Here is a 138,081-nt window from a genome sequence, read left to right as displayed (position 1 = left end):
TTTGTTTATCCATTGCCAGGCCGGCGCCGCGGCTCACTAGGCTAAACCTCCACTTTGCGGTGCCGGCACACCAGGTTCTAGTCCCAGTCGGGGTGCCGGATTCTGTCCCGGTTGCCCCTCTTCCAGGCCAGCTCTCTGCTGTGGTCCAGGAGGGCACTGGAGGATGGCCCAGGTGCTTGGGCCCTGCACCCCATGGGAGACCAGGAGAAGCACCTGGCTCCTGCCTTTGGATCAGCGTGGTGCGCCGGCTGCGGCGGCCATTGGAGGGTGAACCAACGGCAAAGGAAGACTTTCTCTCTCTCTCTCTCTCTCTCTCACTGTCCACTCGTTCACTCTGTCTGTCCAAAAAAAAAAAAAAAAAAAAGAGCCTTCACTGTTTATCCATTGCCCAGTTGAGGGACTTGAGGGTTTTTTCCAGTTTTAGGTGATTATACTGCTGTAAACATTTTTAAGATTTACTTATTTATTTGACAGGCAAAATTATAGACAGACAGAGAAAGGTCTTCCATCTGCTGGTTCATTCCCCAAATAGCCACAACGGCCAGAGCTGAGCTGAGTTTCTTCCAGGTCTCCCACATGGGTGCAGGGGCCCGAGCACTTGGGCCATCTTCGACTGCTTTCCCAGTCCATAGCGGAGAGCTGGATCGGAAGAGGAGCAGCCAGAACTAGATCCAGAGGTTCTCTGCTGCCAGTGGCAGAGGCTTAGCCCACTATGCCACAGTGCCGGCCCCTGTTGTAAGCATTTTTTGCAGATTTTGTGAGCATAGGTTTTAGTGTAGTGTTGCTTGGGTAAATACCCAAGAGAATGATAGCTGAGTCATGTGGTAAGTGGATGTCTCACTTTATAACAATCTTTTTTTTAAGATTTATTTATTTATTTGAAAGAGAGAGAGAAGGAGAGGCAGAGAGAGAGAGAGAGAGATCTTCGATCCGCTGGTTCACTCCCCAGTTGGCCGCAATGACTGGAACTGTGCCGATCCGAAGCCAGGAGCCAGGAGCTTCCCCCGGGTCTCCCACACGGGTGCAGGGGCCGAAGGACTTGGGCCATCCTGTACTGCTTTCCCAGGACATAGCACAGAGCTGGATCGGAAGTGGAGCAGCCGGGACTCGAACCAGCGCCCATATGGGATGCTGGCACTGTAGACGGCAGCTTTACCTGCTATACCACAGCGCCAGACCCAGCAGTCATTTCTGTAGTGAGCCAAAGAGTCAGTATTTAGCTTCAAGGAGTCCATGTGGTCTCTGTTGTAACTTCTCAACTCTGCCTTTGTAGCATGAAAGCAGGATAGATAATAAATAAGTGTGTCTGTGTTCTAACAACAACAAAAAATTTTGAAGATTTTATTTATTTATTAGAGGTCTCCATTCACTGATTTATTCTCCCTGATGCCTACCTCAGCTGGGGATGGGTCAGGCCAAAGTCAGAAGCCTGGAACTCCACCCAGGTCTCCCAGGTGGGTGGCAGAGATGGAGATACTTGAGCCGTCATTTGCTGCCTTCCCAGGCACATTATCAGGAAGCGGTATTGGGAATGAAGTAGCTGGTACCCAAAGGACTTCTTGGGATGTGGGTATCCCAAGTGGCGACTCAATCTGCCGTACCAGAAGTTAGCCTCCAACAAATTATGGACACTGAATTTCATGTAATTTTATTTGTCATGGAATATTCTTAATTTCCTTCCTTTCCCATTTAAAATTCATTCTAAAGATTTATTTATTTATTTGAAAGGCAGAGTTACAAAGAGACAAGGCAGAAAGAGAAAGAGAAAGGTCTTCCATCCACTGGTTCGCTCCCCAGATGGCCACAATGACCGGAGCTGGACTGATCTGAAGTCAGGAGCCAGGAGCTTCCTCTGGGTCTCCCTCGTGGATACAGGGGCCCAAGCACTTGTGCCATCCTCCACTGCTTTCCCAGGCCACAGCAGAGAGCTGGATGGGAAGTGGAGCAGCCAGGACTTGAACCAGCATCCATATGGGATGCCAGCACTTCATATGGTGGTGGCCTTACCTGCTAAGCCACAACACTGGCCCCTTAAAACTCATTCTAAAGGGCAAGTGTTTGGCCTAGCAGTTATTATGCTGGGTATGATTCCTGCATCTCATATTGGAGTAACTGAGTTCAGTATCTGCTCCACTCCTGATTGCATCATCCTGCTAATGTAGACGCTGGGAGGCAGTGTTGATGACTCAAGTGATTGGGTTCCTGCCAATTATTTGAGAGACCTAGATTAAGATCCTGACTTCTGGCTTTGGCTTTGTTCTAATCCTGGCCGCTGGTGACATTTAGGGTATGAACTTCAAGATGGAAGAGCTTCATCTCTCTCTCTCTTCAAAGTTTTATTTTTTTTGTTTGAGAGGCAGAGTTACAGAGGGAGAGTCAGAGAAAGAGATGTCTTCCATCTGCTGGTTCAGTCCCCAAATGGCTGCAACAGCCTGAGCTGGACTAATGCGAAGCCAGGAGCTTCTTCCGGGTCTCCCATGTGGGTGCAGGGGCCCAAGCATCTGGACCATCTTCTGCTTTCCCAGGCCATCAGCAAGGAGCTGGATTGGAAGTGGAGCAGCTGGGACTCAAACCAGTATCCATATGGGATGCTTGTACTGCTGGCAGATGCTTAACCTACTACACCACAGCACTGGTTCCTCTCATTCTCTTTTTCCATCACTGTGGCTCTCTAATTGTTTAATTAGTTAATGGGGGGAAAAGGTAAAAATCATTCTTAGGTCTCAGGCTATATAAAAGTAGCAGGAACAGGCATTTGGCACAGTAACAACAAAGTCCCCTGTTGGGATGCCTGTATCCCATATCAGAGTGCCTGGTTCAAGTCCCAACTACTCCACTTCTGTGTGCTAATACACATTTTTTGTGCTGCTAATACACATCTCTGAGACAGCAGATGATGGCTCAAGTAATTAGGTCCCTGCTATCCAAATTGAGACCAAGAAGGAATTCTGGGCTCCAGGCTTTAGTCTGACCCAGCCCTGGCTGATGCAGGCATTTGTGGACTGAGCCAGTGGACAGACGTTCTCTCTGTGCCTGTGTCTCTCTGCCTTTCAAATAAAATGAAAAATAAATTAAAAAATTTTAAAATCCTTTAAAAAATGAAAAATGGGCAGTAGGCCATAGTTTGCTGTTTTCTGTGTTGCTCTGGAACGGGCAGCACTAGGAACAGAAAACAGATGAGTGGTCGCCAGGGAGGAGGTGTGAAGGGAAAGGTTGAAGTTCCCCCAGCATTCATTAGTCTCAGGATTTCATTTCTGTTTTTAGCCATTCTAAGAAGTACCATTAAACTGGGTTGTTTGTTTTCTTACCATGTTTTGAGTGTTCTTAACTGATTCCTGACTCGAGTCCTTTATCAGTTAAGTGTCCAGAAGATTTTTCTCCTGGTCTATGGCTTGTCTTTTCATTTTCTTCACATTGTCAAAGAGCAGGGTTTTTTTCCCCACAGGTTTGCAATTTATTGTACAAATTGGATCATCATATGTCAAATTGACATTAGCTTTTCCAGGCTTGGGAATTTAACAGATGTGGGACAGACGATTTATAATCTATCCATAATGCTTTCACTGCTAGAGTTTTTGTAGAACTTACCTTGAAGTATAAGATCATTAAAGCAATGCCTCCTTAATGGCCAGTACACAATTCTTCTGCCTATAAGAGTGTAAGAGTTGCAATTTTTTTTTTAAAGATTTATTTATTTACTTGAAAGAGTTACACAGAGAGAAGGAGAGGCAGAGAGAGAAAGAGAGGTCTTCCATCTGATGGTTCACTCCCCGACTGGCCGTTATGGCTGGAGCCGCACCGATTCAAAGCCAGAAGCCAGGAGCTTCTTCTGGGTCTCCCATGCGGGTACAGGGGCCTAAGGACTTAGGCCATCTTTTACTGCTTTCTCAGGCTATAGCAGAGAGCTGGATTGGAAGTGGAGCAACCGGACTCAATCCAGCGCCCATAAGGGATGCTGGCAATGCAGGCGGCGGCCTTACCTACCACACCACAGCGCCGGCCCTGCAATATTTTTAAAATATTGATTGATTGATTGATTGATTGATTGATTTGAAAGGCAGAGTTACAGAGAGAAGGAGAGACAGAGATGTGCCATCTGCTGGTTCACCCCCAGGTGGCCTCAATGGCCAGGGCTGGGGTAGGCCAGAGCTGGAAGACAGGCGCTTCATCCTGTCTCCCATGTGAATAGTAGGGGCCAAGGTACTTGGGCCATCTTCCTGCTTTCCCAGGCCATTAGCAGGGAGCTGGATAGGAAGTGAAGCCCCTGGGACTCGAACAAGTGCCCATATGCGATGCTGGCATTACAGTGGCTTTACCTGCTATGCCACAACACGGCCCTATTTATTTATTTTTTAAAAAAATATTTATTTGAGAGGCAGAGAGAGAAGCAGACTGACAAAGAGAGAACTCTGATTCACTGGTTTACTCTTCCACTGCCTGCAATGGCTAGCCTGGACCAGGCCAAAGTTGGGAGCCAGGAACTCAATCCATATCTCTCACGTGGGTAGTAAGAACCTGGCTACTTAAGCCGTCACCTGCTGTCTCCCAGGATATACATTAGCAGGAAGCTAGGTTCTGGAGCAGAGCCAATACTTAGATCCAGGTACTATGGTATGGAACACAGGCATCCTTACCAGCAGCTTAACCTCTAGGGCAGATGCCTGAAGGGATTACTGTCGTACGTACAATCCTTTTTCTTTTTCTTTTTCTTTTTTTTTTAAGATTTATTTATTTATTTGAAAGAGTTACACCGGGTGGGGGGGGGGTCTTCCATCCGCTGGTTCACTTTCCAGTTGGCTCCAATCTGGAGCCAGGAGCTTTTTCCGGGTCTCCCACGTGGGTGCAGAGGCCCAAAAGTGCTACTTTTTAGACTTTTCCAATTTCTTGTTGCTAAAATGTAGACATATAATTGATCTTTGCATATTGACTTTGTAGAATGTGGCCTTGCTAAATCAATTTAGAAGTTCCTTTGAAGATTCTTTGGGATTTTTTTGTGTAGACAGTTGTATCATCTGACTAGACATGATTTTCTTTCATTTTCTGTCTTATACTTACCTTATTATGATATTCAGGACTCCAGCATAATAAGGTTTAAATAACCATGGTGAGAATAGGCATCCTTGCCTCACCAGTGTTAGGGGTAAAGTATTTCACCTTTCACTATTAGGCATAATTTTAGCTGTAGGTTGGTTATAAATGCCTTTTTTTTTTTTCTAACAGGCAGAGTTAGTGAGAGAGAGAGACAGAGAAAGGTCTTCCCATCGCTTCTTGGCCTTTTGGCTAAGATCAAGTGTGGAGAAAGGTCTTCCTTCCGTTGGCTCACCCCCCAAATGGCTGCTGCGGCCGGCGCACTGCGCCAATCCAAAGCCAGGAGCCAGGTGCTTCCTTCTGGTCTCCCATGCGGGTGCGGGGCCCAAGCACTTGGGCCATCCTCCACTGCCTTCCCGGGACACAGCAGAAAGCTGGACTGGAAGAGGAGCAACCGGGACAGAATCCGGCCCCCCAACCAGGACTAGAACGTGGGGTGCGGCGCCACAGGCAGAGGATTAGCCTAGTGAGCCATGGTGCTGGTCTATAAATGTCTTTTACCAGGTTGAGAAAGTTTCCTTTTTTTTGAGTATATTGAGCAGTTTATCATAAATTTTGTCAAATGCTGTTGATTTGTTAAGATGATCATTTCTTAGTGATGGCATTCTTTCCCTGAGCTTATTGATATGCGAAAGGACTGGCTGATTAATCTTCAAATCTTAGACCAACCTTCCTTTCCACGGTAATGATATTGTTGGATTCCACTTGCCAATAATTTGACAATCTGTCTTAGGAAGGATATTGGTGTGTATTGGTAGTGGTTTTCTGGTTTTGAACAGGGTAATGTTAGCTTCCTAAAAAGAGGGGTCAGGTGCACTTTCCTCTTGAGGTGTGTTTTTTTTTTTTTTTTTTTTTTTTTTTTTTTTTTTTTTTTTTTGACAGGCAGAGTGGATAGTGAGAGAGAGAGAGACAGAGAGAAAGGTCTTCCTTTTGCTGTTGGTTCACCCTCCAATGGCCGCCACGGCTGGCGTACTGCGGCCGGCACACCGCGCTGATCCGAAGCCAGGAGCCAGGTACTTCTGGTCTCCCATGGGGTGCAGGGCCCAAGCACTTGGGCCATCCTCCAGTGCCCTCCTGGGCCACAGCAGAGAGCTGGCCTGGAAGAGGGGCAACCGGGACAGAATCCGGCGCCCCGACCGGGACTAGAACCCGGTGTGCTGGCACCAGCCTCCTCTTGAGTTTTCTTGAAGACTTTTTGTAGAATTACTATTTCTTCCTTAACGTTTAATAGAATTTGTTAGCAAAGCCTAGGATTTTCATTATTGGAAGTTTTTAACTGTAAAATTAAATGTTTTTTAATGGATTTCAAATGATTCAGGTTACCTATTCTAAGGTAAGACTTGATAATTAATCTTTCAATAAATATATTTATTTCATTTAAGTTATATATGTGGACACAAAATTTCTAATCTCTTTTTCTTTTAATATCCAAGGAGCTGTAGTGATATCCGTCTTTTATCCTTTTTTAATTGATCAGTCTGGCTAGAAGTTCTCAATTTTATTCGTATTTTCAAAGAACCAGTTTTTTTTATTTCACTGACTTTTCTGATTTCAGTGTTGCTGATTTCTGCTCTTATTTCCATTATTTCCTTTTTTCTCCTTGCATTGTACTTAATTTGCTGTTTTTAGTTTCTTAAGGTAAAAGCTGAGCTCATTGACCTGAAACCTTTTCCACTATAAACATTTAATACTATAAATTTTCTTAGCACTGTTTGAGCTTCATGTTACAAATTTGAATGCAAAATTGCAGAGAGATTAAGAGTGAGTGAGACAGAACGATGGATAGATCTTCCAGCTGCTGGTTTATTCCTCGGATGGCTGCAATAGCCAGGGCTGAGCCAGGCCAAAGCTGGGATCCTAGAACTCCATCCAGGTCTCCCACATGGATGGCAGGGGCTGAAGTACTTACTGCATCTTCTGCTGCTTTCCCAGGCACATTGGCAGGGAGCTGGATTGGGGGTTAAGCAGGCAGGACTTGAACCACTGCCCATTTGGGATGCCAGCATCCCAGGCAGAGGCTTAACTCATTGCACCACAACTCCAACCCACAAATGACTCTTCTTGACCCATGAGTTATTTAGATGTATGATGTTTAAGTTTGAAACATTTGGAAAATTTCCAGAATTTGTTGACTTTTTGTCTTGATGAATGTTCCAAGTGCACATGAATATGATGTGTTTTGTACTTATGGGTAAAGTTTTCTATGTCAACTAAGTCAGGTTGATTGATACTATTCTTCATGTCTTCTATGTTCTAACTGATTTTCTGAGTGCTTAATCTGTCAGTTCCTATGAGAGGTGTGTTGTAATCTCTATAATTTTTTTTATTAAAGATTTATTTATTTGAAAGTCAGAGTTACACAGAGAGAGGAGAGGCAGAGAGAGAGATCTTCCATCCACTGGTTCACTCCCCAGTTGGCCGCAATGGCCCGAGCTGCGCCGATCCGAAGCCAGGAGCCAGGAGAAGCCTGGCTCCTGTGGGTGCAGGGGCCTAAGGACTTGGACCATCTTCCACTTCTTTCCCAGGCCATAGCAGAGAGCTGGATGGGAAGAAGGGCAGCCAGGACTAGAACCGGCGCTCATATGGGATGCCGGCGCCACAGGCAGAGGATTAATCTACTGAGCCACAGCACCAGCCCTAACCATACTATTCTTTGTTCTGAAATGTCCAGATAGTAAAAGGAGTAAGGTACTCCAGGTTGTTTTTGTTTTGTTTTATTTTTTTTAATTTCTTTTTTATTTGAAGATTTATTTATTTTACTTGCAAGTTAGAGTTACACAGAGAAAGGAGAGGCAGAGAGAGAGGCCTTCTATCCTTTGGTTCACTTCCCAATTGGCCTCAACGGCCGGAGCTACGCTGATCCAAAGCCAGGAGACAGGAGCCTCTTCTGGGTCTCCCACGCGGGTGCAGGGACCCAAGGACTTGAGCCATCTTCTACTGCTTTCCCAGGCTAAACGAAGAGCTGGATTGGAAGTGGAGCAGCTGGGACTCAAACCAGCACTCATATGGGATGCCAGTGCTGCTGGCCATGGTTGTTGGTGTTTGTAGTTTTTTTGTTTTGTTTTGTTTTGTTTGTTTGTTTGTTTGTTTGTTTTTGACAAGTAGAGTTATAGACAGTGAGAAAGAGAGACAGAAAGAAAGGACATCCTTCCATTGGTTCACCCCCCAAATGGCCGCTACGGCTGGAGCTGCACCGATCTGAAGTCAGGATCCAGGTGCTTCCTCCTGGTCTCCCATGCGGTGGCCATGATTTTAACCAACTGTGCCATAGTGCTGGCCCTGCACATTACTTTTTTCAAGCTAGATATGTTGCCCTTGGGGAGTGTTTAATTTCTTTGTAAGGTGCTCATCTCTAAAACCGCTCCTCATTGTGCTTGACAGTGGCCGTGTTCTTAGTCCCAGCAAGTCACCGTGAGTCATGACACTGTCCATTCTGGGAAAGTGTGAGACCCCTGTCCAGGGTCAGGTACTCCTAGGGTATCTGCTCTCACTGGAAGTAGAGTAACTGACCTTTAAGCACTCTGGGCTTTAACCTGCTGCACCACAGTGCCGGCCCCTCTCACTGACTTTTATTAGCTCATGGTTCTGTAGGTCAGAGCCATGCCCAAGACCTCACTCAGTCTGCAGTCGTGGATCAGATGTTCTACGTTCCTGCCTAGAGACTGGGGAAGAATCTACTTCCAAGCCCATTGGGTTGTTAGAAGAATTCATTTTCTTTCTTTTCCTTTTTAAAAGATTTATTCATTTATTTGAAAGACAGAGTTACAGAGAGAGAGCAAGGGAAAGAGACAGAGATCTTCCGTCTGCTGGTTCACTCCCGCCATGGCCACAACGGCCAATCCAAAGCCCGGAGCAAGGACTTTCCTCCAGGAAAGCAGTTGGGGCATATTCTGCTGCTTTCCCAGGCACATTAGCAGGGAGCTGGATTGGAAGTGAAACAGCTGAGACTCAAACCAGTGCCCATATGGGATGCTGACATTGCAGGTGGTGGCTCTACTGGCTACACCACCAGGAAAGAATGTACTTTCTTGCAGTTGTAGAACTAAGATCTCTATTGTCTTGCTCACTGTCCATCTCTTTCAGTTCCTAAAGATCCTTCCCACTTGGCCTCCTCCATCCCAGCCATGGAAAGCCGCTGTCGTATGGATCCCTGTCCTGCTTCACAGCTCTCTGGCTTCCCTTCTGCTACCAGCTGAGGAAAGCTGTGCTTTGAAGGGGCTCTCGTGGTTAGATCCGGCCTGCCTGGGCAACATCTGTGGCTGAGGGCCAATTCACAGCCTGATTACAGCCTAATCATAGGAACAGCAGTCCTAGAGATCACGCAGGGCTTGGGCCCCAGGGTAGCAGGGAATTTGCAGGCCATCCTGGAAGGGTTCCTAACACATCATTTTTGTACCTTTAACTTATCATTTATATTTGTGTTTGAATTGAATTTCTTGTAGACAGTCTATGTAGTCTTCATTTTTTGTCTAATCTGATAAGGTGTTTTTTTTTTTTTTTTTTTTTTTTTTGACAGGCAGAGTGGACAGTGAGAGAGAGAGACAGAGAGAAAGGTCTTCCTTTGCCATTGGTTCACCCTCCAATGGCCACTGCGGCCGGCGCACCGCGCTGATCCGATGGCAGGAGCCAGGAGCCAGGTGCTTTTCCTGGTCTCCCATGGGGTGCAGGGCCCAAGCACCTGGGCCATCCTCCACTGCACTCCTTGGCCACAGCAGAGAGCTGGCCTGGAAGAGGGGCAACCGGGACAGAATCCGGCGCCCCAACTGGGACTAGAACCCGGTGTGCCGGCGCCGCTAGGCAGAGGATTAGCCTAGTGAGCCGCGGTGCCTGCCTAATCTGATAAGTTTTTATACAAATTATAATTGTATATTTTAGTGATTGCCCTAGGGTTTCTAGTATGCATCTTTATTTTATTAATTTTTTACCGATTTATTTATTTGAGAGGCAGAGTTACAAACAGGCAGTTCCTTTTGCCTGAGGAACTTCCTTAAGTATTTTTTGCGTTGAAGGCAGGCTGTTAGGAATTCTCTTGGCTTTGGTTTTCATTTAGAGAGACTTTTTCACAGATTACAGGATACTGTGTTCACAGTTTTGTGTTTTTTTTTTTTTTTTCTTGCAATTTAAGAGGGCACACTTGGCCGGCACCGCGGCTCATTAGGCTAATCCTCTGCCTTGTGGCGCCGGCACACCGGGTTCTAGTCCCGGTCGGGGTGCCAGATTCTGTCCTGGTTGCCCCTTTTCCACGCCAGCTCTCTGCTGTGGCCAGGGAGTGCAGTGGAGGATGGCCCAAATACTTGGGCCCTGCACCCCATGGGAGACCAGGATAAGTACCTGGCTCCTGCCATCAGATCAGCGCGGTGGGCTGGCTGCAGCGCGTGGCCACGGCAGCCACTGGAGGGTGAACCAACGGCAAAAGGAAGACCTTTCTCTCTATCTCTCTCTCTCACTATCCACTCTGCCTGTCAAAAAAAAAAAAAAAAAAAAGAGGGCACACTTGTGTTATTGGACCATTGGTGTGCAGAATGGAGTCCATCTAGTCTGGAATTGAGCTGGATTTGGGTTTTGTTGTTGCTTTGGTTGCCTTTAGCACACTGCAAGCTTCAGACTCCTCTCATGTTACATGTGCTGTCTTCTGGTTTGCCAAGTTTCTGAAAGAAGCCTACTGTATCTTCATTACTTTGTATGTGTCTTTTCTTTCTCAGTGTCTTTGGTATTTTATCTTTGGTTTCTAGCTGTTTGAATATGATGTGTTTGGTTGTTTGTTTTGGTATTTATCCTGCTTTGTGTTCCCTGGGCATGTTGTATCTGTGTTTCTATATCTTTCACTGTTGTCGGAAAAAAATCTCAGCCATTCTGTCTTCAGGTATTTCTTCTGCCTTGTTCTCTTTTTCTCTGGAATTCCAGTTACATTGGGTTAGGTCATTTAGTATTGTCCTGTAGCTTTTGGACTCTCTGCTTTGCATTTTTCACTCATTTTTCTTCTTATATATCAGTTTTTGTGATTTGTGTTGGCTAGTAGCTATTGACCTATTTTCTTTTTTTTTTTTAAGATATATTTATTTCTTTGAAAGCATCCTATAGAGAAAGAAGGAGAGGCAGAGAGAGAGAGAGAGATCCTCCATTCGCTGGTTTACTCCCCAACTGGCCACAACAGCCAGAGCTGCACCAATCCAAAGCCAGGAGCTTCTTTCCGGGTCTTCTATGTGGGTTCAGGAGCTTCTTTCCGGGTCTTCTGTGTGGGTTCAGGGGCCCAAGAACTTGGGCCATCTTCCACTGCTTTCACAGGCCACAGCAGAGAGCTGGATTGGAAGTGGAACAGCCGGGTCTCAAACCAGTGCCCACATAGGATCCCGGCACTGCAGGTGATGGCTTTACCTGCTATGCCACAGCACCGGCCCCTGACCTATTTTCTAATTCTTTCCTTGGATTATGTCAAATCTCATGATGAGCCTGTTGAAGTCATTCTGCTACTGTTTTGTTTTTTTTTTTTAAGGATTTATTTATTTATTTGAAAGATAGAGTTACAGAAAGGCAGAGACAGACAGAGAGAGGTTTTCCATCCACTGGTTCACTCCCCAAATGTCCACAGCAGCCAGAGCTGGGCCCATCCTAAGCTAGGATCCTGGAGCTTCTCTGTCTCCCACTGCCTGCAGGGGGCCAAGGACTTGGGCCATCTTCCACGCTTTCCCAGGCACATTAGCAGGGAGCTGGATTAGAAGTGGAGCAGCCGGGCCGGCGCCGCGGCTCACTAGGCTAATCCTCCGCCTAGCGGCGCCGGCACACCGGGTTCTAGTCCCGGTCGGGGTGCCGGATTCTGTCCCGGTTGCCCCTCTTCCAGGCCAGCCCTCTGCTGTGGCCAGGGAGTGCAGTGGAGGATGGCCCAGGTGCTTGGGCCCTGCACCCCATGGGAGACCAGGAAAAGCACCTGGCTCCTGGCTCCTGGCATCGGATCAGCGCGGTGCGCCGGCCGCAGCGCGCCGGCCGCGGCGGCCATTGGAGGGTGAACCAACGGCAAAGGAAGACCTTTCTCTCTGTGTCTCTCTCTCACTGTCCACTCTGCCTGTCAAAAAAAAAAAAAGAAGTGGAGCAGCCAGGATTTGAACCAGCACCTGTATGGGACGCAGGCACCACAGGCAGCAGCCTTACCCACTGTGCCACATCACTAGCCCCTCTGCTACTGTATTTCTAGTACTTAGATGTGAGGTTGTTTTTTTTTTTTTTTTTTTTAAGATTTTATTTATTTATTTGAGAGGTAGAGTTACAGACAGGGAGAGAGAGAAAGGTCTTCCATCCATTGATTCACTCCCCAAATGGCCTCAACAGCCAGAGCTGTGCCAATCCGGAGCCAGGAGCTTCCTCCAGTCTCCCACACGGGTACAGGGGCCCTAGGACTTGGGCCATCCTCCACTGCCTTCCCAGGCCATAGCAGAGAGCTGGATCAGAAGAGGAGCAGCTGGGACTAGAACCGGCACCCATAAGGGATGCCGACACCACGCCAGCCCCAGATGTGTTTTATAATTGTCGGCTCCCTGCTGGGATGTCTCATCTGCTCATGCATTTTGACTATGTTTTCCCCTAATCTTTTTTTTTTTTTTTTTTTTTTTTTGACAGGCAGAGTGGACAGTGAGAGAGAGAGACAGAGAGAAAGGTCTTCCTTTTTCGTTGGTTCACCCCCCAATGACCGCTGCGGCTGGTGCACTGTGCTGATCCGAAGCCAGGAGCCAGGTGCTTCTCCTGGTCTCCCATGCGGGTGCAGGGCCCAAGCACTTGGGCCACCCTCCACTGCACTCCCTGGCCACAGCAGAGAGCTGGACTGGAAGAGGGGCAACCGGGACAGAATCTGGCACCCCGACCAGGACTAGAACCCGGTGTGCCGGCGCCGCAGGTGGAGGATTAGCCTATTGAGCCGTGGCACCGGCCTCCACTAGTCTTTGATGTTAGTCATAGTTATTTGGAATTCCCTAGCTGATAGTTCAGACACCTCAGTCATCTCTGTGTCTGTTTCCATCGATTGTTTTGCCCCCTTGACAGTGTAGTTTTCCCCCCTTCTTTTGTGTGTGTATCATGATTTTTCATCCAGTGTTAGACATCATGATGAAGCAGTAAAGACTGAGGCAAACAGTATTCCTAGAAATGAGCATGCTGCTTCTGCATGCTTATTAGTATGAGGGATCAAGTCAGTCAAGTTAGGAATGAAGCCGGGTTAGATTTTAATTTTTATTTATTTATTTGCGAGGCAGAGAGAGACAGTTCTTTCAGTCCACTGCTTCACTCCCCCAAATGCCCACAGCGATTGGGGCTGGGCCTGGCTGAAGCTGGGGGTTGGGAACTCAATATGAGTCTCCCACATGGGTGATAGGAACCCAAGTGCGTGAGCCATCCATCCACTATCTCCCGGGGTTCACGTTTTCAGGAAGCTAGAATTGGGAGCAGAGCTGGACTGAGACCCAGGCACTCCCGTATGAGATCCAGATGTGCCCAGCCGTATCTTGATCCTGTGCAGACTGCCCAGCCCGCAGTTTGGCTTTTGTCTTTACCTTGGTTACCTTCAGGGCATCATTAGCCTCGGTGTGCTTGAGTGGAGGCTATTTAGAGATTGTTTCTCGGTGTTCCTGTTCTGCCCTCAGCTTTCAGCCTCAGAGGCAATGTGTGCCCCTGCTCTCACCTCCCCCAACAGTAGATCCTGTTGCTTTCTGCTTGCTGCCCCTTAGTTTAGGAGAGACGAGCTTGGAGGATGTTCTCCATTAGCTTTTTCCAGCCTTAGTCTCAGGCAGTCCCTGAGACCCTGCGCTTGGGACCTGGGAATGCTCAGTGATCCTGCCCCTCCCCCAGGGTAGGATTTTGTTTTTCTTTTGCCCTTCCATCAGCACGCATGGTCACTCACCTGTGCGCTGTGAGACAGGGTCTCCTGGTCAGTGGAGGCTTCCGTTCTGTAGAGGAGAGGGTCCAACTGAGCGTTAGGCTTTTTTCCCCGTTTTGACTGCTCCCCTGCTCTTGGCCTGCATCCTGCAGGAGGAGGTCGCCAGCTGCCTGCTCTGTGCCCAGTCTTTGTTGGAGCACACACAATGGAGGTTTGTTGAGAAGAACCTGTCAGCTGCACTTGTATTTGCGGTTCCCAGGGGTTTTATTCTTAGACAAAATCACACTTGGCATTTAACAGTTCATTACAAACTTCAGCTGAATTTTTCTTAGCAGTTTGTGTGGTGCCTGGTATCCTCTTCCTGTGCCTGTTACAGAGAACAAGTCCTCATGTCAGCTTCTCCCGTGAGGGCCTCTTGGATTGTTTGTGCTGTCTTGGATAACTTCAAGAGAAGGTGTATCGGTAGCTTTTCTGGCTTTTTCGTGTTGCCCAGATCGGTGCAGTCTTCTTTCCAACTTTCTATATCCTCGAGGGAGGCCCCAATCTTGATTTTATTTTGAGCATCACAAAAAACCAGAACACTCACTGAATGCCTGGTCCCATGCTGAAAGGGAATTGGGCTTGGTTTTGAGGAATTCCCTCTCCTAGCATTTTACACAAAGCTGTATGTAGAAACTGAAATTAAAAGGTAAAATTTATTTTGGTGCAAAAAAAGTTTGAATCCATGCATAGCAGGGGTCTTCAAAAAGTTCATGAAAATGCATATTATGAAAAAAACTGTGCATAGATTTCAAAATTTGTTTGCATCAAAATAAACTTACTTTAAAACAATTATGTATTTGAAAGGCAGAGTGACAGAGATCTTCCATTCACTCTCCAAATGCCTACAACAGCTGGGGCTGGGCCAGGTTTAAGTCAGGAGCTAGGAATTCAGTCTGGGTCTCCAGACTGTGTGGCAGGGGCTCAGCTGCTTGAACCATCACCTAATGTCTCCCAGGGTGCACATTAGCAGGAAGCTGGGGTTGGCAGTGGAGCTGGGACTCTAACCCAGGTTCTCCAATGTGGGATGCAGGTGTCCCAAGTGCTATCTTTTTTTTTTTTTTTTTTTTTTTTTTTTTTTTTTTTTTTGCATAACTTTATTTTTTTGAAAGGTAAAGCAAAAGAAAGAGATAGACAGAGACACAGAGAAAGCGCTTCCATCTACTGCTTTAGACCCCAGTTGGCTGCAACAGCCAGCTCTGGGCTAGGCCAAAGCGAAGAACCAGAAAGCCCATCCTCATCTCCCATGTGGGAGTCAGGGGCCCAAGTACTTGGGCCGTCCTCTACTGCCTTCCCAGGCACATTAGCAGGGAACTAGATTGGAAGCTGAGAAGCCAGGACTCAAACCAGCATCTTGATACAGGATGCCAGCACAAATGCTGTGGCTTCACCTGCTGTGACACAACACTGACCCTCACCCCCACAAGTGGCATTTTAACCACTCTGCAAACATCCAGCCCTTGAACTTACCTTTTAGTTCATTTTTTAAAAAAGAGTTATTTATTTAAGAGTTATGGGAAGGAGGGTGGGAGACAGAGAGGATCTCCCATCTGCTAGTTCACTCCCCAAATGGCTGCAACAGCCAGAGCTGGGCCCACCCAGAGCCAGGAGTGAGGAGCTTCCTCTGGGTCTCCCATGTGAGTGCAGGGGCTCAAGTACTTGGGCCATCTTCACTGCTTTCCCAGATGCACCAGCAGGGAGCTGGATAGGAAGTGGAGCAGCCAGGACTTGGACTGGCGCCCATATGGGATGCCGGTGCCACAAGCAGTGGTTTTTACCCACTATGCCTCAGTGCCAGCCCCTTAATCCCACTTTTTTTTTTTGACAGGCAGAGTGGACAGTGAGAGAGAGAGACAGAAAGTGTCTGTTGGTGCACCCCGCAATGGCCACTGCGGCTGGCGCACCATGCCGATCAGGAGCCAGATGCCTCTCCCGGTCTCCCATGTGGGTGCAGGGCCCAAGCACCTGGGCCATCCTCCACTGCACTCCCTGGCCACAGCAGAGAGCTGGACTGGAAGAGGAGCAACCAGGACAGAATCCGGCACCCCGACCAGGACTAGAACCTGGTGTGCCGGCGCCACAGGCGGAGGATTAGCTTGTTGAGCCGCAGCGCCGGCTAATCCCACTATTTTTTACAAACTTTTTCAAGTATCCTTGTATTGATAATTTTGGAGTGCCTTACCTAAGTTTTGCATGTGAGAGGCATTGCTTCTAATTATAACTTAAGTAAGTGTCTTTTTTTTTTTTTTTAACTTGTAAGGCAGAGTTAGAGAGAGAGAGGAGAGACAGAGAAAAAGAGAGATCTTCCATCCACTGGTTCTTTCCCCAAATGGCTGCAATAGCCAGGCCAGAGCCAGGAGCTTCCTCCAGATCTCCCACATGGGTGCAGGGGCCCAAGCACTTGGGCCATCCTCTGCTAACTTCTCAGCGCATCAGCAGGGAGCTGGATCAAAAGTGAAGCATCCAGGACTGGAACTTGCACCACATGGGACACTGGCACTTCGGGCTAGGGCTTTAACCTGCTGAGCCACAGCACCAGCCCTTTTTTTTTTTTTTTTTAAAGATTTATTTATTTGAAGAGATTGGGAGAGACAGAGAAAGATCTTCCATCCACTGCTTCACTCCCCAGATGGCGGCAAAGGCTAGGGCAGGGCCAGGCAAAAGCCAGCAGCCAGGAGCTTCATCCATATCTCTCACATGGGTATCAGAGGCCCAACCACTTGGACCACTGCTTTTCCCAGGCCATTAGCGAGGAGCTGGATCAGAAATGGAGCAGATGGGACATGAACCAGCACCAATATGGGATGCCAGCATTGCAGGCAGGAGTTTTACCCACTACGCCACAATGTGGGCCCCTTAAGCAAGTGTCTTAAGGGTGGAAGAAACGGCTGGGGTGAGGAGCACTGCTGGAATGCTGTGAAGAAACGGCTGGGGTGAGCAGCACTGCTGTGAGACTGCGAGAGTGTGCTGGCGTTCTCATTGCTCTGCTGCCAGTGCCTGGGTTGCCTGTCTGCTTAAATCTGGTTCTCCATTTTGTTACAGTGCCTCAAATAGCATTCCAGAAAATTCCTTTTTGCTTAAGTTTACAAATGTCTGAAGTTTCTGTCACTTCTAACCTAGGACCTCTAACTGATAAAGTAGAAGCTTTTGTCTCAGGAAATGTGCAGATTAGAGAGGGAGACATAGTACTTGGAGAAACTGAAATGCCAGATGCAAAGCACGGTGGTATAGCCAAAACTATGTAGACCAGGGGTGCTAGAATGTTCACAAAGTAAAGTACCGGACAAGGGGCCGGTGCTGTGGTGTAGCGGGTAAAGCTGTCACCTGCATCCCATATGGGCGCCAATTCGAGTCCCAGCTGCTCCTCTTCCAATCCAGCTCTCTGCTGTGGCCTGGGAAAGCAGTAGAAGATGGCCCAAGTCCTTGGCTGCTGAACCCACGTGGGAGACCTGGAAGAAGCTCCTGGCTTCTGAATTAAGCTCAGCTCTGGCTGTTGTTGCCATCTGGGGAGTGAACCAGTGGGTGGAAGACCTCTCTTTCTCTCTGTTTCTACCTCTGTTTGTAACTGTCTATCAAATAAATAAAAATAAATCTTTAAAAAGAAAAGTACTGGGCAATAAATACTCAGTCTTGCAGCCATATGGTCACTGCCCCAGTGACTTAGCTCTGCTGCCCTAACTCAAAAGCAGCCGTTCTCGCCGGCGCCGCAGCTCACTAGGCTAATCATCCGCCTAGCGGCGCCGGCACACCGGGTTCTAGTCCCGGTTGGGGCGCCGGATTCTGTCCCGGTTGCCCCTCTTCCAGGCCAGCTCTCTGCTGTGGCCAGGGAGTGCAGTGGAGGATGGCCCAGGTGCTTGGGCCCTGCACCCCATGGGAGACCAGGAAAAGCACCTGGCTCCTGGCTCCTGGCATCGGATCAGCGCGGTGCACCGGCCGCAGTACGCCAGCTGTGGCGGCCATTGGAGGGTGAACCAACGGCAAAGGAAGACCTTTCTCTCTGTCTCTCTCTCTCACTGTCCACTCTGCCTGTCAAAAAAAAAAATAATAATAATAAAATAAAATAAATAAAAAATAAAAGCAGCCGTTCTCTATAAACACGGCATGGGAGCAGCTGTTGGCCTACAGGCTGACATCATGTATGCTGTACATCTCGAGAAAGAATGGATACAGTCTGCAGTCTGGATAGCCATCTGTGGTTCTTGGCCAAGGACAGTTTCAAGAAAGTTTTAAGATCCTTGTATCTGAGCACTGACTGTGGCATAATTCTTTCTGTCTACTTTTCTCTTGCAGAAGCAAAACCGGCCCCAGAAATATTTGAAAATGAAGTCATGGCACTGCTGAGAGACTTTGCTAAAAACAAAAACAAGGAGCAGAGGCTGCGTGCCCCGGATTTGGAGTACCTCTTTGAAAAGCCACGTTGAGCTGTGCCCACGGCCTGGCAAGGCTCTCAGTCTGAAGATGGTAACTACTCCCAGTGGATGTGATCTTGGCCTCTTGCTTCTTCTGAGGCGCTTAACTCACCCTCCCCCACAGGACATAAATGTAGCTGAGCCGTGTGACTCATTCTGGCACTTTTTTGTTCAGTTCTGACCTTTGTGAGTGGTTATCAGTGTTGCTGACACTATGGCCTGACTTTGGCTGCCAGTGCTACTGGCAGATCTGCCACAAGAGGGCGCTGTAGGGGAAGAAATCTTGCTGGCTCGCTGCTTCTGCTGCAAGTACTCCCAGAAAGAGGTAGCCAGCTGTACCTGCTGTGTGGAAGCCACCCCCGACCCTGGTGGTCCAGGGCTTTGTTAAAGTGAAATTCCCCTCCCTCCAACCTGGTGTGATCCTTTCTGCCAAAGGAAGTTGATCCAGGCCCCCTGAGCTGAACTGTTGAAAGCACAGCAGGCAGAATGAGGCCATACTGCTTAAGTGTCTGTGTCTTTGTTGTCAGATTTTCTTTAAACCACGCACTTTGTAAATTGAGAGATAATTGAATATTAAAGAATAATGATAAAAAGAAATTTATAGTTCCCCAGCTCTTACAATTATTTTCATTTTGCCTCTCCTCCCATAATAACCATAGTCATACAGTTTTACAAGGTTGCAATTATAGGTTTTATTTCATGCAGTGCTATGGCAAACTTTTCCCTTCATTTCTACAGTCTTCACAGTGACTTTAGTTGACTGAATAGTAACACAGAGGACGTGATGTGTTAGAATAAATTGGTTGGAAGCATTTAGCTCTGGGGCCAGGAGAGTTCTGCCTTGTAGTGGTGAGCTCCCCGGAGGGTGTGCCCTTAGCCGTAATCCAGTCTCAAGAGTCAGTCACCCAGGCTGGGCCCGGCCATCTAAAGGTGCTTACCAGAAGAAAGCCAGCCAGCGTTGATGATCAGGTGCTTTGTGACCATGGCAGCTGCCCACTTGAAGCAAGTACCTGCTTCTAGCCTTGTTGGGGTCTGGGGTCCTGCCTGCCCCTTGGTGTCCTGGCTAAGGAGGGAAAGGAAGAGAGCAATCCTTTATGTCCATGATCTCATAACAGCCTCACAGCAGACCAGAGACAAGTGAGGTGTTAGGCCTCTTGTGGATGAGAAAGTAGACTCAGAGTAGTTTGTCCAAGGCCAAGTAGCTTTTTAATCAGAAACCCAGAATTCAGCATAGCTCATTCTGTCTCCAAATCTCATGAACTTTCTACTAAAACATACTACCTATTGCTGGACATTTTTTTTTTTAAGATTTATTTATTTATTTGAAAGAGTTATACAAAGAGAGAAAGGCAGAGAGAGAGAATTCTTCCATCCATTTGTTCACTCCCCAATTGGCCACAACAGCCTGAGCTGCACCAATCCAAAGCCAGGAGCCAGGAGCTTCTTCTGGGTCTTCCATGCCGGTGCAGGGGCCCAAGGACCTGGGCCATCCTCTACTGCTTTCCCAGAACACAGCAAAGAGCTGGATTGGAAGTATAGCATCTGGGACATGAACCAGCGCCCATATGAGATGCTGGCCCTGCAGGCAGCAGCTTTACCCACTTAGCCACAGCACCAGCCCCTGTTGCTGGATATTTAATAGAATGTACAGCTGGAAACCTGACCATTCTCAGATACGACCTGTTATTACATGACTGTCAAGAAGCCACCAGCTGCTTCCCAGAGTGAGTGGATCTGAACTTGGCCTCCAGTGGCGCTCTCGCAAGTCCTTTCTCCAGAAAGGACGCGGTGCAATACCCTGGTTATGAGTTCAAATCCTGGCTCCTCTGCTTACCTGCTGGATAAATGAATTGGCCTCACATTCCTCCTCTGCAAAATGGAGATTATGATGCTTCCTGCCTCCACTAGCTGAGAGGAGTAGAGGGAACGAGATAAAACAGCTTGTACATGGTGCCTAGCACACAAGAGGAGCAGAGGGAACGAGATAAAACAGCTTGTACGTGGTGCCTAGCACACAGCATGCACTCAGCAGTCGTGAATGTCAGCATTTGCTCGTGGCTTCAGCCTGAGACTGAACCTGTCCCCAATACAAATTGCGTGGCCTATCAGTGAGGTCACCGTGGCTCTGCGCGGGACAATCTTGTCTGCAGTTCGAAAATCCAAGCCTATTAAATTAACCACAGAGTGTCAGCAGCGGGCTAAGACTGGACAGTAAACAGACCCTGGTGACAAGACCTTTGATGGAAAAATCTAGCACTCTGACCCATGTGAGGAATGGGAGTGAGACTTGGAGGCAGAAGCAGGCCAGACGTGAAGACGTCACCCTGGGAGCATAGCGAGACTGGCCGTGCTCGGGCCGCCTTTGATGTCCTGTGGGGAGAATGTTACTGGGAGGGAGTTTATATATAGAAACGGAGCTGGCCTGTAAGAGCTGCACACGAGTCAGGCCTTGCCTTGCCCGTTTATCCTGTGCACATTATGCAACCAACCCCAGAAGCCAAGTATGCGGCTTGGCCTCTCCCCGCCTCGCAAGCCTGATCCCTTCTTACCCTGATTGTGTCTTATTTAACGTCATGTTCAACTGCTCCCCCTTTCACCTGGGACTGGCATGCTTCTAAAGGAATTGTTTTCCTCCCAGGCCACTGGCTTGTGTCATCTTTGAAACTGAAGGATCTTGCTAACCTCAGCTGCTCAGTGTCAGGCCCAGGGGTGCTATGTAAACAGTTTTCCCTTTATTAGGCATTAAGCAAAACAAGGCTGGCCACAGTGCATTTTAAAAAATTAATAAACATATAGCAAGAACCAGCAACCCCCGAAGGATCCTGAGGAAGAGAAGGTAGACTCATTCCTTCCAGGTTGGCATACCCTGCTCCCTGGCCTCATTCAGGGCCTGTGATGGGCCCTGCCCTGACCCTTTGGTAGTGGTCTTGTGAGTCCTCTCTCCTAGGCTCCCACATGACATCAAACTGGGTCAGGAAAGGCTGTTACCTTCCCAGCACTTCTTAATTATTTCAAGTCTAAAAAAGTCCATAAGCCAAACACCTTGTGCCCCAGCTCTCTGGGCCTCAGAGTGTGTCTCTGAGGGCTCATGGGAGGCACCTCTTACTGGCATAGGGCATTTATTACCTGCAGGTCACCTGGTTTGTTTCTTCAGCTCCAGCCAGTGCAGCAGCAGTACAAACCTGGTTAGTATTAAAAAAAAAAAAAAAAAAAGAGTTATCGAAAGGGAGAGACAGAAAGAGACCTTCCATCCTCTGGTTCACTCCCCAAATGGCCACAGTAGCTAGGGCTGAGCCAGGCTGAAACCAGGAGCGAGGAGCTTCATCCAAGCCTCCCACAGGGGTGCAGGGGCCTAAGGACTTATGCCATTTCTTCTGCTTTCCCAGGCACTTGGAGGGAGCTGGACTGGAAATGGAGCAGCCAGGATTTGAACATGTGCCCCTGTGGGATGCTGGCATCAGAGGTGGTGGCCTGACCCACGATGCCACAATGGCAATCCCCATTTTATTTTTTTAAACAGACCAGAATGGAACTAAAAGGGACAATTTTTCAAAAACAAAAGTCATGTCAGAAGACAGTATTAACTAGGGTCAGAGTAAATGTCCCCGGTGTTAACGCTCTAAGAAAATTAACTTTGGAAATGATTCCAGTAAAAGTCAATCTTTCTGACATTGACCAGTGAAGTATGGAAATATATACAGGCTGATGGAAGTCCTTTTGCTTGCTCGACTCCTTCCAGGGAAAAGTTCAGGTGTCTTAGAAGGAGTGAACCCTACACAAAGAGCCAAGCCTTTTAGCTGCATCACTCAGGCTTGATGAAAACTGCAAACACACATGTCAGCGATGACTCCAAGGTGCTTTTTCTCAAACGGACGTTTCATGTTCTTAGACATCACTGGGGAAAGACATTCCTCTGGGATAGACGAAAGTCACATTTCTCCTGTGATGGCGACAGGACAGAGGAAGGACAAGGAGACTCGAGCAGCCTCAAGTGGCAAGCAGCTCCGTGAGGACCTCAGAGCCTAGGTCCCCCGTGTAGTAAGGGTGCTGGGCTTGGTGATGACAGCAATCAGCACCCAGTAAAGCCACCCAGTGGTACCCCATGAGCCCTCTGGGAAAAGGAATGGTGCTCAGATCTTCCCCAGGGGTGAAACAGCATGGGTGGGATTGGTGACTTGAGGCCAGGAGTGCTGTACAGCTCAAAGGCACAACTTTACGTCGTCAGCCTGTTAGGAGGGTTGTAGAAAAGTTGACACTATCCCAGACGGTGCCAGACTTAAACAGATACGTGGAGGAGAAATCTGCTGCCTCAGGACCTGCAGCCCCAAACAGAGGTGAGGCTTTTCGTGGGTTCCACGACTCAGCGACTCCTGCCCACATGGGGAGCGTTTTCTTTGGAAAGGGAGGGCCATAGTAGACCCCTTATTTTATGTAGCTACACTTCACAGCATGTAGTTTTGTTTTTTGTTTTTTGTTTGTTTGTTTGTTTGTTTTTTGACAGGCAGAGTGGATAGTGAGAGAGAGAGACAGAGAGAAAGGTCTTCCTTTTTGCCATTGGTTCACCCTCCAATGGCTGCCACGGCTGGCGCGCCATGCATCGCGCACAGCATGCAGTTTTAAAAAGCAAATGAGGTAGAGATGTGCGTTCTTGTTTTCCAGCAGATTTCAGGTTATTGAATAAACTGGTAGCATTCAGTTCTGGCCTGAAACACGTGTTTGGGCAGCGTGGTTCAGAACTGCTGCTGGAGAATCAGACCCAGGTTAGGCTCCTGGAGCCACTTCTGCAGGCTGGGTCGCCTCGGACACTATGTTTAACCTCTGGTCGCTTTTGTTTCTCATACATTAAAAGGATAAGGACCCTAACCTAGCATGAGTAAAAGGACTAAATGCAGCAATGTGTGTAAAGTGGTCCCCAGCTCCCCAGGAACACTTGGCAATACTAGCCAGCAGGGATCGTGTCCCACATGCCTACCACTGCTGAGAGCCGGATGTGGATTATATGGGTACTCACGGCAGTATTGAGGCTGGGTATGGTTATTATTCCCCTCTCACAGATGAGGGATGCCACCCTTGATGAGATCAGGTCGCTTCTCAAAGTCCCAGATAGTGAGTGGTGGGGTCGTGGCCCTCAGGGCTGTGCACTTGGCCACCATGTGCCACACTACCTCAAAATGTGAAAACCATCCTCATTTCTGCTAAGGGCTTCTCAAGTCCTTTTTCTGGTTTATTTTTTTTTATTTTTTTAAGATTATTTATTTGAAAGAGTTACACAGAGAAGAGGCAGAGAGAGAGAGGTCTTCAATCCATTGGTTCACTCCCCAGTTGGCCACAATGGCTGGAGCTGCACCCATCTGAAGCCAGGAGCCAGGAGCTTCCTCTGGGTATTCCCACTCGGGTGCAGAGGCCCAAGCACTTGGGCCATCTTCTACTGCTTTCCCAGGCCATAGCAGAGAGCTGGACCGGAAGTGGAGCATCCGGGCCTTGAACCAGCATCCATATGAGATGCTGGCACTGCAGGCGGTGGCTTTACCCACTACACCACAGCGCCGGCCCCTCAAGTCCTTTTTTTTAAAAAAAGCAAATTTATTTTTTTTTTTGAAAGGCAGAGACAGAGCTCTCCCATCTGCTTATTCACTCCCCAGATGCCTGCAGCAGCAGGGGCCAGACCAGACCAAAACCAGGAGCCAGGAACTCAGTCCAAGTCTTTCACGAAAGTGGCAGGGACCCAGGGACTAAGACACCACCTGCTGCCTCCCGGGGCGGGCATTGGCACGCAGTTGGAATTGGGAGCAGAGCTGGGACAGCTTTGCACAGAATCTTGGTTCCCATGGAACCCCAGGTCCGTGACTCCCAGCGGCTCCAGACTTAACCATCTAAACCCTCCGTGCAGAGCATGCAACCTGGCTCTTCAGGGCATGGTTTGGGTTGCAGAGAAACTTCCATAGGGTTTGGAGGGAGCCAGAGGCAGGGCTCAAATGCTGCCCTGCTTCGTGGCTTTCATGCTTTCTTTTTTTTTTGACAGGCAGAGTGGACAGTGAGAGAGAGAGAGAGAGACAGAGAGAAAGGTCTTCCTTTTCCATTGGTTCACCCCCTAATGGCCGCTGAGGCCAGCACGCTGCGGCTGGGGCACCGCGCTGATCTGAAGCCAGGAGGCAGGTGCTTTTCCTGGTCCCCCATGCAGGTGCGGGGCCCAAGGACTTGGGCCATCCTCCACTGCACTCCCGGGCCACAGCAGAGAGCTGGACAGGAAGAGGAGCGACCGGGACAGAATCCAGCACCCCGACCAGGACTAGAACCTGGTGTGCCGGCGCCACAGGCAGAGGACTAGCCTATTGAGCCGCGGTGCCGGCCAAGGCTTTCATGCTTAGCCTGAGTAGCAGGGGAGAGAACCGATGCTGCCTGGGTCTTCTCATCCCAGCTGCCCCTGGGAGTTGGGGGGTGCCCGCATGCCCTCATGCCAGGGTAAGTGGCGCGACCTCCACTGCACGCCCTGGCTCTGTCGCTTTTGCTGACAAGTCAGGGCTGCTGCCTCCTGAGGCCTGAGGCTTCCAGGCCAGGCGCCCTCTCTCTGATTTGACTCCGTTCCCATCCCTCGGCGGGGTCACGCAGAGGTGAGCTGGTTTTAGTGGGGGCTGCACTTGGTACTGCCTCCCCAGCCTAAGTAGAAACAGGCAGTTAGCTTTGTCCAAACAGGAGCGGTGAGGCCCACAAATCTTCCTGAAAGATCGTCCAAAATTGTCCGTGCTAGGCGCTGGGGAAGGCAGAGGAATGTAGCTCATCTGCCCTTGAGGCACTCACTGTTTATTCTTCCGCGCTGTATTTCATTGATCGCCGGGCAATGTGCTACACCCGTGCCAGACGCAGACCCAGAGATCAATGAGCTACAGCGCCGGCCTCAGGGGACCTCTGAAGGGAAAAGTGAATGAAGGCTGGGGAGGCTCCGTCGCTGCGTCTGGAGCACTGACCCCCCCCCCCCCAAGAGCAGGCAGCGGGGCGTCCAGCCTCACGGGGCCTGGTGAGGACGCCGAGTGTTGCTACTTGGAGAGTCCTACTTTTTTTTTTTTATATATATATATATAGATTTTATTTGTTTATTTGACAGGTAGAGTTACAGACAGTGAGAGAGAGAAACGTCTTCCTTCCGATGGTTCATTCCCCAAATGGCTGCAACAGCTAGAGCTGAGCCGATCCAAAGCCAGGAGCCAGGAGCTTCTTCCTGGTCTCCCACGCAGCTGCAGGGGCCCAAGGACTTGGGCCATCTTCTACTGCTATCCCAGGCCATAGCAGAGAACTGGACTGGAAGAGGAGTGACCGGGACTAGAACCAGCACCCATATGGGATGCCAGCACCACAGGCAGAGGATTAACCCAGTACGCCATGGCGCCAGCCCCGGAGGTTCCTATTTTTAATCCCATAGAAAGAACTTCCCTCACTCCGTATCCACCCTCACCATTCAACTTCAGACTTGTCTGGTAGATTTGTTTATTTTTTTAAAATTTATTTCATTTATTTGAAAGGCAGAGTTACAGAGAGAAAGAGAGGGAAAGAGATCTTCCATCCACTGGTTTACTCCCATAAGACCACAAAGGCCAGGGCTGGGCCGGGCCCAAGCCAAGAGTCAGGAGCTTCATCCAGGTCTCCCACATGGGTGGCAGAGCCCAAGCACATGGGCCATCTTCTGCAGCTTTCCCAGGCACTTTACCATGGAGCTGGATCAGAAGTGGAATGGCCAGGACTTGAACTGACGCCCACATGGGAAGCTGGTGCTGCAGGCAGCAGCTTAACCTGCTGCGCCACAGCACAGGCCCCTAAGCTCTTTCAGAGTGTGCCTCATGGGCAGGCATTTGGCCCAGCGGTTGAGATGCCACTGGGACTCCTGCATTCCCTATCAGAGGGCCTGGCTTGGAGGCCTGCCTCCACTCGGGATTCCAGCTTCCTGTAGCTGAGCACTTTGGGAAGCAGCAGGTGATGACTCAAGTATGTGGGTCCCTGCCACCCATGGGGGAGACCCAGACTGAAATCCAGGCTCATGGTTTTGGCCTGGCTCAGCCCTGGCTGTTGCAGGCATTTGGGGGAGTGAAATGAACAAATAATCGCTTAAGAGGTGTGGGTGAGTGAGGAATAAGCCTTGCCTGTGTGTTAAGTCAGGGAGGAGTGGAGACTTCAGCGTTTCCTGACCAGCACATGCACGTGTTAGTATCATGGGCTGATGGTCTATCACCAGCACTTCTTAGGACCTCCGGCAGCATCATGGCCAGCCTCCCTCTGCAGCCTCCAAGATGCTCCTTCACTCCCTCATCCCCTCCAGGACACCTTCCACCCCAGGACCTTTGCACATGTTGTGTCTGTGGCCAAGCTGCTCTCTTACTCCCCACAAGGACTGGGTGAAGCCTTCCATCCAGCCCTCAAACTTGCGACTTTGCGTCTTTCTCCATCCTCAGGTGACCTCACTGACTTCCTTCAGAGAAAACTGAAGCCGTATGATGAGAGCCCTTCCCGTATCTGCACACACTCCGTTCTGTCCCGGCAGACGAGCTATTAGGCAATCCTGTGTCCGAGTGCGCGCCCTGCGCCCGCCTTGCCCTCAGCGTCCGAGTGTGCGCCCTGCGCCCGCCTTGCCCTCAGCGTCCGAGTGTGCGCCCTGCGCCCGCCTTGCCCTCAGCGTCCGAGTGCGCGTCCTGCGCCCGCCTTGCCCTCAGCGTCCGAGTGTGCGTCCTGCGCCCGCCTTGCTCTCAGCGTCTGACACTCATCTGCCCCACTCTGCTGTCTCCTGCTCACAGCCTCGGCTTCCTACCTGGATCCTTCATTTTCCATTTCGATCCCGGCCTTTCATAGCCAATTTTTTTTTTAAATATTATTGTATTTGAAAGAGTTAGAGAGAGGAGAGGCAGAGAGAGAGAGACAGAGGTCTTCCATCTGCTGATTCACTCCCCAGTTGGCCACAAAGGCTGCAGCTGCGCCGATCCGAAGCCAGGAGCCAGGAGCTTCCTCTGGGTGTCCCACATGGGTGCAGGGGCCCAAGGACTTGGGCCTCTTCTACTGCTTTCCGAGGCCACAGCAGAGAGCTGGTCAGAAGTGGAGCAGCCAGGACTCGATCCAGCGCCCATATTCAGCATTGCAGGCAGCAGCCTTACCCGCTATGCCACAGCGCCAGCCCCAGTAGCCCAACTTCTTAATCTGGGAACCATCCTGAGCTCCTCCCTCCATTCCCATCACCTCCAGAATAGCTCTGGAATCCACTCACTTCTCATCTCCAGCTCCATCACCATAGTCGAAGTCACTCTTTCAGCATCTGCAGCCTCCACATGAGTGTATTTCAATACGCTCCTGTAACCATGTCTTCTGCCCCCCTAAAATCCTTCAACAGTGGCTGGTGTTGTGGCACTGTGGGTTCAGGCACTGTTTGCCTGGTGTTGTGGCACAGTGGGTTCAGGCACTGTTTGCCTGGTGTTGTGGCACAGTGGGTTCAGGCACTGTTTGCCATGCCAGCATCCCATAGTGAAGTCCCTGGACCCCTGCCATGCACAGGGAGATCCAGATGAAGTTCCTGGCTCCTGGGTTTGGCCTGGCCCAGCCCTGGCTGTTGTGACCATTTGGGTTGGCCATTTGGGGAATGAAGCAGTAGATAAAAGATCTATCTATCTATCTATGTATTTATCACCGTACCTTTCAAATAAAATATAAATTTTTATTTAAAAAAACATTCAACAGTTGTCCACTTCTCTTAAGAAAATGAAGACCTGGGGCCAGCACTGTGGTGTAGCGGGTAAAGCCGCCTCCTGCAGTGCCAGCATCCCATATGGGTGCCGGTTAGAGTCCCGGCTGCTCCACTTACAATCCAGCTCTCTGCTACAGCCTGGAAAAGCAATGGAATATGACCCAAGTCCTTGGGCCCCTGCACCCGCGTGGGACACCCAGAGGAAGCTCCTGGCTCCTGGCTTCGGATCGGCGCAGCTCTGGCCGTTGTGGTCATCTAGGGAATGAACCAGCGGATGGAAGACCTCTCTCTCTGCCTTTCAAATAAATAAATAAATCTTTTTTAAAAAAAGAGAATGAAGACCCTTGGCATGACCTGCAAGGGTCCTGCCTGGTGTGGCCACATCTTAAACAGGCTCGCCTGCAGTGTCCCTGCTGCAGCCTCTGAGATGGATCTTCCTCCTTCCTCCTCTTCCTCCCGACTCAGGGCCCTGGTAACCTGCTCTCCCCTCCCTCCCCTCCCTCCTGACCCCTCGCTCCTTCAGAACTCGACTCGGGCCCCACCCCTCCAAAGAAGCCTGCCCTGTACTCCCAGCCTTGAACCCATTGGGTGACTCTGTGATGAATGCCTGCTCCCCCGCACAAAGAGGACTGGGAGTCCTACATTGTTTGCACAGCACTTGGCACATAGAAGGTGCTCCTAATGATTTAAGAAACAAGTAATAACAAACAAGATCAGTCCACTGATGGATCAAGCAAATGTCAGAGCTCAACGTGAAACCTTTCCAAGGGAAAGATATGGGGCTGCAGGGGTCAGAGGCTGCTTGGTGTTCCTGCTGTGACAAGGTGCTGTTTTCCCTCACCCGATTCCAGTGGCTTCACATCCCCTGTTTCCAGGTGGCTGGATGCCCTGTGACTGGGGAGAAGCATTGTAATGAAATAGATCTGTCTCTCACACTGCGCAAAGTGGAGCATTCTTGACTCCCTGCCCAGGCCTCTGGAAGACTCGAGATGTTAAAGGAAGCAAGCGCCCATCACAGCGGCCTGGAGCCTGGTGTGGGGAGCAGCTCGGACTAGACTAAGTTACTGGAATTAAGACTTATTCTATGCATCTGCTCTCCTCTGTGGGGAGCAGCTCGGACTAGACTGTTACTGGAATTAAGACTTATTCTATGCATCTGCTCTCCTACAATATGGCGCTGGGAGAGGAGAAAACAGCTTCTACCCAGCTGCCTCCAGTTCAACTAATAAACTGTAGGACTTGCTCCTGATTGGAGGAGAGCAGCGTACTCGGCGTGTGGGCAGCCGAGTTGGGATTGGCGGAGAAGGACTATAAAGGAGGAGAGAGACGGCATGCACCAGGAACATCTATGGGGAACATCTAGCTGAAGGAACACCCGTGCAGCCCCCGAGAGAGCCGGCCGGCGGTGTGCCGCTCCCCTGCGGAAGTGGGGAATGCGGCCAGGGGGAACTGCCCTTCCACGGAGGTGGAAGGGATAGTAGCCAACCCGGGAAGAACCAGCAGCAAACCCGGGGAGGGCCGAGTAGACGAAAGAACAGCGCAGGGTCCTGTGTCGTTCCTCCACGAAGAGGGGGAGCGACACCTGGCCCATCACCAAGCCGAGAGCGGGCATTACACGTCCCACGTGCAGGCGCCGTGCTTGCCGCCCCTCCCCAACACACGCCTGTGCCCTCCCTGCCCCAGGCGCACCCTTCCCGCCTTTTCCAGAATGCTCGCAGGCAGGGAGGGACCCCGGAGCATCTCGTCTGTCCTCAGCAGACTTCCTTTGGGGGGGACTGAGCTGCCCCCCCACCAAGGACCCGAAACCCGGGGATGCTGGAAGTAGCGGGTTCCAGACTTGAATCCAGGTTCTCCTGCTCTTGGCTTCTTCCCGGCAGCCCAGTGAGCTCACCTTCATGAGCGCTGCCGGTGTCTGTGACCATCTACGCTGGTGTATCTTCTTAGATTGGGACCCTTTCTTATCTCGATGAGCTACTTTTAAGAGGAAACGACATCACAGGCATAAATGGCGAGGTCGCATCAGGAGTGTCCTTTGGGGCTCACGTTTGGCACCGTGGTGGAGCCATCACTTGAGTCACTCACATCCGCTATGAGTGCGTGGGTCCAAGTGCCAGCTCTGCTCCCAAATCCAGCTTCCTGGGAGGCAGCAGGTGACGGCTCAGTATTCGGATCTGATCCTTGTCACCATGTGGGAGGCCCAGATACAGTTCCCCACTCCTACCTTTGGCTCGGCCTGACTGCTGTGGGCATTTGGGGAGTGAATCAGCACATGGAAGATATCTCCTCTGTCCTTGTTTCTCTCTCTCTCTCTCTCTCAAATAAATAAAAATAAGTGAACTTTAAAGAGATACAGAAATTTCTCCCGGGCCGCTCGCACACTCTGCATCCTATCAGTTTCTGTACCACACCTCCCGGCACCCTGAGCAACCATAGTTCTGTTTTCTCCACCATGAATTAGCTTGTCCAGAATCTCACACGGCACGTGCCTGTTTGCACGTGGCGTGATGTTTCTGAGTGAGCCATGTCACAGCAAGCATCAGTGATTTGTTGCTTGTTTTCCACTGTAGGACTATCAAATGCAGTCTGTCGGTTCTACCCATGGGCATCTGAGCTGTTTCCAATTTGGGGTTATTATGGATAATGATACTATAAGTCAGTCCTTTTGTGAAACGATGTTTTTATTTCTCTTGGGTAAATTTCTAGAAGTAAAATTGTTGGGTCACAGGTTGGTATAGGTGTAGTTTAAAAGAAATTTCCAGAATGTTTTCTGAAGGAGATGTGTCGTTTTACACTCCTGCTAATAACGTATGAGGGTTGGCTGGCGCCGCAACTCACTAGGCTAATCCTCCGCCTGCGGCGCCAGTACCCCGGGTTCTAGTCCCATTTGGGGCGCCAGGTTCTGTCCTGGTTGCCCCTCTTCCATTCCAGCTCTCTGCTGTGGCCTGGGAGTGCAATGGAGGACGGCCCAAGTGCTTGGGCCCTGCACCCGCATGGGAGACCAGGAGGAAGCACCTGGCTCCTGGCTTTGGATTGGCGCAGCGCACCGGCCGTAGTGGCCATTTGGGGAGTGAACCAAGGGAAAAAGGAAGACCTTTCTCTCTGTCTCTGTCTCTCTCTCTCACTGTCTAACTCTGCCTGTCCAATAATAATAATAATAATAATAACATATGAGGGTCCAGTTGCCCCACCACTTGGTATTATCAGTCCCTTAACCTTTAGCCACTCTGGTGGGTATGTAGTGGTGTCTCATTGTAGGTTTTTTTTTTTTTTTTTTTTTTTAAGGATTTTATTTATTTTACTTGAAAGAGTTACACAGAGAGAGAGGGAGAGACAGAAAGAGGTCTTCCATCTTCTGGTTCACTCCCCAGAAGGCCGCAATAGCCAGAGCTGCGCCGATCCGAAGCCAGGAGCCAGGAACTTCTTCCGGGTCTCCCACGTAGGTGCAGGGGCCCAAGCACTTGGGCCATCTTCTACTGCTTTCCAAGGCACAGCAGAGAGCTAGACTGGAAGTGGAGCAGCCGGGACTAGAACCAGCACCCATATGGGATGCCAGCACCACAGGTGGAGGATTAATCTACTGTGCCACGGCGCTGGCCCAAAACAACATTATTAAATACAATTTTTAAAAAATATGTATTTAGTTATTTGAAAGGCAGAGTTACAGGGAGGGGAGGAGAGAGAGAGATGTCCATCCGCTGGTTCATTCCCCATTCCCCAAATGGCTATAATGGCCAGGGCTGGACCAGGTTGAAGCCAGGAGCCTAGAACTCCATCCAGGTCTCCCATGTGGATGGCAGAGATCCAAGCACTTGAGCCACCTTCAGCTGCTTTCCCGGGCACATTTGTAGGGAGCTGGGTCTTAAATGGAGCAGTGGTTAAGCAGGTGGCAGCTTAACCCAGTGCAATATAATACTGGCACCTAAATATAATTTTTTTAAATAAAATGTTTAAGAGGCTGGCACTGTAGCATAGTAGGCTAAGCCTCTGTCTGTGGTGCTGGCATTCCATATGGGCACCAGTTCACATCCCAGGCTGCTCCTCTTCAAATCTCTGATTTTGGCCTGGGAAGGCAATGGAGGATGGCCCGAGTGCTTGGGCCCCTGTACCTGCATGGGAGACTCGGAAGAAGCTCCTTTCTCCTGGCTTCGGATCAGCTCAGCTCCAGCTGTTGCAGCCATTCAGGAAGTGAACCAGCAGATGGAAGACTTTTCTCTGTGTGTGTCTCTCTCTCTGTAACTCTACCTCTCAAATAAATAAAAATATTAAAAGAAAAAAACATTTAAAATGAAGATAAAGTACAAGTAAAAGTAATTTGAGTTAACAAAAATTCATATTTAAAAGTAAGTTTCAGGGCAAGCATTTGGTGCAGGGCTAACACACCACTTGGGACACCTGCATCCTGTATCGGAGTGCCTCGGTTAGAGTCCTGCCCTGGCTTCTTTTTTTTCTTTCTTAAAGATTTATTTATTTGTTTAAAAGTCGGAGTTACACACAGAGAGAAGAAAGAGGTAGGGAGAGAGAGAGAGAGACAGAGATATCTTACATCCACTGGTTCACTCCCCAATTGGCCACAACGGCTGGAGCTGTGCTGATCTGAAGCCAGGAGCCAGGAGCTTCTTCTGGGTCTCCCACGCAGGTGCAGGGGCCCAAGGACTTGGGCCATCTTCCACTGCTTTCCCAGGCCACAGCAGAGAGCTGGATCAGAAGTGGAGTAGCCGCTGCCCCGGCTTCTGATCCCATCTTCCTGCTAATGCCCACCTTAGGAGGAGCAGGTAGAGCTCAAGTAGTTGGAGCTCTGCACCCACATGAGAGACCCAGATTGGTTCCCAACCCCTGGCGTTAGCCTGGCCCAGCTCTGACTATTATAGGCATTCAAGGAGCGACCCAGCTGATGTCTGTCTCTCACTGTTTCTCTGCCTTTCAAATAAAAGAAAAATCATTCAACACAATTTTTTAAAATCTGCTTTAAAAAATTAAGTGTCTATGGGCAGGCACTGTGGTGCAGTGGGTTAAGCTGCCACTAGGGATGCCCCCATCAGAGTATAGATTTCAGTCCAGATACTTTACATTTTTTTTTTAAGATTTATTTATTTATTTGAAAGGCAGAGTTACAGAGAGGCAGAGGCAAAGAGAGAGAGAGAGAGAGAGAGAGAGAAGTCTTCCATTCTCTGGTTCCCTCCCCAGATGGCTGCAACAGCTGGAGCTGAGAGATCCAAAGCCAGGAACCAGGAGCTTCTTCCTGGTCTCCCACACAGGTGCAAGGGCCCAAGGACTTGGGCCATCTTCCACTGCTTTCCAGGCCACAGCAGAGAGCTGGATTGGAAGTGGAGCAGCCAGGACTGGAACCGGTGTCCATATGGGATGTTGGCACTGCAGGTGGCGGCTTTCCACAGCGCTGCCCCCCTATTTTGCATTTCTAAACCAGTTTCCTGCTAATGCATGGGGAAGCTGTAGATGATGGCTTAAATGCTTGGGCCCCTATTACATATGTGGGAGACCCAGATGTGATTCCTGGCTCCTGACTACAGCCTGGCCTAGCCCCAGATGTTGTAGGCATTTGGGGAGTGAACCAGTGGATGCAAGATCTCTCTGTTTCTGTGTGTCTCTAAACACTCTCTCCATCACTCTGCCTTCCACATAAAATACCTAAATCTTTTAAACAAAGTTTCTCACTGATTATGACTAGTTTATAATATAAGGGTACTTAATTTAATATAATTTATATCTAAAATGAAGACACAACTCTCCATCAAAAGGCAGTCCTCTTTTTAAACTTTAATATTAACCAGCACTGCAAATGTCAAAGCCATATGTATGTAGGTGGTAAGAGCGAAAGATTGCAACTGTCTGCTCTGACACATTGATCAGTTTGTCACGTAAAACATGGTTATCCATATCCAGAAGTAACGTGTTGTTGTAGCTTCATGTCTGAATCCAGGGCTCAAAGATCCACCTGTGAGATCCCTGTTGCCTAACTCATCCATTGCCAATGTGGCGGGAGGTCCGGGGAGCCGGGACCCTGGTCACATGGTACACATCCAGGAAGACAGCCACGACAGTACTCCCTTTAGCCAATCAGTACCTCCTTTCGCCCTCTCCGGAGACTGACAATGGTGAGATGTGCTTACCGTGTGTGGAGCGTGTTTCTCACCAAGAAACATCCATTTCTCATCAAGAAAAGTAGAGTCACTCCTAATCCCACTTTGGCTGGGGAGCCAAGGTGCAGCCAAGTCCTGCCATGTGTCCAAGGGGGCTCCAGGGCTTAGAGGGGCTGTGGACCTCACAGCCAGGCACCCCAGTCCCATGGCCCGCTCAGCTCGCCTTCCTTCTCAGAGGGCAACACACATCCTTACCTTCAATTTATAAATTCTTCAAAATCGGTTTATCTCCCTCCTGAAATGGCAGCAAGTCTGCCCCTCTTTGGGCTCCACTGCCCGCATCCTGCCAGTCACCCCTTCCTTGAGGTCACTGCCCAAGGTCACCTTCCCTTTGGAGGCTTGCAGAGGCCACAGCACTCTCTGACCTCTGTGCCCCTGCCTGGATGACACCACCAGCCCCGCGTTACCATCTGCCTCGCTTTCTAGTGGTCGGTAGCTCACCAGGTCCCACAGATTCAACACAGCCTGCGTCTATCCAAATAGACTCTCTGATACAGCCCAAGCGTGCTCTGCCCTCGGCATCCTCCAGGAACCATCAGAGAGATGTGAGCCTACGCAGAAGTGGCTCATTCAGCTCTGCACAAAGAGTACACAGGCAGACTTCTGGGAAAAGGCGTTCCAGGTAGGGGAGCTGTGTGGGCAAAGGCAAGGAGGTGAGAGAGCCTGGGATGCTTTTGGAGACCACCACAGCCTCTGGACTGGCGAGGCCAGAGACAGTGGGACTCAGTGGGAAAGGTCAGAGGTGAGGCTGGGAAAGGAGGGTGGTTGGGGTGGGCGTTGTGGCACAGTGGGAAGCTGCTGCCTGGGAAGCCTGCATCCCCTCTGAGTGCCAGACTCCATCCCACTTCTGCTTCGGATCCAGCTTCCTACTCATGAGCACCCTGGGAGGCAGCAGATTCTGGATCTGGTTCTGGGGTCTCTGCCACCATGTGGGAGACCTGGATGGAGCTCCAGGCTTCTGACTTTGCCTGGCCCAGTCCCTGCTATTGCCAGCATTTGGGGAATGAACCAGCAGATAGAAGATCTCTCTCTCTCTCTCTCTCTCTCTCTCTGCTTTTCAAGTAAATAAAAATGAATAAATAAATGCTGAAAAAAACACAGAAGATGGTGGATTTTATATTTCATGCTGAAACCATGCATTTAGTTTTGAAATAAAATGATGACTTCTAAAAATTACGGTGCTGAAAAATCATGATGGGCCAAGTTGTGCTGCATGTGGGATGCTGTGGTGCCAAGCACCATCTTAACTGCTGTGCCAGATGCTTGCCCCAGACACAAGTCTACTTCCTGATCACATTGCATGTCACTGCTGGCCGTTTGTAAGCTCAGCACATGGTCGTTGTCCCCACACCGGCACTGCAGGTCATGGTAGCACAGGTGTCTTATTCTGCATGGACAATGCTTCAGTCCATTTCGCACTGCTATATCAGAGTGCCTCCCACTGGGCCAATTATAAACAATGATGCTTTCTGGCTCATGGTTCTGATGCTGGGAAATCCAGGAGCATCCATGCCAGCATCTGGTGAGGGCCTCTGGGCTGTATCACCACACAGCAGAGAGCAAGCGAGCATGTATGAGACAGAGAGGGAGGGCCTCTCTATCTCTTCTTACAAAGCCACTAATGCTCCTGTGGGGTCCGACCCCTATGACCTTGTCTAACCCTAATAGCTCCCAAAGGCTCACTTCCAGATGCCGTCAACATGAATCTTAGTGTTGGGGTTGCAAACCATGAATCTTTGGATTCAAACATTCAGGCCCCAGCGGCTGCCACAACACAGTGCCCTAGACCATTTGGCTCAACAACAGACATGCCGCTTCTCACAGTTCTGGACGCTGGGAGGTCCACAATGTCCAGGGCTGGGCCAGACTGAAGCCAGGAGCACAGAACTCCATCCGGGTCTCCCACATGGGTGGCAGGGGCCCTAGTACTTGGGCTGTCCTCCATTGCCTTCGCAGGCACAATAGCAAGAAGTAGAGCTGCCTATATCAGAAGTAGAGCAGCCAGGACCTGAACAGGAGCCCATATGAGATACTGGTGTTGGGGTGGCAGCTTCACCTACTGCTTCACAAGGTCTGCCCCAGACTCTTCTCATTCTCCTCTTCCTTCTCCCCCTCCTTTTCCTTCTCCTTTCTTCTTTCCTCCTCCTCTTTCTTCTCTAAATAAATAAATAAATATTTGAAAGGCAGAGTGACAGAGATAGGGAGAGAGAAAGTGAGAGAAAGAGATCTTTCCATCCGCTGGCTCATTCTTCAAATGCCCACGTTATCCAAGTCTGGGTCAGGTCAAAATCAGGAGCCAGAAACTCCATCCTGGTCTCCCATGTGGGTGGCAGGGGCTCAAACATTTGGACCGTCTTCTGCTGCCTCTCCAGGTGCATTAGCAGGGACCTGGCTGGGAAGTGGAGCAGCCGGGACTCAAACGGGCACACTGATATGGAATGCCAACATCACAAGCAGAGGGCTTAACCAACCCACTGCACCGCAGTGTTGGTCCCCCAACCCCCTCTTCACAGGCATCTGGACCAAGGACAGATGGTTAATTAATAAAGATCACAGAGAATTATTTGGGCCAGACCAAGTTCTAGAAGCATCTCAGAGAAGGGACCCCAGCTCATTCAATGCCTCAGCATTCAGCTCATCCCCAAGGCGGCCACATTGATCTTAGCCAACCCCGTCCACTGCTGTTCACCCCCTTGTCCCGGGGCCCACCTGAACCAGGAAAGAGGATTCCTGCCTGCTCACCCCAGCCTCCAGCGTGGGCATCTCAAACACAGAGTAAAAGGAAGTCCCTGTCCCTGCCTGCAACCTCCCCGTCTGCCTGGTCCGGCTCCTGCAGCTGCCTCTCAGGGCCTTGCTTCCCGCTTTTTAATCATCTTGGCCAGTGTGGACCATTTCAACTCTTTCTTCTGTGGATCTTTCTTCCCCAGAAGTGCTGTGTATAGATAAAGAGCTGAGTGTAGGAGAGACCATGGTGGGGAGAGCGGGATGAGTTTAAAAACTGCAGTGAAGGGCAAGCATTTGGCACAGTGGTTAAGACACTGTTTAGGATGCCTGCATATCATATCAGAGTGCATGGGTTTGAGTCCCGGCTCTGCTTCTAATTCTAGCTTCCTGCTAATACCCACCCTGTGAGACAGCAGATGACAGCTCAAGTGGTTGGGTCCGGCCACCCTCATGGGAGACCTGGATATAATTCCATCCTGTCTCAGACCTGGCTGTCGTGGGCATTTGGGGAGTGAACCAGTGGATGGAAGACCTTCCTCTCTCTCCCTCTCCCTCTCCCTCTCCCTCTCCTTATCCCTCTCCCTCTCCCTCTCCCTCTCCCTCTCCCTCTCCCTCTCCCTCTCCCTTTTCCTCTCCCTCTCCCTGTCTTTCAAATACATTAAAAATGAAACTGTTATCAAGTGCCAAGTGTTGTGGCAAAGTGGGTTAAGCCACAGCTTGTGATGACCCTGGCATCTCTTATCAGAGCGCTGCTTCCAATCCGGCTTCCTGCCAATGCACCTGGAAAAGCAGAAGAAAATGACCCAAGTACTTGGGACCCTGCCATTCCTGTGGGAGTCCTGGGTGGAATGCCTGTCTCCTGGCTTCTGCCTTGTCCAGCCCCAGCCATGGCAGCCATTTGGGAGCAAGCCAGTGAATATAAGATCTCTGTATCACATGGGCATCCCATATGGATGCCAGTTCATGTCCCACTGCCCCACTTCTGATCCAGTTCCTTGCTAATAGCCTGGGAAAAGCAGAAGATGATAGCTCAAGTACTTGGGTCCCTGCCACCCATGCGGGAGACCTGGAAGGAGCTTCTGGCTCCTGGCTTTGGCCTGGCCCAATTGTGGCCATTGTGGCCTTCTGGGGATTGAACCAGTGAATGGGAGAGCTTTCTTCCTGTCTCTCTCCCTCTCTCTAACTCTCTTTCTCCCTTCTTTCCTTCCTTCCTTCCCTCCATCCTTCCTTCCTTCCTTTCCTTCTTTCTTTCAGATTTATTTGTTTCTTTGAACTAAGTCATGCCAAAACCAGGAGCCAGGAGCTTCTTCTGGGTCTCCCACATGAGTGGCAGGGGCCCAAGCACTTGGGCCATCCTCTGCTGCTTTCCCAGGCACATTACCAGGGAGCTGGATTGGAAGTGGAGCAGCTGATACTCAAACCAGTGCCCATATGGGATGCCAGTGCTGCATACAGCGGCTTTACCCACTATGCCACAGTGCTGGCCCCAATTCTGCCTTTCAAAAAAATAAATCTTGAAAAAAAAAAAAAAGATCTCTCTCCCCCTCTATCACTCTGCCTTTCTTTTTATTATTATTTTTTAATTTTTTGACAGGCAGAGTGGACAGTGAGAGAGAGAGAGAGACAGAGAAAGGTCTTCCTTTACTGTTGGTTCACCCTCCAATGACCGCTGCGGCTGGCGCGCTGCGGCCGGCGCACCGCGCTGATCCAAAGCCGGGAGCCAGGTGCTTCTCCTGATCTCCCATGTGGGTGCAGGGCCCAAGCACTTGGGCCATCCTCCACTGCACTCCCTGGCCACAGCAGAGAGCTGGCCTGGAAGAGGGGCAACCGGGACAGAATCCAGCGCCCTGACCGGGACTAGAACCCGGTGTGCCAGCGCCTCAAGGTGGAGGATTAGCCTATTGAGCCACAGCGCCAGCCTCTTTTTATTATTTTTTAAAGATTATTTATTTATTTATTTGAGAGGTAGAGTTACAGACAGGGAAACGGAGAGACAGAGAAAGGTCTTCCATTCGCTAGTTCACTCCCCAGATGGCCGCAATGGCCGGAGCTGAACTGATCTGAAGCCAAGAGCCAGGAGCTTCTTCCAGGTCTCCTACATGGGATTAGGGGCCCAAGCACCTGGGCCACCCTCCACTGCTTTCCCAGGCCATAGCAGAGAACTGGATAGGAAGAGGAGCAGCCAGGACCAGAACCGGTACCCATAAGGGAAGCCTAGCCCGCTACACCATAGCACTGGCCCCCACTCTGCCTTTCAAATAAAACAAATCCTTAAATAAATACTATCAAAAATCAGATTTTGAAAATAGCTTGGATAACTTCTAGCTGAACTTACAAGACAATATGAAAATGGCCACTCGCTATGACCCTGGAGCCAAGCTACCTGGGTGTAGGTAATGCCCCACCCCCTCACCACGTGTGAGACCCTGGACGTGTCAGGCAGTGGCGCTGGGTCTCAGCTCATGTATTCCTACAATGGAGAAATACCATGTAGGAACACGGTGAGGTCTGGAAAGTGCTTAGAGCAGTGCCTGGGACCTAATAAAGCCCGAGTGAGAGTTTTCTGTTATTGCCATCTGTCACGCTTCTGCTTGAATGCCTCCTGGGACAGGAAACTCACTCCCCCCAGAGCAATCTATTCCCCTCTTCAGTACTTGGTGTGCTGGGAAGCTCTTCCCTGCACAAAGCTGAAGCCTGATGAGCCCTGGCTGTGCCCTCCGAGACCACCCAAAACAGAACGACACAGGCGTGGTGCTGTGCTCGCTCCTTTGCTGGTTAGTCCTCTGTGGGGGACAGGATGCACACATCTGTCTCACAGTCAAGGGTGGCACACTCTGACCTTGGAGACTTGACCCCATTGGTCCCAGCTATGGAGCTCTGTGGACCTGAGCCCCAGGAGGTCCTCTTGCTGGGTCCTTAGTCTTGATCTTCCAGGCTTCCAGGCAAGGGCAGCTGCTGCGACCAGGGTCAGCCCCAGCATAACTGTGGCCCCTGCCTTCCCTGCAGGGAAACAAGCGTGAATCTGACTGCTCAGGACTGGGTGAGCCTGGGAAGGAGGAGATTCCTGCCTGGCCAGGACAGTTCATCCTTTTGGAAACCACTGAATGTGACGAAGTGGTGTTGGAGCCTACTGCTACAGCCCCAGCTCTTTATAGTCAATTCACTAGCACATCCCAGCAGGCAGGGTGCAGATTCCAGACTCAAAGCTAGAATTAGATGGTAGCTGCACCCCGCCCCACCTGCGAGGCCTCAGCCAGTTTCCCCATGTGGAAAATGGGCATAATAAGCCGGTGCCATGGCTCACTAGGCTAATTCTCTGCCTGCAGTGCCGGCACCCAAGGTTCTAGTCCTGGTCGGTGCACTGGATTCTGTCCCGGTTGCTCCTCTTCCAGTCTAGCTCTCTGCTGTGGCCTGGGAAGCAGTGGAGGATGGCCCAAGTGCTTGAGCCCTGCACCCACATGGGAGACCAGGAGGAAGCACCTGGCTCCTGGCTTCGGATCGGTGCAGCGCGCCAGCCGTAGTGGCCATTTGGGGGGTGAACCAACGGAAGGAAGACCTTTCTCTCTCTCTCACTGTCAAATTCTGCCTGTCAAAAAAAAAGAAAGAAAAAAGAAAATGGGCATAATAGCAATAGCTTCTGTCTTGTAGGGCTGGAGTGAAGGCAATGATTCGACTCTCACAGCTCAGGGCCTGAGAAGGTACTTAGTGAATGGGCACAATTATGGGAATAACGTGAATGAGGTGGGCCCACCTGTCCAACTCAGTCAAACCTGGAAGGACTGCTGCATCTGTTCCTCCATGGTGCAGATCGGAGAACTGGGGCCCACAGGTGAGTGGTTGGGGAAGTCACCCTGCAATTGGGGCACCTCTAGGTGCCTGCATCCAGGTGAGCAGTCCGTAGTCTTGTGTTCCTTGTGGGTGTCCAGCCCTTACCTGCGTCTGCCCTTTCTGTTATGGGGAGTGGGGCGAAGAGAGGGAAGGGGCTGGGGCGCCCCCCAAGAGCCGTGCAGCCTTACTTGATGCACCTGCTGCATCTCCTGCTGTTCCGCGTTACTACCGCTAGGTGTCGCCACACAGCAAAAAAACCCCGCGGGCCACCTGCAGGATCCCGGCGGGCAGTCTTAGAGCTCAGACCCAGTTCAGCGGCCTCAGGAATTCCTGCCCAGGTCCTCTGTCTGCTCCCACAGCCCTAGAGTTTCCTTAAGGGAACGATTTCAGAATTTTCCATTACCTCTTCCGCACCCCGCACTCCCCTCCCCTATCTGCTGAAAGGAAACCTTGCTATAGACTCCTCTGGGGGTTGCTTCTCCTAGCTGAGCCCTCCTGTCCACGCGGATCCCCAGGCACCTCCCCACCAGTACCCGTGCCCATCACCCTCCTCTTCACCTAGGTGGGCCTGCTTCCTCGCAGACACTGTGCCTGGGGTGTTGCAAACCCACCACAAGCCTGCAGGGTAGGCGGCCTGATTGCAGAAACAGTCACTGGGAGCTCCTGCAGAAGCAGCCTTGCAGCTGTGGCTCCCGGCTTGATTTGGCTTTCTTTACATTACAAGGACCATTCCTGAGACCACCCCCTCGCCTGGGCTCCCGAAGGCGAGGACCACGTGGAATTCCTATTTCTTTTTCTTTTTAAAAATGATTTATTTATTTATTTTATCTATCTATCTATCTATTTAAATTTATTATTTGAAAGGCAGAGTTGCAGAGAGGCAGAGAGAGAGTCTTCCATCCGCTGGTTCACTCCCCAAATGGCTTCTTCACCAGCAGGAGCTGAGCTGATCTGAAGCCAGGAGCTTCTTTCAGCTCTCTCAGGCAGGTGCAGGGGCCCAAGGACTTGGGCCATCTTCCACCGCTTTCCCAGGCCATAGCAGAGGGCTGGATCAGAAGTGGAGCAGCTGGGACTAGAACCGGTGCCCATGTGGGATGCCAGCACTGCAGGCGGCAGCTTTACCCACTATGCAACAGCACCATCCCTGGAATTCCTATTTCTAACCCTTGGGCCCAACGCTTTGTGTAGCAGGCAGACATCGGGCAAGGTGCCTCTGACCAGGGCCCTTCCAGAACTCTTCCAGGCCACTCCCCATGAGCCAGGTGCTGGGACAGGTTCTTCCTGCGTACCATGGCCATTATTGCTCCTGTCCTCCAGAGGGGGAGACCCAAGCACGCGTCACGCACAGGCCTCCCAGTCCTTTAGTGGCTGAGCCAGGGCCCTTGCTGTCTGGCTTGAGTCTCGTCTTGCCTGGAACTCCTGCAGGCCCTCCCCCTCGCCTTGCCCTGGCACTGCTGCACCCTTCCTGGCTGTCTTGGGCAGCTCTCACTAGAGGGCAGGGCCGCTTGCATCCTCTGCAGCTTCTCCTTCCGAACAGACTCCATCATCCGGAGGGCGGAGCGCGGGTGCCCCAAGTGCCTCTGCTTGCTGCCTGTCTCTCAGGGGGCCTTGGTCCCCTCCGGCCCAGGGCCTGTGTGTGGGGACCAGGAGTGCTCACAGCCCCCTCCCTGGCCGGCCTGGTGACTGCAAGGGGAGTATGAATGGAGATGGGCTTCCCCCTGGGTGGGGGCAACACGCCTTCTCTCCGCCTCCCCCTCCTTTCCCAGCTCACTCTCTCTGAGTCGCAGGGGTGCCCTGGAGCCAGCTTGGGAGAGCCAAGGTGAAGCCTCCAGGAAATTCGCAGCTGGCAGTTAAACGCCCCCACTGGGAACGATTAAATCCCACGCCTTCGCAATGCGATGAGTTACATTAAAAACAAAGCAAAGCCCTTAAAACTCAGCACCTCCTAATGACGGAAGAGCATTTTCTGTTATTTTGTGCTCTCAACGGTACTTCCGTCTACCAACCTGTGCTTTGTGCGGTGGAAATGCCCTCTGGAGGTGGGCACCTGCCCCCTCTGTGGTAGTTTGAAAGCAGCTGGGATGGGCGTGTTGACACCCCAGAAATCAGCAGCTATGGCCAACCTGGATGTCCCCTTTCCCGCCAGAGATCCAGTTGTCCTAGCTTTTACAAGCTTGAGGTTCGTGGGCTGTCCCAGAAGGAGCCTGGGAGGTGGACAGCTCCGGCTCACTCACACCCCAGTCCTGGCTCTGCCTCCACTGATGGGAAGAACCAGCATCTCCCACGTGCACCTCAAGGCTAAAGAGGAGCGGCTCCGAGACGCCGGGTGCTTCCTGTCTGGCAGGGCTGAATGCGGGCTCTCAGCAGCCAGTGGGGCAGGGGCAGCTGCCTGCCTGGGGAAGATGCAGAGGCGGGGGCATTGAGAGGATTTAGTCAGCACCTCTCGGCCAGGACAGTGGGGTTTGAGCCACGCTGCTAACCGCTGCTCTGGCCCGTTGACCCTCTCCTAATAGTTGCCGGGTCACAGGGCAGGTAGGGGCAGTGCACAAGGCAATGTGGGTAAAAGGGCTCAGCCCAGACTTGGCTCCAGCAGCACAGAGTAAACATGAATTTACCACGGGGCATGAGTGCCCGATCTGTGTCCGCCCACGCCTGGGTCTCAACGGGGTTTTTTTCTCTGGCTGGTCAGGTCGCTTCGCCTAAGCCCTGTGTTCCCTCTGAGAAAGCAGGGATAATAATAGCCACCTGGAAGAGCTGCGCGGAGGACGGAGATCAAGGGTGTAAAGTGTCGAGTGAGAAGTGGCCACTCCATAAGTCTGCGTGATTGCTCGGGATTCTCTTTGATTGCACGTCACTCACACGGGACCTCTCCCGGCCCCGTGCAGCAGGCTGGGATGGGAGCCTGAGCCGTGGAGGGCCCCCAGCCCTGCTGACCTGTGCTTTTCCTCCGGCTTCCCCTCCCCACCAGGTCAGCCCCTCAATGGGCTCTGGCCCTATAAAGGCTTCCGAGGCGTGGGGACGCTGTTGCTAGGCGCCAGTTGCTAGGTAACACAGTTTCTCCCTGGCTGAGCCACCTTCCGGAGGGCAGCTCCTGCCTCCTGTAGCCTCTCCCTGACCTTAGAGCCACCTCAGAGGGCAGGTGAGGGTGGGGCCGGTGCGACCAGGGGGCCCTGGGAGAGCCAGGCTGACTTCTAGCCAGAGGTGGGCCAGGCCAGGCCAAGGAGCCTGGGGCTGGGAGTGATTGGCTGGGCTGGGCTGGCCGGCAGGCCACCAGGCAGGAGTCGCCATCCGGGTAGGAGGTGTCGCCCCGGTGGGAGTTGTCGGGTCATCCGCTCTCCCCATCCAGAGGAGGGAGTGCACTGGTGCAGATATCTTCGGTCTGAGCTTGGACTCCACTGCCTATTATGAGCAAACCCTCGCATCAGTCCTGGCTGAACAATGGGGACAATGAAGGGTTAACAATAAGGTGCAGGGAAGGTGCAGGGGGGTACAGGTGACCAGGAGAGAAGAGCTGATGACAGATTCTTTCCTCGGCCTGGCAGAGTGGGTGTCAGGGAGCAGGCCAGAGGCCGGAGAGTAGGGCTGGCTGGACAAGAGGTCTTTCAGCCCCGCTGCGGTCCCCCAAGCGAGCGCAGGGACCTGACAAAGCCCCCTGTGCTTCCTTCAGGGCCCCCAGGGGCCCTGCCCCCCAGCGCCAGCCATGATGGGAAAGCTCCCCCTGGGGGTGGTCTCCCCCTACGTGAAGATGAGTTCGGGCGGCTGCACGGACCCGCTGAAATTCTACGCCACCAGCTACTGCACAGCCTACGGTGAGGGCACCTGTGTGGGGAGCCACCTGCAGGACGCTGGGCGGGAAGGGAGAAGCCCCCTGCTCTGAGACAGGAGCAGGCCGCCCCCTTTTCCAGCCCTGTCCCTGCGACCCCACCCCTACCCCATCGACTTCCCTTCCCCGCTGCCACGATCCTGGAGGGCCAGCCATGCACAGCTCAGCTCGGAGCCCTCCCCTGTCCCAGTGGCCCCTGGCCCTTGGGGGATGCCGGTCCTGCCCAGGAGGCCAGCCCACCGTGCCCCCAGCCCTGCTGACCTGTGCTTTTCCTCCGGCAGGTCGAGAGGAGTTCAAGCCCCGCACGGGCAGCCACATGGGCACGGGCTACAAGTCAAACTTCCGGCCCATGGCCTCCTACCAAGCCAATCTGGATGCCTTGAGCAGCCCAGCCACAGGGTACGGTCCTCACAGCCTCCTTCTCACCCCCTGCCCTGCAGGGCCTCAGTTCTCGGGGACATTGGAGCTCCTCAGACCATCTCCAGGCTCTGCGAAAAGGCACCAAGCCTTGCCCAGCCTAAGCCTGGGCTCCTGGGAGACTCAGCCCATGATCCCCAGCAAGGCGTCAAGGCTGGCGGGTTCCTGAAGCATCATGGGAGGGCCAAGGGGGGTGGGAAGCTTCTGGGTGTAAGCGGTGCTGCCCTTGGAAAGACCAAGGCAGGTGGCCCTGGGGGTCTCAGCTCCTCTCCTGCCCTCAGCACCAGGGAACAAGCCCGGGACAATTTCCAGACAGTGACCGGTCAGAGTTACCGCCCCCTGGAGGTCCCCGACGGCAGGGGCCCACTGCCCTGGAGCGTGCACCAGACTAACTCTGGCTATGGTCAGGAGAGACCCAATACAGGCCCCCTGACCACCGAGGTGAGCACTGGGCCAGGGCCAGGAGAAACGGCAGGCCTGGGATGCTGTGAAGAAGGGCAGGAGGGGATAGGCGGGGATCCCCCCCAGCAGGCCAGAGCCGCCCCACCAGCAGCTGGCCAAGGCCCCCCCCGCCTCCACCCCTTCGTCCAGGTCAGGAAGGTGCACTTCGACACACAGGATCACGGGGCCCAGGCCATTGTGGGGCTGGAGCCCAAGGAGAGGCCGTTGTTCCAGCAGCAGGACAAGGGCTCGCTGGCGTGGGAGAATGGGGGCTACGTGAGTGGGCACGCCCACGGGGGCCGCCGGCCGGGGGAGGGCCGCCCCCGCCTCCTTCTCCCTCCCTAGACGGCTGCTGCACAGATTCACCCAGGACACCCACTGGGCGCGGGCTGTACAGGACCTGGAAAACAGCCTCAGAGTGGCCCCCCTGGCCGCTTCCCTACCCATCTGTCAGCTCCCTGCTTGCCCTCACCCCATCCTGACACCCCCAGGCACGGAGGGGGGTCCCCCGGACTCCTCTCCTTTGCAGCCCCTCCCAGCTGGGCTCCCGAGGGGCTCACCAGGAGTCTGGTGTGGCGTGGGACTTGGGAGTCATTGCCACACAAGAGCTGTGCTTCCGTGGTGGAATCTTTGGCACCTGTCAGAGACGGTGCCTCTGGGGGGATGGGGAGGCAGTCTCTGGCCCTCCCCCCTTAGACTAGCACAGATAACCAAAGAGCCAAAGGGCCTGCCTTGGGCCCCCCCATTATTCTACCCTCTGTGTCCCAGGGCCCCCGCTTCATGACTTCTGAGTACAACTCCAAGTATCTCAAGGAGCCTTCAAACCTGCCAGGTAGGCCTCTGTGTGAGCTTGCGCCTACCCTGTAACACACCTCCCGAGGGGGTCCTGGTGCTGTCACCCCTGGGTCGACCCCGGTGCCTTCGACCCACCAACCCGGAAAGGCCAGTGGCTCTTGGCCTGGACTCTGGAGTCCTCCCCAAATGTCCACAGGCCTCCAGGCTCACAGCCCAGGCCTCCAGGTCCCTGGCATCAGCTCCCTCGTCACCCACTGGCAAGCACACACTGGGGCCCCGTGGCCCAGCAGCACAGGGGGCCTGTCTCTTGCAGATCTCTTGCAGAAGAAATCAATTGGCGCCAAAGAGGAGACCGGCTTCACTGAGGAGTCCAACAAGAACCCTATTGTCTTCCAGCCACCCTCCCAGGCCCTCCCTGGGGACTCTGTAAGGCCCCTGGGTCCCAGCTACCACCCCAGGGTGACTGAAGGCCTTGGGTTGAGGGGTTTCCAGTTTTCTTTGAAAGAACAAATGCAAGTTTGGTTCAAACACAAGATGCAAGAGCTCAGGTCCAGCTCTCCCATTTTATAGATGAGAAGACTGAGGTCAGGAGAGTTGAAGGGGTCTGCTGGCTCCCCATCCGGGTCTCTCTCTCCCCTCCCACCTCACCAGTCCTCCTTTGCCTCAGTTGACCCAATTAGACCCCCCTGTGCTGGGCCCTCCTCACTGCTGAGCATGGGGGATAGGGTGGGGTGGGGGGTGGGCAGCCTGAGCCACCGTCCCTGAGGATGAGGGCAGGTGGGCTGCCTCTGCTGAGCTGATGCTGCCTTGGGGGCCCCCTGCCAGGTCCTCCTCCCGGGCCGGACCGTCACCAAGGCGGACTTCGTCCCTATGAGTCTCCCTCACGTAAGCTGAGCTGGGAGAGACCGGGGACGGCCAGGTGGAGCATGGCTAAGGGGAGGCCGTGGGAGGGGCGGCCATGCTCTGGGGCCAGCAGCTGCCTTGCTCTCTCCAGGGTGATGAGAACCTCCCTGTGTTGGCCAGAGGCTCTGAACGGGAAACGGGCTACAGCCGAGCGACCGAAAGGCCTCTGAACCTCAGAGTGAGTGTCGGGGAGGCTGCTTGGAGGAGGTGGCGTTTGGGCCAGGCATTGAAGAATGGGAGGAGCTAGACTATTTAGAGACATAGAAGGAGGCTGGGGAGCAGGACGTGCTCTGACAATGAGCTAGACTGGGAGGGGAGAGGGAGGACAGGGTCCCCAGGAGGGGTGTTGGGAGCTGTGGGCACCTCTGCCTGCCCGCCCTCCACCCACGCTGCCTCAGCCTGGCCACTCCAGTTTCCCGTCTCATGCTCTGTCCCCTGCAGGTGCCCCCTCTGGGCCCGGAACCGGGCAGCCTGAGCCACCGGCAGTTCCAGCCACCCCAGCGTCTGCAGCAGAGCAACGTCGCCATGCTTGGCCGAGAGACCATCGGGAACAAGGTGGGGCCTGCAGCACCCAGCTCCCACCCCGAGCCCCGCCCCTCCCGGCCTGACAGGTCCCCTCTTGTGCAGGAGCTCACTGGCTTCAGCCTTAACAACCCCAGCTACGTCCGGAGCGCCTATGACCCTGACAGGGACAGTCGGTACCTGACCACCTACAACCAAGGGTAAAGCCCTCTTCTCGGCCCAGAGCTCAAACCCATTTGAGTGACAGAGAGACTGAGACCAGGACCAGGCATGAGCTCACGGCCGTGCAGCTGGATGAGTGTGGGCTCCCTCAGAAGTAGACGTGGAGCCAAGGATGCTGGTGCAAGCGCTGCTGGCGTGGATGGGGACGTGGGGAGGTGGGACCTGCGAGAGACGGCAACACTGGGGGCGTTGCCGAGCCAGCTGCCCACAGGGACGCTCAAAGCTGTTGAACACACTGTAGACTCAGAATTGTCATAGCCAAAGGGAGAGAGAGCTATTTATACCCCCGTGGCCATCCGTCAAAGGCTATCTCCAGGGGTTGGATCCCAGGTATTTTCTTGCCTCAAAAAAGCAAGTTCTAGAAAACCAAGGGTGGGGAGGGTGTTTCAGGGGTGGTGTAAAGGAAATGCCAGTCTTAGGGCAACCGTCTGAGCCGGGAGGCGCAGGATTATCCCCAGAGGTGCTGCCACCTGCGACCACGCTGCACACACCCCCTCCACCGTCTTCCAAGGGGTCCCCCACCCACCCCTGCCTACTTGGCACCCCATCTTTTGAACTGGAAGGCCTCCCCTGATCCACCCTCCCCTCAGGTGCCTGCCCCAGCATCCGTCATAGATCTCATTCATTCCAGAGTTTAACTGGGCCTGGCTGAACGCCAGGAGGCAGGCTCCCCAGCTGTAACAGGCCAGTGAGAGTGGGTGTGTTAGCACATGGGCAGGGCCGGGGGGACGGGGAAAGCAGCCTGGGGCGGCGAGGGTAGGCTGCTTTGAGAGGTGGCGTTTGAGACAGAAAAGAGGTGAAGGCAATGGCCAGAAAGACCCTGGCAGAGAGGCGGATCTGGCCCAGGGAAGAACCCAGTTGGAGCAGGAGGGACCTAGGTCAGCCTCTGTTGAGGCTCCTGGGGGAGAAGTGGTGCCCAGGCCACACAGCAGGTGCGCAGCAGTCCCCATGGAGGCCAGGCCCTCATGCTGTGTGTTGAGGGACAGTTAGATCCCCACCCCTCCTCCTGTGGCCTCCCAGCCCCAGCCATCTCCGCTGGGTCCTACCCCTGCATGACCGCCTGTGTGTCCCAAGCCCTATCCAAGCCCGTCCTGCCATGTGTCAGGCTTGCTTACCAGTCCTTGCAGGTGGTCCCAGAACCCCTGGGGACTGGAATCACTGACTTATGCACTCATCAGCACCCCTCTTCTTAATAAGCTCAAGGCTGGGACCCACAGTGTGCTCATGCTTGCACCCCCAGAACCCAGCCAGGGGCGCAGTGAACACGTTGGTGAACTGGCGGGAAGCTAAAAGCCTCCAGAGAAATGGATAAGGCTGGGTGCCCAGCCCGGACCTGGCGGGCGGGGGCAGGTCTCGCTGGAACAGCCCTTTGCACTCCAAAGTGCTCTCTTGGCAAAGGGGTGCAAGGGCTTGTGGGGAGGGCACCAGGCGGGGGGGAGGGCACAGCATGGGCAGAGGCTGGAGGGACGGGAGGGGAGGCCGTGGAGGTGACAGAGACAGCTGATGGCCAAGAACCTTCCCCGATTGCAGGTACTTTGAAAACATCCCCAAGGGCATAGACCGGGAAGGCTGGACTCGAGGTGGCATCCAGCCCCAGACGCCTGGAGGCTACGCCATCAACCACCCGGTCACCCACATGGAGGCCACCCCCAACCCCATGGAGAGCCTGCAGCGCCTGCATCCCCACGTGGGCAGGTAGCACCCACACCCTGGCTTGGTCTCTTCCCCCTACTCAAGCCCCAGCCTCATCCAGGGTCTGCTCCAGACCTCTTCCCTCCTCTGTTCACGGATCTGTGTGTCTGTCCATTTGAGAGGCCACTTCCTCTGGCCAACTCCAGCCTCCGCTGCCCCAGCCCCTCACCTCCTGTCCCCGGGGCGGCCCCTCCCTCTGCACAGCAGCTCCTCACCCCGCCCCCAGCTGCCCCTTCTGTGAGTGGCAGTGGTGGAGTGGAATGGGGGCCAGATCCAAAGACGAAGGGACTGTGGTGCTGCCCTACTCCTTTCTGCCCAATCCAGTCTCCCCAAAATTACACTGACGCCAACAACTGCCCAGGGTCGGCAGGCACAGATTGCTTGTGGCTTGGTGGCTCTGGCCAAGCCCTGGCTGGGCTCTTGGGCTCCCAAGACGGGTGGGCAGAAGAGAAGGCCCAGGCCTGGACTGCCCACCACTCTCTCCCTACAGAACCCTGACCTCAACCGACCCCTTCTACCGAGACTCACCCTACGGCGGCTACACACCGTACAGTGGCCGCTACCTGCCCCCCAACCGAAACTGATGCCTCGGTAAGGGGGTGGGACCCCTGCTGCAGGTGCTCCCCGTGTGGGATGGACATTGGGGCCTTCCTGCCTCCCAAGCACTGGGCCAAGCAAGCCCCTGTGTGGGGACCCCAGCCCCAGAGTGGGCTGGGAGCCCCTGTCTCAGGCCTCCTCTCTCCCCCACCCCCACCCCCACCAAGGTTTGCCAACACAAGGGGAACGGAAGCTGGCTGCTGTCCCTCCTCCAGCCCCATCCCCCACAGGGACCTTCAGCTACTTTCCTAATGAAATAAAGTGCATTGAAGCAGAGATGTGTGACAGTCACTGTTGCGGTGGCTGGGGAGGGGGTGCGGGGTGGGGGAACTCAGTGGACAGGCCCTGCACTCAATTTCCTGTCCTGTGAAGGGGCCCCCTGTGGCCTCTAGTGTCTGGGGAAGTGCTGAGTCAGGTGAGGAGGTAGGACCCTGGGGAAGGGGTAGGCAGACCACCGAGGAGGAGGGGGCAGCGGTGGGTGGGCGGGGTGGGGGAGGGGGAGAGGGAGTGGCAGCCAGTCCTACTGACCTTGTCACCTGGTCCTCAAAATGGGAGGGGACTTGGTGCAGGACTTCTGGGCTCTCCTGGGTCCCTCACTGGCTGATTTGTAGGAGAGGGAAGGGCAGCAGTGGGGCGGGTAGCGACAGAGCTGTCCCCTGGGAGACAGGGCCCACGATGGATGGACACCGACCTGGACGAAGAGGGAAGAGGGGCTGGGGTCTCCCCTCTGCCAGCCAGGGTGTGCAGAGCAGGGCAGCCCCTCTGTGAGCCCCCTAGAGAGACGCTGCTCATGAACAGCTACTGAGCAACGTCTGGTGGGGAGCGAAGGGCCTCAGGCCTCCAGGTGGGCCCCAGTCCGTGAGGTGGCAGGGCGGCCGGTCCCCCTCACCTGCCCCCTGCTCCTCGTGGGTGTCTGTGGAGCAGTTCTGTCAGCCCTGAGCCCGGCTGTACCCGGTGCCGTCAGGAGCGGCAGGCCCGGGGGCTGTGCCCAGCCTGGCTGGGGTTCCATGTGGGGTGTGGGTGGCTCCAGCTGGCTCCAGTGATGGAGGACACAGAGTCTCTAGGCTGGAAACCCGGCCAGACTCAGGGCCCAGCGACAGCCCCTCAAGCTGGGGGTGGGGCCCGGCTGGTGCACGGCCTCCAACATTGCCTTGAGTCACCAACTCAGAGACTGGGCTGGGCCCCAGGAGAGTGGGGGGGTCACCCCGGGGCTGCCACCCACAGACCCACACACCTCCATTCACACTGTGAACATGGACATACACCTCCATACACACCATGAACATGGACACACACCTCCATACACACTGTGAGCACGGAGACAAACCTCCATACATGCTGTGAACACAGACATACACCTCCATACACACTGAACATGGAGACACGCCTCCATACACACCATGAACATGGACACACACCTCCCATACACACCGTGAACACAGACATACGCCTCCATACACACCGTGAACATGGACACACACCTCCACATACACCATGAACACAGACACACCTCTTGTACACATGGTAACACACACACCCGCATATACACCATGAACACACACTTCCATACACACAGTAACACAGACACACACCTCCATACTCACTGTGAACATACACATCTCCCATATACACCGTGAGCAGACACACACCTCTCATAGATACTGTGAACCCAGACACACACCTCCATACACACTGTGAACACAGACACACACACAATAGAAATACATACATACAGATCCCCAAACACGCACCTAACTGCCAACAGACGGGTACTCACAGACTCACTAACACAACCACATATAAAAACACAAAACGAACATCGATCTGCACACACACACACACAGAGTGCTGATACATGCACACACACACGGGCAGGCTTAAAACACACTGGCATGCTCAGACATGGGCACATGGACACACAAAAGCAATGCGCAGACTCACAGAACACACACCCCATGTCCCTGCTTCACCCTGCACCCCCCTTCCTGTGAGTGTCCTTTTACGGCTCACGTTTCCTGCCGTCCACCTCCCCCAGGCAGCAGATACGGTGTCCGGGACAGGGTAGCCTGATCCGCCTCTCTCCGTTGCCTCCCCCTGTCCCAGCCACCCACACCCAGTTTCCAGACCAAGAGAGCTGGGGCCTCCCTATGACGGTGGCTGAGCTGGAGCTGTGAACCCTCCGAGAGAAGGGGTCCAAGCAGCACCTGAGTGCTCCCTCCCCTCTGCCCCTGCCTGGTGTGGGCATGGACTTCCCACCTCACAGAGCCGAGATGAGGGAGGTGGGGTGACTTGCCCCGGGTCCCCCAGCCAGTGAGGACCACGGCCGGGGCTCGTTGGCAGGGGGCCAGCAGGAGGCCAGAGCAGCAGCAGCAGCAGCCTGCTGGGCTGAGTCAGAGTCCCATCTGCCTCCTTCAGGACCAGTGCCGCTGTGTTCCTGGGCCTCAGGGGAGGGGAGGGCCTTGAGGGAGTGGGTGGGCAAGTGGTCAGAGCAGGCCCTGAAGGGAGTGGAGAAGGCAACTGGGTCAGATGTCGGGGGGCCTTGAAGGCCACGGTAAGGAGCTCTTCTGTGCCCCCAAGGGCACAGGCCACATCTGCCCTGCTCGCGGTGGGGCCTCCAGAGCCCCGGAGGGTGCCTGTGGCACAGCAGGAGGTGCTGGGTGAACAGTGGATGGATGCACGAATGCATGAGCCCCATGGGGGCTTCCGCTGGCCCTGACGCCTGCAGTCTGCATGCATCTGTGCGTGCGGCTGGCAGGCAAGGCCCTGCTGTGTCCCCCTCTCCCCTGGCCCTGTGCCCAGCTGCCATGTCTGTGACCCCTCAGGACCACAGCCCGTGAGCTGGGTTCTGCATGTCACAGCCCCACTGAGCTCCCCTGTGGTGGCCTCAGGGCTGCCACGTTGCAACCTTGAGCTCTGTAGGCCCTCAGATTGGGACAGATCAGAGCTGGGGAGTCCTGTCTGCGGCCCCGGGGCAGGACTGAGGTCTCTGCTCACCTTGCGGCTTCCGGGATACGGAGCCACCATTGACAGGGCCATCTGGCTGCACGAAGTTTGCTGTCACTCACCCACTCTGTGCTGTCAGGGGGCTGTGGGAGAGGTCCCGCCTCCTAGCAGCCCTGCAGTGGGAGGCAGGAGAGCTGCAGCTCCCAGGGTTTGGAAGAAGCTGGGCGGGAGGCCCCAAGGGGACAGCCCGAGAGAGAGGATCTGGCACAGAGCTGACAGAGTGCCTTGCTTCTCAGTAGCCTCATCCCCGGCCTTTCCAGACTGAGCCGGCCATCCCCCACCCCACCCCACCCCAGCCAGCACCAGCCCAGCACCCATCTTGTCAGCAGAGCCTGTGTGCTCCGGAGTCCTGGGTTCGAATGCCAGCTCACCCCACCCGGAGGCTTCTTCCTGCCCCAGCCATGCGGCCTCTGCTCGGCCACTGAATGTTCTAAGCTGCAGCTAAGTGCGGTGCCTGCAGACATGAGATGGGGTCCGCGCGGGTGTGCAGGCCTGCGTGCATGCGTTTATGTGTGCATCCGGTGCTTCAGCAGCCGAATAGCAGCCGCTTTGGGAGACTGCCGGGGAGGAGGCTGAGGCGCAGGTGAGGGGAGAGAGTGGATTGAGACCTCTGTCTCCTGCTTGGCCCTGGAGGGGGCCCACAAGGCCCTTCTCTGAGAGCACCCCCCTCACACACAGCCTTCCCGGGAAGCCTCAGCCGCCTGCTGGAGAGGGCTGGGCCCCCTTTGGTTCCTAAGGCCCCCTTCTTGCAAGCCACCCCTGGCAGCTGCCTGCTTCTCTCCTGCCGCGTGGTAACCAGGCTTTGGGCAAGCCGTGCATTCCCTTCTTCCAGCTGTGACTGTGCAGCTGCTCCCGAAAGCTCCCTGCCCCTCCCCACGCAGGGTTTAGAAACCTTGTGAGGTGTGCCATGATGATTACCCTTATTAAGCCCCCACAGCCTGCCTGCGCTGAGAATATCCCGTGGGCCTTCACCTCCTTCAGCAAGAACACAGGGGGCCTCCCTCTGGGGGCAGTTCAGGGATGCAGAGGAGTGCGCTGGGGTGGGGGTGCGGAGGGCTGGTGCTGGGCGTCATACCATCAGGCCCCCCCTTGTGACGCACGGGGACACGTGTGAGGCTGCTGCCCGTCACAGCACCGTGGCAGCTGATGTTGACAGGTGCCATCTGGCCCAGGTCACATGGTGACATGCAGAACCCAGCTCATGGGCTTGCCAGCTGTCCAGCTGGGGAAACAGGGCTCCCAGGGAGGGGGTTGTTTAAAGGCATCTGTCCGTGGGAACCGGAGCCCGGGGGTGGCGGGAAGCCCTGCGTGGGGGAAGCTGGGGAGGGTGGGAACGGTACACACAGACAGATGGAGCGTGCAGAGCTCTCCATCGCTCCCCCAACTTCCTCTCTGACCATCTGGAGGGCCACCCATTCCCGCAGAGCTGTGCCCTGAACAGCAAAACCTGCAAGGACTGAGGAGGGCTCAGGCCCAGGAAGCCCCTGGTGGGACCTCTGGGGAAGGGCCAGAGCAGGCCTGGCAGGGTCTACCAGTTGCCCAGGACCTCCTGCTGCCTCGAGACACTGCTGCAAACAGGGCCCTGCCAAGAAAGTTCAAGTTCTGATCTGCATCCCCCGAAGGGCTGTGGCAATAGGCAGGTCAGCCGGAGTCAGAGAGACAAAGTGACCTGCCAAAAGCTAGCTAGCTTAGTGCATGCTGTCACTCTCTGGTCTGGACACAGGGCCTTGCCCCGCCTTGACTGAATAGCGGCTCTTGGGTGGGCGGGAGTGGGGGCTTGGCAGCTTCCTATGTACGAGAGCCAAGCATCATGTTTATAGCCAGTGATTAACACATCATCTTCTCTGGCCAAAGGAGGTGTGTGTGTGTGTGAGTGGATGTGTGTGTGTGTGCATGTGTGTGTGCAAGTGCGTGTGTGCCTTCACAGTCCCCAAGTAAAGAGCCAGGGAAGGGAGGCACCTGTCTCACCCATGAGTCCCGAGGGATTGTGCTCAGGAAAGACTGAGATCCTGGGCCCGGGCAGCCCCACTGTGGGACCAAGGCTTGGCCCTGATGCATCGCAGCCTCTCCTAGTGGGCTCTGGCACGGAGGCGAGGGTGGGCAGGAGGCTGGCAGTGAAGAACACAGACAAACTTCTTCCTGAGCGCAGTGCGGGGGCTCCCGGGCGTGACACTGGAAGGCAGGCGGGGAGGGGGGACGTGAGCATGCGGCTCCCTGATTGACTGCAGCTGCGGAAGTCTGACTGCGCAGGGCATCACACAAGACGTCCTTGCAAGCTGCAGAAGCCAGCTTTGGCTCATTTCAGAGGAAGAGGAATTTATTCAAAGGACTTGGGCACCCACAGAACCTTCAGGTAGACCCGAGAGCAAAGCCCAGATCCCAGCTTGCAAGGGATGCTGGGAAAGTGAATTTTTGGCATTTTCAGCTTTCACAGCAGGAGGCGTGAGCTCGGTTTTACGTGCAGGTGGGGTCTTCCAGCACAGGCAGGGTCTACAGAGGCTGGGTAGCTGATCAGTTCCAGTGCTGTCCACATGCAGGTCATCATCACTGAGAGGGGAGGGAACTCGTGTGCCGTGCCCGCTGCGTGCTGAGTGCTTTTATGCCCGGCAGAGGTGCTGTTGGCCTGGGAGTGCCCTTTATGAAGCATGGAGATGACCTAACTCGAGACACTTGATCCCAGTCTAGGTTCCTGATGTCCATGGGGCCTCTCAAAGCAGTTCCATTGCACATAGCACGATCAGCACAGCCAAGTACAGAGGAGATAGCAGACTTCACAAGGATGTACATCTTTTGGTAGGGGGGCCTGGGTTCAAGTGCTGGCTTCACTTTCAGCCAAACTATACCCTGGGAGACAGCAGCGATGGCTTTAGTAGTCCCTCCAGCTGTTATGGGTATCTGGGAAGCGAGCCAGTGGATGGCAAATCTCTGTCTGCCTTTCCAATAATTGTTAGAAAGGTGTCTTTGGGAGTAGACAGTGTGGTGCAGCGGCTTAGGCTGCTGCCTGGGACACCCACATCCCATATCAGAGCGCTGGTTCAAGTCCTGGCTGCTCTGCTTCCCAACCAGCTCCCTACTAGTGTGCCGGGGAAGCAGCAGATGATGGCTCAAGTACCTGGGCCCCTGCTGCCCATATGGAAGACTTGAATGGAGTTCTAGGCTTCTGGCTTCAGCCTGGCCAAGCTCTGGTTATTGCAGACATTTGGGGAGTGAACTTAGCAGGTGGAAGATTTCTCTCTCTCCCTACCAGTCTGCCTTTCTTTTCTTTAAAAAAAAAAAAAACAAAACAACAATGTTTTAAATTTATTTGAAAGGCAGAGTTTCAGAAAGAGGAGGAGGAGGTGGAGAGAGAGAGAGAGAGAGATCCTCTATCCACTGGTTCACTCCCAAATGGCCATTTATAATAGCCAGGGCCGGGGCAGGCCACAACTGGGAGCTGGGAACAACTTCTGGGTCCCCTACATGGGTATAGGGACCCAAGATATTGGGCCATCTTCCACTGTTTTCTAAGGCACATTAGCAGGGAACTGGATAAGAAGTGGAGCAGCTGGGACTTGAACTGGTGCCCATATGGGATTCTGGTGCTGCACATGGCAGCTTAACCTGCTGTGCCACTGTGGAAGCCCCAAGTCTTGTTCTTTTTTTAAAGGTGTCTTGGTCTGTCAGCAATCGAAGTTAGCAAAAATGTCCATCTAGTCACTTCTAGTCCAACTCAGGCTCCTTTGAATATAAACTCCACCCTGCAAGACTCACATCCCATCACGTCAGAGACCCTGCCCTTCCTGCTTAACAATTCCTTCTTCCAGGAAGATGGTCCCAAGCCACGGAGCTTGCTTGTGGGGGAGAGGCGTCCACCGGTGCTGACTTCCCCATCTCCTGAAGTGCTGGGTCCTCATGAGCTTTGGTCGTCTGCACCTGTCTTCCTTGCACCTGCCTAGAAGCCACCGTGACCTGACCTCTGATTGCCATGCCCTTGGCCATACGCACATCTGTCTTGGAGGTGCAGAAACTTCCCTTGTGACTTGGGTGTATAAGGGGCTTGTTCACCCCCATTCCTACCCTACAGGTAGGGGGGCTTGTGGGAGACCTGTTGCTTCCTCAGGCCGCACCTGCTCAGGTGCCCCCAGACACCCCGGGGCCTCTCTCATGTCACCTCAGTGGGGGCAGCAGTGTGTTTTGGGGGTGCTGCACTGCTTCCTCTCCCACCTGCTGGTTGAGCCTTTATCTCCTTTGGGTGGGAACTTTGCTTCTGTGATGACGCATACTTCCTCTCTCCAGGGCTTATGGCAGCAGCTCTCTGCTCTTCAAGTTCAAAGCCAAGCTTTTGGACTTACAAAAAGTATTTCTCTTTCAAAATCCGGCTCTTGTAAGGCTACAGTCTCAGCTCTGGGTTTCAAAGCCTCTTTTGCAAACTCAAAGCCAAGGATTTGAGTCTTTGTTCCGGATTTCCCTTGGAGAGCAGGCAATGTAGGAAGCTAACTAAGCCAGGGAGTGGTGAGGAATGGATGTGAGGAGGTGGTCTGCAGAAGAGAGCCGTCGGTATCTCAAACTGACAGTGCTCTGCTCCCCTGTTGCCGGGCTTCACGGGACTCCCTGGAGTGGGGCTGATCATGTCATTTCAGAGCCAGGGCCCAGGGGAGGGGAGCAGGCCCCTGGCCCCAGGCATACTGTTCAGAGAAGCACCAAAAAGTTCCATAAGAGTTTGATGCAACCATTTTTTTGAAAAAGGCACCAAGGAGGGGCCGGTGCTATGGCATAGCAGTTACGCCTCCTCCTTCGGCATTGGCATCCCATATGGGCACTGGTTCATGTCCCGGCTGCTCCGATTCCGATCCAGCTCTCAGCTAACAGACTGGGAAAGCAGTGGAAGACGACCCAAGTGCCTGGGCCCCTGCACCCACGTCAGAGACCCAGAAGAGCCTCCTGGCTCCTGGTTTTGGATCGGCCCAGCTCTAGCTGTTGCGGCCATTTGGGGAGTGAATCAGCTGATGGAAGACTTTTCTCTCTGCCTCTCCCTCTTCGTCTATAACTCTGCCTGTCAAATAAATAAATAAATCTTTTTTTTTTTTTAAAGGCACCATGGGAGGGAGCAGGTGATGGCTTGAGGGCTTGGGTCCCTGCCACCCATGTGGGAGACCTGGGTGAAGTTCTGGGCTCCTGGATTTGGTCTGGCCTTGCCCCGGCTGTAGTAGGCATTTGGATAGTGAACCAGCAGATGGAAACTCTCTGTCTGTCTGTCTCTCTCTCTCTCTATATATATATATATACATATATATTTCAAAATAAACATTTTGAAAAAGTGCAGTTATTGGTTTTTATTTACTTGAAAGACAGCTGAATTGGGGAAACTGATAGGAATTGTCAGTTCAGGCCTAAAGTCAGAGCAGCTAATCACGTTCAAGATTCCTTTCTCACTCTCCTCACTGTCTAAGTGGATCAGGCAGTTCATCTCCAAGTGGTGACTCAGGGATCCGAATTCCTTCCCGTCTTTATTATTACAGAGGATGAGAGAGCGCGGAGGATGGGCACCGGGGAGGTACATTTCGCTTCTGCCCACGCTGGCCCAGGGCTCATCCTAGTGCGACAGCCCATGTGCCTGGGAAAGCAGTTCTGCTGAATGCCAAGGAAGAGCAGGAGAGAGCTCCCAGCCACGGGGAGGGGCCAGGCCAGGCGAGTCCTTGGCAGTCATGGTTGAGACCTGGGTCTGTATTCTGGGAGTGGAAGATTGCTTTGTACTTTGCAGCAGTTCCCGAAGGTATTAATGTAAAAGCAGTTTCTGGCTGTGACCACGGTGGACTCTTTCCCAGGGGGAAGGGTTTGTGATGTCTGGGTTGCCATGTGGTGCCTTACTGGAATGCCATTAGCATGGAGGCGTGGCCTCGGGTACCAGATCAGCTTTCTGTCTTCCCTCACAGTCCCTCGGCCTCCACTGCTGTGGCCCTGATGTCCCTGGGTGGGTGGATGGTGGGGACAGGAGAGGGCTCTCAGCTTCCAATAGACCAAACAGGTAACTTGCAGAGCTAGGGTTTCGGGCAATGTGATCTCCAGGGCACACCTAGGCTCAGGTTTCTAGGAGGGTGGAGGAGCAGGTTGGCCATGGAGGGCCAGCCAGATGAGGTTGTCTGTCCCCTGGAGAGCTCTGGGCCACTGGTGGGCCAGGGACTGCCTGGAATTTGTTGTAAGTTAAACTCTGAGCCCAGATCACAGACCTGGGGGGAACGCTGACCTCAGGGGCCTCTTTATTCTGTCCACCTGTACCTGTTGTGAGGTTACTAAGCTTGCCTTGTGTGTCAGGATAGCCCCCAGTTAGACAAACCAAGTGAGCTCTGGGGCCTGCAATGGGAGACAGAGCATGGGTGGCTCCTGGCCACTTTAGTCCTTCTCGGTAACGTCAGAATCACTAAGTAGGGCACTCCTGGGTTCTGTTTGTTGTTTGGAGGATGGGGGTGAACACTGGGGTCTCTAGTTGGTTCCCCTTATTTCTCCCAGCCATTTATATTCAATGGGAAAAGCCCAGACATTGCACAAAGATGGGCTGGATTTGAATCCTGGCTTTGCCCCTGACTGTCACTGTCAGGTGGGAGAACCAAGATGAGAGGGACATGAGTTACACAAACAACCTCCCCTAATATACACACATGCATGTGCACACGCAGGTACACACACACACACACACACCTTCGCGCAGCTGTGGCCACAGGGATCTTATTAAAATGTATGTCCTTCCCTCTCCCTTTCTCTGTTGTGTGTGTGTGGGTGACCCCATTCCCTGCCCTGCCTCTTCAGGAGACTTTCAGGATCAAGCTATTCCTGGCCAGGAGACTCAAACAGAATCATCTCATTCCCCAGTGGACTCGGATGCAAATGTCATAAAACTGGTGCGACTTCAAGAGGAGACCTTGGAGAAGAGCCAGGAGGAGTTGCACACGAGGTGGCACACACATTCGTGCTGTATCAAGGTCACTACCATCTCACATATCGAGCTGAAAATGTCATCGCTGTCTGGGCATTTGGACCTGTTTTATTGGGAAAATGATTTTTTCTCTTCATCTCTATGAGTATTTGTTCCGTAATGAAATACTGGAGGCTGGGTACTTTATAAAGGGAAGAGGTTCATTTAGCTCACAGCACTGGAGGTTTAAGGCCACGGCACGGGCATCTTCTGATGGGAGCACGTGAGAGAGGGGGAGATCATACAGTAGGGCAGGAAACCAGAGAGAGGAGAAGGGCCACATTTACTGTTTTTATAATTCACTCTTATTATTTATTTATTTATTTATTTATTTTTTGGACAGGCAGAGTTAGACAGTGAGAGAGAGAGAGACAGAGAGAAAGGTCTTCCTTTTCTGTTGGTTCATCCCCCCAAATGGCTGCTACGGCCAGCACGCTGCGCCGATCCAAAGCCAGGAGCCAGGTGCCAGGTGCCCCCTCCTGGTCTCCCACGTGGGTGCAGGGTCCAAGCACTTGGGCCATCCTCCACTGCCCTCCCGGGCCACAGCAGAGAGCTGGATGGGAAGAGGGGCAACCGGGACAGAATCCAGCGCCCCAACTGGGACTAGAACCCAGGGTGCTGGCACCGCAGGCGGAGGATTAGCCAAGTGAGCCATGGCGCCGGCCTATAATTCACTCTTGAGAGAACCTACCCACCTCCTAGAGGGCTCCCGTAAGGCCTTCTGAGGGCAGTGCCCTCATTTACCTAATGACTTCCCACCTGGCTTACCTCTTAAACATCTTCACCATCTCCCACGCCACCATAGCGGGGACCACGCTCCCAACACAGGAACCCTTGGGGGATGCACTCAAGTCACATCCAAGCCTTAGCTCTGTGCTGTGCCCTAAGCTGATGGCAGCTCCCAACCCCTGCCCATTTCTCAGCCCTCCTCCTCCCCTTCTTGCTGTGTTTCCCCCATAGCCGGGCCATCCCCTCACTCGTGCGTTCTGTTGACTACCCCTACTTGCAAGCATGTCAGTCCCACAAAGGCAGGGACCTTAGCATCTTCATTGCTGTGTTCACGTTGATAGTAATTCTCAGTGCCCAGGCCTGGAAGTGGGCGCTTAGTGCTTGTTGTTGTTGTGAACACGGCAGGGACTCCAGTTCTGGCTGGTGCAGGTAAGGGGTGTGGGCCACTGCAGGAGCATGATCTCTTCCCTGATTTCCGAATGAGGGAATTGGGCTGAAACTGTGGGGGAATTGTGCAAATCACAGAATGAGCCCCCATCTCCATGCACGTGACCCTGGCTGGTGGACATGTCACAGTCTGAGACCTCCAAGGGGAGCCAGGCCCCCTCTCTGCTTTGACATTTCACAGTTGCCTCTGATAGGCTCCAATCCTGGCTTTGTAAGAACCTACGGTGCTAAATATCCCATGATCTTATTCAAGCCCCAGCAGCCAGTGCTCTGGGTTGTGGGGAGGGAGGGAGGGTCCTGGGGGGCCTTGGTGGCGTCAGCCTGGTAGGGGAGCATGCATGTGGGAGCAGAGACAAAAGGAGACTCCGCTGTCACATGCAGTGCTTTCTTCCTTGTATTGTAAATAAACTGGATTGAAAGCAAGTGTGGCAAAATGTGAACAATCGTAGATGCTGGTTCCCGGGCACAGGGGTGTTTATCTCAGCTTTGCATTTTTGCTGCATTTCAAAACATTCTTTAAAAACCTGGTTTTGGGGGGGTGGGCTCAACCGCAGGCTCAGGATTAGAAGCAGAGGCAGTTTGGGTGGCCTGGGGGACCTGCACTTGGGATATTTTGGCAGTTTGTGTGTGTTGGGGGGAGGCAGAGGGGATGGCAAGGGTCTGGCTTTTACCGGAGGCTATCACAGCCCTCTCTTCGCCCCCTCCCTCCCCGCCAGGTCTCAGTTTCCTGCCTTCCCAGGGAGTGGGGAAAGGCTGAGAGGCCCCGTGCTGGGGGTGAGGCTAATTCATTAGTGACGCCTCAACAAGGACCGGCGCCCGCGGTGCCAGCGTGAATCATCAGGATGATTGCCCCGCTGCCAGCCTGCGTGGGCCCGGAATGCCGGCACATTTCACCTGTACCCACCGAGGAGGGCCCAATGGGAGGCGAAGGTACAGGATCTACCAAGAGGAAAAAGAAAAGAAAGAAACCACGGAGAAAGAAGAGGGCCGGTCCTCCAGGCTGCGGCCCCGGGGAGCCAGGCCAGGCTGGTGCTGGAGCGCCAGCCCTGAGCATGTGGCGAGGGTGGGCTGCTGAGCCGCCTCCTCCACAGCGAATGTTCCCTTGATCCACACTGCTGGAGGCGGGTGAGGGAGGGAGGGATGGGAAGGTGCTTATCCTAATCCCATGTGCCTGGCTGCGTTTCCCCCCAGCTTTTTGCTTGCTGAGGTTTCAAGAAAGTCTCCTATATTGGAAGGAGGGAAGAGAGTTGGACCGAGGCTTAAGTGAGGTCTGGGGGGAGCCTGAAGCCCCTCCGGCTGCAGTGGAGAATCCTTGTCCATTCCAGGTGCTGGCACTGTCTCTCTCCTGGGTCTGCTTCTGGGGCCTGGAAGTGCTGCCTTCATCGTGTCGGTCTCGGCCAGGTCGAGGTCCCTGCCTGGTTCCTGGCTCACAGCCCCATCCGCCTCAGTGTCCCCCATCATCTCTTCACCCTCAGGATCTCAACTGCCCACTTAACAGCTGCTACTGCTCGGCCATTTCATTTCTTTTTTTTTTTCTTTTAAGATTTATTTATTTATTTGAAAAGCAGAGTTACAGAGAGGCAGAGAGAGAGAGAGAGAGAGAGAGAGAGAGGTCTTCCATCCACTGACTTACTCCCCAAATGGCTGCAATGGCAGGAGCTGCTCTGATCTAAAGCCAGGAGCCAGACACTTCTCCTCGTCTCCCACATGGGTGCAGGGGCCAAGGACTTGGGCCATCTTCCACTACCTTCCCAGGCCGTAGAAGAGAGCTAGATCAAAAGTGGAGCAGCCAGAACTCGAACTGGCACCCATATGGGATGCCGGCACTGCAGGCAGCGGCTTTACCCGTTATGCCATAGCGCCGGCCCCTTTTCATTTCTTTATCCAACAAATGTATTTTGAACATCAGAGCAAAGGAATTTGGGAGTAAAAGAAAAAAAAAGAGTGCTGAAGATTTTCATTTCTATGGAAGTCAAGAACAGGCGAAACTGAAGAGGGGGAGTGTGATGTGGGTGTGTCCATTTGTACACTTGCCACACATGCATTTCACTGTATGTGACGTTTGCTTCCGTGTTTTTTTTTTTTTAAATGTGAACATTTTTCACTGACTGTCTACTACACCCCAGAGCCTATGCCAGCAGGCAGGAAAGGAGACAGACACCTGCCTCCCCCCGCAGCTGCACATCCCAGGGATGGTGTTCTCATCCTTGGGTTGCTTGGGCAACCGCCCTCTGCCCTTGGGCACCTCCCTTTCCCCTCCTCTGCCATGGGCACGGCATGGGCGTGGGCCACAGGGCAGGTGCCACCCCAGGTCTGCAGCACACCAGCCGAGTGTGAGAGAGGGCAGGGCGGAGGAGGCACTGCGCACAGGCCCGCTGCAACCTCCCTGTGTGATGCCTTTCCTCTGGGCTCATGCCTTTCCTGTGGTTCTGTTGTGACAGTCACAGACTCGAGAAAATTCCTTGCCAGAGGTGCAGTGACGATCCACGCAAGGTAGGTAAGAGCACCGGCTCTGGAGTCGCAGCTGCTCACCCGCGGGGTGACCTTGGGCAAGGCACCCTGTTCAAGAACCTCTCCGAGCCTCAGGTTCCCCATCTTTAAAACGGAGGTGCTGATGCTGTCTCTTGCATAGGCTGTAGCAAGGACTCGGTGCACGGGAGTGAGCGTTTCCTATGGCAGGAGGGCTCTGAAGGGGAGCGGAGAAAGCAGGCACGGTGGGCTGGGGGTGGGAGCGCCAGCAGGAAGCCTCGGAACGAGGTGGCCATCGCTGGCTCACTCGTCCCCCAGGCCTCCGTGCGCTGCAGCCACACGGGCGTCGGGGCTGGAACATACAAGCCTTCGGTGCCCGCGAACGCTCAGCCATAGTAAGGGCCAGAACGTAACTCAGCTCTGCGTTGCTATCCTTAAGTGACCCCACAGGGAGACGCGCTGCTGGGTGCCAATGGACCGCAAGACCCCGCCCCTCGGCCGCTCCTCCAGAGCCACGAGCCCAAGGTCCTGGGGTGCGCGACGCGCTGCTACCCTTGTGTTTCCTCTGGGGCAGGAGGAGCAGACGGGATCGGACGTGGAGTGTCAGGGCCAGACTTGCCGGGAGCGGAGCCCTCGGCTGGCGCTAAGCTGCAGGCTGCAGGGATGGGCGGGCAGGGGGCGGGCGCGGGTGCCCGGACCCCGCGAGGGTGGCGCCTTGGCCCCGCCCCATCCCGCCTTTCCTCCGCCTCATTGGCAGCCGCTCGCGCGTCGGGGGTTGCCAGGGCGACGGGTCGCTAAGCTGCGAGTCGGCGAGAGCCGGAGTCAGTCGGCCTCCGGCGGAGGCAGCGGGGGAGGCCGGAGGGCGGGCGGCGGAGCGCGGCGCGCGGCGGCGGCGGCGGCGGCGGGGCCCCGAGCGGGCGCCTCCTCCCGGCCCCGCACGGCCCCCCTCCCGGCGCGGGGGCAGGCCGGGGCGGGGGGCCCCACGGCAGGCGCGGCCGCGGCCCCGTCGGGGCGGCCGGGGGGCGGCCGGGGCGGGGCGATGCCGGACGGCGGCGGCGGCGGCGGCCCCGGTCGGGGCCCGTGACCATGGGCATCGCCGAGTCCACGCCGGACGAGCTGCCGTCGGACGCCGAGGAGCAGCTGCGCAGCGGCGAGCAGCAACTGGAGCTGAGCGGGCGGCGGCTGCGGCGCTTGCCCAGCGCGGTGTGCGCGCTGAGCCGCCTGCAGAAGCTGTACGTGAGCGGCACGGGGCTGCGCGAGCTGCCGGAGGAGATCGAGGAACTGCGCGAGTTGCGCATCCTGGCTCTGGACTTCAACAAGCTGGAGCGCTTGCCCGACGGCCTGTGTCGCCTGCCGCGCCTCACGCGCCTCTACCTGGGCGGCAACCGCCTGCTGGCGCTGCCCGCCGACTTCGCGCAGCTGCAGAGCCTGCGCTGCCTCTGGATCGAGGGCAACTTCCTGCGGCGCTTCCCGCGGCCGCTGCTGCGCCTGGTGGCGCTGCAGTCGCTGCAGATGGGCGACAACCGGCTGCGCGCGCTGCCCGCCGAGCTGCCGCGCATGACGGGCTTGCGCGGCCTCTGGCTCTACGGCAACCGCTTCGAGGAGTTCCCGCCCGCGCTCCTGCGTATGGGCCGCCTGCACATCCTCGACCTCGACCGCAACCGCCTGGGCGGCTTCCCGGACCTGCACCCGCTGCGCGCGCTGCGCGTCTTCTCCTACGACCACAACCCGGTCACTGGGCCCCCGCGCGTCGCCGACACCGTGTTCCTGGTGGGCGAGGGCGCTGTAGAGCGCATGGCCGAGCGCGACGAGCCCACGCCCCGGCAGCCACCCCGGCGCCCGGCGCGGGCCTTTGAGGACGAGGAGGAAGAAGACCTGCTCATAGGGGGCGCCAGCTCGCGGGCCCTGGAAGCCCCGGCTCCGGGACTGGGCACCTGAGGCTGCTGTCTTGGCCATCGATGGGCTTGGCCACCCTGGAAGGAGGGCCTCTGGGTCCCTCTGGGTCTGTCGGGACGGCGAGGGCGGGCACTTTGGGCGAGCTGTGGGCACAGGCAGGCCTAGGGGGCAGCTTCAGACCCTCCCGGGTAGTAAGACTGCTACCTAGCCGATCTCTGGACAGTCGTCGGAGCAAGAAGACTGGGCTCCACTCGCTCTGCAGTAGAACCACTGCCAACACAGCAGAGGTCCAGCTTCCTCCCGAGCCAGGGTCGTGGTGGTCTGTGGAATGATGGCCTCGCCTCGCCCTGAATCCAGATGCCCAGCGCGCCCACCACCCTCGCTCCTGGGGTTGGACCTCCTGGGCCCACCCTTTCTGGTGCAGGAGCTGCTACCTCCCAGGTGCACCGTGTGCCTGGTGAGGCAGAACCGCCTTGGGGGTGGGGCTGGCCCAGGAGCAGGGGCTTGGAGTTGGGCTTGTGCCCAAGAAGAGGGGAAGCCGGGGTTGGAGCAGCTGCCTGGCCGCTGCCCTCACCTGTCTGCAGGGCTCATCTACATACCTCCCTCCCCCGGCCCCCTAGGATTTGGGGGAGGAGGAAGGGCAGGAGGCAGGGGCTCCGTCCCCACCTTTCCATTCGGGTCTCTTCCAGCATGTGCCTGGAATCCTACTGGGCAAAGAGAGCTCTCCCTCCTTTCCCCACAGCCTGTGCCATCAGCTGTCAAGTTTGAAAAGAAGCCACTGTGCCTCCAGGGCCTCCTGCTCAGAAGAGAGGGGCTCTGTGCTCCGGGAGGCCGCCCCAGCACCTCTCCCACTGCCTGCACTCTCCATTCCCTTACATGGGCACAGCCAGGGTGGCTGGCACGGGACGGGCACTGTGTGCCTCCGCTCCGTCACCAGGGACAGCCTCGAGGGGGTGAGGAGAGGGGCCCAGCTCTGCAGTCCCCAGGGCAAGATCTTTCCCATCCAAGCAATAACGGGAGGAGGGGGCCAGGGCCGAGGACACTCAGGGACACTGTCGGGGCCGAGGCCCAACTCGCTAGTGTTTTCTTTAGGAAGAAAAAACAAACGGGCTGTAAGCATAAATTATATTTCTTGGATAAAGAATGTACGTTTCCCACACGCCTGTTTATTTATAAGCCTTGAGAGCACTGGGTCCCTGTGCAGTGGGAGTCCTGCTCTGTGGCAGGTCGCCCCTGGCCAATGGCTGGATTCGGCCACTCAAGGCTGGTCTCCCAGCTCGCCCCCTCCCTCAGTCTGGCTGCCAGATCTTCTCTGGCTTAATTCTCAGGGACCAGAATCTTAGTCTGTTTCTGAATCCCCTTTAAGCTGGGCTGGCCTGCTTCTGCTGTCCCCCTGCCTTCCCCCTCTCTCACTCCACTGCCCTCTTCCTCCCCCTCCCTCTCGGTGTCTTCTTTGCTCAGTTTTGGCATTAACTTTCTTCTCTCATTGAAAAAAAAAATTAAAGCTTTAAAGAAAGGAAAATTGTAAAACCTCAAGTTCGGAGGCCCTCCTCCCGTGAGAAGATCGAGACGGGCCTCAGTCACCATGGCAACAGAGGCTGATGTCATACGGGGTCAGAAAGGTCAAGCTCTGCCCAGTAGCTTGGCGGGCACCCCGGGCCCCTGGTTAAGGAGGAGGCAGGGTATGGATCTGGAACAGTCAGCTTTCGAGTGACAGGGAAGGCCCCCGAGCAGGGGAGGGGACTGCAGGTCGCCTCCTTCGGAGGGAGGAAGAGGGGTCCCAGGCTTGGCTGTGGGCCTGTGCGTCCCAGGGCTCCCCCTGTTGAGGTTCCATCAGAGCCGCTGGACCTTCCTGGGGCCTGGGAGCTTGGAGGGAAGACCCCGAGAGAACAGGTGGGGTAGGAGCTGTGAGCTGCGACTCGTATCATGGCACACAGGAAGTGCTCCTAGTCCTGGAATCAGAAGGCGAGGGTTCGGGTTAACCCGGGACTTTAGCAGGTCTGGGCCCCCCTGGGCCTCCGTGTCTCCGTGTGCAAGGTGTGGGCCTGCTGCAGCCGAGGTTCTCTGCCTGCCTTTCACACTGATCTCAGAAGGAGGAGCGCAGGCAGGCGACGTAGGTCACCCAGGCTAACTGCGGGGTGTTTGAGAGCTCAGGTTTCCTTCCTCTGCTCTGTTTCCTGCACCTCCTTGGCAGGACTCTGGGATGAGCCCCCGGCCATCCTGCTCTGGCGTCGCCAAGCCTGGCACCCTATCCACAACCTCCTGCCAGCTGAGCAGAGGCTGTCGATAGAGGCTGTTTCTCCCCGGGTAGAAGACAGGAGGTTGCCAGGGCTCGGGCCACCAGCAGGAATCAGATCCTTCTAGAAGGTTTGAGTTCAGTGAAAGAGGGTGCTGACGCCTGGCTTTACAGCACTGTTGAGGGTCCCTGTCTCCATGTGGGAATGAGGGGGACCAGAGAAAGTAGGGGGCTGTGGCCAGGCAAGGCTGGTCATCCCAGCTCCCCTCAGTGATGGAAAGAGCACTGTGTTAGGAGTCCAAGCCCTTCCCCGCCCCCTTGACCTCTGGGGAAGCAGGGAGAAGGCGAGACTTGCAGGGCTCCTTGTAACAGTGGCCACACCTGCGGTTCCCTACATGGTCCTGGGCAGTCAGAGGTGGGAGAGCTGTGGGCAGCAGGGTAGGGAAGCCCCGGAAGGGTTGCATGTATGCCAGGCAGGCAGGGGCAGAGGCCAAGGGAGTTGGTGCCAGTGGCGGAAGGAAGGCTGTGGGAACTACTGCCGAGAAAAGTGTGGTTTGGGTAAGACGCTGGCCCGCCAGCGGGTGTGAGGGCTCCTAACCCAGTGCTCTTTCCTCTTGGGTGCGAGGGCTGGCAGTGAGGTGTGCGAGGGGAGTGGCTGAGAAGCGAGCTTGCTGCTCCCGGTGGAGCCACGAGACAGCAGACCACCGGGCCAGCAGAGCTGTGGATTCAGGCCGACAGCAAGGAGGCTGGATAGCACCCTTCCCGGCGTCACTACTGCTGATCTCTGTGCCGGTCCCACCTCCCTCAGGGGCCTGGAAGCCGGGGAGGGGGGCAGCTGAGGAGGGGCGCAGGGAGCAGGGTGCTTGGCGCTGGGGCCCTACCCAGGAAGTTTCCTGCACTCGAAGCCACCGCAAGGCCTTACAGCCATCTGTCCCAAAGCTCCCCCCAAGACACCCGGGCACTCTCGTTCTGAAGATGGGCATTTATTAGCACACCCAGCCGTGCCACGCAGGACGTGGATTCAGACAGGGGTTCCTGCCCAGGGGCTCACAATCTACACGAGACAAAACACATACACGCAAGACACAGACACAGGGAGCAGGGCGTCTTCAGGGGACACAGATGGTCGGGGAGCCACGGGCTGGGGTGCACAGCACGTTTGGACGCTGTCCTGTGAGGGAGGGAGAGGGAGGCGGGACGTGACCCAGGCAGGCCTTCCAGGAAACGGGGGTATCCAGGAGGGACTTGCAGGAGAAAGAAAATTCCAGAGGGGAGAGGTGCCAGGTACAGGGAGAGGCGGGTGACTATCAGAGAGCAGGCAAGGATGCACACAGACCCAGAGAAGTGAAAGCAGAAGAAACAGGCAAAAGTCCCTAGAAGAGGCTCTGAGCCAGGGGCAGGGGAGGCCACCCCTGTGCAGCCACTGAGCTGCTGTCTCTGTGTGTTCGGGCTGAGTTCTGCGTGGTGATGTTTACAGGAAGCCCAAACAGAGCTCTGGCAAGGGGCCCCCCTGAGGCTACTTACCTGACCCCCAGGGCTCCCTCCAGTCTCTGGAACGAGGGACCCAAAGCCAAAATAAATAACCACCCAGTTGCAAGAAATTCAGGGGGCAGGGGGAGCAAGGGACAGGGTAGGCAGCTGTGAGCACGTGGCGGGAAGGGGTTGCGGGAGGCTACTTAGTGCAGCTGGAACCCAGGTACTGCAGAGCAGGAGGCGTGGCAGCCTCTTCACTCTGGAGTGGGGCGTGGCCAGCAGGTGGACGGGCCACAGCAGAGATGCGTGTTCCTCTGTGCCTGGGGCTGAAGCAGGTGTAGCACCTTCCTGCTGAGTACCCTGAGAGCTGCCAGCCTCACCTCCCCTGCCTGTGTGGGGATCGAGGGACCGCGGGAGGGCTCAGGAGGGTTATTGCTTTTCTGCGGACAGAGAGACCCAACAGTGGGAAGACAGAAACAGCTTGCCCAGGGCCAGAGGCTGGAGAAGGGAGGGACTCCCCAGGACCTCAGGATAGAGTTTAGCCATGGGCTCTTTGGAGATCGACTTTTTGAATCTTCAAAATGCAACTGCTTTCAAGCCGCAGGTCCAGCAAACAGACCCAGAGCCGACAGCCCCCTGAAGCCACAGTGCCCCAGTGGTGATGGGGGCTGGGCGGGGGAGTGGAGGGTCCCCCTGTGGTTTGTCTGACCTGCCCTGGAGCGTGGAGAGGGTCCCTGGGAAACTGAGAGGGGGTGGGGTGTGGCTGGGTGACCTCGAGGGGTAGCCCCGGGCTTTGAGGAAGCCCCTCCCAGGGCACCTTCAGGCCTGACCTGGGAGAGGGAGCTGCCCCCCTGCTTCCTGGCCAGCTGGTGGTTCGTGTCCTAGAGCTGAGGAGGAGCCGGAAGTGCAGAAAGGGCAAGATCAGCCAGGGGAGCTGAACCCCTCACTCCTCATCCCCTCGCCCCCTTGCCTGTTGGCCTGGGAGGTGAGAGGGCTGGGACCCATGCAGGAAACAGCCAAGGCCCTACTTTTTCACGATCCTTTATTAATCAGAGCAGGCCTTGCCACAAAAAGCAAGACCCATTCCCACAAAAATATGATTTTTGCAAAGAGGAGAGCTTGCTGGCTTAGAGGGTGCGTGTGGTGGCAAATTTGTATTGTTCTGTTTTTCATTTTTCCCCCTTCAGTTTTTTCTTCATTTCTCTTTGCTGCCACTTTTTTTTTTTTTTGTGATAGTGGGTTTTTATTTTATTTTGTATAAAACACTTGCGCTCAAGGACTCAAACACAATACAAACAGCGGCCACCTGTCCCAACCCCTGAGGCCCCAGCCGGACTGGGAGACCCCTTGGCTTTTTTGTGGCTGTTTTCCATTGTGCCTTCCCTGGCCTCTGGCGCCGATGGACAGGTGTCGGGGTCCAGGGGCAGGCGGAATTCGTAACAGCAGTACATGGGGGAGATGGTCACAAGACAGGTAGCAACTAAGACTGGGGAGCCCACGATGATGCCGGTGAAGCCGGGAAAGGGGCTAGGACTCTGGGAAGAGACAGGTGGGCCCTGGCAGGCATCGGCTACCCCTGGAGACTCTGTGGTGGGGGAAGGCAGGTAAGCCTCAATCTCGGCTGCCATAGTAACACCTTGCTCCCTGGTAGCACCCTCGGGGTTCCCCTGCCTTGACCCCAGGTCAGGTGGTGGTGGTCTCACAGCCTCTCTATGAGGTAGGTGAACTATTATTACCGCAGTCTCACAGATGGAGAAACAGCCCCAGGGAGTGTGGCTGACTCGCCCAGGGTCCTGGGTTGGTGGCTGCACTCCGGCGCCCTCCCTCCTTTAAGTTCCCAAATTCCCCTGGACCCCTCTACCCCTCCCTCTGAGCCCCCCCCCCCGTGTCGGCCCACCCCACCCCTGACTACCACTTGCTGCCCTTCCCCCTCCTGGAGTTCATGAGGAGGCCTGCTTGAGAACAGACCCCACGGGGGCTGCTTTTTGCGCATGACTGGCTAAGAGCTCCATGGGTGGGGCCTGAGTGCTGCGGCCCGGTGCTCAGTAGGAGTCAGTTGGGTTCCCAAGGGCTCCCCAGCAGGCGAGGGGTGGGGCTCGTTCAGCCTGGGCCTCTAGGGTCAGGGGCACGGAAACCGAGGCAGATCTGAGAATGGTACAGCCTCTCCTGCTCCCACACAGCCCTCTGGGGCAGACCCCACTGTCAGCAGCACTACTCTACAGAAACACGGGGTCTACACGGAATGTGGATGACGGTTTGCTTTACATCAGCGTTCTTCATTCTACACAAGTCTTCTACTGGGGGACAGTCCTTCCGATCCCAGGGGAGGGGCGGGGGTGGGGTGCGATTCCATTTAAGACCATTTTGATAGGGACAAAAGGTGGCCTGCATGAAGCAGAACCCTTAGGTCAAAGGGAAGCCCAGTGGAAGAAGCCACTCCCCAAATGTCCATGCTTTCTACACGCTCTGGATGTGGGGACCCCGCCCAGAGTTCCCTCCCTTTCTTGGGGTGTCACCCCCACCCAGAGACCGTGGCTACAGACTGCGGAGTCCTGGCGCCACCTGGTGGTGTCTTCTGGGAATCTCGGGTCCAGGCTCCTGGACACTCCCACCCCGCCTCCCTTGCTTCCAAGGCTCTGTCACCAGCTGGGGCTTGTGTCAGCACGAGGGCCAGCGTGGGGATGGGAGGCTTAAGCAGGAGTCATCCTGAAATCTGCTGTCTCCAGGGAGTAGCCAGTTCTGGTCTCAGCAGTAGCCGAGGTGGAGACCCCACAACCAGCTTTTGCATGGAGGGCAACCTCAGAACTCGGAGAATCTGGAATTTCCCCTGCCTCCTGTGCCGGCATGGCGAGTGGGAGGGGCAGGAGGAGCAGTTCTGGAGAAAGTGAGAAGACAGTGATGGCCAAGGTCAGGCGGTGGATCAGAGACCACACATGCCAGGAGAGAGGGGACGGGCGGGGCCGAAGGTGTGTGGGGAGCAGGAGGGAGGGGTGGGGGTGTGCACGGGTGGGGGGGTGAGGCCAGGAAGCTGGAAGGCTTGGGCATTGTCAATCACTGGGTTGAGATGAGGTCTGGGGGGCAGGGGTGTCTTTGGGGCAGATTTTGGGGAGAAGCTGGCGGGGGCTGGGGGCCCCTGAGAAGGAAGGGGTTAGGTGAGTCTTGGTGCAATGCTGGGCACATGGCAGGTGCCTAAAAGGTCTGAGCCGATGTCCAAGGGACGAAATCGCTGGGGAAGGAGTTCCTGGAGGGGGCGGAGTGGGGGATGCAGGAGGCAGCCCCCTTTTCAGCTCCGCGCCAGGGTCTGACCCTCTGCCCCACCCTGCCCAGCCCACACCTGTCCCTCCTCTCCCAGCCCCTGGCGCCATGGCCGTGCCTTTTCCCAGCCTCCAGCCTTCTCCGCATCGTCCGCAGCACTGCCGGCCCCAGGGGTCAGGGAGCAAGCCGCCCCCACGCGCACAGATGCACACGCGCACACACACCCACGCACACGCACGCACACACATGGTGGACACAACAGAGGTGCACAGGGCCATGGCTCCAGGCCCCAGGAACACACTACACACTATCCTTGGAGCTCAGGGCCCAGCCGGCCTCTGAGACTGCCCTGTGGGGGCTGGGGCCAAGCGCCCCGGCCCCCCTTCTCCTGGAACTCTCTCCACTCCAGGCACTGCCTTAAAGAAAACGGGGGACCACGCCCACCTGACGGGCCTCTGGAGGGACCTGCCCGCGCGGCTCCTGAGAGCCCCCCCACTTCTTGGGTATCCGCAAATCAGGAAAGGGGCAAAGCAGGAAAATGGCTCCCAGAGCCCCTCCCCCGAGCTGGACCGGTGGGGGATGGGGCTAGTACTTCCTAGAAATGGGGCCCCACTGAGTCCCGGGGCCCCTCCCTGGCTGAGCCCTCAGGGTCCTCCCCTCACCCATGACGGGGGATGGCCAGGCCGGGCATTGTGCATAAAGTGGTGAGGGCACGATGGGGCCCCGGGCCTCAGCCCCCTGGGCCTCCCTCGGCCCCACTCAGGCCTTCAGCTGGTGCCACTGGGCCACGGGCTGGCGGGGACGGGCGATCATGTCCTTCCAGTGTTTCACCTCCCCTGGCCCGCTCTTCCAGGACAGGTAGATCTGAGGAGAAAAAGGGTGGCGTTAGCAAGGTCTCTGGGCATAGCCTCCTGCCCCCACTAGGGGGCGACACCACAACAACACCTGTGATCACCAGCACCTGGGCCCCTCTGCCCCTAGTGGTGCCTACCCCTCAGAGGCCCCCTCTTCCCTTCCCTCTGCCTCACCTATGTTCCTGAGACCTCTCGGGAGCCTGCTCACCCGTTTCACAGTGGGGGTGCAGGCAGTTCGCTCCCAGGTCCTCCCCTGCCCTACCTGCTGGGCACTGTCCAGCTCAGCTTAACTAGAGCTGATCCGCCCATCGTGGGCACTTGCTGCATGCCAGGCACTGAGCAGGGGGCTCATACACACAGATCCCCGAATCCTTAGGACTGCGGGGTGGGTCTGTTACCGTCCCCACTTTTCAGATGCAAAAGCAGAGTTTGTAAGTGGTGCAGAGGGCTTTGGAGTCAGGCCTTCGGGGCTCTGGACTGCCCGCCTGCCCGCCTGCCCCTGCCAGGTCCCTGCGTAAGCAGCTTTCCTGCCTCAGGGGGCTGCATGCAGGGATCCTCCTGCTACCCAGGGACCAGAGGGTGGTAGGAGTACAGGCACTGGGGTGGGGGGAGATGCACAGACTGGGCGGCATTCTGTAGGATGCCCAGAGATGGTGGAGAGAGGGGAGAGACCCAAGTGTCCCCAACCAGGGGAGACTGGGGGACAGGACAGCTTAGTTCAAGGTGAGCCCTGATTGGACCTGGAACAGAGAGAGGGCATTCATGGACACTGGGGAAGCACAAATGAAGCCGGGAGTTTAGTTCACAGTCAGGCACCTGCTGCTTCCGTAGGCAGACGACTGGGGCAACTGGGCGAGAGGGATACGCAAACCCTGTTACCTTTGCTACTTTTCTGCTAATCTGAAATTGCTGCACAATGACAAGCATAGATATATAGATAGAAAGTGGGAGCGAACCCCAGCTCTGCCACGTGTGAGTGGGGTGACCTCTCTCGGCCTCAAGCTGTCTTCTGGGGAATGGGTGGGTGGTGGTGCCCACCTTACAGACAGTGACAACAGTGCCTGTCTCACGCCCCACCTGGCGTGGGGGCAAGGCCTCTCTCTCAGTGGGCTCCATCCCTCCAAAGCTGGTCATGGAGCCTGAGGGCCACTGTGTGACACCTCACAGTCACACCTTCTGCCTGCAAGACAGCCCCAGCCTTGAGCAATGCCAAGAAGACAGGAGGGGCGAATTCCAGGCTTCAAGGGGCTGAGTCAGGTGGCTCAGAGATCCTTGGGCTTCCCAGACTGCCCAGGCTGAAGCTAGGACAAGTCTGTCTTCACTTGGTTCAGCTAACAGAAGATGCTATGACTGTAATGGGAAAATGCCCAACTCCCAAAGGCTAAGCTTCAAAAGAACCTCAAAAGAGATGTGACTGCTTAAGCTTTGGCCCCTTCCCTGTGGGTGCCTGGGTCATCCCTTCCTGGGTCACATGCTGACCTGTGGTCTCTCCTCACTTGCCCCTGGCATCTATCTCTCGCCACTGCCTGCCTTGACCACTGTACCTTGCACTGCTCCCAGTCAAACAGGACCTTGGAGAGAACACTTCAGAAGAACTCACTATAATAGTAGCTAACATATATGCTCCAAGTACTAGGCTGAGCTGCTCATGCACGCTATCTTTTTACTTAATCCTCCCAGCACGCTGTGCGACTAGGACTGACTGAGAGGAGGAAATGAGAGTCAGTGAGGTTACAGCTGTTAAAGGATGGGGCTGAGACCCAGACCCAGGCAGTCTGACTTCTTGACCTCAGCCCCCAAACAAGCACGAGAACAGACACTTCCAAAGTAGGAAAATTGGAAGCATGCGTGTCACACAATCCCATCCTGGAGACACTTGGGACCGAGTGGATTTGCAGGTTAATGTGCAATCAGAAGTGGTCATTTTCGAAAGGGGACACTCCACGTTTCTCAGGTAATTCGTTCACTGCCCTGTGAAGTTCTCAGGGTTGGCATCAGTAGCTCCATTTCACAAGGAGCTAAGAGGGGCCAGTGATGTGCTCAAGGTCACACAGCCAATGAGGCAGGAACCAAAGCCAGGACTATGGAGCCTGACCACAGCTCTTGACACTGCCCCAGCCAGCTCGCCCTCTGCAGTCACTTTGCTGTCCTACTTGCTTCTTTCTCTACCCTTCTGGTGATGTGCCTGAGCTGACTGACACGTAGCAGGGACGGGCGGGAGAGGGGAGACCCCATCTCCCCTGTCACCCAGACCTGTGCTTGCCACTCTCCCTGCCGCGCCCGCCCCACCCTACCTTGCCGATGACGTCATTGCGGCTGAGCTTGTCCTTGTCCATCACGGTAATTATGATGGTGGTCTCTCTGAGCTTCTCCGTGGGGATGTCGAAGGCGAAGGACTCGTTGAAGATGGGGTTCAGGTTCCTCTTCATGGTCACCGTCTTCTTTTTCTCCACCCGCTTGTCTTTGTACATCAGCCACACCTTCACGTAGGGGTCTGAGGTGGGGGTAGGGGAAGGGTTAGGCTGAGGCAGGAGGGGCTGTGTGCTTTCCTCAGAGTGGGAGGAAAGACTCAAGCAAGAACCAGAGTTGGGGGATAAATTGCTGGACCTCAGCTCCCTCCCCAAACCCCCCTTCCCTGTTAATACCAACAAGGACCCTGATCCTGGAGAGGCCAGATCTTGCCCAAGGTCACAGCCTGGCAGTGCTGGAGCCATGGCTGGAATCCCTTTCTTCCTGGCTCTGGGAGGACAGAGTCCCGACGATGGTGACCCTGGGGGTGCCCCTGAGCTCTCCAGGAGAGAGGAGTGGGGGTCAGAGGTGGGGATGAGGGGGGGCCCAGGGCGAAGGCCACTGCACAGTCCCTGCTGTCCACGCCCATCGTGGGTCCTGCAACACCAGACCCCACCCCCAGCCTGCCCAGATGCCGTCACCAGGAGCCCCCGCACCTGATGTGCCCCCAATGTCCATGGCTTTGAGGTTCCGGGCTTTGATGATGTTCACGATGATGGAGTTGGCAGAGGGGTTGTAGCAGAGAGACAAGAGCAGCTCCCCTCGGCTCCCCTGGGAGGGAGAATGGGCAGGGTGAGGCAGGGCCAAGGGGACTAGGCAGGGGGTGGGGCTGCTTCCCGGGGAGGGATGACAGGTGGGATGTGGGCACCAGCGGGGAGTGAATGGTTCACGAGCTCTCGGGCTGGCCCAGATCCCACTAGGACTTCTGACCTGTGGCTTGTCTCCCCTCACCTGGCAGGTCTGTGCGCCCCCTCCCCTCCCAGGGCACAGGCAAGCCCTGCCAAGGGCCAAGCACAGTGCTCAGATTCTGCAGGAAGTGGGCTCCGCCAGGCCCCGCCCACCTGCACAACTCCCCTAAAGCAGAGGAGGGCCTGGGAGCACACTGGCCAGCCGAGTGCCCCAGCCCCCTCCAGCCGCTGACCCGCAGGTAGGGCCTTACGCTCCCATCGCTGCATGGCTTCAGATCCTTCCAGAAGGTCTGCATCTGGGTCAGGTCCACCTTGTTGAGGGGGATGGACACCTCCCCAATGGGGTCATTGCGGCTGAAGCGGTCATAGTCCAGGACCTGGAGGTAGAGGACTCTCTGCACCACCTTCTCGTAGGGAAAACCTGGGGGGCAGAGAAGCACAGGTGACGAGCAGGACAGAGGGTCACAGGCGGCCAGCCCGAACACCCTCCTCTGCTGCCCCGCCCAGGCCAGCAGGTAGTCGACTGCGATCAGACCCTCACTGACTCACGGATCCCCTCAGCAATTCTCCGAGGGGCCTGTGTCTTGTCCATTTTACAGATGGGGAAAACTGAGGCTCAGGTGGGTTAAATTCCTTGTCCAGAGTCCCAGGACTCATGAAACACAGAGCTGGGACCGTCCCCGACTCGTGCACCCATCAGGTGTCCCTGTCAGTGGCTGGACACTGACCTCTTGCACTCTGGGCTGTCCCTGCCAACTGTCCTGAGGAACAGCCGAGGAACGAGCCCCAGAGGGATGCGGGCCAGGGGACACCGGGGAAGCATGGAGCAAGGATGACAGCAAAAGCACGGGAATACGAGTGGACGCGTGTCCACGGACCCCGCCTTCCTCCTCCCAGCTCAGCCAGCTGTCCCCCTCTCCACTGCCACCTCCCTCACCCAGACGGCTGTGAGGGCCTCCGGCCTGCCCTCCCCCACTCGCACGCTGGCTCCTACGGCCCATTCTCAACACAGCAGCCAGAGTGATCTTTTAAAAATAGAAAGCGCATCGGGATGCTCTCCTGCTTTAGGCTTTCAACGCACTTAGAAGAAAAGCCAGCCGTGCCGCCTTGGCTTTGAGGCCGTCCACAACTTGGCTGCCCTCCCGCTGCACACCACTCGGTGCCCGGGCCTCCTTCCCAGCCTGGGCCGGCCCCCGCCGTGCCCGCTCTGGGCCTCAGCTCTCTTTCCTAGCAGCCCAGGGAGGTCAGATGCCCTGCTCCACACCCCAGCATCTTCTCTTGCGCAACGCGAATTGCGAGCCGTAATGGAGATTTATCTGTCTGTTTCCTTCATTATGTCTGACTTTCCCACCAGACGAGGATTTCCAGGAAGGCCTCTGTGTTATCAGCGCCGGACTGCGGTGTCCAGCGCTGTTCCTGGCACACAGTAGGCACTGCATGAATATCTGTCAAGGGAATAACTCATGGGATGAGTAGCTGCCGGGACAGGGGCGGGCGGAGAGGGCCAGCTGAGTTTGGAGGCGGCGGCGGCGGGGAGGGAGGATTGGAGGTGGATGGAGAAGGTGACCTGGAGGCAGGGCAAGCTCTGAGGTCAGGTGTCACCTGCCCTGGGTGGTGGTGGGGGGCTGCTCGGGCCAGGCAAGGTGGCCCAGGCAGCCTGGAGGCCCAAGGGGACACGAGTGTGAGTTTGAAGGAGACAGAAGACACTTAATATCTCAGCCTGGCTCTAGAGACAGAGAAAGGCCAGGGAGGCTGGGAGCTCAGAGAGCCTCTGACAGGAGCCAGTGAGCTGGAAGACAAAATCCTCTTTGTGTGTCCGGGGTTCTGTCCCTCGTATTGAGAGTGGCTTGTGTCATGTTCCTCTCACTGTCCCTGGGGACGTCAGGTGAAAAGCCTAAGGCTCCAGGACCCCCTGCACCTGTCAGCTCTCCTATCTAGCAAACTCCTACCCGTCCATCAGAACCTGCCTTTTTTAAAAGATTTATTTTATTTTATTTGAAAGGCAGAGTTATAGCGAGAGAGAGGGAGATACATACACACACACACACACACACACACGCACACAGAGAGAGAGAGAGAGAGAGAGAGCGCCTCCATCCACTGTTCCACTCCCTAAATGGCTGCAATGACCGGAGCTGGGCCAGGCCGAAGCCAAGGAGCCCAGAACTCCATCTGGGTCTCCCACACCGGTGCAGGGGGCCCAAGCACCCAGGCCATTCTCTGCTGCCCTCCCAAGCACACCAGAAGGGAACTGGACCAGCGTTGGGCAGCCAGGCCTCGAACTGGTGCCCACGTGGGATGCCAGTACTGCAGGCAGCGGCTCAACCCACTATGCTACAACACCGGCCCCGCCCACAGGATGCATCTTGAGGGGCCTCTCTTCTGGGGCAAATTTCTGCAGCACCCCCACAGGAGGTCATACTGGGCTCCTGTGGCGCAGTCAAGCTGGGCGCAGCTCACTGATCTACGCTTCCATTAGACAGGAATGTCTTGAGCATTCTTCGTGCACTCCCAGTACTCAGGAGCGTGCCAAGCCCATAGCTGCTGCTGGGTAGATGCTCGTAGAAGCCACTGGGGCACCGGGGCTCTGCCTGAGCACTTGACCCTGCTAGCTGTCTGCATAAACCTCCAGACAGCCACCTCTCTAAGTGAGTGCCCATGCTGACCTGGGCACGAGGGGCAGCTGATGCTCACCCTCAACGACTCACTGAGTGGGCGAGCTGTCCGGCCCTTTGCAGATTGGGTTAGGGTGGTGGGCAGGTGGGACACCAGATGCAGAGGAGTCCCTAGCATGTGCACAGACAGTTCTAGAAACCCAGGGCTGGGTTGTGGAGCAGTGGGTTAAGCTGCCGCCTGTGACACCGGCATCCCATGTGAGCGTTGGCTGGAGTCCTGGCTGCCCCACTTCTGATCCAGCTCCCTGCTAATGTGCCTGGGAAAAGCAGTGGGCAATGACCCAAGTGCTTGAGCCCCTGCCACCCAAGTGGGAGACCCGGATGGAGTCCAGGCTCCTGGCTTTAGCCTGGCTACACTGGCTGTTGAGGGCACTTGGGGAGTGAACCAGCAGATGGAAGCTCTCTCTCTGTTTCTTGCTGTCTCTCTAACTCTGCTTTTCAAAATAAAAATGTAAATCTTTAAAAAAAACATTCTAGAAATCCAAGACACCTGGCAGCTGGGATTGTAGGGCATGCAGGCTGCTGGGGGAGGGTTATGGCTTCTCTAAGTGGGATCCTGGCACCCAAGGGCCCTGATTGCAGGTCCAGCTTCCTGGTTACCTGGAACCCTCAGAGCTAAGGGTTAAAGACAGGCCTTGCAGGCGAGAGGAAGGACGTCTTCCCAGTGGCCTCTAGGACTGGGGGGATGCTGTTCAGGGCTGATGCTCCCAGCCCGGCTGGTGCACAGCCCAGCAGCAGTCATTTTCTGGGTGTCAGGCACTGTTCCAAGCGCTCTCACAAGTTACTCCTTTGCTGAGGCCTCATCATTACTAGCTCTATTTCACATTTGACAAGTGGGGACACCAAGGCACAGATAGGTTCAGGAACTTGCCCAAGATCACACAGCTACCAAGTGGCACAGCGGAAGCTCAAACCCAGGCAGCCTGGGCTACAGTCTGTCTCCGAACCCTGCGGCTGCCTCCCTCCCTCCCTTCCTTGTGTGTGGGCTGAGACGCAGCTTTCCTCACAGTCTCCAGCTGTGATACGTGGCACCTGTGACCCGACCCCGGCTACACACCAAATGCATCAGGGTAACAGCCTGCTACTGTGGGAGTGTGCACGTGCACACATGCAGGTGTGTCTGTGCGTTTGTGTGCCCACAGGTGTGTCTGCAATGCGTTTGCAGGTGTGTGGTTGGGTGCGGGTCCGGCGGAAGGCAAGAAGTGACTGCGGGTGGCGAGGGCGGTGCCAGGCTCACCTTCAAAGAGAAAGGTCTCGTTCCAGTGGGGGTTCAGGTTCTTCCGTTTCACCTTGGTCTCCAGCTTGTGCTTCTTGTCTGGCAGCAGGTAGATCTTGACAAAGGGGTCGCTGGTGCCACTGAAGTCCTTGGCTGGCAGCTCCTGGGCTTTCATGATCTTCACGGTGAGCGTGGACTCCTGGAAGTTGTAGCCGACGCTGAACTGGATCCGGCCCAGGTTCTCTCGGCTGCAGCCCTCGTGGGCCTCGTCCTCCTCGGAGCCTGGGGAGAGCTGGGGGGCGGGGAGAGGCCAGCAGAATTGGGGGGGTGGGGAGGGACTCTGTCCCCTCCCCTCTCCACCCCCAGCAGCCCAGTACAGGAGGTCAGTCCAGCTGCTCTGCCTGTAGCTGCAACGTGGGACTGCTGGCTGGCCCACATCCGCATCTGTGGAGAGTGCTGAGCCCGGGAGGGCCGGTGCCTTGACCAGAGCCCAACAGGGAGAGAGGCAGGGCTGGGACACGACACCCGGAACCCAGTCTCTCCAGGTCTGCCTCCTTTCCCAAGCTCTACAGTTTTCCCAGATCGCAGCAGCCAGCCGCACTCCAGGGCTCCTTCTGCAGCCCTGTGGGGGCCTCTGTGAAACACTGCACCCCAAGCCTGGGTTACGAAACAGAGGTGGGCACTGTTCACCTCTCAAGACTCCATGCCACTGTTTCTCTAGCCAGGGACTCTGGGGGTGCCGGGATGATGCCTTTACAAAAGGAGAAAGGCAAGCTCTCAGGAACAGCACTGCTTGGCACGATGCAGCCCGTGGGGATTACAAATACCGATTCCCCGGCCCCTGTGCCCTGCTGGGTCAGGCTGGGGTGGGCCTGGGCATCAGCATTGTCTACAAGGTGCCTCACAGGGCTGGTGGGTAAAGCTATTTGTGAGCTGGCATCTCATGGGAGGGCCAGACCAAGTCCCAGCTGCTCCACTCTCTGCTAATCCACCTGGGAAGCAGCAGATAATGGCTCAAATACCTGGGCCCCTGCCTTCCCTGTGGGAGATCAGGATGGAGTTCCAGGTTCTGGCTTTGGCCTGACCCAGCCTTGACATTGCAACCATTTGAGGAGTGAACCAGCAGATGGAAAATCTCTCTCTCCCTCTCTATGTAACTCTACCTTTCAACTAACTAAATAACTAAAGCATTTTTTTTAAAGATTTATTTGTTTATTTGAAAGTCAGCATTACAGAGAGAGAGGGCCTCCATTTCCTGGTTCACTCTCCGAGAAGCTGCAGCAGCCAAGGCTGAGCCAGGCGCTCCATCTGGGTCTCCCACAGGGATGACAGGGACCCAAATACATGAGCCATCCTCCTCTGCTTTCTATGGCCATTAGCAGGGAGCTGGACTGGAAGTGGAGCAGTTAGGACATGAACCACAGCACCCATATGGATGCTGGCATCATAGGCGGCGTCTTTACCTAATACGCCACAACACCGACCTCTAAATAAATCTTTAAAAATAAATAAATAAAATGTGGCTCAGCTGACTGCACTGCACGTTCAGGGCTGGGGATGCTGGAAGGAAGGGCTACACCTGTGCCCCCTCCCCATCACCCAGGCCGGGCACTTGGCTCGGCCCGAACAGCGGAGTCTGGTAGGGGGGGATCCTGCTCCCATCCTGACAACCAGGAGGAGGAGGTGCTGTGCGGATGGGGGCGGAATCTCCTGGCCAATTGTCTGAACCCCTGGCTGCTGTCTGGGAGTTCCAGGAAGCTTGAGAACTGTACCCATTCTGCAGCTGCCTGGGCTCAGACCCGGACCCCACCCTGCTACAGATCCACCGTTAGGGGGCGGGTGTCCTTGTGGCCCGGGCATCCCTGTGTCTAAAAGCCCCGCCAGTGATTGGATGAGAGCCAAGCGCGGTGGAGACCCCTCCAGGCTGGGAGCAAGCCCAGCTGCTGAGCACTGCAGCATCCAGGAGTGACGCAGTAGATGGGGCAGAAGATCCTCACAGCACCTTCCACTGGGGCATGACGACAGCTCACCAGGCGACCGTTGCCACCCTCCAGCCCAGGAGACCGGCACAGCAGTTAGACCCTCTCTGACCGGAAGGCTGGCTCTTCCCACCAGAGCAGGCCTACACCCCCAGGGCAATGGGGAGATCCCACCCCCTCCCAAACCAGCCTCTGGATCACACCAATCAGAGTAACGGCCCCGTACTGGCTGGGCCTGCTGTGCCCAGGCCCCGCCCTGCCAGATTTGCCCTCTTTTACGCCGACTGTGTCCTCGTGAGGCAGGTGCCACCATGTTCCAGTTTCAGCCTGGAGCAGCAGAGGCTGGGGCACTGACCTCAGGCCAGCAGGAGAGCTGGAGCTCGAACCCAAGCTGGCGCCGAGCCATCGTGTGTGCCCTTCCACCTGCCCCTCACTCGCAACGAAGGGCCTGCATCTGAGGCCTTACCCTCGGTCACTGCTCTTACGGAGGGAGCGGGACCCTCCAGTCCCCACCCCTTGGCTGATTTGAACTGTCCCCCAGGCTGTATCTCAGGCCCCCGGAGTAGGGAGGCCTCCCTGCCCCAAGTCTGCTTCTCCCACCCATTCCCTTCGATCCTCAGCATCCACTTCTGCAGAATGGCAACCACCAGGCCTTGTGTGTAGGGTTCCTGAAGGGTGAAGTGGGCCAGCGTCCCTGCCATAGTCCTGCTCTGCTGCCAGGGCAGGCCATGAGGCAATGCCAACAAAGGACCCCTGCCCCTTCCTTCTCAGGTTGGGTCGAGTCCTTGGGGACCACAGCCTGCGTGGGTCGCTTGGCTCCCCATCAGGGGGAGGCCTGGGCTGGCCACACTGGCCTCCCAGTGGAAGGGGCAGCGACTCCTTGCCCACTCCCAGCCCTCCCATGCCACACGCCTGAGCTCTAACCACCCAACCACCCCCATGACAATGCCAGGGGAGGCGTGGCCTGAGACCCTGCCCCCCACCCCCCCGAAGAAGTAAGCCCCTAACAGCACCAAGCCAGCCCCGTCCCGGCTACCCTTCCCCTACCCCTTCTCTGGCCAGGCCAGAATCCCCACTCCTGGCTCCTGACCCCCAGCTTCTACAGCCCTGCCCTGCTTCTCTCTGCCACCTCGGTCAATGCCAGTGATCCGGCTTGGGCATAGGCTGGGCAATTCTACTCTGCCTTCCCCCCTCTGGACATCTGATGAGCACAAGAGGGAGACGGGGTGTGCACTTCCTTCCTCTGGCCGTGGCTGTCAGAGGGCAGCAAGGGGCAGGCAAGCTGGCTGGGAAAGGCTGTCCCTTCTGGGAACCTGGCTACTGGGAAGCCATAACTCATTAAGGGACTGTGGCGATGGCTGTGCAGGCAAAGGGTGGCCAGAGCCAGTCGAGGAGAGGGGGGATGAAAGAAAGCAGGGCCAGGCACATGATGATCTGGGAGGCGAGAAGGGGCGAGGTGGGGCGCCCCAAGGCCACCAGGTCTGGAGTGGGGGACAGCTGCTGCTCTCATCTGGGTGCAAGAGCACTGCAGACTCCCGGGCCCCGCAAGGCCTGCTAACTGGGAATCTGCATTCTATCAAGATGTCCTCGTGTGCACATAGCTTGAGGATGACCAGGCGTGGAAAGGGCAGAGTGCAGGGAGGGGTGGTTAGGGCAACATGGCCCTCAAAGGGAGAAGGGTGGGTCCTGGAGGCTCTGGAGGCCTCCAAGGGCTGGGGGCTGTGATGCTAAGGCGGTGGGCGAGGGAACACTGAATTGAATGATTTCAGGGCTGGCAAGGGCCAGAGGAGGCCCTACCCAATCCTCCTCGCTCCACAGGAGGGAGGGGGATGGAGGAAATGACTGTCCCAGGTCACATCCACTAGGAACAGAGCAGGTGCCGGGCAGCCAACCTCAGGCCCTCCCCCAGCCTCTCTGGACTGCGGGGGCTGCCCGTCAGCCCTCCCGCTGACTCCTGCTTCCACTGGGGCTCTTCCCAAGGTGCAGGTGGGGCAAGCCGCCATGACACACTATGGCCACCAGGGGGCGCCAAGTGACCCATGGGTCTCTGCCCTCTTGTTCTGCCTGGGACTCCCAACATCAGGGTTTGGGGGAGGTTGCTGGTGTGGGTATGAGACTGAACTCCACAAGAGAAGGTCCTCTGCCCACCAGACTTCCTCTTCTAGGATCATACAGATCCCGTGCAGGGGTGGGTTTTCAATCCAGATGGGATCTAGTTTGGCCTAGTAGCGAGGCCGTCACTTGGGACACCTGCATCCCCTATCGAAGTGCCTGTGTTTGATTCCCAGCTCCACTCCTGGGAGGCAGCAGATAATGGCTCAATTGGTCCCTGTCACCCGCAAGGGAGACTTGGATTGAAATCCTGGCTCCTGGCTCCAGCCCGGCCCAGCCCCAGTGGTTGAGAACATCTGGGGAGTGAACCAGTGGATGGGCGCTTGCTCATTCTCTCTCTCAAAAAATAAAAAGATGAGCATTCTTATTCTCACTGGACAGATGGGGAAATGGAGGCACACAGAAGCTGTGTAGGCGAGAGAGCTGGAAAAACCCAGGCCTTGCACCCCTACTCACCAAGCACCAAGGTGCCAGAGCGGACCACTCCCGAGCCATTACTGGGAGCCATGTCTGCCCCTCCCCTCCCCCGGGCCCCTCCCCCACGTCTCACCATGAGCATCTCGCTGGTGAGGGAGTTGACGAGGTCGGAGACGGAGGAGCGGGGCTCAGTCCGGCGGTCAGACTCATCGTGGGGCGTCTGGCCCGGCACTGGGGCTGTGGTCACTGCCTTCCCGCCTGCAGGCAACCTGGGGAGGGGGGTGTGGGGGTATTTCAATGAGCGAGGGCTGGAGGCGGGCTGGGCCGGGCACCACAGGCCTGGGTGGTGGCAGGGCCTTCTCTGAGGGCTGCAGTCTGGCAAGGGTGCTGCTCTGGTCCATGGGGAGGCCTGGTTCCCCCAGACCAGTGCTCAGGGCCCACCCTCCTGGCAGTCTGTGCCCCAGGTGACTTACAGCTTTGTGGGCAGCTTTGGGGGAGTGCTCCCCCTCTTCCTGTCCCCGAGCAAAGCCCCCAGGCTCCGGTCATTGGTTTGCATGGCTGGTCTCTGAGCTCATTCCCTGGCCCTCCCCCTCCCCTCTCCACACTTCCTGCCCCCTGCATCCTGCCTGCTCCCCGCCTGGGAGGGGAGGCGCCGGGTGCCGGGTGGTGTGTCCAGGTGCCTTCCGGCGTCATCACCATCTGCAAACATGCCCAGAGTGTCTGTCTCTTGGAGCCCCACCTGTGTTTGCTCAGGCTTAGTGGGAGCACCCTTTAGACAGGAGACGCAGGGGAAGTCGGGACCACTGCCCGCACAGCTCTGTGTCAGGCAGCACATTTGACCGTGACGAGCGTTCGGTATGCGCACTGCCCAGTGCAGTAGCCAGCAGCCACCTGCGGCCACTGAACATTTGCACGGTGGCCAGTTCAACCCGGAACTGGTTTTAAATTTTATTCAGTGTAAACTAACTCAGGTTTAACAGCCAAATACTGGATAGGGCAAACCTATACCCTTCCCAGTCCTGGTGTTCCCTGCTCCCACCCTGAGGAATGCCCGTTTGACACAACTGCTACCCAAGGCACCTCCAAGCAGCCCTGTCTTGCTCCCAACTCCATGCTGTCCCCAGGAAGCTAGGCTCTCTGGCCCAGGGGCTAGGTGCTGAGCCCAGGCTCTGCTGGGCTGGGGCTCAGGAAGGGGGTACTAAAGCCTGCCCAGGGACCAAGCTGGAACGTCCCATGAGGAGTGGGGTGGGGGGAGGCAGCGAGGAGACAAGGGGCTGGCAGCATGAGGCTTGGGACAAGGCTAAAACAGAACAGCTTTGAGAGCACAGAGCACTGACTTGGAGCCACATAGGCTGGACAGAAGCCATGGCCCTCTGGTACAGACCAGCCGCCAGCACACGGTCGGCCACCCCAGGCAGAGAGACATGCACTGAGTATGCCAGGCCCTGGAGGGGAGACACCAGGATCTAACAGCAGGATGTGCACACACAGACACACACACACAGGCATGCGTGCACGCACACAAATGCACAGGAGCCCGTCAGGAACAGGGAGAGAACAGCACAGGCAACAGGCAGGTTAACCCGAGCAGCCCTGGTGTCCCACATACAGCCATCCCGAGAGGAGAGACATTCCCGGGGACCCAGGCATGCCAGGGAGAGCATGTGAATTGGGACAAACTGAAATAGAAAAAAGCAGGGAGTCGTTTTTTTTTTTTTTTTTTGGGGGGGGGGCAAATACCCTGATGATCAGACACAATACACCTGCTGTGAAAACCTGGCCGAGCCTCAACAACACAGAAACGCCCCACCCTGCCTGGCAACAGGCCGGGCGCCCCTTCCAGAGGTGCGGACAGAGCAGCGCACACACAGGTGGGCGCACACGCGGCCACGCACACACGGACACGTGCTCACGCAGACAGGCACAGGGAGGAAGAGGAGACTGAAATAGCTGGAGAGGTAAAGTCAGGTTAAAAATAGAGCAGGAGAGGCGGAGAGAGCGGGAGATTGACTGCTGAAGGTATGAGAAAGTCGGAGTTATTCTGGCCACGCCCCCGTCAGCACAGCACCACCGAGGCTGTCGGGGGGTCGCAGGACAGAGACAGAGAGACGGGAGGCAAAGGGAGAGGCAGAGGGAGAGGAGAGAGAGAGAGAGAGAGGGGCCGCGGGGCCCGGCGCCAGCCCAGGGACATCCCTGTGAGGAGCGGATGGGAGGAAGGAGGCAGAGAGAGACGAGAAAGAGGAGGCCAAGAAAAGTTAGTCAGAGCCGTGTGGAGAGGCTGCTGCGTGGACGAGGGGACAGGGAGGAGCAAGGCGGCCGACAGGAGGCAGAGAGGAGGCGGGGGACACACACGGGCAGAAGGAATATGGCGGCTTCAGGGAGAAGAGCAATGGGGGTGGTCCCTGCCCCGCCCCCCACTCGGGGTGGGGGTGGGGCCACGGTGGAAACCATTTGGATCTGGGGAGCGAGGATGACGCAGGGGTAGATGAGGTGGGGGGTGTGATGGCTGAGGGTGGAATGGTCACAGCAGGGCGTGGGAGCCACTGGGGACTGGGCCTTCCCTGCCCCCTGCCCTAGGCCCGAGAGCGTTCTGAGCCTCTGTGTTGGGGAATCCTGGATGGAGGCTCAGTGCCCCTCTCCGTTTTTCGTGTTGGACCCACTCCCACCTAGCCTGGGATCTGGAGGGGCTCCTCCCCCACAAAGCCCTGTCCCCATCAGCCTGTTGCTCATGGACAAAGGCAGGCACAAGGGGTCAGCGGGGGCACAGGACACACACTGGGTCTGGAGGGGGAAGCTGCAGAGCAAGGAATGGCTGACCCAAGCCCATCTCTCCAAGGCCTGAAGATCCAGGAGCTCCGAGGGGTGGGGCCAATGCCAACCTTTGGTGGTGGCGGCAGGGGGGGTGGCAGAGGCTGCTGGGCAGGTAGCACCTGATTCTGGAGCCCACCTGGGAGACACCCGCCTCCCCATGGCCATGAGGCATGAGTGTCCAGGACGAGTGGGCATGAGCAGGTGGGAATGGCGTGTGTCCACTGGGAAAGTCAGGCCGGGTGGGGGCGGCGGCCCAGGGCCTCCACGCCCACCCCCCACCTTTCCCAGGCAGGTGGGGACAAGCTGATGCCGTGATCAGAAGGGATGAGTTTGGTTAAAATATGGAGCGAGACCTAGGTGGCAAGGCGGTAAAAATAGGCTGTGGATGAGAATGGAGCGGTTAATTAACACATGGGTGATGGGAAATCTCGTTTCCAGTCTGCATCTGCTCCCTCACACTTCACACCTTTCCCCGGCAAGGGGCTCAGGTTCTTAGCAGGCTTTCCGAGCCCCCACCCCCCACCTCCCAGCCCCTGCATGCTCTGGCCTGCAGCCCAGTTTGCAGCCCCACCCAGGAAGCCGAGGCTCCAGACACGGAGCCGGCGCCTGACACCACCTGTGCCCTCGGGTGACAGAATGAGTCCCATCTCCCCACCCGTGGCCCGCCGACTTCCTGCTTTGCCCACCACAGACATGCAGCTGCGGCCTAGGGATGGGGAGGAAGTGAGGGCTGATCTGTGGAAGCCACCGCTGGAGGGGCAGGCGAGCCCGCCATCCTAGCCGGACGGTATCCACCTTCCCTATCCACACACGCCTCCCACCCAGGACAGCTCTTCCTGCCCCCGAGGGCCCCATAGGAGCGTCAGGGTCACCCATCCAAACACAGCCCATGCCCGGCTCACAGGATCTGACGAGCGGCCCAGCCCCAGGCCCGATCTCCTTATTAGATGCTTAGTGGATCTGTGCCAGAGGGCTGCTCCTTACAGGTCACCTTGTCCCATCATTCACGGGACAGATGAGGAGGCAGAGGCCCAGAGAGGGGCAGCGGCACCCAGGGCTGCAGAGGGGGCTCAGGCAGAACCAGGGAGGGACAGCAAGGGTCATGGCTGCCAGGCCACACACTTTCCTGCAGGCCCTTGGTCTGATGCGAAGCAGACCCGGCCAGGATGACGAACCCTCCTGGCACCTCTGGTCGACCCAGCCTAGGGCCAGGTTGGGGGAGGTGGGCAGACCAGGTACAGCATGGCACCCTGGAGTTCTGGGCCCTCCCAACCCATGCCTTTCCCCACTTGCAGTGCCGCCCCTCCCGGATTTAGGGAGCTGTTCCCTGAATTCCCCATGGCCGAGGCTGGGGAGGATTTAATGTCCAGGCCTCTGCTCAGCCTGGCCACCCAGCTGTTCTCAGTCTCCCCAGGGCCCTGAGTGCCAGCACAGGGGCGGGAGCCTGACAGAGCCAGGCCTCACTCTCCCCCATCAGCCGTCTTAGCTGCCCTTAGGCTGGTGCCAGGCCCAGGCCCTGCCCTTCTGGTTCCTTCTGGCCACCAGGCCTCTCCCATGCCAGACCCTATCCCATCCCCACCAGGGGCTCCTCTTCCAGCAGCTGAGCACCCACAGGTCCTCCAGGCAAGAGGAGGGTTGAGATGGGGGGATGAGGGAGAGGAGGCTGGCGCCTTCCCTGACATCCCCCCGCCCACCAGCCACCAGAGAAACAGGGATTTCTGGGTCGGGGTTGGGGTCAGAGATGAAAGATGGAGGGGTCAGCAGAGGGAGCCAAGCAGGGAGATGGGGCAGAGGAGACTGGGCTTGCTCCAGCCAGGGCAAGCATGCCAGGGAGCAGGCTTGATCCAGAATGGTCCCAGGATGGTCCCCTTCACAGACCCATTGACACCACCGAGGTGGCTGTGTTGGGAGGTCACCGGCTGGGGAAGGGGCTCATCCTCCCACTCCGGCATCCACTGAAGGCCCCACCGACCGCCTCGTCCAGCAGTTGGGGCCGGTTGAGGCGGGCGGCCTCTCCACGCCTCCTTCTGTGCCGCCGCTGTCGCCGCCGCCGCTGCAGGCCCTCGCCTGTGCTCCTACCTCTTGTCCCCCTGAGCGTTCTGGTTCTGCTGGGTTCCTGGGTTTTGCAGGTCAGGGATATTGGCAAAGTCATCCTGCTCCGAAAGCCCTAAGACCAAGGATAGCACCACCATCCGGCCTTCCCTGCCCAGGGTGGGCAGCCCGCCAGCCGGAGGGAGGGGGGGAAACGAGGAGGCCCCATGGGTGGGGCGGGGTGGGGAGGGGAGAGAGACAGAAACAGAGACAGAGACAAAAAGAGAGAGAAGAAAAAAGCGTAAGAAACAGGCCCTGTAGGAAAGAAATCAAACTTTAGCACGCACTGTTAATAGTTGTAGAACGGAATGGCTGATGGTGAGAGGGAGCGGGGCAGAGGGGAGGGGTCCACGGCCCTGCCCCAGCCCCAGCCTGTCTCAAGCAAGGGCCACACTCTGGAGTGAAATGGGGAAGGGGCTGGGCAGTGGCCTACGGAGACGTCTACGACTGGACCAGTCCCAAGGGAACACACGGGGCTGGGCAGGGGGCGGGGTGGGACCCAAGCAGATTTCCTGAAACTAACTCGTTCCCAGCTGAACTTGCTCTGCCCATCTGGGCCCCTGGGAGAAAGGGTGAGCCTCTGCCGCCAGCTTGCAGGGGGCCGTCTTGCACTGGGAAAGTCTTCGAAGGTCCTGACATCCAGTGGGGCACTGCGCCCTGTACATTTCTGGTTCACGGGCAGCCAGATGTGCTTGAAGCCAGGAGGGGTCTAAGGCGCTCCCTGCACCTCCCCCGGGCTCCCAGAGCCACAGTGCCTCAGAGGAGACCGGAAGTCCTTTCTGGCACGGGGCATCCTGATCATAGCCAGCTGTCTCCTGTGTCCCCCTTCCTGGAGGTCCAGGGAGTGACGGCCACAGCCTCTGAGTCCAGTTCAGGGGCCTTTCACTGGGGAAGCAGTCCAGAAGGCACCACCAAGCAAAGGCAGAGAGAAAGTGAAGGCACTTGGCAGGGCTGCTGGGAGCCAGTGCCTGCAGTGAGACCATACTGGAGGGGGCCACAGCCACAGCAGACAAGAAGGTGAGGGTCTCTCTCGCTGGTGGAAAAAGGAAGCACCAGTGGCCTGCTGCCCACCAAAAGCACCAGGGTCTGAAGTGTCCCCTGGGCACCACGCGGTGCTCATCCAGCGCTGGGTCTCTCATCAGAGCACGTCTCAGGAAGGGCCAAGGCAAAGCGGGTAGGGCTGAGAGAAGGTTCTGGAAGGACAAGGAAGTCCACCAGTTCAACCTCCAGGGGCAGACAAGGTTTCGAGGGGACGAACTTGCTGATCATTCCCTGGAGAGGCTGTCAAGCAGGAAACGCAAGCAGGCGAGAGGTTGCAGGTGGGCACAGGAGTCTCGGAGACTGGGAGATGGTACTGGGGTCCCAGCGAGGGTGGCGGTGGTGCCCCTCTGTGTCTCTGCAGCTGGCACGTGCGCTGACATCAAACTTTGGGGAAACAACGGCCCTCTTCCCTCAGGCCAAATCCTCACCGTCTTTGTTCTCTGCCCACCGGTACCTTTTCGAGTTGGTAAAATTCCATTTGGCTGCTTGGGAGCTGGTTAAGCTGGGGGAAGGCAAACCCGAGGAGAAAACAACATGTTTTTTCCCTGGTTCGTGCAGTTTTCAGATATTCCTTTTGCTCTTCTTGAAAACAGAACGGCTCCTCTGCAGGAAGACCCAGTTTGTCAAGGCCAGGAGGAGGGGTGAACACAGGAGGTGGGGTGGGGATGCTGGCAGGGTAGGAGGGGCCACTGCACAGCGAGACAGGGCTCGGCAAACTGCAGCCCGTGGCCCACGAGCTAAGAAACATTTCTATATTTTTAAAGATGTTTGCTTAAAAAAAAAAAGGATGGAGATCACATGTGTCCCACAGAGCCTAAAACAAGTATTATCTGGCCCTCGTGGGGAGGAACTGCTATGGAGGAGGTGGGGCAGTGGTGAGCTTGGGAGTGGAGCATCACGGGACAGACGCTGTTCAGGGCCTGGGTGACCACCGAGGCAGTGGGCAGGGAAGAGCTGGTGCCCGCGGCTCCTCCTGCAGTCCAGTCTGATGGCTGCCAACACAGGAAGCAAGGTGACAGGAAGGGCAGAGGGGCGCCGGCCCTCAGTTCTGTGCAAGCTCCAGTTGGAGCCACTTCCTCCGGCTCCCCCAGATCCAAGCCAGTGCTGCAGCATCTGCCCCCAGGCAACTCGCCACTTGGAAGGCAGCCGGCTCTCTGCCGGGCATCTTGTCTCATGCAGGCATCCAGCTGGGTTCCTGAGGGTCCTTGGGTTCGGGTCGAGCCCCACTGGACAGGCTGTCTTCAGTTTGCCAAGGACAGTCACTGGCAGCATGTCCTGCTGGGCCACGCGCCGGAGACAGGACGCTGCTGTGGCGGAGCTGCTTCTGCTGGGGGCCTCGCCTGTCTGCCCTGGAAGCTGGGGTTGAGGTCCCAGCCAAGAAAGGCAGGACGCTCCAAGGAATTTGCTCGCTCTCAGAACCCTACATGCTGCCAATGAGCCGGGCTCGGCCTTGGCTTCCCCTCCTCCTCCCTTTCTCCTCTCCCAGGCTCTTAATGTCCTGGTCTCCGGCTCCATGGACAGCGCTCCCAGGAAAGACCTGAGCGATGGGAAGAATCCCCAGAGCCTGCAAGGAAGCTCATGTTAGGCTGGGCGGCGGTGGACGGGGGTGACAGCGCAGGCCTGCCTTGGGCTGGGAGCACACGTGCAGAGACCCGGGGGATGCCACAGAGGGGGCCACCTGGGCCGTGGTTCAGGCCACACAGTGACGGAACACTCTCCCAAGCAGCGTCTAAGGCTTTGGGGGAGAACCTCTCAGGTTCGTCCTCAGGGGCTGGGTCATTTGGAGGAGGACGGAGCCTTGGAAAGGCTGTCGAAGGTCAGCAAGACAAGGGGACAGGGCTGATGGCAGGGATGGGGGAAGTGAGAGGGCGGGGAGGAAGTGTGGGGCGGACAGGCGGCAGAGTCGGGTTACATGGGAGAAGTGACTGGAGGGGCAGGGATGAGTGCAGGAGGGGCGGAGGGAGGACAGGAGCAGAGGGCAAGGCTGGCAGTGGGGCTGAGAGCATCCTGGGACTTGCTGGGATGGGGTCGTCCGTCTCGGGGACTGCAGTGGCATCTAGTGTCTCCACTCATCTTTAATCTCGGGGCTTTCGCTGAGCCCTGGAGGCACCGCGGGAGCCTGTGGTTCTCATGGCACGGGGCGGGGGTGGGGGGAGGGCCAGATACGAATCCTTCCACGGGCGGGGGGGGACTTCAGACACTAGCCACGGAGGCTGGGGAGGGGGCGGCCAAGGCTGCTTGGCACCCTGCCAGAGACCACAGGCAAGGCAGGGCTCTTCCCAAGGAGATCTGGGTGGGGGAGGGAGATTGGGGAGGGGAAGGAAGGGGCTCGCCCGCTCAAGGGGAGGACTTACAGGAAGGATTTCATGTCCAAGCCTCGGTTTCGAATCTGCCCCACCACGTGGTCCCAGCTGCCCGGGTTGGAGCGGCTGCGGCCCCCGGCCGCCCGGTACTTGGAGCCGGCCGAGGTGCCTTGCCGAGCCTGGCCCCGGCCATAGGCCCGGGGGTTGGGGCCCGGCGCTGAGGCCGCGTGGGCCTGCAGCTGGCCCAGGCTCTGGCTGGTGGTGGGCTGGCTGGGCTGCCGGCCCCGCTGCTGCTGGCTCAGCGGCTGCTGCAGGCTCTGCTGCCGCATCAGGGTGCGGGGTCGCTGGCATTTCGGCTCTCCCGTGGAGCTGGGGATAGACTCAAGGGTAGTGGTCGTGGACAGGGTGGAGTCCTCGAAACTTGGGGCGGGTGGAGGAGAGGAGAGAAAGGAGAAGCAGGTGAAGGGATCACAGTGGAGGAGAAAGAAGCCGAGGGCCAGGGCGGGGAGGCCCCAGTGCAGGGCGCGCTCTGCCGGACCTCGCCAGGCCTCCATCGCAGGTGTCGCCGCTGCCGTCGCTGCCACCGCCTCACCCAGGAGGCCACAAAGCCCGTGCCCCTGCCCTGAGGCCCCCAGGCTGGCCCCGCCCAGCCCACCCTCTGGCCCTGGCTACCTCCTGTCTGGGCCGGCCTCTCTGCCAGTCTGAGTGGGCTGCGGAGCTGCTGTGGCTGCATGGTGCCGGCAGGTCCCAGGGCCCTGCGGCTGCCTGTGATGCTCCAGCAGGAGGGGTGGGAGGGAGCTGCCGCCGCCACCTCCTCCCGCTGTCTCAGGGGGGACACCAGCAGAGTCTGCTCAGTGCTCTGAGTACTACTGTCCTTTGGAGGCATGAGGAAATCCAGGCCAGCGCGGTGCTGGCCTAGTAATGCCTGGTGAGGCGCGGAAACCAGCAGCTCTTCTGCTGTGTCCTGGGAGGTGAGGGCTCCTTGGCCTCTGCCATGGGGCCATGGCTGCCCCGGGCCCAGGCTCTGCCCCACTCCCAGGGTTCTTTGCTTCCAAGGCCCAGCTTCCTCCAGGGTACCTGGGAAATGACCCAGCCAGAGAAGGGGACCAAGGGAGGGGAGCAGATTGAGGGGGCAACCTCAGGAACCACGCTCTGGCCACTGCACCCAGTTCTGACAGAGAACAGGGTGACTGTCCTGTCTTTCATGCATGTGGGGGGTGCCCATGTCTCCTGTGGGAAAATGCTGGGAAGTGGAGCAAGGCCAGACAGGAACTAGGACACGGCTGGCGGTCAGGGGCTGGGCGGGGTCAGAGAGACCTGAGATCCGTCTCTGCCTCTGCTAACTGTGGGACTTGGAAAAGTTACTCTGCCCGTCAGGCCCTCAGTGTCTGCATCTGCACAATGCGGGTGGCAAGAATCCCTGAGCTGTCTCTATGGCAGAGCTGCCGCGAGGGCCGGATGAGGGCTGGCTCAGGGAAGGGCTCCCGTGCAGTGGTGGGGGACAGGGGTCCTTGGTCTCTCATCGGATCACCTGCTTGCCCTGTGCACTGGCCCAGGATTCCGACACATCCCCCGGCAGGGGCAGAGCCAGGCTGTTACTGCAGCACTGCTGGGCTGAGTGAGAGGCCGGACTGGACAGTGCTGAGAAGTCCCTTCTGTTAGCCTCAGAGGGCCCAACCTCATCCTCTCTCCCTTCTCTTCATCTCCCAATCCAATAGTCTAGGGCAGGGGGTGGCACACTGCGGCCTGTGGGACAAATCTGGCCTGCCGCCTGCTTTTGTAAATAAAGTTTTATTGGAACACAGCCATTTGGCATGAGTTTCCATACTGATTATGGCTGCTTCGTATTACAAAAGCAGGACTGAGCAGTGTGAAAGAGACAGCAAGGCTTGCAAACCCTGGATGCTTCCTGTCCTGCCCTTGACTGAGAGGGTGCGGACCCCTTGTCTCGGGCCCAAGGGAGGAGGCCCTAGGGTCCTCGGGAGCTACCTGCACCACTGCACTCAGACCTCAGCTCTGCTCGCCCCCTGAACCTACCCTAGGAACCGAAAGACAACAGTTAGGCTACCCCTGTGGGCCGAGAGAGAGAAAGAGGGCAAGGGCGAAAGAGGGAGAGAAAGCGTAGAGTAAAGAGAGAACAAACGAAAGAAGGAGAAGAGAGCGAAACGTGGCTTTAGCTGGGGTCTCAGTGGGGGCAGCCCTGCCTGACTCAGGCTCGGGACCAGCTATCGCCAGGGGCAGGCTGAGGCCTGGCGGGCCAGGGAGGTCCACAGCTCCCCGAGGGGCCAGCTGGGGCAGGGGGAGGACGGCTCCTTTCTGACCTCCTTTTGGTTTCCTATCACATCCAACATTAGCCCAATTTACAGCCTCTCAGTGGCAGGAGACTAAAATTGGTCCCTGCAGGCCTGGAGCCAGTGGACGGCACAGAGGCCTAGCCAGGCTGAAGACTGGCAAGGGGCGGCCAGGGGAGGACAGAGTGGGACCAGGCTTGCTGAAGGGGGGTGGGGCTTCCCCTGGGACTCTCCTGAGAGCAAATGGCAGGGGAGAGATCAGTTTGCATCTACTCAAGACAACAAGCAACCGAGGCCTCAGGCCAGTGACCTTCGGTGGTCCCAGTGCCAGGAATCACAGGTCTTCTGTCAAGAATCAGGGAGGGGGTCCCTAAATCAGGGCAACAGGATGGCCCGACAGCCAGGAAGGGGGCAGGTCTGCTGGTCTTCAAAGCTGCTCCACTCACTCAAAATGGAACCTGCGTCCCAGTGGGTGAGAATGGTCAAAGTTCAAAGGGCGTAGAGCCTGGAAGTGCTCTTCTGGGCAAACTGGAAGTTTCTAAAAGCCAAGATGAGAATAAGGCTATTCCATGGGGTGGGGGCACTATCTGTGGAAAACAGGGGCCCATCCTATGTCCTTCACCCGAGATGGGACTGGCCACTGGACAAGCTCGGACAGCTATTAGAAAGGGAACAGCTCTTCCGCCTGGCATCCAGACCCTCTGACACCTGCAGCAGGAGCTCACTGGGGTGCAACAACCCAACCTCCAAGAATACCCAACCCCAGTATCTGGCAGTGGGACAGCTCGCTGACCAAGACTGGAACAGCCAATGGGGATGGCTGAGATGAGATGAACCAATGGGGCAGCTTGTCGGCTGCTCGTGGGTGGGCCTCTGCAACAGATGGTGCATGGTGCAAGCAAAAGCAGGACAAGCTGATGGCGCCACTGGATGGTCCAATGCTGGGTCTAGAGCCCTCTGCTGGCAATAAAGAGGAAAGACCCGGTGGCTGATGGGTGGCATAAAACATGGGCTGAAAAGTGGGCAGACTTTCTCCAAGGATGGACCCCCACAGGCCTTGCTGCCCAAGGGGGGTTGACCTGACAGTTGAGATGGGGCGTCCAACCAAAGAGGATGGGATGAGCCAGGACTGAAATGAAGCTGCCTGGGGCGGGGGGGCAGAAATGGAATGACCTGGTCATTGGTAAAAGAAGAGGTTGATGGACAGCTGCCCAGGGCTGCAATGCATGGCTGAGTTAGTCATGCCCGATGGCAAGGATGGTGGCAGAGTCTCATGAAGTGATGGAATGAGCCAGGGGCCGAGGACGGCACCTCTGGGGGCAGCAGCGGGAATGCCAGGGGTCCCGCTGCCCACCCTGGCGGGGGCAGGCCTGAGCTCATGGCTCCGGCGGCCATGGGGCGCCATCACTCACTTGGACAAGTTGAGCTTCCCTGCGGCCAGGTGGCTCTGCACCGTCCGCCAGCGGCCTCTCCCCGCCTTGCCACCGCTGCCCGGCTCGCTGGGGGCAGCCCCGCCGCTTCTCAAGGCGTCCTCTCCGGGTGGCGGCACCGGCGCCGGCTTCTCCCCCAGCCGGCCTTCCCGCTCCACCGCCAGCCCCGCCGCGGCGGCCACTTTGGCGCCCGACAGGAGGGTGCCACTGGAGGCATGCGCGGAGCAGCCAGGCCAGAGGGGCACCAGGGGTGGCGGTGGGGGAGAGAGGGCAGGCCACACATGGGGGTGGGGGCGGGGTGGAAGAGGAGGAAAAACAATGACAGGAAAAAGGAAGAAAGAGACAGTGAGAGAGCAGGAGAGACAGACGGACAAGAGACAGAGAGAGAGAGAGAGAGAGATATCAGCACTGCAAATTAACAGCGGAGCCTGCAGAGAGGAGAGAGGGGCACCGGGCGGGCTGGGGGTCGGAGAACAACGCACCACGACAACGGAGGGGGGACCCCTCCCCACCGCCTGGGGCAGGGGCGGCGGGGGTGGGGGGAGGGTAGCCACCTCCAAGTCTATCCCACAGGACAACGAAGGGTTAACGACGGAGGAAGAGCGGGCTGTCCAGGCCAGGAGGCCCCAAGGCAGGGAGAAAGAGAAAGCCGTGTTAGTCAGAGTTCATCACCACCACCACCACCACCATCACCGCCACCACCGCCACGGACCACCGACCACCGACCACCGAGCAGCCACGGCAGCAGCACACAGCAGGGAGGAAGAAGCAGCCACGACCGAGAGGGAGGGACCAAAACGGGCAACCCCATCCTGACTGCGCGGAGGGTAGGTGGGGGGGGCCGGGACCAGCTTGGGGGTGGGGTGGGGGCCAGGCGTGGCTGCCGAGGGGGGGCTCTCCTTCGTGGCTGCGAGGCTGGCCCTGGGGGCGGGGGCAGGAGAGGGGCAGGCAGGCGACGGGGGCAGGAGGGGTTGCTCGTCTCCATGGTCAGCCTGCCCATGGGGTGGGAGGCTGGTGGGGGGAGAGGAGCAGGAGGCAGAGAGGAAGTGGGGGGTGGGGGATAGGAGGACGTGCGCGGAGGAGACTGGGTACATATGATCAAATCAGGTAAAGTCACTCACTTGAGGGACAGTCGTGGGTCGCCATAAGGGGCGTAGGGTGAAATGTTTAGAATAAACTCCTTGGGAGGGTAGGAGCTCCATTTCTGCTGCACTGTGCTCTCATTGTTATTCCAAAAGTCTCTGTCTAGATCGCTGGAGGGGCAGAGAGAGAGGGGAGAAAACAGGGAGATACAAGAAGAAACAAGAACAGCTAGTCCTGCCGGGGCAGAAGGGACCTGAGACCCCAGGGCCGGGCACACAGAGCGGGGGGCTTCCAGGGTCCGTTCCTGCAGGAGGAAGAAAGGCAGGCGGGCACGGCAGCCTGTGCCTGGCACACGTACACACACACACGCACGTGCACACGGACGCACTCACACGCACACGCTGCTGAGGGCCAGGGAGAGCCTGGCAGGAAGCAGCAGAGCTGCGGGCAGACCGGAGCCTCGCACCTGGGAAGCTGGTGGGAGAGAGAGAGACGATGAGCGAGGAGGAAGGGCCAGAGGGAGGAGAGGCTGGGGCCCAGGCTTGGGGCGGGGAGGGGTGGGGGGGTAGGAGGAGGTTTCTGGACGGGAGGAGCAGAAAGGGGCTTCAGACCCTATGCCAACCCGCTGGGCCCGACCTCCGCCGGCCTCAGTCTGCCTGCCTGGGAAGAAGAATGCTGGATGTACTTAGGCCGCCGGCTCTCAGGGTGGGGCACAGGCCCTGGTTCTGGAAACCCAAGAGTCCACCTTTTCCAATTTTCCCCCCACTGAGCCACCTCTTGGGTAGCCCCGCCTCCCTTCCCATCTTCCTCCTCCTCCAGTTGGCCTGAGGTGCCCCCTCCCCCGCCACCCCGGGGCCTCCTCTGCCCTTTCTCCCGCCCTGGAGAAGCCAAGTCATACCTGGGGCTGGGGGATCTCCTTGGAGTGGGAGACACTGTACACAGTGCAAATGTGGGAACTGAGCCAGCCCCCCAGAAGCAGGAAGTGCCCAAGGCCTCTGACCCTGCTGGGACATCAAGGCACCGGGGGAACCCTTTGAATCCTTTGTCCAGCCTGCCCTTCCCTGGGGGGGACGATAATGGGCTTTGGTGTGCACCTGGCCTGCCACGTGGGGCAGTCCCTCCACGTGCCCTTGGCCCGGACCCTCACCCCAGTCCCCCTACCCCTTCTGCTCAGTGACATGTCACACCGAGGGAGCAGAGAATGTGGAGACCTCCATGTGGGGCGAGTGACAGAGCTTGAGGACAGACAGGGGGCTGGACTTGGAAACCTCGGGAGGGGCCCAGGGAGCAGGGTTGGGAACACAAGGAGGCAGCTCCCAGGCCCAGGAGCATTCCAGAAGGGAATGGGCCATAGGCATGCTGCCGGGGAAGGAGCAACTCTGGAGCGGGCTCTGCCGCCGGCCGAGGTACACGCACCATTGGCGAAGGAGCAAGGCTCCGAGAACCAAACGCGCTCTTGGAGGACTTGCTTTTCTCCCCCAGAAAGCCCGAGCTTCGCCTCGGTTCTCAGACTCAGAAACCAGGACCAAAGGGGAGAACGACAGGCCTGGAGGAGAGTGTGGCCTCGGGCCTTCCCTCCTGCGTGTAGACAGGGTCTGTCCGCGGCGCACCTTGGAAACGCCTCCCAAGCGGCTCGGTGCGCAAGAATTAAAGCCGAGGCCCTGAGCCAGCTCAGGGGGGCAGTGTGCGTAGGGGAGGCAGGCAGGCCTCCCGCAGGTGCGTCGGGTGTAGCAGAGACACAGCAGGTGGAAGGCCTCCCTTCCTTGGCTCCCTCCCGGTCTCCAAACTTGAGGGCTCTCCAACCCCAGGTCCCAGAGAACAAGGGTCCACCGGAGTTACCCTGCCAGGCTGGTGTCCCGCCCTGGGTCCCGCAGGTTTCTACTCGGGGCTGGAAAAGAGAATCTGTAATGAAGGAAGTCTGGGGAACACGGGTTCCTGCAGGGCAGGCGTTCTCAGAGCTTTAATGAGTATCCGTGAGGCCAAGAGGGGAGACAGCAGGTGGCATTCCCCAGCCATGGCACCCTTGGCTCAGAGAATAAACTAATAGCCATCTATGGGGCCCCACAGTCTGGGAAGAAGGCAGCTTCCCAGAACCCCTGATGAGGGGCTCCCATTTGGAAGGGGCTCTGGGCCGTAAGGAGTTGTACAGTGGGCAGGCTGCTTCCTGCCATCCCATTGGCCACTGGCTGGGGCTCTTTCTGCTCTTCCCGGGCCAGGGGCTAAGGCCACGTACCAGAGACGACTTGCTTCCCCTGGAGCACAGGGTCTGACAGCCCAGCAGGCAGGGGCAGGCTAGGGTTGTGGATGGCCGGGCCGCAGAGTCACAGAGAGGCAGGCTGGATGGTTGCTGCCACCCTCTTTGTCTTAGAGAGCCCTCACGGGCACTGGTCCCAGCCTGGCAGAGCCCGCGGCTTGCCCTGCTGCCCTCCCTCCCCCTTGCCGGGAATCCTGTCTCCTCTTGTGGGCCCTTTCTAGGACTCCTGGCCCTGCCACAGGCACCCCTATCCAGGAAGGTCTTGGTCACCTGGCAGAGACGGGCCCCTGCAAACGGCCAGCCTGGAGAGAGCACGGGTGCCGGGCTGCTACCACGTGGTCCCTGCCGCCTCTGCAGCAGCCCTGAGACCTGCCAGCTCCTGGCTTTGAAGACCGGAGAGTGTGCAACCAAACCCAGCTTCAAAGGCCTCCTCCCGAGCCGTCTTCCCACCCCCAGCCTCAGCCTGGCCCACCCTCCCACTTACCCCCCCTACGCCAGACACACAGTCGAGGCTTCTGAGAAGGCCCCAAATGGGGTCAGAGCAATAGATGAGCAAAGAGGAGGGGGGCAGTGGAGAAGCAGGGGGAATGGGGAGGGGGAGAACGGAGGTGGGAAGAGAGGAAAGGGGAGGAAGAAGCTGCACAGGGGAAGGGCGGGGGGAGGAGGCAGTGGGACGGGGGAGAAGCGAGGGCTTAGGGGGCTTGGCTAGATGGAGGGCTGCCCATCCCTCCCTCGGCCCCACAGAGAGGAAGGGGCCAGGGCCAGTGGCCCTCCAGCGGGAGCCTCCATTCCCAGAGCCTATGTCCCTGAGTCCCCAGCCAGGTGGGCAGTGACCTCTCTCCTGTCTCGCAGTGACCCTCAGCAATGGGCCAGCCACGGGCAGTCTGCAGGGGGAAGGCCGGCCCGCCCACAGAAGAGCTCTCCGCCCAACGTGGAAAAGAGCAGAGGCCGCAGGACCAGCACCAGCACGGCTCGGGGCCCTGGGCTTGGCTGCAGCCCTTCTAGGCCACCCTCAGAGCCCCGGTGGGATTGGAGCAAATAGCCTGAGCATACCGACAGGGCCTCTCAGCCCAGGAACAGGAGCCCAGAGGGGCTGGGGAGGGGCTGTGGGACAGTGTGTGATGAGGGCCTCACGCAGGGCCGGCATCCAGGGTGGAGTGGGGCACAGACTGTGCTGGGTGAGAGCAGCCAGAAGTGATAGGGGTCAGAAACACTGTGCAGGCCTAGGGGGTATAGGCAGAAAAGAGGAGACCCTGGGAATACCCTGAGGTGCTGGGGTATACTGGGGGGACCCAGGGAGTGGGGGAGACAGCAGGTCTGTAGGGGCAGGGGCGGCTCCTCCCACCTAGGCGGCTTGAGTGCCCCCACCCCAAATCATCAGCCTGGCACCTACTTGATGGCTTTCTTCTCACTGCGTCCACGCCCCGAGTCTGGCGTGCCCACGGTCTCCAAGGAATTCTTGTAGCGTTTGCCCTGTGGAGATAGCGCCAGGTCACTCCTAGGGGCCAGGGCTATACCCTCCTCACTGCCCTGAGCAGGGACCCCAGGAGTCAAGGGGGATGGCTGGAGTCTGGCCTTGGCCTCCAGGTCCAAGCCCACGCAGGAGGTGTCACCAGTGCGGGGGGTGCCAGCCCCACCAACACCTGCCCCCTGGTTGGCAGATCCTGTCCCATCCCCCTCTGCCTGCACCTCACGCCTGACCCCCAAGGGTCAGGCCCCTCCTGTCTGCCTGTATCCTGGGGCTCTGGCCTGACTCCCAGAAACACAGTTCCCTCTGCCACGGACAGACGGCTCTCAGGCGCCTGGCCACGTCACACTGTCCACGTCACCGCCCCCAGATGGTGGGGGTGGCATCCTGCAGGGCAAGGTTGGCAGCGGCCAGTGACGTGAGCGCAGGGGGTAGGGAGAAGGCCACATGCCAGTCCTACCTAAGGCTGTGGTGGCCACTACCTGGGGGCTCCCCTGGGGGTCCCTGCACCCTGAGGCTGTGAGGCTGGGGCAGGGCCTTTTTAAGAAGGGGTGGGTGAAGAGTGGGCAGCCTGGGTCCTTGGACAGTGCCCAGAGCTCTGCACACTAGCGGGGGGACGGGGAAGGCAGCATGGCGGGGGGCAAGGGCAGCAGGCACGCCAGGTCCTCCCAGTAGAGGAGGGGCTACGGCTGCAGTGGCAAACTGGGCCTGCTGCCGGGAAGGTGAGCACCATTCACCTTCTCGGTTTGGGTTTCTAAATTTAGCTCATGCAGAGCCCGGCCCCATTAACATTCCTGGCTGCCACCAAGCGTCCTCATGCGCACCCATGGGCCGTGGGCCCGGGCCAGGCCCAGAGCTGCTGCGGGCAGTGGGGGGACAGGAGCCGTGCAGGGGTGGGGCTGCCCCCCAGTCCATTCTCCCACTGGGCACTGGCCTGCCCCTGCCGGCGGGGGCCTGGGTGGACACACACACGCGCGCACGCGCGCGCATGCACACGCACGCCCGCACACGCACATGCTTTCCTGGCACCCGTCATGTGCACCAACACCACAGCCACAACAGTCAATTATCCCATCCTCCCTAAAGCAAAATAAGAGCCGCCACAGCCACACTCCCGTCGGCGCTGCAGCTGCAGCCCATTCTCGGCGCGGCACGGGAGCCAGGAGCTGCCTTTCTGGGCCGCGGAACTCCCAGGAAAGTGCAGGCAGTGGGTGAAAGTCCTCGTTCCTCCCCAGAGCTCTGCCTTTGGGCACCTTGGCCCCAGCCATATACACACTCCCTCTGGCACCATGGCCAAGTCCCTTCCCCTCTGGCCTCATCCCTCCCTTCTGAAGAGGTTTGGTGACACCAGGTGCACCCCTTGGAGAGTGCTGTCCTCATCCCAGGCCCGATTTCTCTGCTCACTGTCCTCGGCTCCCACCCTCTGGATCACAGCCCCTCCACAGCAGGGCTGAACGCTGTCTAGCACCTAGTGCGGAGCCCAGCACCGGGCGGCTCTCAGACATCACCTGCTGGAAGCAGCCCTTCTACGGTGCTCCCCTGCGGTCTGGGTCCCCAGCTGTTGGCTCTGAGCCAGAACTGCAAGAGTTAAACTGCAGAGGTGCTAGGACTCTGTGGGTTTGCAAAAGCTGCCCCCTCTCTTTTTTTTAAAATTTGTTTATTCGGAAGGCAGAGTTACAGAGAGGCAGAGAGAGAGAGATGTTTTCCATTCGCTGGTTCACTCCCCCATCTGGTCCCAATGGCCAGAGCTGACCTGATCTGAAGCCAGGAGCCAGGAGCTTCTTCTGGGTTTAACACATGGGTGCAGGGGCCCAAGGATTTGGGCAACTTCTACTGCCCTCCCAGGCCACAGCAGGGAGCTGGACTGGAAGTGGAGCTGCCAGGACTTGAACCAGTGGGATGCTGACACTGCAGGCGGCGACTTTACCCACTATGCCACCAGTGCCAGCCCCAAAAGCTGCCCTCTCATGGCTCTGTCACTGGTCCCTCCCATCAAAGCCCAAACAAGGGGCCAGCACTGTGGTGCAGTGAGCTAGGATGCCACCTGCAATGCTGGCATCTCGTATCTGAGTGCCAATTCCAGTCCTGGCTGCTTGGTTTCCAATCAGGCTCCCTCCTAATGCAGCTAGGAAAGCAGTGCAAGATGGCCCTGAGTGCTTGGGCCCCTGCCCTGTGCTGGAGACCCTGCTGGAGTGCCCAGCTCCTGGCTTCAGCCTGGACCAGACAGAGCCATTGTAGCCATTTGGGGAGTGAACAGCAGATGGAACAGCTCTCTTTGTCTCTCCCCCTCTCTCTGTAACTCTACATTTCAAATAAATAAAGAGATGCCAAAGCCATCTTTGGCAGGACCATCAGGTGAAGGCCCAGCCCCCACAATGCCCTGGGGAACTCAGGCAAGGTCCTCTGAGTGCATCCCCAGTGCCACCCCCATGCTCTCCTCTCTCCTGCCCTTGGCAGGATAATCTGTCTAGTTCAATGTCCTCTTCTAAGGTGGGTCAGCTGCCCCTAACCCAAGGCCAGGTAGGTCTGGGGTGACCATTTTGGCTTTACCCAGGGCATTCTGGGAGCTTCTGCAGCTCAGAGAACCCTTTCTGCTGGCTGTGACTGTTACTCCATAGGAGGAACTGAGGTACTATCGGGGCCTGGGGCCAGAGGAGTACTTGACTGGGGAGGTCAAAGATGGGGAGGGAAATTAATGGGGCTGCCCAAGATAATAGGAAAACCAGGTGGTCCAGAAGCCATGAGGCCTCTCATCAGAGAGGGGCTTGGCTAGGCTGAGCTAGCATAAGCCAGCTGAAGATTAAGGAAGTTATTAATGTTTGGAAATGGGATCTGAGCTGTCAGGGTATCACGTCACTGATGCCGAGGGCCAGGCAGGCAGGGAGAGCCCCGCAGCTGTCAGGGGAGGGGAGGCATCCTACAGACCCTTGCACAGAGCAAAGAGACAGCCTGGACAAAAAACTCCCTGGTGGGCCAGCACTATGGCGCAGCAGGTTAAGCCGCCGTCTGCAGAGCTGCCATCCCCTGTGGGCACTGGTTTGAGTCCGAGCTGCTCCATTTCCAGTTCAGCTCCCTGCTAATACATCTAGGAAAGCAGTGGAGGATGGCTCAAACCCTTGGGCCCCTGCACCCACGTAGAGACCCAGAAGAAGCCCCTGGCTCCTGGCTTTGGCCTGGTCCAGCCCTGGCTGTTGCAGCCATTTGGGGAGTGAACCAGCATATGGAATCTCCCTAACTCTGCCTTTTAAATAAATAAATAAATCTTTGAAAGAAAGGAAGGAAGGAAGACCGGCTTTCTGGCTTCTGGGACCAGAGGGGCAGGGGCTGGTTGTGGCATGGTTTGGGGAAAAAACATGGCTCTACCCAAAACAAGTCGAGAGAGAAGGGCTGTGGTCTGTCCCCTGGGAGGGCTCCAAGTTCGGGTTGCAGGAGGGGCTAGGACCCGGGAAATGGCTGGTTCTGCATCTCTAAGCAGCCCAAAGTACTTCCTGCCCTGACAGCTCCTACTAGCTACAAAAGCTGTATTTTTTGAACTCCTGTTCCCAGGCCTGGCCCCTGACTGGAGGCGAGTTGGGGTGGGAGTGGAAGCCGGCTTTCCCTGATCCTAGAAGGTGCCTCTCGCTGGACGTGCGCGTGCGCGTGCGCACGCGCACACACACACACACACACACACAGTCACCAGTGGGGTCTGTCCAGACAAGCTCCTTCCTCTGCCTGGCAATGCAGACAGACAGGCAGCCTGCAACAAGACACACAGGGCTGCAGCGCATGCGTGCAGTCATTCCTGCGGCCTGGAGGACACCCACAGCCCAAGGCACAAGGCCAAGACCCCTCTACCACCTCCTCTGAAACTCTGAGACAGGAGCCCAGGAAAAACACAGGCAGCCGGCCTGGATCCCCACACCCGCACACAGGAAGCAGGCCCCAATCACACAGGGGGAGAGAGCTGGCCTTCTCCGTGGCTCCTGCCGGGGAAGATCAAGCCCCCGGGGAGAGACAGGTGCAGTCCCCCGTGTCTGCCTTTCTGGGAAGAGGCACACTGGGTTAAAAGGTCCTTGAGGCCTCCCCATGGGTTCCTCACCAGACCCTAAGCCCTCCCCCAGGGGTCTGCTCCACAGCCCGGGGCATTGAGTGCCATGGCCACAGCCCCCCACCCCTCATCTTTAAAGACCCTCTGCAGCTGCGCAGGGCAAGATTGGGGTGCCCAGGTGCTGCACTCTGTCCTCACTTCCACCATTCCCCACGGAGTGCCTGCAGGGACCCTCTTCCCCGACCCCTGCAAAGGTCCAGCACGTCGGCGGACATCCTTACAGTCCCAAAGTCCCACCGCACCTCGGGGCTGGGCGGCAGGACACGGGCTGAGGTGGCAGGACGGGGAGGAGTCCGCCCTTGGGGACTGCGGGTTGGGTTGCGGGCGACCGGCTCCAGCCCCGCTCCCGCTCCCGCTCCCGTAGCCCTAGGGTGATGAACGTCCCTCGTGACGGCCTCGTTACTTATTGATGGCCTAATCCTGCTCGTTAATTCCCCAGCCCTCGTTAAAAATGAAAAGATGCCGTTTGTGCTTGTACAAACCCCAAGAACCAGGATGGATGTGCCGGCGGCTGGGGGCGGGCGCACGGCGCCTCCTCATTGGCCAGAACGCCCGGCCCGGCCACGCCCCCCGGGGGTGTAGGCGGAGGTGACCCGGCACGGCGCCGCGGGGGGTCCGGGCAGCGATTCTCAGTCTGCACGTGTCTGCCTGCGGCTCTCGATGCGGGAGAAGTCGCCAGCCGCGAAGAAATGGGTGAGAGACCAAGCTTGTCTGCGAGCCTGTCCCTAGGCGTGTGGCAAACGCAAGGTGCACGTGAATCGAGGGGCGTGTGCCTGACACTTTGGGCAGGTAGGTGGGTGTACTCCAGAGAATTCCAGATTCTGCAGTTGTTGGGGGAAGCAGGGGCAGGGCCCCACCCCCATCCCAGCCACCAGGAGCCCTCAGGAGCCCTCAGAGCCTCACCAGTTTGCGCTGACACCAGTGGCAGAGGCCGCAGAGGACGACAGTGACGCTAAGGCTGACGGTGATGATGGCAGAGACCAGCAGGACATCGCGGGTGGGTGCCCCTGGGGAGGACACGTACAGGTCAGACCCTCATTGGCCAGGGTTGGCCACCCCGATCAGCTGCCTTCCCCCTCCATCTGTCTCCCACAGGGACCGCTCTGAATCCAGGTTTTACTCCCAGCACTGGAAAGCCACTTTGCCCACTCTGTGCCTCGATTTGCTCATCTGTCAAATGGGAGAACTGTGTCAGCTGGCATCTTGCTGAGTCTCTCCCTGCATGGATTCTGTGTGAGTCTGTGGATCCGGGCCATCCTCCAAACTTGACACCCTCCAAGCAAGAGGTCAAGTGTGCCTCAGCCAGGGGTCCAGGGTCCGTCACAGGAGCCAGCCCCTGCTTCTGCACAGCCTTCCTGCCCACCACACCTCCATCCACCGCCCCCCGCCCCTGCCCCTGCCCCCGGCCCCACCCACACTCTGAGCCCCAAGGCCACTGAAATCTGGGTAAAGGGTTGGCCTTGGTTCTGACAATCCCTGAGGACATGTGCTTAAGTGCTTGACCAAGGCTCAACAGCCACGTGTGCAGTCGGAGGGGAATCTTTGGGACCACCCAGCCCACTGTGGCCCCCTTCCACTCGGCTCTCCTTGGCTGGAAGCACCCCTGCCCTGTCCGTCTCTCAGCGCCTGAGCGTGCCTCTCGCCTCCTGCCTCCTCGGGACCAGCCCCATGTAGGTTGTTTGCACCATCCCAAATGCTCACAGGGGCTGCCCCGCAGCTTCCGTCCCCAGCACAGAGGGGTCCTGGGCTGCAGGAGCGGAAACCATGTTCAAATCCTGCCTCTCCAAACAGTGTGGCCTTGGATAAGTCACAGAACTGCTTGGTTTTCTCTGCAAATGCGGACGCATTTCCTCTCCCGCCTTCCTCGGAGGTGGTTATAAGCATGAGCCCAAACCAGAGGTGAGGAAGGCAGGGCTCAGGCCACAAAGTGTCACACTGGGGAGCGAGCGGAGGGAGCAGGGCAGTGCAAATACGTGCATGGAGATGTCCTCAAGTCAAGAAGACGCCATGTGTTCACAGAGCAGCCTGTGTGGGCTTTCCGGTGCCAGTGACCGTGGTAATTAAAAGTTGACAATGTCTGTCTGGTCCTGGCTCCTGTGGTTTTAGCTTCTGCTTCGCTTCTTCTTCCAGTCTCTCTTGTTTTGGCCATGGAGATCTCGGGGGAGGCCCCTGGCAGGGGTCATACTTCCCCCTAGAATCCCACTGGGCTCCACCTCTCCCCAGCTTCCTAGAACCCCTAGGTCTGGGAAAAGCCCCCCAGGTGTCTGGGCCCCACCTGGCCACCTGCCAGGCCAGCCAAGCTTCTGCCTGTACCAGGTCCACAGCCTCAGCTCCCAGGGAGCCCCTGTGCCTCAGGCCCACAGCACCGATGATTCTGACCCAGACAAGCAAAGTGTAGACCCCAAGATCCTGCCCCTCTCTCCCCCAGGCTGAGGAGCACAGCTCTGCAAAGCTGTAGGTGTAGGGGCCACACCCCCGATGTTCTCAGGCCACATGGGAGGCCTCAGACTTGAACATCCAGGCTTCTGAGGTGGGGTCAGGGCAGGGCACACCCCGGGGCCGCACGGCGCAGGCAGGTGTTTCTTCCAGGCATGGGCTCTGAGCTTGCCCCAGCTCTGTGCCCTCGCTGCACCGGAAGGGTCAGGAGCACTACATGCAGATGAACCCACACTTCAGGTGAGCTCGCTTTTAAATAACGGAGATCCATTCTTATGTTGAGCACCCTTCAAGGATCATCTATTAAGGATGCACACAGGGCCAGCACTGTGGCGTAGAGGGGAAAGGGGAAAGCCACAGTCTTCAGTGCCGACATCCCGTATGGGCACCGGTTCAAGTCCCGGCCACTCCACTTCTGATCCAGCTTTCTGCTAATGCTCCTGAGAAAGCAGCAGAAGATGGTCTAAGTCCTTGGGTCCCTGCACCCACGTGGGAGACTCAGAAGAAGCTCCTGGCTCCTGGCTGCAGATGGACCCAGCTCCGGCCATTGCGGCCATTTGGAGAGTGAGCCAGTGGATTGAAGATCTCTTTCTCTCTCTGCCGCTGCCTCTCTGTAACTCTTTCAAATAAATAAAAACTTCTTAAAAAAAAAAAAAAAAGGATGTACTCTAAGGCTCTGTGTGTGTGTGTGAGTGGCAGTCTTTCTCAGATTGGGGAGACATGTAGAATTCAGCTAATAATTTCCTTGCGATTTTGCAAAAAACATTTCAAGGAGGGGATGTGTTGCTAAGGAAAGCTGGGCCCCTCTGGAACATGACCCTAGGGGCCCCTGTGGCGTGGGTGGATGCTGCCACCTTCCTGGCCGCTGACCCCTCCCCCAGATCTCCCAGGGCCCTCAGCATCCCCCAGACAGCCCTTGAAGGAAGGGGGAAACAAACGCTTGCTGCTGCAAATTGCATTGATGTTGTGAATGAAAGTGACAAGATGTCCTCAGCCTGCGTGCCCTCCAGCGATGCTGCCATCAAGGGGTGCAAGAGCGTTCTTGCCTGCCAGCCACGGCGAGCCGCCCTCAGAGCACGCAGCCGCTGTGTCTCCAGCTTGAAAGAGCCTCCAAAGTCAGGGAGTCAGGCCCCCCGGGGGCACACCCCCCCAGGACAGCCCTGTCGGTGATGGGAGCTGAGGCTGCAGCAGGAAGGTCCTCCTCGGACCGGCATCGCTAGGCAGGGCTGCGTGCCCCGCGCTGAGCTGAATCTGTCTCTTAGAACACTCCCCGTGGTCCTAAGCCTGCCCTCCGGAGCTGCAGGGAACAAGCCAGCTGCCTCTGCCACATGACAGGCTTCCAAATCCTTGGCGACAGTTCTCATGTCCCCTTCAAGTCTTCTCCAGGCACAGCCGCCCCAGTCCTCCCAACCCTTCCTCAGATGACATGCATGGCTTCAAGTCCCCTTATCGTCAGCACATTAACATTTGGGGAAGGAAAACATTGCAGCCCGAGTCAGCCTTTTGACAGGGCTGAGTTCCACAACCTACCCTTGGGCAGAGGAGACAAGGGTCCCGGAGGGTGAGACACAGACAAGGGCAGACAGATGACATCGGGAGACAGGATGAGCCAGGAGCTGGGCACAGCCTGGCCTCCTGGGCCCAGCCCCAGGGGTATCCTGGGAGGGAGGTGTGGACGCCAGCATGTTGCTGCTCCTCTGCCCAGGCCCACGGCGAGCGAGTCGGCTGGCGGGGCTCAGGATTAATGATCCAACCACATCCAACCATGTCTATGGGCAGAGCTGTGCTCCTGGCCGTGCCCCTCCCCCCAGGAGCTCTGGGGGTAAAAGCCTGCAGCCCTGGAGGTGCCCACCTCCGAGGGTGGCCGAGATGCCATGCAGTCCTTCCTTCTGTGTGGCAGCTTCGTGAGGGCATCCCTGCCTTGGGGACAGAGCCTGGTATACAGCAGATGCCCCATAAATGCTTGTCAGACAATGAATCCCAGGTCTCTAGGAATAAGGATAATAATGAAGCTACCATTTACTTATTTATTTTAAAGATTTACTTATTTATTCATTTGAAAGGCAGAGAGGAGACAGAGAGAGAGAGAGACAAAAAGACAGACTGACAATCTTCCATCTGCTGGTTCACTCCACTAATGCCTGCAACAGCCAGGGTAGACTAGGCCAAAGCCAGGAGCCAGGAGCTCCATCTGGGTCTCCCAGATGAGTGACAGGGACCCAAGCACTTGGGCCATCACCTGCTGCCTCCCAGGTACACAAGCAGGAAGCTGAATCAGAAGCAGAAGATCCAGACCTCAACCTAGTACTCAGATATGCGATGTAAGCATCCCACAAAAGGGCTTAGCCCACTATCCACAATGCCTACCCCAAAACTGCCATTTATTAAGCACCTACTGTGTACCACATGACAGGGTCCATGAAGACGCGGGCTATGTCTGCTTTGCACACTCCAGTACCCTCTATGGCAGTCTCAGTATCTGACACACTGGAGCTGCTCGGTAAATATTTGTTGAATGTTCAATGCATGCATACGTTATCTCATTTGTTTCCCAAACAAGCTGGGGAGAAGAGAGGGAGATGCTGCTCAACAGACTTTAAGAGCCTCTGTCTTTCACACATGTGTGCACACACATGTGAACACACGTGCACACACACACCAGGACCCCTTCTGTTCTTCCCCCACACCCAACTCTAACAACTTCCTGATATTTCTAGACCCAGTTGGGGCCGTTGCCGCGGCTCACTAGGCTAATCCTCCACCTAGCGGCGCAGGCACACCAGGTTCTAGTCCCAGTCGGGGCGCTGGATTCTTTACTGGTTGCCCCTCTTCCAGGCCAGCTCTCTGCTGTGGCCCGGGAGTGCAGTGGAGGATGGCCCAAGTGCTTGGGCCCTGCACCCCATGGGAGACCAGGAGAAGCACCTGGCTCCTGCCTTCGGATCAGCGCGGTGCGCCGGCCACAGCGTGCCGGCCGCGGCGGCCATTGGAGGGTGAACCAACAGCAAAAGGAAGACCTTCCTCTCTGTCTCTCTCTCTCACTATCCACTCTGCCTGTAAAAAAAAAAAAAAAGAAAAAAAGAAAAAAGAAAAAAAAGAAAAAAAAAAGAAAAGAAAAATCTGGCTAAGCTTCTTCGAAACCACACGACCTGATCTCTGCATGCCTCGGTTTCCCCGTCTGCGAGTGGAGGCTAGTAGGAGTACTGATCTCACAGGACTCTTACGCTGCTTAAAGGAATTCGCACATTTGCATGTGCTCAGCACAGTGCCCGACAAAGTAGGCGGGCGGTGAGCGCTAACTATGATAGCACTGGCATGTCGCACTCTGCATTAGGGCTATCTGGGGCTGGCCCACAACAAGTGCTCAGTGAAACACTGAGCCAGACGCTCTAGTTTTCCCCATGGGGCTGCAGAGGTCAGGGGTCACATCTGATTCAACTCTGTGTACCCCTGACTCCCTGCCCGAGGACCTGGCCCAGCGCTGGATCATGGCCCAGGGCCTCAGTGAGCACAGGGGAGGGCGGCTGAGCCATGAGGATGTGAGGTGGGGTGACAGCTGGAAGCCAGGCTGGGCCTCAGGTGTGAACTCTGGACCCTACCTGGTCTCTTGCCAGGGCTCTGCCCTCACTCCCAAATCCTTCTTATCTCCCCAGCAAGCCATGATTTATGGATGAGCAGAATCAAACGGGCTGCTGGCTGCAGAGATGCCCTGGGGAGCTGCAGGAGAGGGAACGGCTTCTGAGGGCAAACCCACCAGCTCCCAGGGGCATGCAAGGAGGGGGCTGGAGGAGGAGCAGCCGCAGGCATAGACACCACGGCTCATGTACACACACACACACACATATGCCACGGCATCTCATCCATGTGTGTGTGCGCACACACACACACACAGAGTCATGGCTATGGCCGCAAGCAGATGCCCAGCCACTCTGCCCTTCACGGGGTCTGAGGCATTCCTGGAATCCTTGCCCCATGAATTTGCCATCATTCTGCTATTCAGACTGTCCTGAGAGACACAGCAGTAGGGGTGCAGTAGGCCTGAAGGCAGATGACCTGCGTTCAAGCCCCAGCTCTGCCCCTGGCCAGCTCCAGGACCCCGGGACAAGACACATGCTGGCCCCAGATGGTGACAAGAAGTCTGCCCTCCCCTACTTGTGGCGTTGTCAGGATCAGACACGGGCTGATGCCAAAGGAGTACACACAAGGCGGTAGATACCCCAGGAAGTGTGCATGCACCACCTCCAGGACCTTGGCCGGTGTTAGCCCCATTTCACAGGGGAAGGAAGTGAGGCATGGAGAACTAGAGGCACCTGAGCCTGTCCCTTACCCTCATGAGGGGTGTGAGGGCATTGTGCTGCAGGGCACAGCGTAACCACACTCAACTTTCCAATGCAGGTGGCTTTGCATGCACTGTTCCCTCTGCTTGCAATGCCTTTCCTTCCACTCTCCGTCGTTAAGGTGCCCAAACAAAGGTGGCCTTCATCCCCCCTCCCACGACCCTTTCTGCCTCCCAGTAACTATGACAATGTGCCACTTGGGGTTGAAAACGAGCTCTTCCTATGTCCTTCCCCCGGCTGGGGGCACTTGCAGGGCTGGACCCCAGATCGCGCATCTCTGCAACCCAAGGTCCAATCCAGAAGAGAGGCTGGCTAAGCAACTGTTCAATAAATGCATGGAATAGTTCAAGGTCCCAGGGGAGCCCACCTCCTCCGGAAGCCCTCCCCAAGGACAGGCACTCACAGCAGCCTTTTCCTTTTCCAAGTTGAATGAACCAATCTTGCTCTGTCCAGTCCCCATTTTTCACAGAGGTAGACGCATCCTCCATGCAGGGGCAATGGGGTAACAGTCCGTCTCCCCATTGTCCAGGGTCTCCTACCATCTGCGGCCCAGGTCGTGGTGCAGAGAAGTCAATGCACAATCCTGGCTCTTTCTACCTGAATCCATTTGCTCCTGTACTCTCAGATGGTGACATTCAAATTCACCATTCTAGAGTTATCCCATCACCCCCAAGCCCTCCCAAACTAGACTGCTCCCTGTCCCCAAGGCTCTTTTGGGCACTCCCCTCCAGATGTTCTACACTGAACCATGCCCACAGTTCTCAGCCCCCTCTGAAGGGGAACACTCTAGTCTCCACATTACAAAGGAGGAAACAGGCTCAGAGGGTTCAACAGCTGTCCAGGAGCACACAGCAGAAAACAAGGAAAGCCAAGTTGCACCTGAGGTCTGTTGGTCCTCAAAGCCCACAGCTCTCGCTTTTGTCCCCTCCACACTAGAGGAGGCTCAGGTGCTCTAGTTCTCCATGCCTCACTTCCTTCCCCTGTGAAATGGGGCTAACACCGGCCAAGGTCCTGGAGGTGGTGCATGCACACTTCCTGGGGTGTCTACCGCCTTGTGTGTGCCTTGAAACAAGCTACTCAGGTAGGCAGGAAGGGAAGAAAGAAGCAGAGGAACAGAAACTAAAGAGCATCCAGGGGGCTGGTGCTGTGGCATAATTGGCTAAGCCTCCACCTGCGGCATCAGCATCCCATATGGGCGCCGGTTCAGGTCCTGGCTGCTTCACTTCCAATCCAGCTCTCTGCTATGGCCTGGGAAAGCAATAGAAGATGGCCCAAGTGCTTGGACCCCTGCACCCATGTGGGAGACCCATAGGAAGCTCCTGGCTCCTGGCTTAGGATTGGCCTGAACCAGCAGCTGGAAGATCTCTCTCTCTGTCTCTGTCTCTGTCTCTTCCTCTATCTGTAACTCTGCCTCTCAAATAAATAAATAAATCTTAAAAACAAACAAACAAAAAAGAGTAGCCAGGGACAGGGTTTCCATTTTCCCAAGAGTTACCCCAAGCACTTCAGAAACCCCTCCCCCCACCACGCCTTTCCTGGGGCTCCTTCCCCCTCCACTGGCCCAGGCACTGGTTTTAGGACAGCATCGGGTAAAGGCTCAGCCCACCTAAGGTCCCAGATCAGGCTGGGAGTTGAGTACCTGGGACTAAACTGGCTGGGAGCGGGAAGAAGATGAAGTGGCCCAAGATCTTGCCCAGGGCCCTATCTCTGGTACGGCCTAGGGTACAACCACTATTCCAGTGATAAAGCAAAGTTCTGGGGGTGGTTGGGGCTGCCAGCACCTTCCCATCCCGAGCCCGCCTCCTCTCGCCTGATTCTGCAGTATGCAGCGTCTCCCGCACCTCCAGTCTTTGGGGGCTTCCGGAAGACGTTCAGGGTGAAACCGTGAAAGCTGGAGTCACAGGTTTCCACTAGAAGCACCCCTTCCGTGCTGCTGAGCAGACAGTCACAGGGAAGGATGCAAAGGCATCTGTAAGGGGCCCGAACCTATCAGCCCCACGGTGATTTGGGCATGAGAAGGGGCCAGATTTTCGGTGCCTATCCTGCCTCCCTTCCTTTCCCACAACAAAGCACAGACAAGAAAGCCAGAAACCAGCAGGGCTTGAGAGGAAGGAACAGAAAACCAATGAGCTAGACCCTGAGCCCCAGACAGCCAGGCAAAGCTCCTGGTCTTACAGGACTTACTTTCTTCTCTGCCCTCTAAAGCTCACCCTTCCAGGTCACCCACCTTGGGAACAGGGGCAGCTCTTTCCTTGCAAGAGGAAGAAGAAAATGAGATGGGTGGGGAGAAGGAAAAAAGAAAGAGGAGGGGAGAGAGGCCAGCACTCACTTCCTAAGAAAGCTGGGCCCTGGCCCTCCCCCTCCCCATGCCCTCCGGCCATTCTCTCTGAGTGCCCTTCAGAAAGTGGCTCACAAGCCCGCGGGCCTCCCCCAGGGCAGGCACCTGGCTGCAGACAGGGGAGGCCTGAAGGGAACTGTTTTGGAAAGGTACAAGTAGCTGAAAATAGGGGCTTAGCACTCACGAGCTTCCTCAACCTTGACTGTAATAAAAACAGATAATGCGTGAGTGAGCTAGGGAAGAGTATGCTGGCAGGGGCCGCAGAGGCCGGCTGGATGCAGGCGGTTTAGAATTCAGAGGAGATGCCAAGAGAGTAAACAGCGAATGAAGGATTATCTGGATGGGCCAGGAGCCGTTCCAGCAAGAAATTGGACGGGGACAGGTCAGGATCCACAAGCACTCCAGCTGCTCATCAGGGAGCGAGGCCTGTTGAGCTACAAGGCTTCATCCACGCCTTCCTGACCTCTGCCCCTCCCTCCAGCGGACACCATGGGTTCACTAATAACGGCTCACATTTGCACAGTGCAGAACAGTTTACAAAGTGCTCCACAATCAGCCAAGGGCCTCACATCTGTGACTGCACTGGATGGAGGTGACACCTGGGGACCTCCTCTGCTCACCACAGCTATCCCACTGCCCGCAACTCCTAACTTAGGGAGGCCTGGTGTCCCTGGCTTCTGTTTTCAGTCACCAAAGAGGAGGAGGGGGAGACATGCCATCTGCAGACCCCAGAGAACCGCTGCACCTGGAACTCATCAGGGACAAAGCTATTCAGCATAGATATGGTCAGGTGTCAGCTACAGCAGGAAGTCTAGGCTGAAGGGTGTCCAGGGACCTGCTGCCTCCCCCACCCACCTTGATCCCAAAGCCGGTGAGCTGCCTGGACAGCCATGAAAATGATCACGTCCATGAGAGCAGCAGGAGCCCCGGAAAGGGGGAGGTCAAACAGAGGGCCTCTCCCCCAGGAGTGGGGAGCAGAGGCAGGAGTGGGGACGTGTGATGATTAAGTGCAGGCCTTGACCACTAGCTACTCCTATGAATAATGCATTGTTGTGCCCTGGCCTAAATCAGCATCTTATTGTTATTAATAATACACGGCTGCAAAGAAGCTGGGGTTGGAACGGTGTGCTATATTTCACTCGGGGATCTCAGAAGAGAACTTGAGTTCCACATGCTGATGACTCAGATCTACCTCCCCAAACCATAGGTTTCTGTGCAGCCCAAGATACCCGTCCTGCCCTGACACTCTCCCATCTGAGGCTTGGAAGCCATGAAGACCACAGGGGCTAGGAATTTTCATCCTGGGATTCAAATCCTTGGTTTGGGCTTTTGCTGGGGGGAAGGGTAGTGTACTCTATCTTTGCTACCTCTAGGGCTATGGGGGATACGACACAATGGAAGCAGCCACCAGAGACAGTGCAGAGCAGAGAGATCCTGTGGGATGTGGGAGATGGATGGAGAAGAGATCACTGGGGACGCGAATCCAGCTCTGCCATTCACTAGCTGTGGGACCTTGGGTGACTCACTCAACTCTTCCTAAGCCTCCTTGTTGGAACAGAGCGTCTGACGTTCTCTCTCGGAAGTAGTGTTTTGTCACGCCTCTGGTAGCATTTACACTGCCAGCCACGCCCTGGGTGCTGTCCGCGGTGCTGATCTCACCGCTGCCTAGCCTGTCCTGTCCGTGGTGCTGAAACAGACCTCAGCCCCAAGCCCACACCTTCTTCCAGGCCGCCCTTTGCATTGCAACTGGCGAATAGGCCTCTAGAGACTTCAGCTTTTCATGTCCGTAGCACAGTGGCTCTAATTTTTCTTTGCCAGTTCCTCCCTGATCAGCTCTTAGCTGAAGTCACAGCAGAGACCAGCCGACCTCGAGCCCATTTTCCTGAGTTAGGTCCTCAGACTGTGAGGATCCCAGGCAGCAGCCCTACCCTGCTCTGTTAATGTAAATAGCACACCCTATTCCTTCTAGGAGAGTCCTCCTCACTGCCTCCTGGTGGCTGGCATGGGCACTGCACCCAAAACAGGTGCACAGAAGGTCCCCAGTGGTGTTGCCCGGCAGGGCGGGGAAGGAGCGGCAGACGGTCTGGGCCCCCGCCGCCCCCTCATTGCTCCTGGGGCAATCTGGCGCTCAGAACTTGCAGCATTGCCCAACACCCGCAAGCTCCAGCTTGTCTGCCTGCCTCCTGGCCTCCTTGGGGAGCTACCCTGCCCCGGTCACAGCTCAGACTCAACCCAGCTGGCCAGCCTTGAAACAGGCAAAACTTCCTGCTCCCTCCAACCCAAGATGGGTGGGGTCAGTTTGTTTAAACAAACACTGACCTTTCCTCCCACGGCAGGGCCAGCTCCCAAGAGGAACCCAGAGATCTGCAATATGAGGCCCTGTAATTCACAGCTACTTGAACAAAAACACTGCCCACAGCCCCTCCCCAGGAGCTGGGGGAAGAGGGCACAGCTGCAACCCACTCCTGTTCCCCTACCCTACAGGTGGGGGTCCTTTGAACAGCAGATCTGCTTGGTGCTTCCAGGGAACTGTGTGACATTAGCCTCACTGGGAGTTGAAGTGCTCTTTCTTCTAAAGACAAAATTCAAAGCAAATAAAAACCACCTGAGGACAACACCCAATACCACAGCATCTCTGGGCCCAGGCAGGGAGTAAAGATAATAGCCCCTAATTACAGGAGGCCTAGCTAGGAGCATTCCCTGAGCACTTACTATATGCCGAGCACTGCACTAAAATCTCTGCAAATATGATCTCATTTAGAGTCACAACCCTCCCCTCTCTCCAGGAGGAAGCATCGTGCCCAGTATCCTACAGACGAGGCCAGTGGGATTCAGAAAGGTGAGGTGCAGCTGGTGGCTGCCGAGGCTGGCTGGCAGGGAGGCTGTGTCTGCCTGCCTTTCGTTTGTCGGCTCAGCCAGATCCGCCTCACCATCCATCCATGTTCCTCAGGCCTCACTCTCCCTTAAGTGTCTCCAAGACCGCCCCATGCCTCCACCATCCTCATGTCTCAGCTGAGAGGTACATGGAGGAAGGCAGAAACACCTCACACTCTGCAGCACTTTACAGCCTGCTAAGTGCCTTCGCAGCCACTGTCCTGCCTGGCCTTCATGATGGTGAGGGAGTTTGGCAGTCAGGGTGGCCCTGCTTGGATTTTACAGGAAGTGAAACCAAGGCTCAAAGGAGTAAGGGGCTTGCTCCGAGCCACAGAGTGAGAAGCGGAGCCAGAACTGAGGTGAAGACGGTGGGACTCCCAGCCCAGCGCTCTCTGCCCGTACCCTCAAGGCTGAGGTCCTGCAGGTAGGCCAGGCAGGGAGTCCTGGGGGCCTTCATCTCCTGAGGGGCTTTCCGAGGCCCTAAGCTGGGATGGTTGCCCCTTTCTGCTCCCCAGGGGCCATCAGCTGGCTCAGCTTTAACTTGGAGTCTCGGAGTCTCATTCTAAATGAATTTTTTTTCCAGGCAATTACCTCTTGCTAATTAGGAGGCAAGGCTGCCAGTCCCTGGGCCCAGGGCTGACCCCTTTCTCAACTCACAGGGGTGGGGATTGTGGAGGTACTGGGTAAGCAACAGCAGCCACAGAAACTGCCTGGGCGAGGGCCCTGTCAAGGCAAAGGAGCTGGTGAGGAACAAGAACACCAAGGAATGGGAGGAAGGGAGGCGGGGATCCCGGGGAGGGAGGGATGCTGCAGTGGTGGAGAACCAGGGGACAGGAAGCTGGAGGAGCCTGGACTTGCCCTGGCCAAGTGAGAGAGGAGACCTGGGCTCTGGAGCAGTGGAGGGAGGCCAGGAAGGTCAGGAGAAACGGGGACACAGGGAGGCAGGAGGGAGGACGCTCAGGAACCAGCAAGACAGAGGAAGGGGTGAGGATCTCCCCCTGTGCAGGCAGGGGGACAGGAATGAGGATGGTGCCCCCCCAAAATGGTCAAGATTGAAGAAGCGAAAGAGGCGGGGGTGGGAGGAGCTGGGAGACTCCAAGGAAGGGGAAGGAGAGAGGAAGGACAGGCAGGGAGGAATTGCTGAAGGAAAACCCCAGGGGGAAGGGGGAGGAGAATGGGGGAGAACGGCTTGGAGTGGCAGCTCCCAGAGCCCCAAGAAGGGCTCTCTCTACGTCATTGTCCTTGAGCCTCCCCCAATGTCAGTGCCCAGCCAGCCGGGCCTGCGCACCCTCCTACGCAGCCACAGGTGCGGGCAGGCACGATGGCAGGCCACCAGCCAGCTCGGGCCCCAGATGCTCCACTCACCGGGGCAGCCGGCTGACCTCCCTCTCTGCCAAGCTGCCACCCTTTCTAGTGGGCTGGGCCAGGGGCCCTCTGGGATCACATAGCAGCATGACCAGCACGATCAGAGGGCAGTGAAGACCCAGAGAAGAAATATTGTCTGGACAAGGTCATACAGCAAGTGGGTGACAAGCCAGATGCAGAGGGCTCAGGGCTAAGTACCAGGAGTGGGCCCTGTTCCCTCCTGGGGAACAGGAGACAAAGATAGGTCTTGGTTGCCAGCAAGTCAGTCCCTGATCAAAACCCTGGGGAGTGTGAGGTGGCAAGCGGAAGGGAGCGAGGGTGGCCAGGGGCTGGAAGGGAAGCAAAGGAAGTCACCATTTATAGAGCACTGGGTGGGAGGGCTCTGCAATGACATTATTGAACACTCACTAGGTGCAGTGTGCCAGCCACTTAAGGCACGGCAGGCAGGATCTCATTGGATCCCCACAACAGTCCTATAAATTACATATTACTATTGCTCCATTATAGGAAGGAACAGGGACTTGGGAGGGCTGAGGGACTTGTCCAAGTCCACAGAGCTATCCAGGGGTGTGGTCCCAATTCAGGCGGCTGGCCACTCTGAAGCCATCACCCTGAGGTCCACTCCAACATGTCATTATCTGAAGATGCTTACTTAGGTCTCCAAGTTCCCCAGATCCCCATCCAGCCCTGGCCGAATCTAGACCCCAGACAGCAACGGGAAGGAAATCCTGGACTGGAGGAGTTTCTCGTGGCCTGAAAGGGCGCAGTGCTCAGGGGTCCTTGACGTGAACGAGCCTGTCTTAAGGCACTGGCATCTGGGTTCTGGTTCTGTCTCTGCCACTGACTTCCTGTGTAGCTGTGGGCAGGTCTTTTTCCCTCTCTGGGCCTTGGTGCTCTGCCCTGCACCACCAAAGGGTGGTGCTAACTCTACAACAGGCTCGATTCTAGGCAGTTTACATACATTAATTCATAGACTTGCCAACAGCTCCAAGTCCGTGCTGTTACCATCCCCATTTTACAGATGAGAGGTACAGCACTCAAAGGTCAAGTTGCCCAAGGTCGTGAAGCAAATCGATCCACGGCAGACCTGAGACTTGAATCCCAGTATGTTCCATCCACGGCTCCTATGCTGCGACTCTGCTTTATTTCCTAAGGACTCTCTCAGTCCCTGCTTGGTGCCCCAGAGAGCTCTGCCCAGGCATATGTGCCATCATGTTTCCACATGGGAAGCACACACATGATGACATGAAGCAGAGTGTGCCTGCTTCCAGCCCATTCCTGCATTTCATCCAGTCTCTACCTGGCATAGCCATGCTGGGCCACACATGTCCACGGTATCCCAGCACCAAGAGCAGGTCCGTGCACACCCACACATGTGATCCCCTCTCTGAGCACCGGTGGGGCATGCTGCTGTGTGTGGCCATGTGGCAGTGGTGTGGTCACCACACCCCTTCTCCTCCACTCCTCTCTAGTGCCTGGGTGGCTGGCACGTCACATCCCACACCTGCTGCACCCCCGTCCCCGCTGCCTTCTTCACGCCTCTCCTCTAGCAAAAGCAGGCACCTTCTCCAGGAAGGAAGCAGGCTCAGGCACAGCCTGGCTCCCACGGCCTAAAGATGCCAGCCAACCCGGGGGTGGAGAGGGAAAAAGAGGCATCAACCGGAGGCTCGGAAGGGGTCTGGGGTCCCCGGTTCCCATATGGAATAAACCCCTCCCTCAGGTCTGAGTGCCAGAGCTGAGCACTCACGACCCCAGGGCCACTGCTCCCCAGCCCTCTGCTTTGTCATTGCCAGATATGGGGCCAGATGGGAATGTGGGGACAGAGGCTATGCCCATTGGTGGACTATGGTGGCACCAGGGCTCCTATAGCCAAATTGTCATTGTACTACCCCCCCACCCCATCCCTGGTCCCTGCTCTCTCCTCCCCCTGCCCAAGCATCTCAGAGTTCCGGGTATTTTTAGGCCTCAGCTGACAGGCTGTGAAATCGCTCCCTTCCCACCTCCCCAAGCAGGCGGAGGCTGGAGAGGGAGGAGTGAGGGTGGGGGGGCACAGATACAATTCATCAAGCTCTGCCAGGGCTGGCAGGTGCCAAATGGGGAGTGAGGGGCTCCTCCCCTTCTCCTCGGAGCCTCCCCTTGAGTGAGAGGATCCCCCTGCCTTGCTCGTAGGGAGAGAGTAGAGGGTGGGAGGGAGACTGCTTACTCAGGGTCCTGAGGACGAAGGCTTTAGGGGACAGCCCAGGCACTAAGGGACACCCCCAGTACAGCTCCACATCCAGCGTCAACTCCCCATGCTCCTTTCTGAGTGACAGGCTAGGAGTCAGGCTGGCTTGGACCCCAGTAGAATAAGGGAGGTGTCAGACAGTGTAGTTCAGTGGTTAAGACCTAGGCTTTGGAGTGAGGCAGATTTGAAACCTTATCCCTGGTCTGCTGAGTGACCTGGACAGCAGTGACAATGACACCTCCCTTGCAGGACTGCTGTGAAGACGAACTACAGTGATGCCCCTAGGAACAAGGTAGTCTGCGGGGACAGTCTCTCTTGCTGCCTTGCCTGACTTCAAGTCCTCCTAACACCCCTTGCCGGGCTCATGTGAGCCCTCTTACTGTGAGCTCTGAGCCACGGACCCACCGTTCATCCTGGCATGGGGCTCTCTGGTGCCCCTCGGAATGCCTCGCAGGAGAACAACTCGGCAAAGCTGGGAGGGCAGCATGGCCCAGGCCCCCACCCCCACCCCAGTTCCTGCTGCAGGGCACACACACACGTATCATGTGCACACCCAGACCCAAATGCCAACATGCATGTGTGCTGCCAGCCCCCGGTGTGAGGGCGTCTGCCCTGGGACAACCCCAAGAGAAGCGGGAAGACGTCCCCAGACCCTGCTGTGAATGGGGCTCTGTGCCAGGCCTGTCTCACTGCCGTAGAGACAGATTGGTCTGGTAGGGCTCTGGAACTCAGGCCTGGCAGCTGGAACATGAGCTGTGCGGCCCTCCCAGGCCCTGGCCATGATGCCCATGGTGGGGGGTGGGGACAGAATAAATTCTCCAGGAACATTAACCGTGTCTTCAGGGCCCTGGGCCTTGACCCACCACCCCTCCCCAGGAGGCTCTCTTGGATAATCCAGGCACTTAGGGGGAAGCTCCCTCAGTGTTCACTCATCCTCCTGTACCAGGCTACCCCTGGCCTGCCTGTCATCCAACACAAACCTTCCAATGCTGCAGAGCTCCTGCTGTGAGTGCAGGGGAGACAGTGGGGGGGGGGGGTGGACAGAGGTAGGGACAGGTGCACTAGCAGCCAAGATTCTTGCCCCATCTACCTGGCTGCCCCCAAGCCTCCTATCCCTCTCACTACCATGTGTGCTAAACTCCTTTCTAGAAATCCACTTCTTACCTTAACCAGAACAAGAGAAGGAGAAAGACAAGAAGAATCCAGTCTTCCTATCTCAGGAAGCCAGGCCCTTCGTAATCTGGTCCATCCAACCTTCCCAAACCTTACCTCCTGCTCCTGTCACCCAAGGGTGTCCCTTTCCGCCATGTTCAACTGGCCAAGACCCCCTCAATGCTCTGCCTGCACCACCCCCACCTCACTGAACATCTCACCTCTTGCCACTCATATGGCAAAACTCCAACTCTCCTTCAAGACCCCATGTCCTGCTTCCAAAGCTGAGCCGTGTGGCTGGAATCCCAGACCAACTTCAGATTGAAGTTCCCGCTTCCCAGGGTGGCTGTGAGGACGGAGGAGCTAACAGCAGCTGGCACATAGTGGGCAGTTAAACCACCTCTGCTTTTTGATGGTGACCATTGGACACTGCCTCAGGGAAGCCCTCTCCCACTCTCCCACTGAGGAGGCAGCAGGGACATCCTCCTTGGAGCTTCCAGAACCCTCATCCCACACATCAATCATCTGGTAGGATAATGTTGATAACAGCTGCCGCTGGCTGAGTGTTTACTATGTGCTGGGCTGTCTGTTAAATATTTTTCCTGCCTTATTTCACCTCATCCTCCAGCCACTTGGGAGGTAAGAGCCGTTATCATACCCATTTAACAGGAATAAAACTGAGGCCAGAGCAGGGACCTAACCTGCTTTGGGGACACAGCAGCCAGTGTCCCTGCCAGGATTCCAGTGGGCAGTTGTATGAGCCCACAGCCCCAGTTTAGGTAAAGCGCTTAGCACATACTGAGCGCTCCGTAAGTAAGAGCTTGCTCTGATTGTGCTGTCACTGTTATCAGGGGGAAGGCGTGGAGTGTGCTGGATATTCCTTGAGCCGGACCCGCTACAAAGCCCAAACCCACTCTGTTCCTGGAGAAAGCGAGGGCTCACGGGGGTCAGGATGGCAAGGAGGTACCTGGACCCGGAGCATCTGGGGGCTCTGAGGTGTGCTGGAGCGAGCACAGGCTCGAGGGGCCATCGCAGGCCCAGGCAGGGGAGAGCAGAAGAGGGCCCGCCATGTGCTGGCCGCCACTCGCCCTGCTAACACCACCCCGTGGTAATGAGACGGATCCAATTTGTACCCAGAGCCCCGCCGGGAGCAGCTGCCGCGGCAGGGTTTGAAGTAATTTAATTGGACACATTAGCCACACAGCTCTCTCCTCCGCTCCCCTCATGTACAGCCTCATACAGGCGCCCCTCACACCACCGACCCTGGCTGGGGGCAGGGGACGCGCACCTCCACCCTGCTAGGAGCAGTCCTCTCTCGTCCTGGGGACTCCCTAGGCCCTGAGTTCTCCCGTTTCTCTGATGCAAGCAGCAACCATGGAGCCCAGACCTCCCCGTGCTGTCTCCTTGCATGGGCAGAAGAGGGTCACCCCAATTCTCTCTCCCACAGCCCCGGAAGCCCCCAGCCTCCTGCATTCCAGGAAGGGCACTTGAGGAGCAAGGCCAGCAGCATCTTCGGTTTGGTCACTCTCAGGACCACTATGAAGACAGGGCAGTCCTCTTAGGATTACGGTGGGGGGAGGGGGCACAGAATCAGACATGGTCACAAACACACAGACCAGCTCAGTTTAACCCTGATACACACACACACACATACAGATGCACACAATCATGGAAATGTTTGTGTCTGCACACTTGCAAGCGCCCACAAACATCCCCACATCCACACCCATGCTCTCCATACAAACAGGTGAGGCTCTGCTCCCAGCAGACGGAGGCCCCAGAGGCGGCCAGATTGGCAGGTGGGGCAGGTGGGAGGGTGTGGCAGGGGGCAGGCATGGTCCCTGGAGGGCACAGGCCCTGCTGGGCTGGGGACAAGGGTGGGGGAGGAGCCCTCCCCCAACACTTTCCGTCACGGCTCCCCGCGCACCTCAGTGCACCTCGCTACAAATACACTCATTAGCTGCTGTTTACAGCGGGCACGGCACTCAGATGAGCGCAGCTCTTCGGGCTGGCCAGCTGCCGCCTGCACACGCACGCACGCACGTAGGTACACACAGACACAGTGCTGCTCTCCACCAGCCCCGCCCTCCCTCCCACCCGCTCCATACCCTACGCGCTCCTCACATGGATGTATCAATTCCCCAAATGTCCCAGCTCACAATACAAGTCAGCTCCCCGCCCAACCCGCACCAGCAACACACCCTTCCCAAGGCACCCTCCTGGGCGGGAGGTGCAGACTCCTCTGCAGCAGGCCAGGTCTGCCCGGCCCCTCTTCCCACCAACTAGATCTAGAATTCCAGGCGCAGGCTCTGGGCGGATCCAGCACCATCCACAGGTCCCACGCCGAGTCTGCTCTAACCCTCAGGGAATTCTGCCGGGCAAGACGAAAGCCTTGCCCTCCTGAGTACAAGTTGGCCAGGGCCCAGCTGGGCTGCTCCTGCTGCCTGCAAGGTCAGGGACCTCCATGCCCATGGAACTAGCACAGTTCGCTTGGCACCACTGGCTGGGGTTCCCTGGCAAGGCAGGAGGGCACCCAGGCAAGGCCTTGGCACAGGCTGACTCCGGCACCTGGCCAGACCAGTGACCGCCCCAACAGAGAAAGCTAACCTCACGGGTCACATGTACCACCTGCTGGGCACTACCCACGGAGTGGAGGACTGGCTCCATGAAGGGCTTCCTGTGCCCACCTGGGATGCCCCAATGCCCCGAGGAGGCCATGGAACTGACCCCCCCACCAAGGTCCTCTGCCCAGAGCAGCGCTTTCCACCCCCCCCCCCCCGGCACCCCCCTCACCAGCTCCTCTCCCTGCTGTTCTCAGCGTCAGTCCCCTGGGGAAAACGGTTATTGAAAACGGTCCATCAGATTCAATAAGGATTCAAAGTCCCTGGGAGAATAGGGGGTGGGCGGGGAGGGAGGCTGGGGGAGGAGGAGGGCCCCCCCCACAGAACACGCTGCATCAGCAGGGCTGCAGGGGTGAGGAGGGGACAGTCCTTGATGGCGAGCTACGTTGCCCTCTGTGTCCCTGAGGCCTGAGCTTCGGCTCAGCCAGGAGCAGGACCCAGCTGCCTAGGGCCAGCCTGCTCACTGGACACCCACCTGTTCCCCTGCCTTCCAGCTGTCCTCTCACCTGTCACCTGCTGGCCTGTGTGCCCCCCCCCCCAACCCAGTCCAGCCTGCTCCAACAAGGAGGGTTTAGGGGCTACTTCCCCCACCCACCCACCCACACACACCCTCCCCCAGTCCTTAAGCATCCAGCCAGTTGCTAAGGCTGTCCTGGCAAAATGCGGAATAGCACAAGGCAGTGCCAAGGAGGGGTCTGTCTCCACAGTGGCTGCAGCTTAAGGGCCTGGCCCGAGCCCCTCTCCTGCCCTGGGTCACACACCTGCTGAGCCTTTCCCTGCCATACCTACCAGGAGATCATTTGACCTTCACTCTCAGGCTCTGACCCCAGAGCCCAGGACACAGGCCAGGGAGGCCCAGGCCTGTGCAGATGGGCCAGGCTGGGGAAGAAATGCTGTCAGTGAAGTGGTCAGACAGGGGCAGGCCTCCCTCGGCTTGCCCACACCCCAGTCCTGGGCCCTAGCACCCCTAATCCGACCTTTGAGCCCTACTTGGAACTCTTGCTCCACACACCACCCAGCAGTCTCTGCCCTTAACTTGCAACTTTAATCGAGGGCTGGGTGGACAACCTCCTGGACTCCTCTGCCTCAAGGGAGAACAGCCACTATGCCAGAGCCCCCAGCGCCATGGAGTATGTTCGTCTGTCCCCACCAACCTCACGGGCCGCAGGAACCACCTGCGTGGCAGTGTCTGTAGGGCAGAGTCCACAAACAGGTGGGACGGGGGGAGCCCTCATGCCCTGAGACGCCCAGGGTCAAGTTCACAGAAGTCTAGGGTGCAGGGCAAGCAGCCCTCCAGACCTGACCTCTCTCCCAGCTCTTCCCTCTCTGGTCCCGCTCACTAGCTCACTGCAAGGTCACCTGTCCCTTCCTCCTCCTTCCTGCTGCTGTCCTGACTGCCCACTGCAACGCTGACCCCTGCAGGCCTGCTGAGGTCCTGCCGGGCCTGGGGACGGGCAGTCGGAGGGATATGGAGGCTGGCGCCAGGCCAGCTTCAGAATGAAGAAAATGCAAGCAAAGAGCAGGGACAGCTCCAGAAGACGGGCCAGGTGGAGCAGGAGCCCATGGGTGTGCATGGGAGGCGGCTGCTCTGCAGTCTTCACTGGGCTCTGATCTTTTCCCACAGTCCCTTTCTCCATCCATCATAGATGGGGAGCAAAGTGCCAGAGAGTCAGGGCCCCAGGTGGGGAGGGTAAGGTCTTCGCAGAGGGCTGAGCCCTGCGGGGACCTGCAGAGAGAGTGGGATGAAGGGAGGGAGTACACAGGGACACCCTAGGGGGAACCAGCCTGGGCCACAGGAGGCACAGGAGAGGGTGGACTTTGTTATACACACGGGGCCACAGGTGTTTCCTGGGAGTAAGATGAGGCAATCAAGTACCGGACCCTAGGGGACCAGAGGAGAGATGAGAGACCCACTTGAGTCATTCCTACCAGGTGCTAGCCAAAGGGGAGACGGTGGCCAGAAAAGGGGTACACAGAGGCTTGGCTGTGGGATAAGAGTCTGGGGTCTTTGGGTAAGCAAGAGGGGAAGGGAAGGCTGATCTGAAGCTGCAGGGATTACAAGAGATTGGCTGGGACCCCTCAGGTCCCCAGAGGACTGGAGTCAAGGCAGCATCTGCCCTCGCCAGCCTTTTCCCACCCCCCCAGCTCAGTGAGAACTGAGCCCCTTGGGCCTGCCCCCTTCCCAGTCACAACTGCCCCCAACACAGGCACAGGTGGGCCCTGCAGCTGGGGTGGTCCCCAGTCACAGAGGCCCATCAAGGAAGGAGGAGGGAAGGGTCTGGGGGTTGCCAGCCCACCAGGGGCAGCACTGGCCCTTTGCCCAGAAGATGCCAAGCATCAAGTTGGCCTCTGTGGGCAGGGCAGAGGTTCTCGGAGGAGTGGTGGTGTTATGGTGCCCAGGCGTGGGAGGGACCAGGAGGGAGGGAGAGGGGTTGGAGGAACAGCCCCAGGCCAGTGGCCTGACATGGAAGGGGGGAAGGCAGCCAGCCTGGCAGACTGCACTCCCACCGCCTGCTTCATCCTCATACTTACCCCCTCCCAGCCAGCTGTTCTCTGAACCAAGCTCTTGGCTTCTGACAAGAGAATGCCCCTGCCCTTCCAAGTGCTGGCAGCCGGCAGCCTCTGGGGGAGACGCCGGGTGGGCGACCCGGGTCCAGACAGATGAGGGGAAGGCTCTCCAAAGGCAAGGTCCCTCCGGCCCTCACCTAGAGGACATCCACAGAGGGGTGTGGGAGAACAGAGAAGGACACTGCCTCTCTCGCTCTCATCCCTTCGTCCTGAGAGGAGGGCGATGCCCGGCGTCCGGCAGGGCGTCCTCGGTCAAGGAGGGCTGGGACGAGAGCCCATTCTTCAGGAAGCAGAGATGGGCTGGGGCTGCCCCTAGAGGGGACGAGCAAACAAGGGCTGGGGCGCCCTCCCCAGCCTCAGAGCTGTAGGCCTCTTGCTGCCCAGGGTCCCAGCGCTGTTCCAGGACCAGGAGGGTGGCATCCAGGCATCCAGGGGCTCCTCGTCTGGGAGCACGTCCCTGGGCTTGGGTGCTGTGCTTCACAGATCAGGGAGAAACCCAGAAACCGAGACGCTGATGCCCGCACGGCAGACGAAGGGGGTGGGGGGGTGTGGGTGCTGGGTCTCGGGCGGAGCACCCAGGTGGGAGCGGGGACTGAACCTGGACCGCAGCTGCAGGGGACCTGCCTACAGGTGGGCAGTGTGTGAGGAGGCAGCAGCCAAGGAGGAAATGGCAGAGCGGTTTCCGTAGGAAAGAGAGGTTGCTGGGCTCAGGCTGGGAGGACGGCAAGCCGGCGGTGGGCTCCCAGGCCACTCCCCAGGCGCAGGAGCAACGCAGTGGGGCGGCCCCGGCCGCTCCCTCCGCGGCAGGACCAGAGTGAGTTTGGGGTTCTTCGCGGGCCCCTCCCCAAGCCTAGGAGAATATTCTCTGGCACCCCCACGCTCCCGAAACCCTGCTCTCTCCCTCAGGTACCCCGGCCTCCCGGCTTGGTGCTCCTGCGGTCTCCAACCCGGAGCCTCCCTGCCCGGTTTCTGCACCAGATTCCCACCTGCCCCCAGCACCCTCTCTATTCGCCGTTGGCACCGCCGATGCCACTCCGCTCCCCTGTGCCAGCCATGGTGCCCCGAAGCCGCTGGGATCCTCGCCCGGGGGTCCCCCGGCGCCGGCACCGCCGGGGCTCCGGTGCAGGGGAGCCTGGGACGCCTCCGAGGGCACTGCCCGGCTCCCGCGGGGGCAGCGGCGGCTCGCTCCGCCACACACGTTGTCCTTGGGCTGCCGGGTGGGGGGGAGGTCCTTGCGGGGACACTGCGAAGCCGGCTCGGGCTTTGAGCCCGGCAGCGTCCGGGCTGCGGGGAGCCGGGGTCCGAGCCGCGGCCGCTCGCACTCGCGCCCCCGGGGCTGCGATGAGCCCGGGGGGCCGTCCGTGCGGCTCCGGCGGGCAGCAGCCCCGGGCTGGGGCTCCGAGACGGCGTCCGCGCTGCCGCCGTCCTGGCCCCGGTGCGGGGCGCCCCAGCCCGAGCGGGGCCGCGCTTACCTGGGCTGGCCGCCTCCGGGTCCCGGTACATGGTCCCCTCGTTGCCGGCTCCCTCCGGGCTCCTCAGAGCCTCCCGCGGCCGCGCGCTGCTCCGCCGCCGCTGCAGGGCATGGGGCCGGGCGACCCCCGGGGGCGGGTCCGAGGGCGGGGGCCGCGCGGGCTGCACCGAGCCGCCGAGCTGGGGAGCGGGGGCCGCCCGCCAGCCCTCCCGCCCGCCCGCGGAGCACGCCGCCGCCGCCGCCGAGCCACCGAGCCGCCTCCCTCTGGCCTGCGCGCCGCGTGTGCGCGCCGGAGCGTGTGTGAGTGTGTACGAGGCCGTGTGTATGTGTGTGTGTGAGCGCGTGTGCGAGCGCGCCCGGGGCACCGCCGGCGCCGCCCGCCGCCGCCGCCTGCACCCGCTGCCGCCCGCTGCCGGCCGCGCGCCGCACTGCAGGCCGCGCCGCGGCTGCCGCCCCGAGCCGCCCCGAGGGCACGGCCGCCGCCCCGCGCCCCGCCCGGCCGCAGCCCCCTCCCCGAGGGCGGCGGAGCGCCGCGGCTGGGCTCCGGGAGCCTGCGGGTCCCTCCGCACCGCGCGACCAGCCCAGCCCGGGTGCTCCTGATGACAGCGGCCTTGCACCGGCAGGGCCGTGCAGCCGGCCACCTCCTCCGAGGTGCCCTCTGGCTCCGTTCCAAAAGGCGTGGAGATCCACTCCGCGTTTTCCGCTAGGTGGCGGCTCTAGGGCGTCAGCTCCCCGACTCGAGACCGCGGCGGTCCCTGGAAGACGGGCTGGAGTGTGCTAAAACCAGGACTGGATTTTTGTGCCAGCGCCGAGCCAGGGTCCACCCCTCTGGTCTTTGCTGGGGCTCGCACACAGCCGGCGCGCCGAGGTGGGGACGGCGTCTAGTTGCCCTCCCCAACTTCATCCAGCTCCACAAAAGAGGAAAACAGACTTCCAGCCTCTGCTGCTCTTCTTGGATCCTCCCCTCTTTTCCCTGACCCCAGGGCCACTATGGACAGGAAGGGAGCCTGTCCTTCCCCTTCCAAAACTCGGGCTTTTGGCCCTCTCTGCTCCTATTCCTACAGAATTGAAACTGATCCCTATGCAGAGAGAAAGGTCCTTCATCTCCCGTGACTTCAAGTCCCTGGAATTCCAACTGAACCCTTGGTGGTATCAGGTACCGCGAGTACGCACACACCCACACTTGGTCACCTGCACACATGGACACACACACACATGTCTCCACATAAGGAGGCTCTGCTTGCCCCTACCTGCACCAAACAGGGCAGGCAGGAGGGCTGACCCCCTGGTCTGTGCCCGCCTGCTGCCCCGCCCTCCAGGGGGATGCAGTGCACAGGGGAGCCAGGCTTCCCAGGCCAAGAATCCTGGCTCCCACGGCAACAAATCCATCCAAGGTGGAGGTGCCAGTCACACCTCCACCTTCCCAGAGTGGTCCAGGCAGCCAGCACACATGGGGACAAACCCCATCTCTCTCTCTCTCTCTCTCTCTCACACACACACACACACTTATTCGCCTCCACCCACAGCTTTTCCGCCTGAGGAGAGATAAGGAAATTTCCCCAGCAAGCCTTCATGAAGACCAGATTTCCTGGGATTACATGTTCTAATTAAAAATGGAAGGAGAAAAAGGCATCTGTAGGTTAAGACCCACAGCTCCTCAGTGGCCAGACATCGCAGCCCTCACCCTCTGGTTGAGGGGCTTTCTGTTCCACCTGCAGCCACCCTCACCCGGCACAGCACCCTCTGGGAGGCGGCAGCCCCCAGAGAACCAAGTCTATAACCTGGGCCTCCGGTCTCCAGCCTTGGTTTGTTCCCTCCCCCTCCCCTGCTCAGATATTGCACCCTTCTCGCCCCTCCCCTCTCCCCCAAATGATCAGCACCCTCCCAGAGAGGTTCCTTGTTCAGGGGTCTCCCCACCCCAGATCCCTCCCCCATCAACCCGAGAGCCCCGAGAAGGATGGCAGAGTTTCCCAGAGTTGTTGGCGAGACCATCTGAGAGACCAGCCAGGCCACCCTCCTCAGGCAAAGCTCTACAGGAGAAGGGACTGACCCAGGGAGTGAAAGGCCCCAGAGCGAACGGCCCAGGAAGCCGGGGAGAGAACTAGGGCCGCCCTTGGTCCCCACGGCCCGTCTCTGCTGACTGAGGAGGCCAGAGTTCTGCTCGCTCTGTCTCTGGCAAACAGAGGAGTTCCACGGCTGCACCAGATAGAGCTGTGTGGACTGAGGCTCAGGGGCATTGAGGGTCTCGGCTATTTTTTTTTTAATTTTTTTTTTTATTTTCTTTTTTGACAGGCAGAGTGGACAGTGAGAGAGAGAGAGAGACAGAGAGAAAGGTCTTCCTTTTGCCGTTGGTTCACCCTCCAATGGCCGCCGCAGCCGGCGCGCTGTACCGCGCTGATCCGAAGCCAGGAGCCAGGTGCTTCTCCTGGTCTCCCATGGGGTGCAGGGCCCAAGCACTTGGGCCATCCTCCACTGCACTCCTGGGCCACAGCAGAGAGCTGGCCTGGAAGAGGGGCAACCGGGACAGAATCTGGCGCCCCAACAGGGACTAGAACCCGGTGTGCCGGCGCCGCAAGGCGGAGGATTAGCCTAGTGAGCCACGGCGCCGGCCGGGTCTGGGCTATTTTTAAAAGTTTCCTGCCAAAGTTTCCAAGCATCTTAAAGACACCCTTTTCCTGGGCCTCAACTCTGCTTTGAGGATGCAGAGTCACTGGGAAGAGGAAAGAATGCAGAGTTCTGTGGCTCCGCCATTCGCAGCTGTGTTTACCCGGCAGACACCTCTGGCCCCGGTTTCTACATCTGAACAATGGGGATAGTAATAACACCGATTTCCTTCAACAACTGTGATGTTAACTGGATGTTACAATTAAAGCACTTACAATGAGACTTGGGGCATGTAATTTATTCTTGATAGATACTAAATGCCATTATTATTGTTATTTGTTTATCCTTAACAGAGACACCACAGACATACTCCCATTGCCATGTTGTGCCTCCCTCTCAGGGAAGTTCTTCCAGATGTCTAACCTCCAACCATCCTGCTGTGTTTGAGGGCTACACACTGCTGCTGGAGGAGCATCCTGAGAGCCAAGGCAGCTGTGGGCTCCTGTCCCCGGAGCTCTCACAGAGGGCCGGGCAGAGGCAGGAAATGGAGCCTGCAGGAGTGAGCAGGTGCTCTGGGAAAGGAGCGTGCAGACTGCACGTGCTCCACCCCAGGTCCTGCTCGCTGGGGGAGGGGAGGGCCTCTGGTGATCTGTTTCTGCCCTTCCAGTCCCCAGCGGAGGCGGGGGGGAGGGGGGGACCAGAGAGGCCCTCTCTTCCCGTGATGTGCCTGCCGCTGTGTCCTGGGTTCCATGACGTAGCAGGAAGTGCTGGCAGCACCTGGCTCCCTCAGGGCTGCCACAGTGCTGGGGACCCCTCAGGCCTGTTTCCGAGCTGGCACCGTCATCGGGGCCAGGTGTCCTGGGTCGGCTGCTGAGGAGGGAGGGAGGGAGGGAGGGATGTTCCGTCCCTGGGGAGCAGACGCTGGCCCCTGAGGCCACCTGGCTCCGTTGCTAGGCCACGGCTGGGAGGCAGGGCTCCTGGGTTCCCCTCCGGCCTCTGCCTCGCACGGCTGCTGCTGCCACCGTCTCCACTCAGCTCCTGTCCCTCTGCCCCCGCCCCCTGGGCTACGGCTGCATTATTAATAAAAATGCTGAGGAAGCTGTTTGTGCAGCTCACGTGACAGAACAAACGCACCTCTCTCCTTGCCACCGTGCAAGTGGCGAGAGCCTGGGGCTGCGCGGTCGCCGGACGCAGGAGGGACAGGCCGAGGGCAGCGGCACGCGCTGACGGGGCAGGAGCAAGGACCGGCTGCCGAGGTCCCCAGCTCTTCTCCTTTCTCCTCCGCGGCGGGCGGGCGGGCGGGCGGGCGGGCGAGAGTCTGGCGAAGGCAAAGGCCCACTTGAACAGAAGCCGTCTCCCCAGGAGGGCCAAGGACAGCGAACTCGCAGAAGGCAGCTCCTGCCCCCTCAGGCTCAGCTCATCCCAGTGGAGACCCAGTCAATACTGACTGATGAACTAACGCCTCTCTCTGGACCCAGGTTCCGCCGAATCCAGAGGCCGGCCCAGGGTCCACGCCTGGCACACTGCCGGGTTCTTCAAAGCAGGTCTGGGACAAAAGAGGCCGAATCTGAAGCCTCCCCCTCACTCTGGTGCTGCCTCTGCCTGGTTCTCCAGCTGTTTGGCTTTGGCTGCATGCATCTCTGACCCTCAGTCTTCTCATCCATAAAATAGGGCTAATAATTGCCCCCATACAACCCTGTGAGAATATACTCACACGATGGTGTCTTCCCCAGGCACCAAGGACCCTGCCTCAGGCTGCCTCCCCCCAGGTGGTAGGGCAGGCCAGATACTCCATCCCAGCCATCTGTCCTCTCACATCCTTGCTCCCTGGGACCCCCTCCCCCTCCAGAGCCTGACTCTGTCCAACTCTGCCCAACTCTGCTCTGAGACGCTTCCCACCCCTCCAGGACCCCTGAGATGGCTGAGGGCTACTAGGTTAGTGAGCCCCCCACACCCACCCCATCAGGATCTGCTGGCTGAATGACTGGGGTAAGTCACTGGACCCTTCTGAGCCTCACTTTACCCAACTGCACCACAACGATGCTGTGCTCTGGGTTGGATGCAGTCTCAGACCCTTTTAGGCGCGCACTCCCTGAATCTGTCTGCCCCAGGACAACGCATACACACACACAGACAGACGCAACGGTTCACCCATCACTGAGGGCTGCCGATAGGGAGGGGCGCCCACAGGTTCCACATGAAAATCCCTGGCCTTCGTGTCTACAAAGTTGCTTCCAACTTGGACAGCCTGAGCCCAGTGCTCTGCCCTCCGCACCCTCCCCACAGCGGCTTTGGGGCCCTGTGGCAGGTGGGCTGGTGGTCTGTCCCCATCACTCCCCTGTCCCCCAGCGTCTGGCACCACTGGAGCCAGCTGATCAGCAGCTCAGGCCAGCGTTTCAAGCCTTCTTGGAACCCACTGAACCGGCTTCACCTACCTTTCAAGGTATTTAAAGGTTCTTTGACCAAATGCTTTTTGATCCTCAGCTGATGGGAATCAAGCAGAGGCTCTTACCAAACCCCCCTCCCTCCGACATGATTAGTCTCTAAGAGCTCTTTTGATGGCACAGAGACCTTCTGTGGTTTGTTTAAAGCCCTGGCCCCGGCCTCCACCTCCCCCGGAGACCCACGCGGGTCTGCTCCAGCCTCCACCGCCTATCCCCAGCGGTGGCCTAGTTAATGGGGGCCTCCCAGGGCCAGGCGACTCACACGCGAGCTAGGACCCCAAATCCGAGCCCAGCTGGCAGAAGGTCAAGCCCCCTCCTCTCAGGGAGCCCCTGCCGGGTCAGGAGAGGATGCGGTGGGGGCGAGCATCGCCCAGACTTCGGCATACCACGCCTCTTCCCTTGCAGCTGAGCGCACACAGGCGGCCAGCGGGGGCCCACGGTGGGGTGGGGTGGGGTGGTAACTGACCTGTGATCAGGGTCTGCAAAAAAAAAAAAACCACCAAACAAAAACGAGATTGCTCAGCCTGAAGCTGAGACGGGGAAACTGAGGCTGGGGAGTTCCAAGGTCAGGCTTCAGTGCGTGAGAGAGGGCAGAAGCCAGAACCCGCTGACCCAAGACCCCCGGAGGCTGCAATAGCCACACCCAGCCGGCGCCACGCTCCTGGTCCTCCAGGGCCGGGGGTGGGTCTCATGCCGGCTGCGGAAGCCTTGGGGGCGGGGAGCAAGCAGTGGCCGCTCTCAGTAGTGGGGCGTCTGCCAACGCCTTGCTCGGGCCGCCACCTCCCGCCATGCGCGCTCCCAGCGCAGACATCCTTTGCTCCAACTTGCACCGACCCAACCGGGGAGCCCGGAGTACACTGGCCCGGGGCGGGGGCCGGGGCGGGGACGCGCGTGCGCGGAGGGGGCGCCGCGGAGCCCGCGTGAGCAGGCAAATACCGTGCACCGGAGAGGACGCGTCGGTGCCCGCCGGTGCGCAGAGGGCCTCTGGGGGATCCCTCCCGCCCCAGCCGGGGTTGGGGGTCCTGTCCCTCAGCAGGTGGAAGGGTCATAAGCGCGGGGACAGCTGAGTGCGCCGCTTAGTTCCAGCTCTGGGCTGGCAGGGTGGCAGGCGGACCCCAACGCTCCGGGAGCCTCGGGGGGCTGCTGGGCTCCTCCCTTTCCACCCCGCTGAACTAGCTCCAGAATCAAGTCCCGGCTCGGCCATAATCATAATAGCACAGCCACCATTTATTGAGTTCTGAGGGCTGGCCAGGCCTGGGCGCCAAATGCGTAACACGCACTACCCGTCTGCCTAGTCACAGCTGCTCAAACAAGGGGGACGTCTTGTGACCCCCCCACCCCACCCCAGGGAGGCGAGGACCAGCACAGGCTGCATTGGTGGCGTAGCCGAGTTCACGCCCAGCTCTGGCTCCTCCCCACGGCAACTCACCTGGCGGCTGGCAGCAGGGTGTGGCCCAGCCCATTGGGTTGAGAGGGAGCAGGGACCTGGAGCAGTGGCAGCGAGGGAGAAGATGCGGACCCCCAGCTCGCGGGATGTCCCATTTCCTCCTGGGGCCCACTCTTCCTGCTCCCACCCCTCCTTACTGTGGGTGGCCCCCAAGGCTCTGTCCTCAGCCTCTCTTCTTTCTCGCCCCCCACTTTCTTCTTCATAATCTCATCCACTCCCACGGCCTCAGCTTTTGCTTCAGCCCAGCTCCCAGCCCTGTCTCTGGGGCTCTGACCTCCCTCCTGGCTCTGCCTCTGCGCTCTTAATGAGGTGTCTCCACCCAAGTTCCCTTCCTGGAGAGGCAGCCCCCTCCTCGGGGTCACACCAGGCCTGCTACGGCTCCAGGCCTCTCCCAGCCCAGCCCACGTCCCGCATCCTCCTGATGCTCTTCCCCCACATGTAGACGGATCCTTCTCTCTGCACACGCTCCTCGCAGACGGCACAGCCACCTCCCCAAGTCAGGCACTCACAGCCTCGCCCCCTCTGCCTCGGTGGCAGTTCCTGGCCTCCTCCTTCAGCCCCCCGGCCCAGGGCTTTCCCTCGCTGTGGTTTTCTTAGGGACAAGATCAGGTGGGACTGATGGCTGAGGCCCTCCGTGGCTCCTCACTGCCTGTGGAGTCAGGCTAGAGCAACTTGGCCTGACCCGGGGTGCCGCCGCCTCACCCCCACCCCGTGACCCTCTGCCTCCCGCCCACCTGTCTTGCCCAGTGCCCTACCTTCAGCTGACAACTGATTTCGAGTCTGAGTTCCCTTCCACCCTGGGAAGCCCACCTCAAACACCCCACTGTCTCAGGCAAGTTTGGTCTCTCCCCTTCCGCAGCCCCACGGCCCGCTCTCGGTAGTTCTGCGACGGAATTGTCTGCTCTTAAAGTATGGATTTACACAGCGCCTCTCCAGTGCCACTCTCTGCCCATCTCCCAGCCTTGCCAAGGACTGAGAGCTCTCCCAAGGCAAGGGTGGCTTATACCATCCATCCTCATCTTCCTTCCGTCACATTCGCATCGATCCGGTCAGCGAACGTGAATTGAGTAGCTGCTGTGTGCGAAGCACTGCAATACTGCGTCCTCCTCTGGGTAATGGGCCTAGAGCGACACCGTGCACTAATGCAGTGGTGCATGGGGCACATCCACGGGCAGCTTGCCCTGGCAAGCATTTCCTCAGGCTCTCAAATGCCAGCCCTTGGCCAAGGCACGATGGGCAAATGCAAGTGTGAGTACGACCAAGCCCTGCCCTCCTCCTAGGATAGACACCTAGATCACCCGATCTGCACAGCGCAGGTGTGAACAAGGCATTCTGGGATCACAGAAGTTGAAACAGGGACCTAGGTCCTGGGGAGAAGTTTCCCAAAAGCCCAGTTCCTTGCATCAGGAGGGAGCCTTGTAAACCTTTGCTGGATGTGACTGGCTGTGGGCAGAGAGGAGACCCAACAGGGACAGAAGGCAGGAGTTTGGTGCAGCTTGGGACGCCCACATCGCCTACTGGGGAGCCTGGGTTTGAGTCCTGGCTCCACTTTCGAGTCCAGTTTCCTGCTAATGTATATCCTGGGTGCACCCTGCAAGGCAGCGGGTGATGGCTCAGTAGTTGGCTCCCTGCCATTCACATGGGAGACCTGGATGGAGTTCTGGGCTCCTGGCTTCAACTTGGCCCAGCCCCAGGTGTTTCAGGCAGGCATTTGGTCAGTGAACAAAAGATGAGCGATCTCTGTCTCTCTATCTCTGCCCGTTAAATAAGAATGATTTTTTTAAAAGATTTATTTTATGTATTTGAAGGACAGAGTTAGAGAGAGAGAGGAAGAGACAGAGAGGAAGGTCTTCCATCTACTGGTTCACTTCCCAAATGGCCACAACGGCTGGAGCTGAGCTGATCCGAAGCCGGGAGACTCCGTCCGAAGTGGGATGCAGGCATCTTAACTGCTAGGCCGACACTTTCCTCTGGATGTGTCTTGTAATCCTGCATCCGCGAAGTCTTGGAAGTGGTTTCCTTTATCTGCTGGTGATGTTATCAGTCTCTCCCCACCAGACCAGGTAAGTCCTTATCTCCTTGGAGCCTCAAGCTCCTATCTGTGAAAACCGAGAGTGCCCTGTGGGGGCCGATGCTGTGCTGTCGTAGGTTAAAGCCTCCGTCTGTGCCACCGGCACCCCATATGGGCACTTATTCGA

The 138,081-nt window shown here is 57.2% G+C and overlaps 4 protein-coding genes across 19 annotated transcripts in view; 3 read left to right on the top strand and 1 right to left on the bottom strand.

The window, feature by feature from the left end:
- SDHAF2 (succinate dehydrogenase complex assembly factor 2) overlaps window positions 1-18,993 on the top strand; it is a 23,371-nt gene extending 4,378 nt beyond the window's left edge. Inside the window, exon 4 of the mRNA XM_002721021.5 lies at window positions 18,278-18,993. Coding sequence (XP_002721067.2) covers window positions 18,278-18,408 — 131 coding nt within the window. The 3' untranslated portion in view covers window positions 18,409-18,993. The remainder of the gene's footprint in view (window positions 1-18,277) is intronic.
- A 24,845-nt stretch (window positions 18,994-43,838) lies between these two features.
- Window positions 43,839-50,512, top strand: SAXO4 (stabilizer of axonemal microtubules 4). 4 transcript variants are annotated; one of them, XM_008274410.3, is made up of 14 exons: window positions 43,839-43,963; window positions 44,492-44,633; window positions 44,929-45,046; window positions 45,346-45,505; window positions 45,656-45,781; window positions 46,274-46,337; window positions 46,614-46,726; window positions 47,126-47,185; window positions 47,295-47,381; window positions 47,645-47,758; window positions 47,831-47,925; window positions 49,478-49,642; window positions 50,130-50,230; window positions 50,404-50,512. In XM_008274410.3, the coding sequence occupies exons 2-13, from the start codon at window positions 44,525-44,527 to the stop codon at window positions 50,221-50,223; spliced, it is 1,305 nt and encodes a 434-aa protein (XP_008272632.3). In that variant the 5' UTR covers window positions 43,839-43,963; window positions 44,492-44,524; the 3' UTR covers window positions 50,224-50,230; window positions 50,404-50,512. The 4 variants fall into 4 exon arrangements, with proteins under 4 accessions (XP_008272632.3, XP_008272635.3, XP_008272634.3 ...); XM_008274412.4 differs by lacking the exon at window positions 43,839-43,963 and adding an exon at window positions 44,001-44,025; XM_008274411.3 differs by lacking the exon at window positions 43,839-43,963 and adding an exon at window positions 44,278-44,367.
- A 14,310-nt stretch (window positions 50,513-64,822) lies between these two features.
- Window positions 64,823-66,883, top strand: LRRC10B (leucine rich repeat containing 10B). The gene has a single exon (XM_051833209.2). It carries the CDS (start codon window positions 64,920-64,922, stop codon window positions 65,769-65,771), a length of 852 nt encoding a protein of 283 aa, XP_051689169.1. The 5' UTR covers window positions 64,823-64,919; the 3' UTR covers window positions 65,772-66,883.
- Window positions 66,884-70,463: 3,580 nt separating this feature from the next.
- Window positions 70,464-136,157, bottom strand: SYT7 (synaptotagmin 7). 13 transcript variants are annotated; one of them, XM_051833203.2, is made up of 13 exons: window positions 135,866-136,084; window positions 106,909-107,012; window positions 101,841-101,920; window positions 98,232-98,363; window positions 97,093-97,317; window positions 93,441-93,809; window positions 90,034-90,156; window positions 85,277-85,412; window positions 80,657-80,927; window positions 76,996-77,165; window positions 76,493-76,607; window positions 75,842-76,041; window positions 70,464-73,557 (listed from the first exon to the last, which is right to left on the bottom strand). In XM_051833203.2, the coding sequence occupies exons 1-13, from the start codon at window positions 135,897-135,899 to the stop codon at window positions 73,453-73,455; spliced, it is 2,064 nt and encodes a 687-aa protein (XP_051689163.2). In that variant the 5' UTR covers window positions 135,900-136,084; the 3' UTR covers window positions 70,464-73,452. The 13 variants fall into 13 exon arrangements, with proteins under 13 accessions (XP_051689163.2, XP_069925807.1, XP_051689165.2 ...); XM_070069706.1 differs by having other exon boundaries at window positions 93,441-93,758; XM_051833205.2 differs by lacking the exon at window positions 135,866-136,084 and adding an exon at window positions 129,390-129,774.
- Window positions 136,158-138,081: the final 1,924 nt, after the last annotated feature.

Source organism: Oryctolagus cuniculus, chromosome 1, assembly GCF_964237555.1.
Source record: "Oryctolagus cuniculus chromosome 1, mOryCun1.1, whole genome shotgun sequence".
Taxonomy (NCBI): Eukaryota; Metazoa; Chordata; class Mammalia; order Lagomorpha; family Leporidae; genus Oryctolagus; species Oryctolagus cuniculus.
The sequence above is the reverse complement of the archived record's forward strand: the minus strand, read 5'-3'. Positions and strand labels throughout refer to the sequence as shown.

Excerpts from the sequence above, each read along its gene's own strand:
- SYT7 (XM_051833203.2), bottom strand. The coding sequence starts at position 135,899 with ATGGGCTGGGCCACACCCTGCTGCCAGCCGCCAG. Across the intron at positions 97,318-98,231 it reads GACCCACGACTGTCCCTCAA|TGGCACCCTCCTGTCGGGCG; the intron begins GTGAGTGACTTT and ends GCATGCCTCCAG. Across the intron at positions 85,413-90,033 it reads AACGCTCAGGGGGACAAGAG|GTTGCCTGCAGGCGGGAAGG; the intron begins GTAGGAGCACAG and ends CCCCCTCCCCAG.
- LRRC10B (XM_051833209.2), top strand. The coding sequence starts at position 64,920 with ATGGGCATCGCCGAGTCCACGCCGGACGAGCTGCCGTCGGACGCCGAG.
- SAXO4 (XM_008274410.3), top strand. The coding sequence starts at position 44,525 with ATGATGGGAAAGCTCCCCCTGGGGGTGGTCTCCCCCTACGTGAAGATG. Across the intron at positions 45,047-45,345 it reads TTGAGCAGCCCAGCCACAGG|CACCAGGGAACAAGCCCGGG; the intron begins GTACGGTCCTCA and ends TCCTGCCCTCAG. Across the intron at positions 49,643-50,129 it reads CTGCATCCCCACGTGGGCAG|AACCCTGACCTCAACCGACC; the intron begins GTAGCACCCACA and ends CTCTCCCTACAG.